General features: G+C 37.6%; 3 protein-coding genes across 12 annotated transcripts; 1 reads left to right on the top strand and 2 right to left on the bottom strand.

Annotated features, from left to right (window-relative positions):
* Positions 1-7848: 7848 nt before the first annotated feature.
* Positions 7849-20122, bottom strand: LOC116407767 (phospholipase A2-like). Its single transcript, XM_031893754.1, has 4 exons — positions 19880-20122; positions 13182-13347; positions 9867-9973; positions 7849-8600 (listed from the first exon to the last, which is right to left on the bottom strand). The coding sequence occupies exons 1-4, from the start codon at positions 20043-20045 to the stop codon at positions 8428-8430; spliced, it is 612 nt and encodes a 203-aa protein (XP_031749614.1). The 5' UTR covers positions 20046-20122; the 3' UTR covers positions 7849-8427.
* A 14906-nt stretch (positions 20123-35028) lies between these two features.
* Positions 35029-44454, bottom strand: LOC549936 (fibroblast growth factor receptor substrate 2). 9 transcript variants are annotated; one of them, XM_012970456.3, is made up of 6 exons: positions 44340-44447; positions 43528-43595; positions 40891-41077; positions 37449-37562; positions 37252-37370; positions 35160-37129 (listed from the first exon to the last, which is right to left on the bottom strand). In XM_012970456.3, exons 2-6 carry the CDS (start codon positions 43588-43590, stop codon positions 36305-36307), a joined length of 1308 nt encoding a protein of 435 aa, XP_012825910.2. In that variant the 5' UTR covers positions 43591-43595; positions 44340-44447; the 3' UTR covers positions 35160-36304.
* Positions 44455-46083: 1629 nt separating this feature from the next.
* Positions 46084-129482, top strand: parn (poly(A)-specific ribonuclease). Of its 2 annotated transcripts, XM_012970508.3 has the most exons (25): positions 46084-46248; positions 48238-48315; positions 50530-50609; positions 52379-52446; positions 52544-52625; positions 54365-54425; positions 55210-55375; positions 57348-57410; positions 58962-59000; positions 59445-59487; positions 60058-60138; positions 60582-60638; positions 60932-61009; positions 62396-62439; positions 62897-62939; positions 63791-63866; positions 68946-69056; positions 69139-69208; positions 72954-73009; positions 73960-74046; positions 88505-88579; positions 118485-118674; positions 126031-126209; positions 127731-127810; positions 129155-129482. In XM_012970508.3, the coding sequence occupies exons 1-24, from the start codon at positions 46230-46232 to the stop codon at positions 127781-127783; spliced, it is 1899 nt and encodes a 632-aa protein (XP_012825962.2). In that variant the 5' UTR covers positions 46084-46229; the 3' UTR covers positions 127784-127810; positions 129155-129482.
* The last annotated feature ends 14697 nt before the right edge of the window (positions 129483-144179 follow it).

Below are 144179 nucleotides of genomic sequence, written 5' to 3'. Positions count from 1 at the left end.
GAGGGAATGGTTAATGAGATCGGTGAGGCAAAAGACATGGTCTTCATATGTAAAAATATGGAGAGCATGGTCTATTTTTAAGGAAAATATGTCAGGGAATGAGTTAGATATTTTATTATTATTTATTTTGCAGCAAATGGAAGCTAAATACTCCCCAGCCTACATAAGGAAGCAATTGGCAGGTATTTCTTTTTTCTTAAAGCTTTTTCAGCTGCCGCATATTACAAAATCAGCAGTTGTTAAGCAAGTGCAAAAAGGGTTTTCTCGTAATTTCAGCCAGCAAGATCAGAGAAAACCTATAACTTTACCTATATTGCATAGTCTAGTTCGCTCTTTGGCATCAATATGCAGCAGTGTTTATGAAACCAATCTTTTTAGTTTTTTGTTTATCCTTATGTTTTTTGCTGCTCTTAGAGTAAGTGAGGCTGTGTCCCAATCTAAAGCCAAAGCAAGTGGCTTGGATGTTTCAGATGTTGTTATTATTAAAGGGAGACTGCGTATTCTAATTAGAAGTTCAAAAACTGACATTGCAGGTAGAGGTTCCACCTTATGGATAGGAAGTTTTCAGCATGATGGTTTGTGCCCGGTAAAAGCCTTTTTAAAATTTTCAGAAATTAGACCACACATCCCGGGTCCGTTATTTATACACAAGGATGGTACGCCTGTATCAAAATTCCAAATGCAGCGGGTGCTGCAGTTGGGAATTGTAAAAATTGGCTTATCGCCTGTTCATTATAAATGATAATTCTTTTAGAATTGGTGCTGCCACCCAAGCTTCTTTGTTGGGTATGGGTGAGAATTTTATAAAAAGGCTTGGACGCTGGGAATCAAATCGCTATCTGTCTTATGTAAGGCCAAACTTAGTAGATTTGCTATAATTCTATTTTCAGGAGAAAAGCAGTTTTCTGTCTGGATAGTGGGACATTCCTTTGTTTTTCGAGCCCGAAGAAGAGCGCAAGAGAGAAATTATGGCCTCAACTTAGGTTTTTCATATAAAGAGGCAAAAATCGTCTGGTTTGGTTTGCGGGGTGCCAGATGGAGTGATTTACATGATATTGTTGCCAGATTGCATTGTAAATGGGGAAAACCTGATATAATTTTTATTCATCTGGGGGGTAATGATATTGGTCGAGTAAAAACTATTGATTTGATTAGATGCATGCGCAGGGACTTAGCTCATCTTCATTTTGCTTTACCAGAGACAATTATTATTTGGTCAGAAATAATTTCTAGGCTTCCTTGGTTAGCGGATACCCAGTTGAAGCCTCTTGAGCGTTGTAGGAAGAAAATTAATAATAACTTGTCCAAGTTTTTGGATTCTTTAAAGATGTTTTCATACAGACACACGGAGTTAGAATTGGGTGGTAGTGGCCTGCAGCATGTTGATGGGATTCATCTTTCAGATATTGGGCATGACATTTTTAATACGGGCATTCAAAATGCTATTGAAAAAGCCATGATTAAGTGGAAATGTGCCTATGCCACTTTTATGGAGTAAAGTGGCATTTTGGCGTGGAGGAAGTTGTATATTTAAAGTTGCGTTTTTTGGATGAGGATACGTCCCGGCTGGTAAGGTAAGGCGGGGCAAGTATTATTCTCTTTTAAATAATTAGGCGGCCTAGGATAAGTTATTCTCCCTGGGCTGGCTAGGAAGTTAAAACAACATTTGTCTTTTTTGATTAAAGTCATGTTCTAATAAACAGCTGCAGCCATTTTTATCCACCCAAAAATAATGTTTCCTTTGTCTTTATTTCTAATTTTGTTTACGAATTGGTACCGCATACCTTTTCCCATGTGCCTGCCCAGTAGGGGTAAGATATGTACTGATTCGAAGTCAAGCATGTACAGGTTGGCATATGACGGTGCCAGTGCACTACCCATTGCGGTGCCAGAAACTTGAAGGTAAAATGAGTTTTCAAAACAGAAATAGTTTCTGGTCAGTGTCAGTTCTAAAAGTTGTAAAAGAAATTCAATGGGAGTTTTGCTGGGTGGGTTGTTGGCAAGAGCCCTTCTGATTGCACTTATCCCCTGGTCATGTGGAATGATTGTGTATAAGCTTTTCACATCCATTGTAACTAAGAGACAGTCCGAGGGTACGTCACCTAGGTTCCTCAGTCTTTGTATTACATGTGTAGAGTCACGTGTGTAGGAGGGCATTGCTTTAACCAGAGGTTGTAGGTAGGAATCAATATATGTAGACACCGGTTGGTAAAGTGAGCCAACAGCAGAATTAATTGGTCTCCCTGGTGGTGATGACAGGGATTTGTGTACCTTTGGTAATGTGTAAATGATAGGGATGCATGGGTATTCAGTGTGCATGTATTGAGCCGTATCCTTAGTCAACCAGCCAGTATTAAGGGCTGACAGGAGAATGGTATCCAATTCTTTTTTGAACTTGGAGGTAGGGTCCACAGGGAGAGCTCTATATGTCCCTGTGTCTGCAAGCTGCCCTGATAGCTCGTGCTTGTAGTAGGTATAGTCCAGTAGGACTATGGAACCGCCTTTATGCGGGTCTAATCACAAGGTCTCTATCTGCTTTTAAGGAGTTAATGGCTTGGCGTTCAGCCAGGGACAGGTTAGGATATGACTTTGTGTCTTTTGTTGCTGATTTAGCCTCAAGGTTAAGGACCTTGCCAAAGGTGCGTACCGCCGCCGAGGTATTGGGGGGTTCAAAGTTACTTTTGGCCCTAAATTGGTCCTATATATATATATATATATATATAGGGGCTGATTTACTAACCCACGAATCCGAATTGGAAAAATTGCGATTGGAAAACGAACATTTTGTGACTTTTTAGTATTTTTTGCGATTTTTTTTGTAGTCGTTACGACTTTTTCGTAACCATTACGACTTGCGCGAATTGTCGCGACTTTTTCGTAGCCGCAGACTTAGCATGATTTTGGAAGCCTCCCATAGGACTCAATGGCACTCTGCAGCTCCAACCTGGCCCAAGAAAAGTCACGATACTGAAGCTTGAATGAATCCGAAACTTTCTTCCTCGGCGCGAAGTCTACGAAAAAGTCATAACGGCTACGAAAAAGTCGTGACAATTTCCGAAAAAATCGCTTTTCGGACGTTCGTGGATTAGTAAATGTGCCCCATAGTCTTGTAAAGAATCGGCACTCACCAATATCAGGGCAACGGCTGTGTGCTGACAAAAATAATGCATCAAACTCAACAGTAGAAAGCACTCACAGCTATAGCATCAATCAAGTCAGCGATTTATTCATCCTGATGACGATCCTGTGGTGATCGAAACGCGTAGATGGTATGCTGAAATAAATCACTTACTTGATTGATACTATAGCTGTGAGTGCTTTCTACTGTTGAGTTTGATGCATTATTTTTGTCATCAGAACCCAGCCGCTGCCCCGATACTGGTGAGTGCCGATTCTTTACAAGACTATATATATATATATATTGTGTGTATATATATATTGTGGTATGGTCAATATCAGAATACCTGGGAATCCCAGGTTCCCAACAGAGTGGTTCCTGGACTGCTAGTCCAGCCTGGGTGTTTTGTGTCTACCAGAGGTGGATAATTAATAGGCAGCTTAGGCCAAATCGGAAAGCTCCAGTCTGGGGAAAGATGCAGGAAAGCTGCCTGTGTGAGCTCACAGAGAGACTTGGAATCACTACAAGATTGAAACTTTGTTTTTCTTTTCTGTGTGTGGGAGACAGGCGGTAGGCCTGCTCCTGGTTAGTTAGCACAACTGACCTGTGTTAGTTAGAGCCCATTAAGTGGCAAGGATTTTATTTAAACCTGTTTATTTTGTTATATTTGTTGCAGTCAATGCAGTCGACACTCACATATACTGGAGAATAGGATGCCTGTGTGCAGTCCAGTATGACGGTAACAAATCCACCAGGAAAGAAAGGTCCACACTCGCAGGTAATATGTAGAAACACTTAGGTCATTTATTTGCGGAGACTACACAAATAAATGACCTACGTGTTTCTATGTAAGACCTGTGAATGCAGACCTTTCTTTCCTGGTGGGGAGATTATATATATATATCCCACACACACACATATATATTTGTTGATAATTATCATTTTTACAAATTTTTGCTCACAGATACTACTGCAAAACTCTGTATTGCTTGCAATTATCCTGCATTTTGACCTACACTGCTATAGTCAGCTTTTGTTAATGTTATGCTCTGTGTAGGGTTAGGCACTCCTGTCTATGGGCATTGCACTTCTTTTTGTATCTTCTAAATGTTCACTAACAAATCTATTGACTGGGGAACTGTAGCAGCGCCAGCCTCATTTCAACTCAACTTTATCTTGCATGCAGCCTGCCTTGACCCATGTTTGTATTTGGATAGGTTGATTAAAAAAGGAGAAAAACTCCAAACCATGTTCCTAACAAGCCACTATCAACATTAGATATCTTGCAATATCCACAATAACAAATAGCAAAAATCAGTGAAAACACAGTCCCCATTGGCATACATTCTGCACTGAGTCATCAGTGACCAAGATGATGCCTATGGGGACTTTGGCTACAACCTTATGAACAACCTTATGAAGCCTCATAGTGATATATGTCGGCCTGGGAGCAACCTGGTTGACACGACTGATATACAAGCAAAGTGGTGTGATGGATATAAACATTAAGATGTACACTTGTGGAGATGTTGGTCCATAACAAGGCAATACTTTATTGATACCTCAGTGATATAACGTTTATGGCCATCTGCATTACAATACCGCATGTATTTATACTCACTACAATAGGGATGACTATTTACATGATAATCCCTTTCAACTAGGTCTCATACCTCTACACTTTAATCTTCAGTATTTATAGGAATGTCACTCATATACATATATATGTGTTTCTATAAACTTCATTCATGGTTTCACGTCACTTTATTAGTGAGAGGGTTGATGGATGGGTTATTCATCAGTTGCAATAAAGTCAGGTCTGGGCAATAATTTTTTTAATGTAAATAACAAGTAGGATTTTTGGACTGGGTGTTTTTTGCAGTTTTTTTTTAGTTGGATAGGTAACTGGCTGAAAGATATATTACAAAGAATGATGGTAAATTGAATATGTTGTAGTTGGACCAGTGCTTTTAGTGGAGTACTTGAACGGCCTGTCCTCGGTCCACCAACTCATAAATAACCTTGAGGGTTATTTATGAGTTGTTGCATTGTGCAAAGCTGTAAGTTCCATACAGGATGTTGCCACAGAGATATTTAAATAAATTGGAGAACTGGGAAGCAAACTGGCAAATGAGGTTCAATGTTGAAATATGCAAAGTTATACAAAAATAACATAAATGCTAGTTATACACTTGGGGCCAATTTAATAACGGTCTAACTCTAGGCAGTTTTAGCCAGTGTCTAATACAACAAATACTAGTGTCTTGCACAAAAAAGGCTTTAAAACATAATTTTGCCTTTTCATATAAGACCTCACCCTGAGCATGCAGTACAGTTTCACAAGGATAATAATTGAATTCCATATTCAAAATAAATACTTGTGGTAGAAGAGGATGAAATAGATTAAAAACATTGCCTTGATTATGGGTCAATAGCACTAAACACTATAAGCAATTATATATGATCCGAGGATTAAAAAGTACATGAGGACTGTCTTACAGTTATCATAAAGGACAGCTGGAAAAATATCATAGTCAAGTATACAAAAATACCCTGAAATAGTTACATATATTTGTGGATGCTATTTTTGCTAGTGGATGCTATGGTTGCTAGTGGATGCTATGGTTGCTAGTGGATGCTATGGTTGCTAGTGGATGCTATGGTTGCTAGTGGATGCTCTGGAACATAGAAGCAAGAAAACTTGGTACTTATTTTGCAAACTTTTAATACTTTTCCACAAACAAAGAAACAGATATACATGTACACACACACATTACATTAAAATCACCCTATCCCATAAAAACAAAAGCTAATATAATGCTAATATAATTAATTTTGTAAATTGAAAAAGTGCTTAAAAGAGCGCGGTGAGCAACTTACATTCATTTGTTTTAGGGTTTACATATTCTTTATGGTAATCATATGCTTATGTGCTATCAAATAATGCACACATGCTTCATATTTATGATGTTTTGTCTTCTGTTATAGATGTCATAAGAAAATATAAGTTGTTTGGCAGTTACATTGTGGAAAATTGGCTAAGTATTGCTAAAATATTTATAGTAAATTAATAGTACAGGTATGGGATCCCTTATCTGGAAATCCATTATCCAGAAAGTTCTGAATTACGGAAAGTCCATCTCCCACAGACTCCATTATACGCAAATAATTCTAATTTTTAAAAAGGATTTCATTTTTATCTGTAATAATAAAACAGTACCTTGTACTTGATCCCAAATAATATGTTAATAATCCTTATTGGAGACAAAACAAGTCTATTGGGTTAATTTAATATTTAAATGATTTTTGGCAGACATACGTTATAGAGATCCAAACTATGGAAAGATCCCTTATCCGGAAAACCCCTGGTCCCGAGCATTCTGGATAACAGGTCCCATACCAGCTCGACCTTATGTTTTTCATGCTATACCTAGAACTTATTCATAGACAACATTAAGTGGTTACATTTACTAAAATTCATTTATTTCTGGCCTTGAAAGTCGTATAAACTCCACATAGTATAAATTCGAATTAAACTCGATCATTGCTGTATTTATAAAATGTCATGATAATGCTTGAATCGTTCGAACAAAAAAATTTGAGTTTACATTAAAAAATCCCGAATTTTTAGAGTTCAATGCATTGTTAAAACTCGAAAAATTTGAGTTCAAACGGACATTCATTTCCATGAATCATCTTTATTTTTCCCAAACAGGGATTGCTCCAGCAGCCATTTTAGGAGCATTGGCACTCTTGGAAAATAATAATTTAAAGGCCCCCATACCCGGATCCATAGAAGCTGCTGATATCGGTCCCTTGGACCGACTCGGCAGCTTATCTGCCCGTGTAGGGGCAGAAACGAGCGGGCTGGCCAACCAGATATCTGGCCTGAAATTGGCCAGATATCGATCGACCAGGTTAAAAGATTCAGTTGGATCGGGGGCTGCATCGGCTCGTTGATGCGGTCCCCGAACCGACTGCCCCATTGCCGCCTACATAATCCGGTCGTTTGGCCCCAGGGCCAAATGATCGGATTATTTTTTTTTTTAACTTCAAGCCCGTAGGTGGGGATATCAGGGGAAGATCCGCTCGCTTTAAGACTTTAAAGTGGGTGAAACTGAAAATGATGGGATTAACTCCCCTTGAAAAGTGTAAAATTGAAAACAATGAGGGGATTAAGTTTCCCTTGAACTGGGTGAAACTGAAAACAATAAGGGGATTAACTTGTCCTTGAAAATGTGTCAAGGACAGGCTGTCACTGACTATTCAATTCCTCTACTATTCTAACCCTCTATAGTACTCAATGGTACTCGACAGATCAAACCTGTCGAGTTTTCATTTTACAAAAAAAGCAACTAAACATTAATAAATAACAAATTAAGGGAGTTATTTCAGAAAAAAAATTCTGGGAATAATAATGAAAAAATCGAGTTCTGGTGAAAACTCACTTATCTAGAAGTACGAAAAAATCCAACTTTATCTCATAATTGTTAAGTAAATGTGCCCCTAAATGTCAATAAATAAGTGCTAGGTCAGCAGGAAACATGGATTTAGATTGATCTCTTGGAGTGTATACAAGCTTAGTTTACACAATGCATAGCACTATTGTAAATATTAACATACCATTTCTAAAATTACAAATGAAAAGAAAGTACACAAATATACAAATATAATTATTATACATTTTATAAATACAACAATGATCAAGTTTAATTCAAATTTATACCATGTTGAGTTCATATGACTTTCAAGGCCAGAAAAAAATGAATTTTAGTAAATGTGCCCCTATGTAAACCTGTTTTCAAAGGTTTATCATTTACATTATGCAAAATCTATTTTTAATTTTATTACAGTATAAACTGCTTTCTGCTATAGATACTGTGTATTTACATGGAGGAGTTTTTGTTATTATCAGAATTTATGCAAATTTGATTGCTCAAGATTGCAGAGTTGTGTATTTTTAGCCCCTTACTAAACAGATTTACAGACTCTCTTGAGCTATGAAATCAGAATTATTTGCCAGGGAGCTTTCTTAGCCATGATATTAATGTTATTTACTGGGTTTATGAAGTTTGAAATCACTGCTTAACATGTGCTTTAGTGCACAGTACTGAGGCCACAGGTTCAGGTGTTGTTGCATGTGTGAACCAGCCCTTATTTAAGATGAAGCAGACTACTACTACTATTAGGCCTATGGCACAAGAGGAATTTTGACTACTGTTGTTCTCAAACAGTAAACAGCACTGGCCAAAATGCCCTAGCTGCCTATCACTGCTTTCCACTGAAATCTGAATTCATTCTATAGATATTCACTCTCTTTCCGAAAACCAGTTTTTACTTGATCGGCATGATGGTGTTCGTTTCTTACACAGTAAATTAGGATACAAGATGTGCTTGGAGTTGAATCTGGTTTTACTTAAGCATTCAGCAAATTTACTGTCACATTTGCACACAATTTTTTGGCACCAATCCTTCATGTCACCTGAAAGACAAAATAATGTTTTACACTTCTAGATTAGGTTATATATGCATTTATGTATTCTTTCTATTATTATTAGTATTCTATAGCAATTGCTAGCTATGTAGTGCCTAATAGAAATTATCACATTCACGCACACAACAGCCAATTAGCCTTCCTCTGTGATTTTGGCGTGTGTGAGAAGAACATGGAAGTACCTACAAAGGCTTATTGTTGAGGCCCTCTCGAGTTCACATTTCAGTCTGCTTGACAAATCACCGAGCAGTCAGGAACCACCATCAATGGCTAGTTGTATAACACAAAATTAATTAAAAATCACTCCATTTAGTGATTCCTGTGTGAAAAAAGTTCTTATCCCTACTCACATTGTGAGAGCAATAGCTAAACCTTTCCGGCATCATTATTAACAAGATGCTAAACAGTTAAAGGTGAGACATACTTCAGGTATTTAGAAGGCTATATTGTTTACAGAAGTGATAAAAATATCCCAGTATATTTTGAAAGCTTACATTGTCCTGAAAAAGACAGTGTATAGTTTCCCTAAGTAAACTAAAAGGCCCCCCTAAGAAATGCTCCTAACATGAAAGAGCTGAAATGTTTAAAAAAAACTGTTTGGTTTTATGTGTAGCTTGCGTGAAATTCTTCTGGCAGTGAAGGTTTTATTTGTAGCTATACTGAAAGCTTTATTTCTAGACTAGGCAAGGCACAAGCGTTTACTTAATAGTAACAGAAGGGTAGAGCTAAAAACCAGCAAAACAAGGGGGATATTAGAATAAAGACAAAGTTTGGGAATGCAGAAAGCCGAATAGAAAAATAATTTAGTATATACAGTATAGAGATATATGTACTATTGTAAATGTGCCTGAAATGCATGTTTACCAAGTATAAAGCACAGATAACTTGTGTAACTAGAGTAACCATCTTCCAGGAGACACCGGCTGTTCCTGGAATTAATTCATTGTAATTACTGCAACTGACTTCCTTCCCAAAGCCTTCAAATTGGCAGTTGTAGGTCTGACCAGCGGAAGCTAATTCTAAACACAGTTCAGTAGAATCTCAGTCTTTAATTTAATTGTACTAGAAGGTCAGCTTGGTTAAAAAAAACTGTAGTCTCATATGTGGCATTGAGAAATCTAGAGAACAGCAATGTTTACTACAAGGAAGCTATGACTTTTTGAAACTGCACTGGAGTCACTCTGTATTGCACTGTTGTTATATATTTTGTTTGGATTCTTTGCCAGCTCTTAGTGGTCCATGTATTATACCTACCACATTTTACAGTGTTGTCTTTACAAGTCCAGCTGTATTGTCCCAATTTGGTTTTGCACCCATATTTTTCGGCAAATTCATAACAACAGTCGTGACTGTGGCAGCACCTTCAAAGGGGGAAAAATGTTTTATCTTGTTATAGAACAAAATTTCCACAGTACTGTACAAACTCCAGAATTATTAGCAGTATCGCAAACTGGTGAAAATGGAGAGGTGCCTGCTTTCATTGGTTGTACAGACCTGCAGCAGTATTTACAAGCATTCCTGGTTTTGCTTAATGACATTGCCTTGATATGAACAAATGGGCACACACTAGTATTCAAATATATTGCTGGTAAATAGTCTTTTGTGCTTGGCATATCTATTTGTTTTTCACTTAAATACCTGTATTCACCTTTGAAGATATTGTTTATTTCATCATACTTGATATAAAAGGGGTGATTCACCAAAGCCCTAAACGCAATGGCTAGAGCACTAAAGGTGACCATACACACCAGGTATTTTCAATGCCTAGCCTGATAGCTCCTCTGCTTCTGTAGTTCTGCAGCTCCATGGAGGATTTAAACTTGCTTTAAAGGAGAAGGAAAAGCTAGTAAAGAGTTAATCTCAAGCTGCAGGCATACCTTCAGTTGTCTCAATAGTGCCCTTAAGTCTCCCCATATTTCATCTGTTCAGAAAATCAGAAGCCAAACAGGAAGAAAAAACACTGAGCTGTGTAAAGAAAGTTCCCATAATGCCTCACTCCTGCACAGACACCCAGACCAAGTGAACATGCTCAGTTAGTAAGACTATGAGGAAGCTTCCTGCTGATTGGCTCAGATCCACATTCCTAATGGGTTCTTAGCATTCTTGAGGGAGGGGGGAGCAGCAGAGAGGAGAAAGCTGAAAGCTGTCTGTGGCAGAGGAAAACAGACACAACTAATCTTTTTACAGAGCAGTCAGTGCAGAGTTTACATAGACCTTTCTGATAAAGCTTACTCTCCAGGGTTTGTGTGCCAGGTGTATACGTATGAGGTGGTAATAATGAAGCCTAAATGACAAATGTATAACAGCAGTGATGAGTGAGGCAAGTGGTCTCATAGGTCATGATTATGGGGCACATTCATCAAAATACGACTGGTCTGAATACAAAAGATTTGTATTTTTTTTACAACTTTTGCGTATTTTCTGTGACTTTTTCGTTAATTTGTGCGACTTTTACGTACTTTGCGACAAAAAACGCATCAAAAACATGTTGTCACGCCAAGTACGAAAGTTTCAGATTCATTCAAGCTTCAGTATTGTGACTTGGGCCAAGTTAGAGCTGCAGAGTGCCATTGATTCCTATGGGAGGCTTCCAAAATCATGCACAGAAGGATCAAAGTCAGAAAGGTTTTCCTGCATTTCGCGATTGTTCAGATACGAAAAAAATCGTATTTTTCGGCCATTATACGATAAAATACTTTTTTTTGTATTTTCAAATACAAATTTTTCGTACTTTAAAAAGCACAATATAAAAAAAACGTATTTGACACAATGTTTTTGTATCATGCTTTTTAAAGGTATGAAAATCGTACTTTGATAAATGCGCCCCTAAGTGTACTGACGTGGGATCCAGGAAGACAAGGAATTTATGACATGTAGTAAATGAAACTTCTATTTTCAGTGCATTATTTTTCCATAATAATTTGCTGTTGGTTGTTCTTAATCAAATGTCAGCCATTTAAAAGAAAAATTCTAGGCAGTAAAATCATTTGTGTAAACAAATTAGATATAGCACCAAAGAGACTGAGAGATCCAATTTACTAATTTCAGATTCATATCTTATCAACAGAGATAAAAATTTGACTAACATTTTGCCCCCCCCACCCCCCCCGAAGTGGATCAGGCTTTCCTTTTCCTTCTGGCTAATGTCCCATGGAGAGATCAGTTGCCCACGATAGATCTCTGCTACAGCAAGCGGCTATTCTCTTGATACGACTTTGAAAAACTGAAAGAATGCACAGGCCTTTCCACCAGTGATTCCACCACCACCCTCTATAGCCGGTGGAAAGATTAGTCAACTGCTGTAGCAGAGATCTATCACGGGCGACTAATCTCTCCATGGGACATTAGACTTAAAGTGATTGGTGGGAACATTTCATGTTTACTTATCCTGACTAATCATGTTTGCATATAGTAACATAAATACCAAAAAGACAGGGGGCATGCACAAGATGCACCCAAGATGCCACCTCCTCTATTGGAATAAAGCATATGAAAATAATTAAGGCAAAAAAGAACAAGTGAAACAAGGACATGATTATTTAATTAAAATAGATGTAATAATTATTTATTGAAAGTAGATGTAATAATTAATGAAAATAATATCCCAGGAAGTTGTGTGAAACTATTCTTTATCTATTTATGCTCTGAACCTTGACTGGGTGCCTAACTCGGGAATAGTTTTGCTGACCTTTCCAACTAAATGGATCTTTCAGACTGTGGCGATGCATCCCACCTGAGAACACTAAATGCTTCCATCCAGACCACACTACCCACAAATAAATTACACCAGCAGCAATTTTTAGTGGGTAAGGGTCAGCCACAGCTTTATTAAGCATAGTAAATAACCATCCTTGTTATTAAGTACTTAATTTTGTAAGACACTATTCAACTCCATGCTAGCAAGGACCACAACCTTGCTATAGCTGGAACATCTGAAATAACAAAAAACAAACAGAGGTTAACTAAAAGAATTTTGTAGAACTGCAGGAAAATAAAGTACAAGAGAGAACAAGAAGGGCAAGGAGGTGGGACACAAAGGCCAAGTAGCCATTCGCTGAGTCAGAGAAAGAGGAAGAAAGAGAGGTCAGAGAAAGGGAAGGCAGCCCTTGGCCCACCCTACCCATGATATCATTATTCCCTGTTTCCACCTCTGCCCGTCACCATTTACATGCTTGTGACAATATTACCCCACCCCATTCAGTGACATCACAGATGGCTGGTTAGGGCACGGGTACATAAATAGTGATGGCTTAGTGGGTCAGTTAGTGCTCAGAGCAGGTGGGTCAGGGCTGGTTCAGTGCGGGCCAACTTCTTGTCAACCCACATATCACTAGCTGAAATAATAAAAACTAAGAAATGTCATGGCGTACAGTCAGATTTGCTACAGCTTAGAGTTTGAAATCACTTTGGATACACCTGCATCAGGGACTGGGGCTGTGTTTAGATTGTTTCTACCTATGTATTTGTTTTATGCCATTAACCTTTTACCAGTTGAATACATAACTAGCCACATGAATGGAAAGCTCAGTCATTATTAACTATAATCCCATACTGTTTTAAGCTACATACCAATCGGTGTTATCTTTTGGCACTCCTTGTCCTCCCAGTCCACAGTGGCACCCATATCCAATGTAATGCACAGCAGATCGACCAGTTCCACATTGAATGGTCCCAGCTAACTGAATTAGCCCTCGCCGCTGCAATATGTGACGTTTGTTCAACTCTCCATTCAAGGCTGTGATATAAAATATGACAGCATTAATTTATCTCCATGCAAATAATGGTATTAAATATATAACTTATATATATATATATATATATATATAAAACACATTGTGTAATTAACTTAATTATCATCAGTACATTTCTTAAACAAGTTCTGTGTACCACAGAACATATCTGGGCACATAGCACAGCATATGCTCTGATATAGACAAACCGCACAGAGAAAGTGTACTACAAGTAGTAATATATATTTATGCATTTTTCAATACAAAAACTGTGTGCAATGCAGGTTGTGCAATGCAGAAATTGTAGAGTTGCCCAGGGAAATACTTTATGCATATGTAATTAATTTTATCAGGCTTTTCATTTACTTTATTAGGTTTTAAGGTGTGTTACAATCATCATCCTGGTCTCAGTTTAGATAATTTGGGCTTTTGAAAATTGCTCCACAGTTTTCATTTACAGAAAGGTGCATACAATGATTTAGTGTTTTTATACCAAACAAAAGCTGAATGTATGAACCCGCTCAGGTGTGACTTACACAGCAAACTGAAAACGAACTGTCTTACTGAAGCATCTGAGGGCTAATTCTATATAAATACTTCTTCATTTTATATGCACAAGAAATCTGAATGATAGGCCTGAAAAAATCTGGTAAATGTAGTGATTTCCACTGCTTCTACATGAACGTATAGAAAAGCAGTTATAATAACCTGGGGCCAAACAAGCCTTTCAAGTCAGAAAAGTTAACAGCCACAACTTTTACTGAAAATGTTAATCCATAACTAAAGAAAATATGGCAACTGCAGTTTCTGTCACAGGAATGAATACACCCACTTAGGAGTCTCCTGGAGCACCGAGAAGCACTCACTCCCAGCCCTGCTGCTTAGCTCCCCATACAGTACAATATTTTCCAAGCTGGCAATTGCCTGAAATATCATGAAATTAGAAAAAGTTGTGGCAACAGTAGATTCACAATCAACAACCCCATAAGAAAAACGGGAGTGAGGGAGAGCAATTTGTTTGCTAACTACTGCTAATAGCAAATGGCAACATAGTAACCAACTATAAATAATAAAGCAAAGGATACAAGAGCATACCTCCCAACATTTGAAAAATGAAAAGAGGGACAAAAATGTTTTTTTTTTACCACGCCCACTTTGTGTGGCCACGCCCCAATTGCCACCCCCCATTTTTAAAAAAAAATACTCCTTTTATATAGTTGAAATGGCGGGATCAGACGCAAATGTGCTATACCCTCATACTGTACTACCTAAGGAAAACCATATAGCAACTCCTACATATAAAATACAAATATAGAGAGAAGGCAGTGAGTTATAAGTGAGTTCTAACTATCTACCAGTTTTGCCCCCCCATACACAGTAGCCCCCAATACACAGGTGCCCCCCCATACACAGTAGCCCCCCCATACACAGTAGCCCCCCCACAGTGTCCCCCATACACAGTAGCCCCCCCACACAGTGTCCCCCATACACATTAGCCCCCCCATACACAGTAGCCCCCCCCACACAGTGTCCCCCATACACATTAGCCCCCCCATACACAGGTGCCCCCCCATACAGAGTAGCCCCCCATACACAGTAGCCCCCCCATACAGAGTAGCCCCCCCATACACAGTAGCCCCCCCACACAGTGTCCCCCATACACATTAGCCCCCATACACAGGTGACCCCCCATACACAGGTGCCCCCCATACAGAGTAGCCCCCCCCCACAGTGTCCCCCCATACACATTAGCCCCCATACACTGGTGTCCCCCCCCATACAGAGTAGCCCCCCCACAGTGTCCCCCCATACACATTAGCCCCCATACACATTAGCCCCCCCATACACAGGTGCCCCCCCATACAGAGTAGCCCCCCCCATACAAAGGTGTCCCCCATACAGTGCCTCCATACATGCTGCCGATGCTGCAGCTTCTTCTTCAGCGTCTCCTCTCTATATGCGGCTCCTTGTTCTGTGGAGCCAGGCCCTTTTATAAGGTTGCGCCCGTGCGTGTGACGTCAATACGCACGGGCGCAACCTTATAAAAGGACCTGGCTCCACAGAACAAGGAGCCGCATATAGAGAGGAGCCACTGGGGGAACGCCTGACTGCAGCCAGCGCATCCCGCTGTCGGGATAGTTCCATGAATGTCCCGCATTACGGAAATGCGGGACATTCATGGAACTATCCGGGACAGCGGGACGCGCTGCCAAAACCGGGACTGTCCCGCGGAAAGCGGGACAGTTGGGCGATATGCAAGAGAGATTATTGAAGTTTCCTCTCTCATGGTACTTTTCACCAGAGCAGTGTTGCTAATATTTTGTAAACCAATGCTTTACAGAATTGGCAGAGTTGTAAATCTGAAGAATATATATGCTGAAGCTAAAATACAAAGGATCCCAAAGAAACTATAAAAAAGTAATGCAAACCAATATTCACATTTTGGTGTCTTAGTGGGCACTGTTGGCTCAATTATGAGAAAGTGGAAGTTCCATTAAGCCATCCAGACATTGCCCAGAAAAGGTCTTCCTCAAAAATCTCTGAGCAATCAATAAGTAAACTTAAAAGAAAAGCCACAATCATACTAAAGGAGCTACAGAGTTATGTAATTCAGAATGGAGTAAATATACACCAACGTCCAAAGCAATATGTGTGATGCAAATATAAACCTGCAAAATACCTGCAGTCTTTTTTGCATAATCAGCCATGTTAAAATGTTGTTAAAATGAGAACCTACAAGTGAATCTCCGCCCATCTTTGAAAAATACAAAAGCAAAAATGATCTTGTTTTTACGACAAGTACCATTAATAATGTCATTTAAGAACAAAAAGTTGAATGTCATGTAAAAACCAATTAAAAGCCCAGATCTTAATGCGACTGAGAATCTCTTTGAAAACTTAGGTGCTCAAACATCACCCATCTAACCTTAATGGGGAATGGTAATTATTATAAACTCCACTAGAGGATATTAAATTCATTTCACTAACTGTTTTGTTGTAAGTTACTTATCAGGTCTAAGTGGCTGATTCCACCAGGAGTTATCACTTTGCTATGCACAACAACTACAACAACATGGTTAACATGGAAAAATGTTATGTGAAAGAAGTTCTCTAATCAACCTTGAAACCTATTTGTAAATACTAATTATTAAGTGATAACTTGATATCCAGGGTCAATTCTCATAAAAATATAAATATATAAATTATACAGACTTCTTGTGGAAATAAGAAAGGGCTGACAGGACCCTGTTTTTAATGCTGTATTTAAAAACACAGTGCAATACTTATACTAGGCCCAGATACCATTACATGTTTAAAGGTGGCCATACATGGGCTGATTCTAGCTGCCGTTATCGGCCCCTTAGACTGAATCGGCAGCTTATCGGCCCATGTAGGGGCATTAACGATGGGCCTGCCCGACTGAAATCTGGCCTGAAATTGCCCAGATATCGATCGGGGAGATTAAAAATTTGGTAGGATCAGGGACCGCATCAACAAGTCAACTAGTTGGCTTGTTGATGCGAATTGTTCATTTGAATTAGCCTGAATTTGCCCGATATCGCATACCCATAAGTGGGCAAGCGGATCTTAATTTGTATGGCCACCTTAACACATCAAGGTGCTTAATTTTAGGTGTGTCGGATAGATGGCCATGTATATAACAGGATAATTCTGATTAATATGGCTACTGGCATGTGTATTTAAAAACACAAAGTAAAAATAGGAAAACAAATCTGTTTCAAAGATTCATTTTAACGATTTTCATGTCATCTGTTTCTGTTGGATGCAGGTCCAGACTGGCAATTTGTGGCTTCTGACAAATGCCAGAGAGGCTGCTGTAAAATGCCATAGATGGTCACTAATTATTGGGCCTGTGGGGGCCTGTTTGGGTCTCTGCGTACTTGAGATACCAGCCTATATTGCCTCCTAGTCCGGACCTGGTTAGATAGATCATTTCTTCAGTATAGATGAACAAATAATATATGGGCTGATTTAGGTGACCACAATATATTAAATCCTGCTTTACAAAATACAGTATAGGTACATAAAACTCAATTCCAAATTGAGTACTGTATAATGCAGGCTGCAGCAGTGAGTGATTGTGTGGTATTTCATTCTTATTTTTTTTTTTTTATTAATGAATAATGTTACTTGAAAATACTAGGGAATTAAAATAAAGGAAATAAATAAATTTAGAAGAACATGCATGAAAGATGAGAGATGGAAGCAGACAGGGGAATGGTATAAAAGCCATGATTCTACCACTTCATCCCTGGAGGAGGCAAAGCAAAGACGCAGACTTGGTTTAGAAAGACTAAACCCTCTTGAACCCCCCCCCCGTGTCCTATATTATAAAGAGTTAATAGTAAGATCATAATAAATATGGTGGAACTATAGCAGCACAGTGTGTAAAGCTCCAGAGATGTCTAAAGTTGTAAGTCAGCCTACAGTTGCATTGAGATGTAAAGTTATTCAGTAACAGTTGGACAATTATTGGCTTTATGCCTTGTGTTTGTTCACTTACCATTTTTCCAAGCTTAGCAATGAAGTGTGGGCAGGTGAGGCTTACAGGTCACCTTAATCCAGTGCTGCTGTACCCTAGCTCTATCCCAGCAACGACAGGTTTAATAAATAATAATAAAGAAAGAACAACTAAATACTAAAAACAACACACACTCATGGCCAATAGAACTTTTTCAAACCTCCATAGACAAATAAAAGAAGATTTCCCCTTTTATGAGTCCTTTCTTTAGTGAAGAGTTTGATTGTAACTATTATTGAGAAGGAAAATGTTGCAGGATATAGTTTGGAAAAGTGACCCTTTACAGCTCCTTTACAGTTTTGTTACAGACGGCTTTTATAATCTAATGATTGCAAAATATTTCCAAGAATGACACATTTTTTTTTGTGTTTTTCAAGTGCTGAAAGGATTGTTGTTATATTTTAGTAATATCATTATAGGTGATTTTTCCCAGCTTGTTCAGGAAACTCCCCACAATATACACATACCACCAGTGTTCAGTACTATATAATAATAAACACCATTGTTAAAGCTTATTGCATATAAAATGTTCTAATGACTATAAATATGTATATTTATATTAATTTTCCACAATTTTTTAGGAGAAAGCAACACATATTTAACAGTATTTCCATTCTGTTAGTAACAGGACATGCATCCCAGTATAAATCTGTGCAGCTACATAGTGTGCATGGCACTATATACAGTTCTGAACTAACAATGGCATGGAGGGAGCTTCTATATTTGGGTTCTCAGAAAGTGCATATGTCAAGCAGAACTGATTTCTGCTTGAGAAAATAGTCTATACAGTACATAATGTACTCCTTCTATATTTTACAAGTATTGTAAATTACCTGGGAATACAGCAGTATGCAGCATACAAAACTACAAGGTGACTTAATATCCTTATTAATTACAGCAGTGTTGTACATTATCCTATTTAAAATACACAAGCTAATGTTAAGAAAATACAAACACAGTTATCCAACTCTCTTTACTGTGTAAGTGCCGTGCTATTGTTTAAAAAAATCAATCCATAAGATATTACTATTGCTAATGTTGCCTTACAGATTTTGTACATATATACTTACCAGGAAAAGTCCTAAAGTGACTATTACACAAAGCATATGCTTTCCATGTTAATTTACAGAACTATATATATTTAGGTCAGTTATTAATTTTCCAAAGGAAAAGTAACAGGTGAAGGTAAATTTGCCCTGTAGCCATTTTTTGATCCATTCAATCACATTGTGTATGGTTCCCTGGTTGCAGTTTTCTGTAATTTTCCTTCCATACAGAGGATCTATGATTGTGCCTAAAACATCTGACTCATTTGCTATTATAGAGCTCAAGTTCCATAGGTGAAAGGAATTAAAAAAACAAATATCAGAAAATACAGTCCCATGATCAAATATAAAAAGCATTAAAAAAACTTGTTCTGATCATGTTAATCCATTTAATAACAATGAAAAGAAGTAAAGACATGAAAAGAGATGGTGGTGCAGTGCTGCAATTCCATTCTGTAGATATTCACTAGATTTGTAGGATAAAAAGGTTCTGCCTTTAAGTGATTCTAATTGCTATTATTTCACAGAAGGGGCCTAATATATTACATTTTATTGTACAAGTTCCAACCCTAAGTTCCCACCAATTTCTATTAGCCTGCTTAGCCATTTTGGTACTGACGGAGACTGGAAGTAAAAGTAAACCCCAAACTCTGCTTTAACTCACTTAACATTTGAGGCACAAACAAATCTGTTTTAATTTGATTAACTATTTCATTATAAAGAAGAATTAGTCACTCTCCTAGGTAAATTTAAATCATTATTACAGTTGCTATAATAAGCAGTTATAACACATTATTATTTGTACAAAGAAAATTTGATTTTACCAATGAGAGTTTACCAGTAGTGATTATTTTATTTTGTAGGTTACAGTTTTCTTTAAATAATCCAAAATCTGTTACTTCAGACCTTATTTTATTGATTAATGTTTGTAAATTGCATGTTACTTACAGCTAAACAGGAAAACCAAGGCGACTATCCTGAGTTCCATTGAGTAGTTACCACCTGGCAAAGGCTCTCTGGTTTGTTCTATCCAGATTGTACTTTCCTTATATACAATATACAAGAACTGCAGTTCCTCTTTATAGAACCATAGCACCTTTCTGCATTCAGACATCCTCTTCTCTGGATTTCAAAGCTACAGTTGGTCTGTGCCTCCTCCTGTGTGTGCCACGCAACTGCTAGCATTTCTGGAATCTAGCCCAGGATTCTAAATCTGAGTTTTAGGTGGAGCTGATGAAATTCCCTGTTGGATTTTACACAGTAGTCTTTTTGTTTGTCATTGTAAATTTTACAAAGTATATATAACATACCTCCCAACATTTGAAAAATAAAAAGAGGGACCATGCCCACTTTTGTGGCCATGCCCCAATTACCGCAACCCATTTAAAAAAACAACAACTCCTTTTATATAGTTGAAATGGCAGGATCAGACGCAAAATGTGCTATACCCTCATACTGTACTACCTAAGGAAAACAATATAGCAACTCCTACATATAAAATACAAATATAGAAAGAGGGCAGTCAGTTATAAATGAGTTATAACTATGTACCAGTTTTCCCCCCTATACACTGTGCCCCCAATGGCCCAATAGACAGTACCCCCCATACACAGTGCCCCATAGAAAGTGTCCTGAAGACAGTACCCCCATAGAAAGTGCCCCTATAGACAGTACCCCCATAGAAGGTGCCCCTATAGACAGTACCCCCCATAGAAAGTGCCCCAAATTGACCCCATAGACAGTAGCTGCCATACACAGTGCCTCATAGAAAGTGCCCCCAATAGCCCCCATAGACCATACCCCTATACACAATGCCCCCATAGACAATGCCCCCATAGACAGTACCCCCCCATACACACTGCCCCCATATGCACTCCGGCTTCTTCTGCGACTCTGTTCCTTATGCGGCAGCGACAGGCCCTTTCATAAGGTTGCACCCCGTGCGTACTGACGTCACACATACACAAGGGGCGCAACCTTATAAAAGGGCCTGTCGCCACCACTTAAGGAGCAGAGCCACAGAAGAAGCCGGAGCTACAGCAAGCGCATCCCGCTGTGCTGGATAGTTCAATGAATGTCCCGCATTTCCCTAATCTATTACTGAAATGCAGGACATTCATTGAACTATCCGGGACAGCGGGATGCGCTACAAAAACCGGGACTGTCCCGAGGAAAGTGGGACAGTTGGAGGGTACGATATAACACTTTTTTTTATTATTATTATTATTATTAATATTATATATTCATTTTATCAAACTTGTATATGTGCGTTTTTGTCAGCTCAAAGCGCAGCCCCTCTATTCTATTGCCTTATGAACCTGTGTGAGGTGCAAGATAATGCAGAATTTTATGATGAAACTTGAATGAAATAAAACACACGTCTGAACACTCATGAGTGCAAACAGGCAGAATATAATGAAATCAATTAGCTGATGCCTTTAGATGTGTTTAAACCTGCGTCTCAAATACAGATAAAACACATAAAAAATGCTTGTGTGTAAGAACCCTTAGGGAGTAAAAGAGAGCATTGACCCTAGGCCACTGTCATTAAAAAGACTCCTTGTGGGAGAAAAATATAAGTACGGGACATTCTAGAAAATAAATGTTTGATATTTCTATTATATTTCAGTGTATATGTAGGGACCCATTGGTTTAGATGATTGTACCCACCCCTTGCAGCCTCATATAGTGTCTAGCAAGGAGGGGTGGCTTCCTCTTTGGCTGCCTTCTGAATCCCCAAGAACAGCTTCACTTAGCCTGGGATCAGAAATAGGCCCCAGTAAAGCCAAGCATTGCCCCAGAGCTTAACATCCACTCTGGTGAAGTTGGGGACAGGGCCCTGTGAACGAGGACTATAAAGAATAGCAGAATACTGTTAGCACTCTCTAGGAAGGTGAGACAGATAGATCTAGATAGCAAGGGCAGTTCAGGCACCAACCAGAAGTTCAGAAAGGAAGTACCCTTCCATACAGGAAATGTTGCCTCAGCTTTGGGCCAAGGTTTTAGACGCAAGATACAGGTCTGTGTAAATCCCTGTTCCACAGTCAGCTGTAGGACCCATACAAGCTAGTGGTTATCAACCTGAGGATTGGAGTAACTATCCAGACTGTCTTCCAAAGTGGTGCCGTGCTGACAGGTGCTTTACTCTGCCCAGTATCTCACAGAGAGGTGGGATAAACCAGTGACATCCTCTCTTACTATCCACCTAAGGTGTCTGCTATTTCTACATCTGCGCATTTGTGAGTATTATCTTATCCCTGAATTGCTACATCTTGTCTTGGACAATAAAGAGTTACAATTTATTTCCAAGAGCTCCTGGCGTCCATCTTACTTTAATCTGAGTTATTACGCTACACAGTGGCAGTGGGAGTTGTAGTTCAAAAACACCATCCAGTTATTTTCTTCCATTTAGCGAAGGCCCCATTCCAGAGCAAGAAAGTCACATGTAACCCATGCTCTAAATCTTGACACTAGCCTGGGTTTTGTCTAAATATAGCCAAACAAGCATTACATATTTTGTTTTATATATGCAAATCCTGTGATCCTCTAGTTGTTGTTGATTTGTACTTCCCAGCATCCCACTAGGCTGAATGTTTTTTGAAAACATTATTTGTTGTTCAACAATAATCAATTGTGTGCAATTTTGGAAGAAAAATAGGCCCCTATGAAACAGGATGTAAAGGGCCTTTAAATGTTCTTTATTGAAAATTGAGAATTACATGAAAATCAACTTGTCATTTATGAGTAAGTCCTTATGACTGCTCCTGCTTTGCCTGGATTAGACCACTTCCTGTTTAGCAATGGGCCCCCACTTTATCAGCGTAACAGGAATGGCAGGACAGAGATTCCTAGTCCTGATTTTGGCAAATATCATTCAAAGCACCTGCCCTCCTTTTCTACAATACCTTTAGGGTCTTTGGTTACCATCATCACCCTAGAACAGGACACATATACAGCCATACACGTTGCAACCCCTTGCACTATCTGACCAATTGGCCTAGCAGCCAAACAAATGGACAATGGGTAATGCACAATGGGCCATACCAAGTAAGGCTGCGCTGCTATTGTTTTGATTATACAGGCACACAACCTGCACTTGGCAATGTTGCACTTGGCAATTTTTCAATCCAGTTTGATCCCCAAACTGCCCAGTCATAATACAATCATAATACATGGGTATTGGTCAGGATAGGTGGGTCGCTATACACATACTAAAAATTATATAATGGTTTTATTTTGTTAAGTGTATTGTATTTAGGCTATTGTTCTCTTTGAAGGCTCAGTAACATGACTAAAAACCCTCTTTACTTTGTAATTTGTACAATTATATGAGTCCCAAATAACTATTAAAGGACAAGGAAAGTCTAAACACAATAATAGGTCTATAGAAAGGCATACCTTAATACTCAGTTATAGTGCGCCTCTTTCAGCCAACTATTAAGCCATTTAGTAGATCAAAATCCTTAGTTTTCCCAAAACTGCTTAGTATAGAAAAATAAATACCCACAATGCATCACTCCTGATGCAGGACCGAGACCAATGCATGAGCGTGTAGCCCACTTTAGAGAATGTGCTGCTACCTGCTGAGATCTAGTGGCGCTAACAGGATCCTGAGCCCCGCTTACTTTGGGGAACAGATGTTGCTGTACTATTTGGCGTGCCTCCACCCAGTATAGGGACAGACTGAACTGTAACTCCCTTCCTGAGAACTTGATATTATACTTCTGCTTGGGGACTCCCAGCCCTCCTGGCACCTTGCCCCTTCCCTGGGGTAGATTCTTACCAGGCAGAGTGGATCCTCAAGATAGCAAGACACTGCACTCAGATAGTATGTTGAACTAAGTGATGTCTTTATTTGCAGAAGGAATGACAGATAGGTTTTGCAGGAGTTACAGAACACGTCAGGGAACACACTTTTCCTTAGGAGACCCTCTCTCCTGGGATACCGTCAATACTCCAGCCAGATGACCCTCTTTTGGGTTCCCTCCGGTACTACACGCCAGAAGCCCCTCTCTAGGGCACTTCCCAGTACTCCCGCCAAGCGGACACCCCCTTGAGACCTCACCCCGGAATATCACCCGGCTATCCCCCGGATTAGGCAAATCACCTATTACTACCTCTCAGTTTCCTGACTCCAGCAATAAGTACTGGGAGATCTTAATCTCATTAACACTCCTGTAGGGGCCAAGCTGCCCAACTAAATAGCCTATCTACCACTCCTAGAGTGGCCTATAACAGTTAGCTCCCTAACTATGCCCTGGCCTGTCACTAGCCTCTAGCCAGAGGGGTCCCAGGCAGGAAGACCTGTCAGCACATGGCTGCACAGCCTTATATACTAAGTGTACCACCCTGTGGCCATAACCCTGAACTGCAGGGATACAAAAACAACTAGGACCACCTTTAGGTGTCCAATTCCCTAAGGCCACCCTCTAGTGCCTGTCAAAGGAGAACCCATCCTAGGGGCCCAATTTTGGAGATCCCTACAAGCGCATCATAGCTTCCCCAGTAGGCGCCTGCGCAGACAATCTTCTTGGTGTGGGCACTTTCTCCATTGCGAGCAGGATCGCTCGCATACATTACTCCTGCTCAGTCCTTCCTCTCTAATATGCCAACCAATCGCAACCGATTATAGCGGTTGCTATGGTAACCTGTACTCAGAGCTTGACTATATACACAGATCACCACAGAATAGCATTCATTGATGTTCTGTGCAGATCGGTGTCTTTCCTTCTGTCATTTTGCAGTGTGCAAACAGAATCGCATGAGAAGCTTTTACATGCAAGGTCAGCGGGCGGGGAGTTTCGCACATGCGCAGTACGTTAAACTCGCCCATGTTGATGATGTTGGCTAAATAAACATGGCAGCCACTAAAGAACTGCGCATGGGAAGATTAAAGAGTGGATCAGAGAGTGATATAAGCGGTACTTCTTAAAATAAACATAGCGATCTAGTAGCTGGTGAGGGGTGGTGAGTTATATAGTTAATTGTTGAAAAGTTGGTTTTAACTTAATTTAAGTGTATCTAATAAAGTTGTGTGTTCATGAGTTCCAAAATGAGCACATGCTATTTGTAAGTCTATGGGGCAGATTTATCAAAGTACGATTTTCGTACCTAAAAGCACAAATGATTTTTTTTGTATTGTGGGTTTTAGAGTACGAAAAATTTGTATTTGAAAATACGAAAAATTTGTATCATCGTATAATGTCCAAAAAGTACGATTTTTTCATATCTGAATGATCGTAAAATGCAGGAAAACCTTTCTGACTTTGATCCTTTTGTGCATGATTTTGCGCACTGAACCCACTTTTTTGGGTTCGGCCGAATCTCCGAACCCACCCAGCAGGATTCGGCCGAATCCCGAACCGAATTCAAATCCTACTTAGCATATGCTGATTAGGATCGGAAGGGGTTTAAAAAATGTTTCACTGCCCATTTAACCCTTTCCAAACTCTAAATAGCAAATGCTAATTAGGATTCGGGTTCGGCCGGGACCACAGATCCAGCCGAAACCGAATCCTTAAAAAAATGCCGGGATTCGGTGCATCCCGAGTAATTATATGGACTGTGGCATTGTGATTAGAAAGATGATTGGGCTCCCAATCTGCTCCTCCTTGCTTTTCAGTGACAGGCACAGAATTTGCCTGTGTGCAGATTTATGGAGTGGATATCAGTGTGGAATTTATATCTGCTCCATATGTCTACACTCAGGCAAATTCTGTGCCTGTCACCGAAAAGCAGGAATGAGCAGATTGGGAGCACATTCATCTTTCTAAACCTGTAGAGCAGGGATCCCCAACCTTTAAACAAGATATGATGGTCTAACAAATTTTCTAAATTACATTTTTTTAATTTCAGTTTCTGTGTATAGAGAGTGCTTTACAATCTAATTTTCTTATCACAAGCACACTCTTTAATGCCATTTTAGTCTGAATTGTGATCAATGGCACTTAAGTTGTGTGTATCATGCAGAGGGATAACATTTTAACTTAATATGTTTCCTTTGCTGAATTTCATCCCATGTGGTTGGTGCAGCAGAGAATCAAGGCTAACCAATGAACTACCATACACTTTTAAAACATGAATTATTTATGATTTATTATGCAAAAAAACCACAACAAATCCAAATGAAAAAATACAACAGCTAAAACCTGTCCAGATCATGTAGAAGTTAAAGGCAGATGTTCATTTTACAACTGGAAGATCTTTCTTTGCTTCATGGTTTTCGGGTTTTATTGGACGTTGGCTTTTGTGCAACAATATTATGGCACTGTTTTTTCACAGGATACCCTAGTATTGTCTCAACCTATCAGCAACCTCTGAATCCCGCTGAGTTGTGGCAAGCCTCTGCTTAATGTTTAGTCACCAGCTGTTGGGCAATATCTTGCTTAATTTTTTTTGCTCTTTATGGTTACAGAGCAACTGTAATGCTATTTGTCTTTCAGTTTTGCTAATAAAGTAGACCACAGGTGCCATAAATAACATAAACAACCTTAGTTGTACCACATGCCATTCTCTGTCTGACTTCATATATTTTCCCTGTTTGTGAGTTAGTAAAGAAAGTAGGGCTGTCTACTATCTGTTGTATAGTGTAGATGATCTAAAACAGTGCTGTCCAACTTCTGTTGTACCGAGGGCCGGAATTTTTCCGACCTACGTGGTGGAGGGCCGATAATGGACGCCAGTTTTGACCACTCCCCTTTTTGAAACCGCACCCACTTGAAACCAAACCCATGTTATCACATGACCATACCCATATTAATGGTTGTAGTACAGCAAAAACCTGCCATACTCTGCCTGCCCTACCCTGCCTGTGTGTGCCATACTCTGCCTGCCCTACCCTGCCTGTGTGTGCCATACTCTGCCTTCCCTACCCTGCCTGTGTGTGCCATACTCTGCCTTCCCTACCCTGCCTGCCTGTGCCATACTTGGCCTGTGTGTGCCATACTCTGCCTTCCCTACCCTGCCTGTGTGTGCCATACTCTGCTTGCCCTATGATGCCTGTGTGCATGGCACACAGGCAGCCTACAGTGACACAATGCTGGCACTGCTCCTACAGTCTGCACAATAACTATGTATTAAAAAACTTTTTAATTGAAGTACCACCTCAGTATATGTTCTTTTTGTAGTATGCAGGGATTATTTGTGGGTTTCTACTGCTCCTGAGGTGTGAACAGGGGAACAATATGGGTGATTACAGCCTGAGCCTGAGGTGTGAACACTGCAGGGGGTGAACAATGCAGAGATTAAAAGGTGTGAACAACACAGGGGATTACATATTTAAACAATACAGCCTGATTACAGCCTGAATCTGAGGTGAGAACCATGCAGGGGGGCCAGTTAATCTCAGTACTGATACCATTTAAAGCTTACACAAGAGTAAGCCATCAAAGCAGCCAGACAGGTGGGGGGCCACACAGAGGGGGTCATGCGGCCCGCGGGCCGCCAGTTGGACAGCACTGATCTAAAAGACAACACTATCTACTTCCCAAAGACTCTGGAGTGAGGTGCAAGCTGCTGCTGAGGGAGCGGAGGGAATTTCCTAAGCATTGTGTAGGAGTGTCATTTTCATTTGGTTATATTGGATTAATTTACCCAAGTATGGTTGTGGGTCCTTTAAGAAAGGTTAGTTTCTTTGTCAGCGAGACTGCTAAATGTTTGCTTCACTGAGTTTCTGTCTAAACGTATGTGTGAAATAAATACACAAGCAACCCTAGAAACCCTGTGTACCCCTCCCTTGTCTGTGTAAAATTAGATGCAGCTATTACTTAAAGAGTGATTCCCCCACAAATATATTTAGGGGCATGAGATCGTTTGCCCAGGCCCCAGCAAAAGAAATTTATTTGCCCCCCCCCCACCCCACACCAGCACCAAGATTTGTGCGTGGTCCTGAGCATAACTTGCGATGGGTGCATTATGAATCAGAATTGATATCCTCCTGTCTGCTGAATCTACTAGCAAATAAGCATTAGAAAGATTATCATATGGCCCCCTTACATATTTATAGAGATAATATCCCCCCTAAGCTGCCTCTTCTCCAGTGTAACCAATCCCAACTTGGACAGGCTTTCCCCATAACTGCACCCTTCATGCCCTTTATCAACTAAGCTGCCCTTCTTTGGACTAATTCAGTCTAATTCAGTAATATCCCTTTTGAGCACTTGAGGCTAAATCTGCTTGGTATATTGTAGAAGGGGCCTCACTGCTGCTTAGTAAAGACACTGCTTCCTGAAAGGGGTTTATACCATTTCAATATTTTAGTAAAGAATATTAGGCTTTACCCTGTGATTTAAAAAAAATGTTAAAGAATATTAGGCTAAACTAGCAGGAAACCATTATTTTTTAAATTATTTTAACAAAAGGTTATTACATGAGAGGTTCTCAATGTATCCGTTACACCAGTTTTACAAAGATTAGGAATGTATTCTAATACTACAAAAGTATTAATTTCAGATGCCATTTTACTACACATAAAATGTATTTTCAAAGGATATATTTCACACCTGTTCAAATGCATCTATTTAATACATTTATATATTTTAAAATTAGGTTATCAAGTTCGATCAAATGCAGGAATTCACTGGGAATGCCATTCTGTTCAGTGTGATGCGTTTAATCCCTATGTACTGGTAGGGAAAAAAGTTCTTCAGTGTCACTTAGGAAAGACTACAGGATTTGCCAATAAGCAGATTTATGCAGAACAACGAGATGGTTATTTTCCAAGTGTTTCTTCTAATTAAAAAATTGCTAGTAGACATACACACATTTTATGTCATAAGACATATGTTTTATGACATAAAATGTGTGTATGTCTACTAGCAATTTTTTTTACAGTGAGTGTACCTTTCCTTGACATACGTTTTATCTTAAAGGACAAGGAAAGGTACATTCACTGTATTTAGTGGGGTACCAACCAGTGATTTTACATTCCCTTCTCCTTAGATTTGTTTTAACATGGACATAGTTTGGTTACACCAGCGTTTTTCAACCGCTGTTCCTGGTTGCCTGGTGTTGCCTGGTGTGCCGTAGGTGAAGACAAGACTCCCCCGGTCCCCTCTGGGACACCTTCCACTTCCTGGCTCCCTGATGCCCGGAAATCGTCACTGCCTGTGACGTCATCCGGCATCGGATCCAGGAGGGCGGAGCAACCAGAGAGGAGAGGCAGCACTATCCTGCCCTGGCACAACCCGACCGGGGGGAGCAACTGCCCAGGCCCTGCCCCGACAGACCAGATCCACCAGGAGCCAGGCCCATGCACAGTCGCCCTACTCCCCACCGGAGGACAATCCCGGGACACCCCTGGATGCCGCAGCCTGACATGTAAGAAAACAATTAATAATAATATATATATAATATAAAATTTTTGTGTGTATAAAAAAAAAAAATCAGTGGGGGGGGTGGGTTTGTGGAGAAAATGTCCCGGAAAATACTTTCTTTGTGTTTATTTGATTCCTATTCAAGAGAATTACTTTATATATAGTCAGTATAGGCACAGAGTTAAATTTTTTAACATTTTCTAATGGTGGTGTGCCTCGTGATTTTTTTCATGAAACAAGTGTGCCTTTGCCCAAAAAAGGTTGAAAAACACTGGGTTACACTATGTATATTAGGTATGAGCTGTGTAAAAGAAACCTATAGGCTTATTTTGAGAATTTGGTAAAGTTTAGAAAATAGTTAATATAAAAAGCAGATGCAGCTGGGGTCTAGCTGTCATCTACAGCTTGCACCAGATGAAAAATCAGAGCTAAGTTCCAATTGGTGCAACGCAGCCCTGTCCTTTAGGCTGATGCTACACAGGTGTATTCTCGGCAAGCCGAAAAACCCTTCTAAGAATACGCCCCGCTACTGTAGAGTTAACCTACCTTGTGCCTGACACCGAATGAATGAAATACGCTCTGGTGCAGGCACATGTAGCTGATATCCGCCAAAAAACGTGAGACTTCCAGTGTATGGAAAATCTTAGTTATGAAGAAAGACTGGCCAAGTTGAGTTTTTTTACACTGGATTAGAAGTGCTTAAGAGGCGACATGATAACTATGTATAAATATATAAGGAGATCATATAATAACCTCTCTAATGCTTTATTTACCAGTAGGTCCTTCCAAATGATACGAGGGCACCCACCCTGTTTAGAAGAAAGGAGGTTGCGTTTAAATATTCGGAAAGGATTTTTCACTGCACTTAGATTGTAAGCTCTATGGGGCAGGGACCTCTTCCTATTGTCGATTTCAAACGTAGTGGACGCGTTAGGCGTTCCTTCTTTTAATGCAACAATAAAGATTTGATTTTATGAGAGACCCCGGAGTCCGGAGCGCTTGGTGTCCACTACGTTTGAAATCGGCTTTTTTTCCCCTTCAGCTACGGGTTCGGGGCCCTGAGCACCCGGACCAGCCAGGGATACCGGTGAGCTATTTTGACTTGTACTGACTATGCTTGACCATTGTGTTCCTTGAACAGCATTTGCGATACGTCCGGGGTTTTTACACCCGGACCTCACTGTTTAGATTGGTACGGATTGTATTTTGTGAATTGGAGCATTTATTATTATATGCAGAGAAACTTACTTTTGTTTTTCGTTTTTGTTTTACTTTATATGATATATTATCTTACCTCTTCCTATTGTGTCTCATACCACATGGCATTATAATCTCTGTGTATTTATACTTATTTATTGCATTTATTATAACACTTGTCCTTCCTGTGTAATTGTGTATATTGTAAGATTGTAGAGCATTGTGTATCTTTGTAGCGCTTTATAAATAAAGTTATACATACATACTGCGAGAGCTGTGAAGTTGTGGAATTCCCTCCCTGAATCAGTTGTGCTGGCTGATACATTATATAGCTTTAAGAAGGGGTTGGATAGCTTTTTAGCAAGTGAGGGAATACAGGGTTATGGGAGATAGCTCTTAGTACAAGTTGATCCAGGGACTGGTCCGATTGCCACCTTGGAGTCAAGATGCCTCTGAGGCAAATTAGAGGGGCTTCAGACGAGTTTTTTTTTGCCTTCCTCTGGATCAACTAGCAGTTAGGCTAACTTACTATGTAACTATGTACTATAATGTCGTGGCCAGATCTAGGGCTATATGTACAACATAAAAAGCCCAGACCAATCTATAGTTATGCAACCTAATTGGGAAGAGATCTGTTTAAAAGCAAGCAACGTTTGTGTATATCTCTAATTATAGAGATTACATATTAGTGTGTAATTAGTGCTGAATGCACTCTGCTAAAGTGTGTAATCAACACAGGCTAACTGAGGCCTAATAACTTTTTGAAGCCTGTGTGTTTCAGATGGGCCAAAATTGTGCACTAATTGTTTTAGAGACTCTTGTATATAGATCAGCTGTGTGTAGGATGCCTGTCCAAACACAAATAGGCAGTCGGGCAGTCCCTCTTAGCAAATATTTATATGAGATGCCAAAACAGTTTTATGGAAGTATGGAAACTAAAAGAAAAAAAAACAGACAATGAAATAAATGAATGCATAATGGAAGAAAAGTAATTTTTAAGCAATTTTTCAGTATACAATAAAAAATGTAAACACTTCCCTTTTGGAAATCAGTGGAAGATTATAATATGGGCATACCGTATCTAAAACATAACATATTATGTAGGATCCTACAAAATCTTGTGGTGTTAGGCTGATGCCAGACGCAGCATTTTTACGCTGCTTATTTTCTCCGCCTAAAAACACTGCACAACCCACACAGCCCCTTGCCTATGGCGTTTTTCAGCCTAGTACTGATGACGTAGCAAATCCCATTTTCCCATGGTGCTAATAGTGCGAAATAGTAAAAACGCCGCGTATTTCCGCAAGGTCTGGCAGCTGCCTTTGTGTATACATAGGAATAGGTTGCTGTGCAAATAACAGTATATTTCGGCAAACGCATGAAAAGTCCGTGGTAACGAGGCGTTTTTACGCTGCGTATTTTCTAATTCTCTCAGTGGCTGAAAAACGCATGATATCATCCATAGAAATAACTTACACAGTCTCGATGGAAAACACACTATGCCTAAATACCACGGCCTTTTCATGCGTTTGCCGAAATACGCCGTTATTTGCCCAGCAACCTATTCCTATGTATACACAAAGGCAGCTGCCAGACCTTGCGGAAATACGCTGCATTTTTACTATTTCGCACTATTAGCACCATGGGAAACAGGATTTGCTACGTCACCAGTACTAGGTTGAAAAACGCCATAGTCAGGAGCTGTGTGGGTTGTGCTGCGTTTTTAGGCAGAAAAATACGAGAAAATACGCAGCGTCAAAAAACGCCATGTCTGGCATCAGCCTTACATGCTATTGCATGACAAGATCAAATAAAATCTGACCCAAAATCTCCCGTGGGGTTTAGCCTTTACAGGTATCAGACTGCAGCTGCAGGACATACCTGCAACGTTATGAGTAAATAGGCAGAGAATTGGCAATTGCTGCACATCTTTAAATGACTAAACACCATTATGGGAACCTGATCCCTTACAGATAACTTGTTATACTCAAATTAGTTCGCATTTATAAAGGATTGGTTTAATACTACAAAGGTGCAAGCCTTATAGCTCTTACATTCATGTGTTAAATTTTAATGCAGGGCAAAGCAGGAAAAAACACCCCATACTTCAGGCTCATGCTGTACTTACTGAGGCCCTTGTGGCCTAGGGCCACAGGTTGAAAATGCCTTTTTGCAAGTTACAAACCAGATAGTTGCAAATACATAAAAAAAAAAAAGAACAGAAAGCGAATGATTCACATAAGGAGCAACATAAAATTTCAGAGAGGTACCCTGAACTAATATTCCCCAGTGTATATTTTACCACCAATGGGCACTTTATAGATGGCTTTATTGACAATTCATCAGAACTCACAATATGGAATGTGATTAAAAACTAAATTTTCAGTATTGCTTTGCTGCTTTTGAGCAAAATATGACAAATCTTTGACTTATTAAATTGGAATCAATTTAACAGGACAGGAAATAGTGCAAGCATTGCTTTTTAGCAGCAAGCATAGTGTGGCAAGAGTATTCCCCCCTATATGTTTTTGGACTGAAAATTGTATAGGTTGATGTACTGACATGGTTTGAGAGGACAGATGCAATGTGGATGAGGAAACAAGGCAAAGGCTGAGTAGTAAAGACAGAAACACAAGAGGTTCATATGTGGTAGGAAAACATACATAGGTTTTTAGAGTACAAAAATTGAGATAGATTTCAATTAATGACTGGATACCTTAACCCTAGTGAATGTAGGGGGTTAACTATGGAAGCATATAAGGATGGAAGAATGTGAAACTGCTGATATAATGGCACAAATGCCTGTACTGCTCTCTCTAAAGAAATTTAATTGAAACTGCCTTTTATCACTGGTGCAAGTTAGTTTTGTGCCTAAAACATAGCAATTTTGGGGCTCCAAAATGTAAAGTGGTAGTTTGCCTTTAAATGGACTTTTAGAATGATGTCATATTTTGAAACAAGTCTTATTATGATTTTTAATTATTTAGCTTTTAGTTCAGTAGCTCCCCAGTTTAGAATCCAAACAGCTATGTGGTTTTTAGGCTCCAATTTATCCTAGGAACCAGGATGTGCTTTGAATGAAAGACAGGAAGATTAATCGGTGCAGGCCTGAATAGAAAGATACAGGATACAAAAGTAACAATAGAACAATAGCAATTAAATTGTAATCTTGCAGAGCAAGTTTAGTAGTAGTAGTGCCAGGGCCAGTGACCCCACCCTCCCTTTTAAAGAGGCAGAAGACATCAGCAAATAATTTAAGAGCTATACAAAATGAAGACCATTTTAAATGTTGCTAAGAACAAGACATTCTAACAAACCATAATAAGTTATTCTCCAGAAAAGATGAAAACTGTGGACAGATATTAAAGGCACCCGTCAACATCAAATGTGTTTACATAGAGAGAACTAGTTGTCTAGTTGTTGTAGGTCATGGTTAGAGTGGGGTAAAAACAAAGGAATATGCAGATCATAAAATGAATCCTCTGTTTTTGAAATTTTTAGGTAAATCTTTCTTATTCATGTCTGCAACCTAAAAAAGGGGAAAAAAACCAACTATCTTCCGATACCCTTAAAGAGAATTTCAAACAGGACTACTTTAATGTACCAGTGGGCCCTGGGCAGAGACCCCATTGGTGGGTCCCTGCTTCTGTTCAAAGCAATTACAGTGAAGATGAAAATAAGAAGAGATCAGAGATTGATAAAATTGTCTGTGCTTACTACGGTACAAATAACATCCCTCATGAACATTTGCTTCAACAGAAAGTTAAAAAAAAAAACCTCAATAGGTTAGAATGGCTGTAGAACTCTTCCATATCTAGGGAATGGTTTAGTTAAACATTAGAGAAAAAAGAAATATCCTGGGCCTAAGCCACTTTTGCATATCTGTATAAAAGTTTAATTGCTATTGTGTTGTATATGAATTTCCAAAATCACAATGAAAAGAATGAAGAATGTATATACTCACTGAACATATGTATGATGTGCAAATAAAGTACAAAACAAAAACAGAAATGACTGCCTAAAATATAACAATACCAAGACTTTTTTTGTGACCTACACTTCCAAAATTTGGGAATCCCACTATTTTTAGAAATTGTGTCTGCTTCATTTATAAGTCTCGGGTAATTTGTTCTACACTTCATTAAACTTGGTGAAAAAAGAGAGAGACAGGTGTTCAGTCACTATTACAGAGAAAAAGGAACCATCTTTAAAAATGTGAATTATTTGATTAAAATGGAGTACATGGGAGATAGCCTTTCGGTAATTTGGAACTTTCTGTATAATGGGTTGAGAATCTGCCTGAATTTGGGATGCCTAACAAACTGGCAACCTCACGTTATTTATATTTTATATTTTTAACAAACACACCCTTCTATTGTAAGGTTGTAGAATACCTTGGTGCCTTATAAATAGATATATAACCAATTTATACCAATTTGGTCTTTGAATTGCACATATACTTAAAAGAAACTATGGCAAAAATAAACATTTGGTAGAAGTTTCATCTCATAGTATTAAATTGTCTGAATATAGTTAATTTCTGCAACCCTGTTCATATAGCAGAAATAATCATTGTGTACAACCATCTTATTTGCTATACGATATATTGTATATACTGGGACATTTTACAAACCCACACATAACAGTTATGGGCCCGTACGTGTGACAATATGGGAAATCTACTAAATAAAAATACTAACATATATAACAACATCCACTAACAGTTACCAAAATGTAAGAGCTTTAATGCACCAGATGTGAGAACAGAATTAGTATATAGTCCGCTGGCTGGCATTCATACTGTGCAATACAGAATAAATAATGCTGTGACTAATACAATTAACAATACCAGTTCCAAAAATATATTACAACAGCATTTTTGGATAGTAAGTTGTTTGCGAGCGACATAATTGTATCTAGACATCTAAAGATGCTTTATTGCTTCTGTAATATTCCCACTTAGGCATCAGAAGTGCTCCTTGTCAGTAAAACAAAATTTAGTTTAAGCATCCACTATAAACAATGCACAAAACAATTATGTTTACACTAAACCTTTGCCCCACCCCAGATCCTTGAGGTCTTGGGTTCTTCTTAGAAACTGCTAAATGCAGCTGAACATCCACCCCAAAATATAAAATCATATTTGTTTGTTAACAAGAAATTAAGTGTAAATGTATAAAACTTTGGAAGAAAAAAAACAAAAAAAAAAAAGTTTTTCTCAAACTTCAGACTTTTTCCACAGTACATGTTTATATTTTGAAGTTTGCCCCAGTCCAGTAAACCCATATACCAATCCCAATGTTTTGTTTTTTTTAAATAGTCTTATAGTAGGGCAATGGTAAAATAAGTTAGTTGCTATGGGGCATTGAACCATTTTAGACTTTGTTCCTTTGTTAATATATAACCCAAATTATATTACAGCACCTTAATGTGCAGGGTCAGTGTGGCACTTCAATTACTTTATGGAAAAAGGCAAATGTTATGAATCTAATAAGCTTGTTCAAAAATAGTTATGAAATAGCTTAGCACTGGCTCACTTTCAGGAATATTTTATTGCCTTCGACTGGGCTGCTGGAGAGCTAAAAATTAGTCCTATTTTTAATACTTGAATATAGAAAAAAGTTAAGAAGCAATAAAATGGACCAGTTCCACAGTGGACACTTGCAGCATGCTGAACAGCACTTAAGACCAGACTAAAGGCTAAGCAGAGGTAGCTCATATATGCTTATGGGTACATAGCCCGATTTGCTATGTACCCATAGTTGTTGATGTGCAAACCAAATCTTGTGTGGAAATTTATTCAGTCGAGCCTTCATCATCACATATAGACAAATACATTAAATCTATTGGAGGAAGGGTCACGCTAAAAAATATTATGTCTCGTTTTTCTAGTGCCATCATCATGTTGTCTATGGTTCTGTATACGTGACAAAGCAGCCGTTTTCTCCAGGTCCAGTTCAGCATAGAGCTCAGACTGCTGACTAGTTATTGATGGTATAGCCATATCAGGGCTTTGTGGAGTCTGAGGATGTTCAGAATCACAGCCACTTTCCAGCTCTACCTGTATGTAATTAAGTTTCTTAGCATTCTGTGATATCTGCTTCACATCAAAGTTAAAATATGTTGGGATGTAGTCATGAAGAGTTAATGATTCCTGCCTAAAGGAGCACCTCTTAAACAGGGTTTGTCTTGATGGGTTACATTCATTTAAAATCAATGGGTTGTTCTGTTCTAAACTGTACTTTTCCTCAAAGACTGATGGTGATGAGGGCTGACTCTCGTAGCCACCTTCAGATGATTTTATCAGAGCAGAGTTTGTATTATGAGAGTCGGAGCTGCTCACTGACGGCATTAAGCTTCTTGATCTTAAACACTCCTTGGGTAGAGCAATAATATTCTCATACTCTCTTCTTTTTACACAGCATCTCTCTTTGCGCTCATCACTGTCATAACCTGTATCGCAGTTGGCATAGCCGAAATCTCCAATTGTGTTAAGTATTTCCAGATCATCCTTTTTAAACTGGTTTCTCAACAAGACAGATGATTTTTGATAATGATTCCACTCCTCTGCTTCAGTGTTACTATACCTAGAGGAAGTTTGGCTCATTCCACCATCTGAGTTTTTTCTTTCCACTGATAAACATCTCTGCTGCATTCTTTTTTCCTTATACATTGATGTCATGTATGACTAGGAGGAAACACAGAATAGATTTATGAAACTACATGTATGAAACTAGAAGATAAATGTTAAGACATGTGAAGTGTCAACAAGAGTTACTAATGAGAAAAGAAAATAATTTGACTGCTCACTTGATCCAAAGAGGGGGTAACTGATGACCCCACAAAGTCTCCGAAAAATGGCTCAGGCCTCTGAGATGATGAAAAGACTGCTGAATAAGTCTCATATCGATATGGAACATTATATGCACCTGTATAAGAAGACAAAAGTAAGATATCAAAAAGCAAACAAATATATAACGAGGTTCTTTCAGAAAACATCTGCTTACATGTATGAAATTCAGAGTCTGTATCAGAGATGATGCTTATTCTATTATTCTGCATGTTATTCTGGAGCATGTTAAATAAGTCTTCAGCACGCATGCACCTGAAGCCAAATATACCTAAAAATAAACAAAGTTCTAAACAAAAACAAAAAAAGTTGTAGGTATAGCTAAACACATTAAATCACCAATAATGCTGTGTTACCAGTAGATAATAGCAGGACAAGTGAATTCTAAATGGCTCTAAAGGAGAAGGAAAGGTAAAAACTAAGTAATCTTTATCAGAAAGGTCTATGTAAATACAGCCATAAGCACTCACAGAAACGCTGCACTGAGTTCTCTGTCAAAAGAAACAGGATTTGTTGTCTCTATTTTCCTGTGCTAGTGTCTGTGTAGCTCTCTTGCTCCCCACTCCCTCAAGAATGCTAACTCCTCCACCCCCCCTTAGGAATGTGTGATCTGAGCCATTCAGCAGGAAGCTTCCTCATAGTCTTACTAACTGAGCATGTACACTGTTCTTGGTCTTAGTGCAGGAGAGTGGCATTATGGGAATTTTCTTTACAGAGCTCAGCATTTTTTTTTCCTATAAGGCTTCTGATCATCTGAACAGGAGAAATATGGGAGACTTAAGGGCACTATTGAGAGAACTGAAGGTATGCCTACAGCTTGAGATTAACTCTTTATTAGCCTTTCCTTCTCTTTTAAGACCCAACCTCCATGTTTTAGTTTTAACCATTGTAATAAATCAAAGATGGAAATTACTTAAAAAACAAGTTAGTAAAACCTTTAGGGGGAGATAAAAATAAACTAGTTAAGAGTCATGGTCTTTAAAATGTGGTGCTGTGCCCCATAGCAGGTATTAAGGCAATGTTTATTAATTTACCGAACTAACAAATTTAGGTTGGCATTTGTCTTAGAAGATGGAACCTTTCCCACAGTCTAATTGCATATGTTCAAGCTGCATTAGGAGAAGTGGTGCGTGTCAGTCAGGTCATAATCTGTTTTGGTACCTTTGGTAAAGTGTGTGGCAGAGGATGAAACTTACTCAGAGGCAAGCTAATATTCACCAGTTAGCTGTAGTGTATTATGTAACACAGTGCTGTCCAACTGGCGGCCCCCCACCTGTCTGGCTGCTTTGATGGCTTACCTTTGTGTAAGCTTTAAAATGGTATCAGTACTGGCCCCCCTGCATGGTTAACACCTCAGATTCAGGCTGTAAACCCCCTGTATTGTTTAAAAATGTAATCCACTGTGTTGTCCACACCTTTTAATCCCTGCATTATTCACCCCCTGCAGCGTTCACACCTCAGGCTCAGGCTGTAATCACCCACATTGTTCACACCTCAGACCCATAGACCTGTAGGAGCAGTAGAAACCCACAAATAAACCCTGCACACTATAAAAAGAACATATACTGTGGTGGTACTGCAATTAAAAAGTTTTTTAATATATAGTTATTATGCAGACTGTAGGAGCAGTGTCAGCATTGCATCACTGTAGGCTGCCTGTGTGTGCCATACTCTGCCTGAATGTGCCATACACACAGGCAGCATAGGACAGGCAGAGTATGGCACACGCAGGCAGGGTAGGGCACACGCAGGCAGGGTAGGGAACGCAGAGGATGGCAGGTTTTTGCTGTACTACCACCATTAATATGGCTATGGTAATGCAATAACATGGGTGTGGTTTCAAGTGGGTGTGGTTTTAAAAAGGAGAGTGGTCAAAACTAGCTACCATTATCGGCCCTCCACCACGGAGGCCAGAAAAATTCCAGCCCTCGGTACCACAGAAGTTGTACAGCACTGATGTAACAGAATGTGGAGCTTATCCCACAGAAAACCTGCTGTCTGGTCAGTTGCCACTGTTGCACTGTGAATTTAGTGGGCGTTTTCAAGATCTCTAAACATCTATGAGATGGATGCCACATGGAGAAAATTTAAAGCACACTATTCATTGGTAAGTGCAGCTATATTATAAAGATAATGGGGCCCAACAGCTGAACCATTGATAGAATATGAAATCATTACTGCCTATTTTTCCTAATACATAAATACCTGGTCTGTCTCTCAATGTTTAATTAGCAACGTCATGGGAAAAACCTTGACAAAGATCTTGGGTCCCATAGAATGGATATTTAAGATCTCACATGGTACTGTGGAGAGGGATCCGCACTCTCAAATCCCTGTGGAACTGCTAGAAACTGTTCACTTAGTTTTATCTTGAGACACTTGGGTTTTAGCAAATGGCAAGTTAATGAAACCAGATTTACACTACAGGATTGGGACCTATTATCCAGAATACTTGGGACCTGGCGTTTTCCGGATAAGGGATCTTGCCATAATTTGGATCTCCATAACTTAAGTCTGCTAAGATTTAAATATTAAATAAACCCAATAGGCTTGTTTTGCATCTTAGTTAGAATCAAGTACAAGGTAATGTTTAATAATTACAAAGATAAAAGGAAATAATTTTTAAAAATTAGAATTATTTGCTTATAATGGAGACTGAGAGACAGCCTTTTCTGTAATTCGGAACTTTCTGGATAACAGGTTTCCAGATAAGGGATCCCATCCCTGTACAAATGAATCCCCACCAAGTGTTTTGGAATTTGCTTTGGCTGTTGGCTTGTGGGCATGCTCAGTTGTTCTAAGCTCAGATTACTAAACACGCCCCCCAGTCTAGCAGCCAGTGAAGAGATGGCATTGCTGGTTCCCATAGAAACTCGGCTCTAGCTGTCTGCTTCAGTTTTTTGCTCCTGAGCTCAGCTTTACCTACAGTGCTCAAACATAGTAGAACTTTTATGAGAGACAGTTGTGCCTGTGTAATCCTGTATTCTTGATGAAATGTATGCTGAATAAGGGTCTGTGTTTATATGCCGTTTGCAGATTTAAATGTATCGGATTATGTATCAGAGGAAAAATGGCCACTGGGTGAAAGCTGCTATTTACTTTAGGAAAATGTGATGGTACTAGCAAGTGGAGGGGATATACGCAGTTCAAATGATGCCATTTGGGTGGGGGTGACGTACCCAACTGATATATATTGTAGGCAAATGTAGGCTTTAAATGTCCTTTAAATATATGTTTTTATTTATTGGGTTATGCATCCAAAATTGTAGTTCACATGGTTTTACTCAGAAAACAATTACAAAATATATAGCTTTTTATACGACCCTTTGCGTTTTTCATGTCAAATGTCCCCTGACATGCCACTAGCTTGCGCATCCTTCAGAACAAGATTGACAGAAGATGCATGTCACTAGGGAAACATGTATTTACTGCTATAGTATGTCAGGCATTAAGTAAAGGGCTCTCGTGCCAGTCAGTGCCGTGTTCTGCACTGAATTTTTATCTTTTATCTTACTCTACGCACATTTACACTACAACATGCATATTGCTATCATGGTTCCCCCTCTTCTGTATCACGTTTATTCATTTCATTGCATTACCTTCTCCAGTTGCACATCTTCTGCCACAGACAAAGGAAAACAAATTGGAATCATAGCCATACTTCACCAGGCTGATGTAAGGCCACCTTACAAGTCCCCCCTTTTTAGGATAAAACATTAAACAGGTTTCTGTAAGCTCCATAATTCCAGGGCATATCTTTTTTCCATCATCATTCACATTTATCACCTTGAATACAAAAAAGTAAAAGTGTACATACTGACCAGACATGTTTTAGACATGTATCTGTTGGAAAGTAACAGTGCTTTATATTAGAATTCTTTTTTTGACATGCTGTTACATACATAATCACATTTCACATCATAGCTCTACAAAAACAAGTATAATGAAGCATACAGCGTCCATGGTCCCATTTACCTCAAAGAAGCCTCATAGAAAAACAAACAATGGTACACAAAGCAGAAACTGGGACTTATTTACTAAAAACGGTGAAATGTCAAATTTAATGACAATAATGTGTGTTAAAAGGAAAAGTAACACTAACATTTTTTAAGTAAAAAAAGCTATTCTACCCTGCACCAATAACTGCCCTATCCTGCAAACCACTTAGTATTTTAAATGCTTTAATAGAAAATACCTGCTAAAACTTGGCTTCCTGTCAATTGAACTACAGCGATGGAAGAAGCAGCATCCACTATGTGACGATCGATTGATTGAGCCTAGCCTGACTCCTCCTTATACAGAAGGAAGGCTAGGCTCGATCAATCGATCGTCACATAGTGATTGCTGCTCCTTCCTTCGCCGTATCGCCGTCGTTCAATTGACAGGAAGCCAAGTTTTAGCAGGTATTTTCTATTAAAGCATTTAAAATACTAAGTGTTTTGCAGGATAGGGCAGTTTTTGGTGCAGGGTAGAATAGCTTTTTTACTTAAAAAATTCTAGTGTTACTTTTCCTTTAAAACAACCTAAGCTTCAAGAAATGAAAACAGGAGTTTCCCTTTGAAGTACAGTTGTTTACAAGGTTTCGGCAGTATAGCTTTAATGTTACAATATGGGACAGCATTTACAATACCTTTCTAAAAATCCAAATATAGTAAAAGAAAATGGGGAGATATTGTGGGCATCTTCAGAAGCACAGATCTTAACTTAAAAAACAAGTAGTCTTGTGCTGGTTACAGCATTCCAAAATAGAATATCTAGCATTTCTTGCCTTTTCCCTTTGTAGAACTTTAGTTCTCCTTTTTAGTTTTATACTTTATTTAATAAACAAAAACTATGAACATGTGATGATATTTATTACAATGTATATTTTCATTCTAGAAACAGCAATGCCATTCTATTAGGAAGGTGAATGTTGTTAGGAATGATAAATGAATGTTGCAATATAAAAAAAAAAAAAAATTAAAGTACACCACTTTTTCCACTTACCTTAATGGATGGTGTGCAATCAACACATACACATAATTGCGATTTTTCCTGCAACCATTGGTCACAAGAAAGATCGTTCATACCCTCCACCGACATTCAGGGCTGAATCGTCAGATATGGAGGTAGAAACAATAGGAATTCTACCCCTATCTGCCTTAAACGCAGCATTTGCGACATTGTTCACCTTGGCAATCCACCATACACACACCGAACATAGTACAAAGCCTCATTTTGTACCATGATATTGTTGTGTGTATGGCCAACTTAAGGCTGAAGCCACTTGGTGCTGATTTTCAGCCTGCAGATAAATGTAGGCTGAGAATCCACCCCTACGCTTAAAAAATTGGAAAGTGGAAAAAGCGCAAAACTGCTCGCATTTTCCACTGAATTCCACTGAGTGTGCCCGCACCGGGCTCAACACAATGGCTCTCGGTACAGGCACATCAATAACATTTTTAGTCTGAAGTCACACAGGGTGGATTCTCAGCCTGTGGATAAACGCAGGCCTAGAATCAAATATTAACTCAATGCATTGATTAATAACCTGCAGCATCAGCAGACAATATCTGCCTTTGTATAATGGAGGCAAACTATAATACTGTTAATAATACTGTTAATTTTTACACATATCAGCAACTAGCTAGACTTGCAGGGCCTGCTAGTTTTATTTTTTCCAGATATTATGTGTGTCTTTTTATGTAATTTTATGCATTGATAAAAGATATACATATTTGATCAGATTCACAAGTTTTATTAAGAAATATTATTGGAATTAGAATGTTGTTAAACATCAAAATCCCTTCCATTGCTTTTTATTATTTATTTTTGTTAAGATCTTTGGTGGGTGTAGTACCTGAAAACAAATGAACTGAAAAAAAAAATGTGTTTAAAAAACCCTTTAGTGAATTCCAGGTGTAAAAGAACATTTAAATCAAATTTAATGCAACATGAATGCCCCCTCAACTGAATATTTACCCTTCAATTGTTAGGCTGGTTGACATTTGCTGCAATGCTGCCTGCCTTTAGTTGTTTAGAGTAGAACATGAAAGTGAATGTGCAAATAAATATATGAAATCCAAAGTGATATAGAGCAAAAATACTAGACATAAAAGGGAGATAATTATGTAAGAATATTTTTTTTTTACAGTTTCAGTTGTAAATGACTTTAGTATATATGCAGTTTATGCATTACTCATATAAATAATAAGCATACACTTCTACCAGCAGATTTTAGAAAGAGTAGGACTTACCCAAAATCTGTTCTCTGCCTCTTCAGTGAAATGTTTGGTTCCACTACACAAGCAAAGACCCATGTCTCCTACAAAAGAACACTTGAATAAAATATCTGCTTCATAGAATGGTTTAATATGTAACAATTTCTAAAGAATCATTAAGCCACATTTAATGTTACCTCAAGATAATCATACACTAGTAACAAAATGAAAAAAAAACAAAAAACTGAGTAAACATTCACTACCAAAGTTCAAGCAGTCACATATAGAATTGGAAAGTTTGCAGACATATTAAACTATATACAAAACACTAACATCTAATAAACCCCTAATGCCTTAATTTTTCATTACAATGTCTTTCCACACAAGATACCAAAAGTCTGAAGCTAGGTAAATCACTAAGTAAATCATGAACAATGCCTTGGGCATTATAACTTATTGTAAACTACTAAAGTTAACATGTACTGCGTATTGATTTAGTTTGTAGATTATGATTATCTTATTCAGGTGTTTATCTACAGCACCTGGTATCCCTACATAGCCAAACACTGTGCCCTTGATTTGCATTTGCACTTGACGTTGCTTTTTATGCATTTAAGCAACTAAATTTTTCAACATGTGCTTGGTAAGTTAACTATACTGCTTATTTAAGACTTCTTATATGTTCCTTGTATGGTTTATAGTTATACAAATATAACCGTATCCTTTAAATAAAGCACGGTTGTGATAACATTTTCATAGAAAACATATTTCCATACACCCACGATTCATCAATTCCTTACAAAAAAAAAAAGACTTTAAAGACAAATGAAATGCTGTTTCAAACTTACAAATAACACTTCAGGAGGCCTCACTTTTTCCCTTCAGGTTTCTATAGAAACAAACTCAGCTATTAAGAAGAACTCATTAGCTCTCCAGCCAATCACAACACACATCAGTAGATTTCATCATGTGAGCTTCTCTTGAAAGGCTCCTGCCTACACATGGGGAGGAATAATGATTGGCTATACTCCCTGTTTAAACAAAGTGCTCAATAGTTAGTATAATGCTGTGACTGACATGCCTTATTTTTGTAGATATCCTATAATAAAGATGAGTTCTGGCCACATGGGCTGTATCACTTGACTGACAAGCTTAGTATTTGTTGCCAGGTTTTTGGTTCATGGTGCTTAGCCCACAGAATTGCTGGAACCTTTCATGCAACCTTTTGTGCTGCAAATAACTAGCTCCACCCTTATAAAACCATACACCTTTATTTTGTAATGGCTATCAAACATGTCATTTAAAAGCATACTACAAAGCTGTAACATCTCTTTCTGAAGTCTGCCTGTATGAGTTACATCTTTTGCAAATGCAGCTTGCTTAGATAGGGTTGCTATGACAACATATCAACTAATCCCATGCAGTGTTGGACTGGCCCACCAGGATACCAGGAAAATTCCTGGTGGGCCCTCCTGCTCACCTGCCTTGTATGCCTAAACCATGGCCATTAAGTAATTCTATATTAAAAGAAACAGAAGAAATGGAGGAAAAAAAAATAATAGTATGTTTAAAGAAGTAATAAAACTAAAAAAGACTAAAGAAAGTGAGTGAGCAGAGAAGGGGAGAGTGGGCCAAATGTCTAAGGTTTAATGCTGGGCCCTTGGCACCCCAGTCTGACACTGATTCCATGTTCTCTTTTAAAAGCATTATAATCCATGACTGGATCATTATCATCATGATATAAAGGAATTAGTTGGTCTCTGTGCCTTAACAGCCTCTTTCACGTTGAATTTTAGTTCATAGCTTAAAAGTGTCTGCTTAAAAATTGAATTAAACTTGACAATTGCTCCAATACCTAACATATCACTTAAAGATAGCCTCAACAAAATGTTGTTTTCATTGGCGTCCTGCCATTGTGTAATACATTCTAAAGGAATCTGCTGTAAATTTCTTTGTGCTTACTGTACCACTTTAGTGAAATCTCCTATGGTGTGCATTATTTCTAAAATGTTCTAAGAAAACAAAATACATGTTTGAGTTCACCTTTAAATTAACTTTCTCTGTGACAACCTGCAATCCTACATTACACACATACACACATTAGCTAGCTGGGACACTCACTTACAATACACATGCATGTCCCCCAAAATGGCCAACTGCAGGGCAAGCTCCCTTCCAGTGCCCGAGGCAATACATTGGGGGGGGGGCGTTAGGTATCATCATTTTAAGTTACAAGCTAGCATGTGGCTGCTAGAAAAAAAATAACAATGAAGACCAACTAAAAAGATGCTAAAACTAGGACATAATAAAAGTTCATTTAAACGCGACCAACGCTTGTAAAATGCTTTATTTCACGTGTTTCCTTTTTTATTTTTCCAGAATACATATAAAACAATGGCGTTAACAGAGTGCTGAGTTATTTCGGGGAGTAATGAGTACCAGCAGAACCCGAACCTTGAAAGAAACCATGCCTTTCCTCGGAATGTTTTGCAAAAACGACGCGCTACTAGCGTCACAAATACCCAGGAATCCCGCCTACCGAGGAAAGCTAAAATAAGCGGATTTGCTGTCATTATTAGACACGCCTCCCCCTTGCGTTTCACTGTGGAAGGAACAGGGGACACCTAAGAGGTTGGTGTCAGTGCGAGATCCCAAGAACCGGAAGTGATACCGTGAGGAGGCGTTAAAGGGCCGCCGGGTTGAGTTTTGTTGGCAGCGCTGGTGCAAGGTTTGCAAAGATGGAAATGACCAGGAGCAGTGAGTGTGCCCCCCATTTAACCTCGTGTCACTATGAACCCCCTACCCCGCGGCACACACACACACGCTTAGCCTTACACTGCTGTTTGCTGCTCTCTTTTATTCATCCTTTCAAATTACTGCTCAAAGGGGGTTTCTGCTAAGGCATTCTGTTACGTACTTTTAATTTATTTCCGTGTTTAATTCAACCCTTCTAGTTACAATTATGCAATTATTGGTTTCATTCTGTTTATCCTAGCTGGAACCTGCGCTGCAATGGTAGTTGCTTCATTACAATACTCCTTATTCATTGATAGCTGTATAAGGGATGAAGGTGGATATTAGATAGCACTAGAAACCCCATCTGTTACAACTAGTTATATATTTCAATGCAAAAAAAAAAAATTCACTACTGAACCCAACTTAATCGTGTAGATGCATACGCAGCATGGCACTTTCGCATCCAACCGGGGCAGCTTGTGGTGTGTGAGGGCATACAGTTACATATAGTTAACACATAAGTATCAGTGCAATTATATTTTGACCCATGTTAATACTTTCAACTTGTCTGTTGCATTTTGTCGATATGACACCATGCAACAAAAGTACTCGTGGAATTTAGCCCTAACACTGCAAACTAGCCAATTTAGGGAAGGGTGTCAAACTAAATTTTCAGGAAAGAAATGTGCTGTACTGATTCACTTGGTGTATGGCAGTAAACATTTTTGGGCAAAGACACACAAATGACTCTTAACTGACTTCTTGTTGCAGGCTGTATAGAGACTCTATTGTGTCCTGCAACCCTAAGGTGGCCACACATGTACGAAAGATGGTTAAATCCACCACTAACCTTCAGGGCTGAAACGGCAGATAAGGAGGTAGAAACAATAGGATTTCTACCTCCTTCTTCCGATTCAGCCCTGACGGCAGATTTTGCTCAGGCGCCTTCTATTGCGCCCGATCAAAATCTTTTAACCTGGCCGATCGGTGAGTCGACCGATATCGGCCGACTCTCCATACACGCACCGAATATTGTACGAAACGAGGTTTCGTACGGTATTATCAGTGCGTGTATGGTCAGCTCTACTATGTCTAATAAAGTGATACCCTCAGAAACCATAAAAATATATATATATTTTTTTAATACAATCCTTGCCTGATTAGAGACTGATAACTAAAGTATAGTCAGTGCACAGTTAAATCACCCCCTTTAGTCTGTTAAAAATATGCACTATAAAATCTTCACTTGATTTTTGCTAATCTCCCACCAACAACTGTTTTCTTTTCCCTGAGAAGATGGTGACCATTATTATGTTCATGTTGACATTGGCCTTGAGGCAGCCATACATGGGTCAGTTTTGTACACTCTCTGACTAATTGGTCCATCGGCTAAAAGAATGGAGGGTGTACATGGGACCATACTGTTTGCACAAAGTAGGAAGTGAAGAGGAGCTGCGGCTCCAATTCTCCTCCCCCTCTGCCAGTGTCCCATGCACTGGCAAACATGGTGCATCAGCAGATTAAATTTTCAAATCCTCCCTATTCCTGAACAAGCTAGTATCCATGATATTGGTAACACTTGGCAGATCAAAATACATGCGTTTATAAACAAAACTGCAATGGTTGCCATACACTGAGCAATATGCAAAACAGTTGCCAATTGTCTCAACACAATTTTCTATGGTCCCATCAGATCTCGGCGAATGTATGCACTGAAAATCTCTGTAGCCAATACCTTCCATCAGTGTTAAGGAGTTGGCACACACCTTCCCTTCTCTTGTCTTTAAGGCTCACTTAATGCACTTTTCATGCAGTGTTAGCTTTGGTATAAAAATTATATTCTTAACCAATGACGTGTAAATCTTTTACTAAAGCAGTGATCTTAATTGCTGACATGGAGGATCATCTCTATAATTTAAGATAGATGACACTTTTACTTTATAATGCAAGAAATAAGGGCAAATGTACACACAATCTCACATTCTTAAATTGCTTTTTTATTTTTGCTAGATTTTAAGGATAATCTGCCAAAAGTTTATAAAGCAATTGAAGAGGCAGACTTCTTGGCTATTGATGGTGAATTTTCAGGTTTGTATTTCCAAGGTCCTTTTCGTATTTAAAATGTTAGTATATTTTTTTGGAGGGTTAACTTTTCCTTAAAATACAAAGGGTTGGTGTCCATACAAAGAATAAGAAACTATCATTGGCGTAATGATAACCATTCTGAGCCAATTTTATATATAATTTTTTATCGGTAGTTCTCCTCTGGCAATTCCCATAATGCCTTGAATAATTTAAGAAAGAATAACTAGTATGCAAGCCATTTTTGGAACTGTAGGATGTCTGATTTCTGATTATTTTATCTGGTAATGGTATAGAAAAGGACTGAAAACTGCTTTAAGTTGCAATTTCCCTTACAAATTACTATAATATAAAAGATTCAAAGCAAGTTATATACATCACTTCGGCAAAAAGTATTAAAGGAAAACTAAACCCTAAAAATGAATATGGCTAAAATGCCATAGTTTATATACTGAACTTAATGTAGCAGCAGTTCTATAATTGTAATAATCCAGGTCTTTACAATTGTCACAGAAGCTTCCAGTCTTTAATTTTATTAGAAGTGTCAGTGACGCTCGCATGCTCAGTGAGCTCTGGTAAACTGTGGTGAAGCTAAGTTAAGGGGTTGTCGCAAATATCAAGCAGGTACAGAAGCTCAAAACCTAATGTACAACATTTCTAGCCTGCTTCTATACTTCACAGAAAAGTGGCTGTGGGTATTCTTTAATTAGCAGCTGCAAAGGATAGAGGCAGTGCTGTGTTGGCGGGTATCATGAAATATGGTATGTACATTCACAAAGTGTATAGTGGTGGTCTTGGTTTGACTTGGCAGTCAAGGGACTTATGTGCTATACACACATGCAAACACAGCCCATTACATTTCTGCCCACAACCAGTTGTTAGTGCTAAGACTGGCACCACTTAAAAGTTAAACATACTTAACAGTTAAGACTTGTTCCATTACACAGGCTGGTAAGCTGCAAGGGGCAGTTGGCAGCTTTTTGCGGTCTGTGTATGTCCAGCTTTAGATGTAGGCGTAAAATTCTAATGGAATGTAGTAAATTACAAAAAAAGCCCCTGTATTACTAAACAAATTAACTTTATGTTGTACTGCTTCAGTTGAATAAAAGGAAGACCCAGCTTTATTGACTATGAATTGCTAATAACATTTTTAAAAAATATTTATATCAGACATGGGTTTTGTTGTAGAAGCCCACAAATGAGTAGGGACTTATACTTTTCTTGCTTTTGAAAAATCTTTTTTGCTAAATCTTTTTTAATTTTGCTTTAAAGAAGGAGCTATGAAATATTAAAAATTTGTATTTTGACCTTGGTCCTCCATTTTGACAGATTTTCTAAAACTTGTTTTACTTGGGTGCAAAAACTATGGATGCACTGAATCCCGGATTTGGTTTGGTGCATACCTAGTCTGGCAGAACCAAATTCTAAGCATCTGTGCAATATATATTTGTTACAAATTTGTAATGGCTTTTAAATTTGTATATATCAATGCTTTTAAAAGCAGTGTTTGTCTCTGACTTTTTGTAACAAGCCGGTAGACTGACAGATCTGTCATGCTGGAGGAGACTGGCTTTTGCAACATAGTTTAGAGAGTCATAACCAGGAGTTAAGCAAATGCTGGTTTCAATAACAATTACATTTACTAAGCTACATTTTTTTTTTTGGGTTGATGTCCTTTAAAACCATGTGACCGAATCCAAATCCTAATTTGCATATGCTTTTTGGGTCATGGGAGGGTTTAAGAGAACCCCGCGTGTAGTAAAAATATTTAAACTTCCATATTTTATGGAAGTCAAATGAAAAGTCATGTAAATTTAAGGATTCAGATTTGTTTCGTTCAGGGACATGGATTAGAACGAATCCTGCTGAAAAAGGCTGAACTAATTTGCATATACATATTATAATTTGGATTCAGTTATTCAGTCAGAATTTAGTCAGATCTTTTATGCAATGCTCAGGATTTGGCCGAATCCCAAAATAGTGTATTTGGTGCATCCCTACTCAAACTGTAAAATCTTTTAGGTATAGTCATTGATGACTTTTAGGCTGAGGGCAGACAAAGCGGATCCACTTCCGTACGCCGCTTTGTGTGCCTGCACTAAAACCTAAGGCAACAGCCAGAGTGTGCACACACAAAGCGGAGGGGATCGGAGGGCGCCATTACACTTCACAACCTAACACTGTTACGTTACATGCTTAGCTGCCTATTTTCTTCCCCAGGGATAAGTGATGGTCCATCTGTTAGCACTTTAACAAATGGCTTTGATACACCAGAAGAAAGATATACGAAACTGAAAAAGGTCAGTTGCATATATACTTGTATTCTGCTTATGGCCCTCGCATTCATGTACCCATTGCTTTAAAGGAGAATTAAACCTTAGCTCCCCTCCACTGCCCCCACTCCAAGCTTCCTCCCCGCAGCATCTATTATTTTCAGAAATCTCCCTGTGTCCTAACCTGCTAGAAATTTGCACAAAGGGCCATGCTACCCTGCCTTCCAATCCTCTCCTGTCAAAGCACTGACACAGATCTTGGAAGAGAATGCGCAGTCGTATTCAGGTCCTAAATCGGCTTCATCTGCACATGCTCCCGCTAGATCCGTACTAACAATTCACAGAAGAGGTTTAGAAGATGGACAGAACTCAGCATGGAACTCTGTAGATTTTATAGCAGGTTAGTACACAAGAAGACTTCTGAACAGAGGGGAGCTACTCTGTTCAGAAGTCTTGTGTGCTAACCTATAAATGTTTAGAAGTGCCGCACGCTAAGTTTAGCGGCATCTTTTGTCTTCTGATCATCTTCTCTTAGTTGTCAGTATGGATCTTGCTGGAATATGTGCAGTTGAAGCTAAGTCATGACTTAGATTCACATGTGCATGCTCTTTCAAGATCCATTTCGGTTTTCTTACAGAAATTAATGGCAGGTCATGATACAAGGAGGCTTCTGCAAAGAATTAGATGTTGTGGGGAGGGAGCTCGGAGGGCAGCAAGGGGGGACAAGGGTTTAATTCTCTTTTAAAGTAACAGTAACTCTAATAATTGTTAAACTTTGTTCAGGTTAGATGTATTGTTAGAGGGGTATAGAATGGATTTTAAGCTTATTATTTTTTAGTGCTTTATGCAAAAATACCATAAAGTTCTCTTCCTGCTATTTGAGAAAGACGATAGGGCGTCTTGGACTATGCCAGACCCTATGTGCGAGCTCCACAACACTTCCTTAAACTGGAAGCCAGCTGCTGCGAGCAGGTGAAGGAAGATGTAGAATAAAGCACTTGAAATAAAAAAAACATTGTGTATAGTAGATGTACACAATGCATAGCATAGATTTTTAACTGAATAATTTTTAGAATTACTGGTCCTTTGATATTTTGTAACTGAGAGGCTAATTTATTAACATTCTGATTTTAGTGGTTTCAGAGTTTTTTGAAATCACAAATGTCATTTCCATGAAACCACAAATGTCTTGTCATTTATTAAAAGATTCAAATTTAAAAAGCACAAACTAATTGAAATGCAAAATGAAAGGACAAAAACCACAAATTTTTCATGACTTTTACATTATCTTATGAATCTTCATGAACTTACAAGCGAAAATAAAAAGTGAAAATGAAAAACCCGTTGACTTCTACATGACCTTGACAGCTTTTAGATGGCGTACTTTTACATTTGCATTTTTCATGGTTTAGAAACATATTTAAAAAAAAAATAAAATGGTAAAAAAATCAATTAAGCCCAAAACCCATTAATTTTGAAATGACCTATGAACCTTATTTTTATTATTAACATTTATTTATAAAGCGCCAACATATTCCGCAACGCTGTACAATAAGTGGGTTTCATACATTGGACATACAGAGTAACATATAAAGCAATCAATAATCGATACAAGAGGTGAAGAGAGCCCTGCCCAAAAGAGCTTACAATCTACAAACTTTAGTAAATGCCCCATTTGTGTGTAATATCACTGTAAATATTGTTCCAATTTTTTTTTTTTTTTAAAGTTCTATATTAAATATTAGCTACTAATGTATGCCACTCTTAATATTTGCTTTTTTTTTTTTTTTTTTTAGCATTCTATGGAGTTTTTACTTTTTCAGTTTGGTCTTTGCACTTTTAACTATGATAACACAGAAGCAAAGTAAGTAATATATACATATAATTTATTTTCATTTTATCTTAGCCATTTTTATCATCTGTTTGTGTGCTTAAATTGGGGTTTTTTGTTTATTTTGCAGGTACTTCATGAAATCATTTAACTTTTATATCTTTCCAAAGCCATTCAACAGAAATTCTCCAGACAAGAAGTTTGTTTGTCAGGTAGGTCCTAGCTTCTCCCATAATTCCTTATATATTCTGCTAGAAACTTTTTGATTCACTTAGAGCTCATTATCTACTATTTCATTAGTTTTGCTTAGGAAGGAGGAAGTTGAAAGAGTAAAGGGAAGAAAATGTTCCATCCCTAGTTTATAATAACAGACAATATCTCTTTGTAGTTGAAAGTTAACAATAACAGTCCTATTAATTTTAGTTATGTTGAGCATGGGTATATTTTCTGTAAATGCAAGAGGTTATTTTAAATTCTCTTTTTAGATGAAGTTCTTTGAATTGAACCTTGTGGCTTGAAACTGCTACTGAGTAGGAGAAGAATAATTTTCTGTGGTATTCTTCTCTCCTTGTTGCCTTTTTATTTTTTATTTTTATTTTTTTCTTTATCAGCTCTAGTAGTCAAACCCTGCTAATATGGGTTGTAAAGAGTTTTCTAGCTTATGTCACACACAGGAAGATAATCAATTGCAGCAGGATGGTTATAGAGCAAAATAATAAAGAGAATAGGGTTGCACCTTCCACTTGGATATATCTCAAGTCTAATTATATTCCCCCGTTCGCAGGGGGAAAATATAGGGTGTTGAAGGGTTGGGAGGCTTTGGGGTTTTTTTAAATGCGGGGGTGATCTGTTCGTTGGCAAGGGGTGTGGGGACAAGGAGATTCGGCACTATATTCTTCTAAATAGCAGACAATACAAGTGATTGCACGCGTTCCTCTATGGCTCAATTAGTTTAAACTATTCGCGCCGTTACTCGTCTGAGACGAGCGGGACACCTCAGTGCAGCTTTATTTACATTATTGGTTAGATTAATTGCGCCGTGACTCGTCTGAGACGAGCAAAACATTTTTTATTTTCACCTTTCCCGCACTGTGCTTTTTACTGTAGCAGGAATGGGCTTTGCTGAGGCATGGGGAGAAACTTGATACATTTGTTACGAAGCCTCTGGGACAATTGCAACACACGCCGTGTGGGTGAAAAAGCCTTAGGCAAAGAGATACTTTAGTTGCTAACCAAAAAGGATACATTTGTAACATTCGCTCGTCATACAAGATGACAAGCTTGAGTTTTACTACAACAGCACTTTCAATGTGAAACAAATTGACCCTTTTCTCTCCGCTGACTTTCCCCTATCACCTCCACGAACCAAAAGGTTCAGATTTCACCCTCTGTGTTTCTTAACTATTTTTAACCTCAAGGGAAGAACTCATTATTTTTAGTAGTTATTAAAAGTTAAGTTTTATTTCATTCTTTGGTACTGATTCACCTGGTATAAGGGGGAGGGAATGGTGCACCTAACTGGAGTCTTTCTCTCTTTTTATGTGTATATTATGGTTATAGAGCAGTTTGGCTTGTTTCTTAAGGTGGCCATACACATTAAGATCACTCATTTGGCCTAAGGTGGGTGAAATCCGGCTAATCTGATTATTTGGCCTTAGGACAAATGATCAAATTACAACAGTGGTTATAGGAGCAGTCGGACCAAGGGCTGTAACAATGGCCGATGCAGTTCCCAATCCAACGGGAATATCAAACCTGCCCGATTTTCTGCTAGATATTTGCTGGGGATGCCCATACACAGGCAGATAAGCTGCCAGATTGGTCTAAAAGAATTGAATCTTCGCCTTAAATCTGCCTGTGTATGTACAATCATTCAAGAGAGAATGCTGCGGGTGTTTAGGAGAAGGGTTTTTTGTATAGCTATTTACAGGAAAAAATATTTCTCTTTCAGAGCTCAAGTATAGACTTTCTGGCTAACCAGGGTTTTGATTTTAATAAAGTTTTTCGCAATGGTAAGTTCCTTTTCTGGACTTCAATATACTGTTGCCCGTATGTGATCCTGATGCGTAAACCAACTTGTAACTAATTTTAAAGTATGGTCAGTGATGAGCAATAGTGTCTGTTGTGTGCTGCTGCCTGGTAGTCTTATTTGGCTGGGTCAGTCTTCCATTTGTATACTGCAATACCAAAACAGTTGAGAAAAACAATGTAGGAGCACCAGCTATGGATAGGTAACTCACATTTGACACTAACATTTTATCATTTTTTCAAGGGTCATAATTTTAAATTCTATAATACAATATTATATATATTTAGCTATAATGCTGGCTGATATAAAGCATAGCAAACAAAAACCAAAAGCAAATCTAGCTAGCACATCCAGCTAAATGCCATATCATGCTATTGTTTTGTTTCTGCTTTTATTGAAACTTTTTAATCCATCATTATTCAAATTCTTAAGGGCAGTATACCTGCTTTTTCAGCATTGGTGTAATCTGGGTTCTGCAGAACATGTTTTTGTGTGAATGTATAACTTAATATAGCTAGGCTAGGATGCAGAGCTATATTAGTTCACATAGGGAGGGGGAGACGGGGCAATCCTAATAACTATAAGTATACAAAGGTTAAATGCCACTAGGTAAAAGAGGCAGTAGGAAGGAAGTCCCTGCTCTGTTGAGCTTAAAATCAAAGTGTGTACAATTTTAAGTGGGAAATACAAATGATTTTTGTTCTTTTACAGAGTAAAACCTTTTGTTAAAATATGACCGCTTTACAAAATATTTTACTCTTTCCCAGGCATTCCATATCTGAACCAGGAGGAGGAAAAACAGCTGCGAGATCAGTATGAAGAGAGGCGTTCTCAGTCAAATGGAGCCAGCGCAATGTCATATGTGTCTCCAAATGCCTCAAAGACTCCTGTGAGCATCCCAGATGAGCAGAAGGGTTTTATTGACAAAGTGGTGTAAGTTGCTATTTGACCCCCAAGCATATAAGGGGTTTAGATTTGAGTCATTTCTGCTATGTGAGGTGAGCAATTATAAGACATGAGGTCTTCCACAGTTCGTATAAAGTTAAGTATTTTGTCTGAAACAAGATAATCTACTAGTGAGTCCTTGGATTAGGAAGGAAACTAGTTTGTTAGATGAAGTTTATGCAAGCATGTGCAGAACCTTTGAAGACCATGAGGATAGAAGATAATGGTTTGGTTAAAGTTGAGGTTGTGAGCCCAGTGATCTGAGAGCAATCTGATCACTGGAGGATCAATCCTAGTACTCCACTGTAATATGAATGGGCAGTCCTAATGATTTTTTGCTATGACTGTGCTTTTCCATGTAACTGGAACTATGTATTACTTGATTAAATGGGCAAACATTAAACTAGATGCTTCATTTAGAGGCTGGCTGTGCCTATTCCCTCCTCCTTCCTGCCCATCAGTCACTGTCCCTTTCATTGGCAGAGGGCCTTTCTTTAGCCATCCAGTCGGCCTGTGGTCACAGACCCCTTACCATGGTGTCAGCTGGATGGACAGGGGATGGGTTAGTTTCTGATGCCTTCACAGTTCTGGATGGTTTTATGGTGTGTTCTGCTACACCTCTTGTTATATGCGCCTTGATTTATTAGCAGGTCGTGTTGTGTTGAAATCTACCTAATGCTCTCTGCTGTCCTTTGGAATTACTCTGGAAACTGCATCTTCTCCAATAATTGCTCCAGTAGTGCTTTCCACGTTTTGTGTGTACTTAGATGGGGGCAAAGTCCCAGATTTTTATGTCCACTGAAGATTTAAATGGCATACAGCCCAGACAACCCACTACCAGTTTTTAAACTGTTCTGACTTTTATAGCTCGTTTTGCTCATTAGTACCCTAAGGCTCAATAACATAATGGGCTAGAACAGCTTCTCTCAGGCAAATCTAGCTTTATTTATTTTAAAGGAAAACTATACATCCGAACAGTGTAGGTCCCTATAAAAATATATTGCATAAACCAGCTCATATGTAAAACCCTGCTTCAACCCTGCTTTCATTTTCATAAAAATATACTTTTTTTTAGTAGTATGTGTTGTTGGGTAATCCTAAATAGAAAATTGCCATTTGAGGAATTAGGGGCACCTCCTGGGATCATAGGATTCACAGTGCACACAAACAAGCCAAGGCACACATACATGCTAGGTCACATTAGACATCATAGTTCTTTCTTTTGCTTTCACACTCCTTCCGGTTACAGTTAGAACTGCATTATTTCTGGTGGATCTCTGAGGGAGCACGCAGCTATTGGTAAATGATGTGTCAACGGAAAATATGTAAAAGGCCAATATTTACTGATTTGCAGAATCTGTTTACCTGCTTATCTCCTTTACTTCTGCCTACCAGACCCAGGTGATGCCTGTAAAAGGGCTCTCCCTGCCTCAGCTCCACCTCTTCAAAAATGGTAAAGTCCAAATTGCAGATCAGTTTGTGGGTTCCTACAATGACTCAGATTGTCCTCGGCTACAGAAACTGAGACCTTCGTTCATTATGCCAGAAAAGTAGAACTTAAGTCAGAATGAAGGCTTTTTTTAATCTTTTCCATTTTACAAAAAATATGGGATGCTATAATTGGTTTGGTTTACAAAATATCACTCTTGAATCATGGTTAAATGTGAGTGGTTGTTTATCTAAAATGAAAACATTTCAATAGTTACAAAACACTGGCTTAATTATGCATCCAGCAAATTACTGTAGTGGATGGATACAATGGTGCAAGATACCTACAAATTTTCCCAGATTAAATACATTTTTTCCTTTATTTACATGGTGAGTAAAGTCTTTAAAACGTGTTAGGAAAAATGCAGATAATTAGTTGGATTAATGTACTGGCATGTCCAATATTTGGAACAAATGTTTTTCTGATACGATTGTAACCAGGTTTCTAATCTTGGGAAAATGTGATTTCTAGGGAGCGGGTTGAGGATTTTTTAAAAAATGAACAGAAAAGCATGGATGTGGAGCCTTGCACTGGGTGAGTATATTGCCATATTTATAGCTGCAAATTTTGTATGAAACATCTGTCATTCTATCCAGGAAAGGAAATACTTTCCTTGTGTGTACATTTCCTAGGTAATCTCCATTGTTTCTCATTAATGGTGATGGGAAAACTTTGAGTTGGTTGTGGATTTTTTTTTTTTTTTTTTTCTTCTTCAAAAACCTGGAAAGATGTCTTATAGGCAACTCAACACCAAAGCTGCTTTCTGTGCTACAAGTAAAGGGTTTATTATCCAGAATACTTGGCACCTGGAGTTTTCCAGATAAGGTATGGTGATCCATGTTATGGAAATATCTTTTAAGTTTGCTAAAAAAAATATTTAAACATGAAATAAAGGCATTAAGATTTTTTGCCACCAATTTGGATTAATGCTTCAAATTAAGTGCAATATATAGTTTTATTATAGAGAAAATAACTTTTTCAACATTGAGTTGATTGGGAGTCGGAGAATCTGAGCTTTCTTCTCTTTTTTTTATTTTTTGCCAGATAAGGTGTACTATACCTATTAGCTTAACAAGTTAGCACCTCATTTATATCATTCCAATACCACTACCTACATGGCAGGATCCAGTAAAGCTAATGTATAATTTAGGAGGAGCTTTAGGGCAAGGGCAGACTAAGTGGTAATCCGCTTCTCTCAGCCCTGCGCTTTTCTGCCTGGCTGAGAGAAGCGGATCTGCTTCTGTATGCCGCTCTGTGTGCATACATTAATAGTTATGGCAACAGCCAGAGTGTGCACACAAAGACCAGAGCGGATCGGCGGTCGGCCTGGAAAACGCAAAAGCAGAAAGCGCAGAACTGAGAGATCACCTGCCCTTGCCCTTAGACATAAAAATTAAAGGCCATCTGGAGGACTCCTGAACCAGTGTTTCAAGCTGACTGACCAGGAGAACGGAGTCCTGTTACGTTGTCTCAAGATTAAAAACCACACAACAGAATAGGATAAACACTGTTTGCATTAGTGATTTAGTGATTTAGTGAAATAGTGTTTAAACCATTGAAAATTGTTCATGTATGTTGGAACTTTACTTAAGAGTTACGTTTTCTTTTCTCTGGCAACAGCCAGAGTGTGCGCGCACAGAGCGCAGCGAATCGGTTGTCGGCGTGGAAAACGCAAAAGCAAATGTTTTCCAGGCCGACCGCCTATCCGCACCGCTCTGTGTGCATGGCTTTTGCCATAACTTTTAATGCATACACACATGTATTTTACCAAACTGGGATTTAATACTCCTGCTATTGTTTATGTTTTGTTCCTCAACTTTGTTCTATTTCAATGTCCCAAATATATATAGAGAAAGCAGGACCTCACATTTGCACCCAAGGATATCTCCGGATACTTTTACCTGCTATGGTGTTTCCCTTAAATAAAAAGTGGGCATTTAAAATGCACATAATCTTTCTCCCTACAGAATAGTTAATGATTGTGATGCAACAGAAGACTGATTGTGAAACAACAAATATTTTGACATTTTATTGGTCCTTAAAACTTTGTGCTACTAATCCAAACATTCTTAATTTTTATTTTAGGTACCAAAGGAAGCTAATTTACCAGACATTGAACTGGAAGTAAGTTATTTTATGCCTTGACCAATACTTTTTCAACAGTTTAGTTTTACGCTATGTGTGGATAGTATGTGCAGTCAATATTTTAACATTCATTTACATATGACATCACTTTAAATTAAGCTATCCTCCAAATACCATTTGTACTTAAATTATTTTACCAAAGCAATCAGGACTGTTTCTGTCATGAGACAAGGTTAAAACCTTGTCTCAGACAGCCATGTGCATTAGGTTAGCAGGGGTGGCAACAAAACCCCACTCTTGGTAACTTTAAAGAGCCAAAATTCTGATATTTATACAATTCCCGTCACACAGCAAAAAAGGTAAGTGCAAGGGTGAGGAGCTGGCAGCATCAGAAGGCAATAAAGTTTCATATTTGTAATACTTTAATGTATTACTTTAAAGACATAATCAGTGCTATGCTCCTCTTGTTTTTTTTTTTTTAAGGTATCCACGAGGCATTCATGTAGAGACCCTAGAATCAGAAAAGGTAATTAAAATAAATGAATACACTTAATACAGAGGAATATTTATATCTGTGTCTATACAATGTGTGTGATTATACAGTAGTTGTGTGCATTATAATTCCAATAGTTACAAAGAAAAATAACTTTATACAAGAGAATTTCTTGCTTAATTAGGAACACAGTTGGCACACTTTTAGTAAGGGCACTATGTATTTTAGTTATTTTCCCAATATTTAGACTAGGGAATGCACGAATCCAGGACTATCCTAATTAGCATTGGAAGGGTTAAATGTCCGCATGAACACGGAAGTGAAAAATATTTGCACTGCGTGCGACATTTACCCCCTCCAAATCCTAAATAGCATATGCTAATTCGGATTAATTTCTGTATTCGGACGAATCCCTGGGGATGGATTCGGGGGTTCGGTCAAACCCAAAAAATTTGGTTCAGTGCATCCCTAATTTAGACATCTCAAACAATATTTTAGACCATATTTAAAGTATTTTTGTTCAAGTTATATCAATATCAAGTTGTATTTTTAGAGTGTTTAAAGTAGTTTTTAAGCAAGTACATTTTTTTTTTTCTTTTGTAGAAGGAGAGATACATTGTCATCAGTAAAGTTGATGAAGAAGAACGAAAAAGAATGGAGCAGCAGAAACAAGCAAAAGAACGGGTAATCTGTTGCTTTAAATGAGACCTCCATGTCCCTTTATTAGTAGTTGGTGCATTTTTTTAATGCGTATTAGGAACTTTTCACATTTACTATAAATGTGTTAGAAGGCTATTAAGCCAATTTATTATTTGCAGTCTGACAGGGAACAAAGTAAAGGTACAGTAGAGGTACAACACTAAATGTAAATAGGTTTTTGAATAATTGGGGATGCCGTAAAACACAATTAGAAACATTTTCGTTTGTATGGATACAGTCTAACTACAATATGTAGTTGCTATTATCCTCTATTTCTGTACTTGATACTGAATAAGTAGCTATGAAAAGTAAATGAACAAAATATTGTATTTTCTAAGTATGGATTAAAGAGGTTTGCAGCTAAAATAGCTACACTGTATGGTGGCAATCACTAATCCTTTTTTGTGGCATCGATTGTGTGTTTACAGGAGGAACTAGATGATGCTGTGGGGTTTTCCCGAATCATCCAAGCAATTTCATCCTCGGTAAATTAAAGATTGACATTGCATTGTAAGAATTATGGAATGAAATTATGACTGGCACATAGTATTTACTTCTTTGTGGAGCAAACTAAGATTTTGCTTTCCTCAACTTGGCTTTGCCTCAATTTATATTTGCTTGAGTAAGCTATGCACAACTACTTGAGGATCCCAGGATTTAAGCCTTTCATGTCCTGGTTTTGGGTACATGCTTGAATGGGGTATTGGGATTTATGCAAATTTAGATTAGCTTTTTGTGCTGTTTTTTCAAGTGCCACAAATTTTTCTTGTCTCAACAGGGTAAACTTGTAGTTGGACACAACATGCTGTTGGATATCATGCACACTATACATCAGTTTTTCTGCCAGCTGCCTGATGTAAGGGTTTTGCTAAACTGCAGCTATTAAATTTGCATGTTGCATTTTTGTTTACTATTGTTCTTATATAGCTATATGGAAAATTAAAAAGATATATTCTGTGGTCCCTGTAATTTGTCCATACAAATTCCCATCTTTGACATTGTTGTATTGTTAATTCCCAAGCACCTCTAAGGGGCACATTTACTAACCCACGAACGGGCCGAATGCGTCCGATTGCGTTTTTTTCATAATGATCGGTAATTTTGCGATTCTTTCGTATCTTTTGCGATTTTTTCGGCGTCTTTACGATTTTTGCGTAAAAACGCGAGTTTTTCGTAGCCATTACGAAAGTTGCGCAAAGTCGCGATTTTTTCGTAGCGTTAACACTTAAAAGGCGCAAGTTTTAACGCTACGAAAAAATCGCGACTTTGCGCAACTTTCGTAATGGCTACGAAAAACTCGCGTTTTTACGCAAAAATCGTAAAGACGCCGAAAAAATCGCAAAAAATACGAAAAAATCGCAAAATTACCGAAAAAGTCGCAAAATGTTCGTTTCCAATCGGAATTTTTCCAATTCGGATTCGAAATCGTGTCTTAGTAAATCAGCCCCTAAGTGTCCAAGCTAAAGTGCTTTGCTTATTATGATAGTCACTATGAGCCATTCTTCCATGCTAAACCGTACATTCACCGCACTTGTCCGTGTAGAGATAATTTAGGGCAAGTAAACATTTATGTTAATAGAAAGTCATGTTCAGATTTTAAGTTAAAACATTTTTATATAGTATTTGCCACTCTTTTCCAGATTTCAAATGGAAGTCACTAGCCCAGCATTCAAAAAACTATTCCTGTCAAGTTGCAATTTTATATATAACTTTACTTTTCAGGATTACAGTTTCTCATTCAAAACACTGCCTGGTTTCTTAATTGGATCTAGCCACCAGATAGCAGCTGCAAGTCCAACCTTGACAGTTATAAAACAAACCACAAATAAAAAATGAAGATCAATTGCAAATTTTCTCAATATCACAATCTCCTTAATACTAAAGGTTAATTTTAAGGTGAACTACTTAGGCTCAGTATATCCGAATATGTTGCATAATTAATAGCAATAATTAGTAACAATAATAAATAACTGCAGGGAAAATAACACAGTAAAGGGCCAATAGAAAGTGATGAAGCTTGTGGCCAGCCTATTTAGGTAATGCTAAACCTGCCAGCTGGGCCAGTAACTTGAGATGATATGATGTTAATGTTTCTATTGGTGGGAGAAATAAAATAAATTTGTAGTAGCCATTTTTACTGTTAATATATTCTTCAAAATGTGTTTTTAATAGCAGTTTTGTTGCCCAACTATGTATAGTATTTTGCTAATTACATGTTGGTTTTTTTTTTCTTCCATTTTAGGAGCTAAATGAGTTTAAGGAGGTGACAAACTGTGTTTTTCCAAGGTACGAGTTAGTGCTTGTTTACAGTTTTATAAATTTGATACTGAACATATCTTGACCTATAAAGCTAAAAGCTGTCAAATACAATAAAATCCCAAAGAAAGGAACAATACATAGAGAGCGGTCTTCAGAACCAGCAGTGCAAAAATATTGTTTTTAACTGCAATTCAACTACGTTTACAGATACCTTTTAGTCTTGCACTACAGGGGCACCCGGTTCCAAGTTCATTTGTCTATTGGAATAAGATGCATTGTCCATCTTCTTCTTTTTGACATAAGGTGATAAAAAACTGTAGCATTTTTAGCTTTTCGCATTCCTTAAAAGGAAGTTTGTCTCCCCCTAGCTGTGATGTGCAAAGAGCAGTTGTCAAGAGCAAAGGGGCTAAAGCAGCTGGAGGGAAGATACTTTCACATACTTGGCTCCAATTTTATGTTACTAAATGAGTGTTTTTCTTTTTAGAGTCTTGGATACGAAACTTATGGCCAGCACAAATCCATTTAAGGTAGTATGTTCTGACCTTACACTGTCTTTAGCAAGCTTTGTGCTATCCTTACTGTGCAAATACTCTTGGGGGTGTTTTTGTCATTTTGGCTCTGTTTAACAGAAATAAAAAAATTGCTGTGGTTGTGACACATGCATTCAGTTATTACTGTGACACATACGTACTATAATAATTTAAGCAGTTGCTCAAACTTTTTTTTTTTGTTTACATATTTTTATTTGGGTAACAGATTAAAAGTTATTAGGATATTTACTACTAATGTATTAGACTTGTTTAGGCCTGATGCTTACCTATAAAAAGCAAATCATGACCTTAAAGTAAATTTTATTTAACAAATTTATTAAATATTTAATATTGGGGATGCTTCATTATTGGTTTTACTAATTTCACTTTCTTTTTCCTTTTTAATATATTTAAAGACTCTTGTGCATGGACATTGCATTTGTTTGTGGTGCTTTTTTTTTTTTTTTCTTTTCCACAGTAGGGGTACTTGTGTTCGCAGAGGCTTTTCTTTCCTATAGTTTTTGTACTAACAGGACTGTGGTGAAGGGCTGAATGCACTAAATGCTGTGTTATGTCTTGGGTACTTAACTTTTAACACTGTCCTGTGAGTACAAGTACTATAGGAAAGAGAGTCCTCTGTTAACTCATGTATTTCTGTGCTTGGAGCATGTAAAATATCCACTGCACAGGGATACATGAACAAACTCCCATGTGCAAGAAACTTGTGTATTTTCTTGTTATAATCATGTCAAGTCACATGGTGGCAGCAGTAGCCACCTTTATGTTTTGCTGTAAGATTGAGCAATATACATCTGGCATTAATTGTCTGGCCCACTTTATGTTCGTAGGAAATTATTTATAACACATCCCTTGCTGAACTGGAAAAGAGATTAAAAGAGGCTCCTTTCAAACCTCCTAAAGTTGGTAAGGATTCAAGAACCAGTTGGCTTCCATCAACTATCTATTGAAATATGTAATTGGATTATGTAAAACTGCAATTTTAGTTATGGAGCTGATTGAGATTTCAGGCTTGCGTTAAGGATATTTATGTCTTATAAGCTAGGGTTTCTTGTTGTAAATGGTGTGCTGAACACTGCTTGCACAAATCCATTTCTTTGAGGTGCATGGGGATATAGGCACTCTAACATGTTCTAGTTTCCTTAATCTTTCTGAAGCCATAGTTGTGATTTTCTGTCCTGCAGGGTCAGAATTCCTTATGCAGTGGAAAAACTTCAGCAATGAACATTTTAATGAAACGAGTTTGTTACAAAGAAGATGTGCATGCGTACTAAATACACCCATGTTTTTATAAATGCAGCTCACTTTTAACCCTTTAAGTGCCAGATGAATTCGTCATTTCAGTTCCCCTCAGTGCCAGACGTTTTGTAAACATTCTGTGCTCTCTCAATGTAGGGGCTTTTACTGGGGGCAGGGTTAAGTTTAGGTAGGCAAACTATATATTGTTTTTTTCAGGAGAACCTGAGCTTTCCAAATCTACCTGAGTTTTTGTGTATTTCCACTTCTAGAACAAGATTTAGAGCTTGAAATACAAAAAAAAAAAGAAAAAATGCTATTTTTCATGATATAAGGATTTATACCAGAAACACATTTTATTTTATGGACAAAAATTCAACTGATTTGGAAAGCCTCATGTCTCCCGAACGTGCCAATACCTGATATGTATAGTTTTATTGAGATTTCTGACTTCTATAGATCAAAAACTCCCAGCAGTAAATTACAAAATTTTCAAAGCATTACAGCAGAATACGGCATACTTTACATTCCAAAGCCAAAAATCCTGGAATATTAGGTTTACCCCAGGAAACCATACATTTTTGAAAACTACACATTCTGATGAATCCGAAATGGGTAACTGTCTTCCAACTCCTAAGTACCAAACGGCAATGCTTTACTGAATTTAGCATTTTCTATAAAAAATTATGAAAATTCTAAAAAATCACCTCAAATCTTCCATTTTCAAGCACCTTATCTCCCACATAACATTAGGTACGAAGAAAAAACACCCTAAATATGAAAGCCAGGGGTCCACTGAACAGTTTGATGCCCATTGTGCATAGGATCACCGATGTATCTGGAATTTTGAGACCCCAAAAGGAAGTTAGTACATACAAATTGCCCAGGAGATCTCTTTAGCTACTGAAAATTCAACACATTTACCGCATTTTCTGTGGGGTAAAAACACAAAAAAATACATTGACCCCCCAAAATCATATATTTTTGGAAAGTACACATTCGGACGAATTCAAAATTGGTACCCATGTCTTTCTACTCCAAACTACTGAGTCGCAATTCTTTCCCAAAATTGCCAGTTTTGATGTGATACCTAAAAATCACATCAAATCTTCCACTTTCAAGCACCTTATCTCCCACATAACATTAGGTACCAAAAGAACACACCCTAAATATGAAAGCCAAGGGTCCGCTGAACAGTTTGATGCCCATTGTGCATAGGATCAGCACTGTATCTGGCGTTTAGAGACCCCATAAGGACGTCAGTGCATAGAGATTGCCCCAGAGGTCTCTTTAGCTACTGAAAATTCAACACGTTTACTGCATTTTCTGTGGGGTAAAAACCCCAAAAAATACATTGACCCCCCCAAAACCATATATTTTTGGAAAGTACACATTCGGGCGAATTCAAAATTGGTACCCATGTCTTTCTACTCCAAACTACAGAGTCTCAGTGCTTTCCCAAAATTGCTAGTTTTGGTGAAATACCTGAAAATCACATCAAATCTTCCACTTTCAAGCACCATATCTCCCACATAACATTAGGTACCAAGAAAACACACCCTAAATATGAAAACCAAGGGTCCGCTGAACAGTTTGATGCCCATTGTGCATAGGATCACCGATGTATCTGGCATTTAGAGACCCCAAAAGGAAGTTAGTGCATACAAAGTGTATACACTGCAATATAAGCTACCGGCATGTGCCGGCATGTACATGCATGTACTTTCCGAAAGTACACAATCTGACAAAACAAAAATGGGTAAATACATCTTTCTACTGCAAACTACCAAACTACAAAGCTATGCTAAACAGAACGGTTTTTATGACATTTCTGAAAATTGTCACAAAGCTTGCATTTTACCCCATTATGTACCCCCACATTTTGTACCGTATCAACATAAAACATTCTAAATATAAACGCCAGGGGTCTACTGAACAGTTTGATGCCCTATATGCATAGATTTACCAAACTATGTGGGGTACAGGGGCACCCAAGTAAAAATAGTGCAAATGAATTTTCACATAAGATGCTTCGGCTCATGCAATTTTTGCACCCGGTATGTGTATTATGTGCCATACGACCACCTAACAGTAAGGAGACCCTAGAAAACCATATATTTTCCGAAAGTACACATTCTGACAAAACAAATGGGTAAATAAAACTTTCTACTACAAACTACCAAACTACAAAGCTATGCTAAACAGAACGGTTTTTGTGACATTTCTGAAAATCAAGCGAACAAGAACTATGCATAACTGAAAATGCTATAAAATTGCTAAACATGCAGTAAAATACCCCAAAATCACAGAAAATGTAGTAGAAACACCAAAATAATACACAAAAGATATTGCGCAGTGCGGTTAGCGAATACACTATCCGCAATGGCAATAAAACATTTTTTTCAGGCAGGAATAAAAACGATGCGATTAGAAAAAAAAAAATTACAAAATTACATAAGTGTGTAAGTGTGTGTGTGTGTACATTAGGTAAAATGTGTTTTGTGTGCATGTATGCAAGTAGGTGTATGTAAGTGTTGTGAATGTTTGAAATCTCCCAACTCCCCTAAAATGTATGTGTTTGTGTGTAAATGTGTGTATTAGTGTATTATTAGTGTATTATGTGTGTGTATGTGTGTTTTTGTGTGTTTTTGCCACTTACCTGTGTAGGAGATCGTGGATCTGCAGGGAGACACACACGCAGCAGTCCGGCAGTGAGTATGAGCAGCAGGAAGCAGGGGGGCCAGCAGGGGGGGGAGCAGAGAAAGGCAGAAGGCGATCGTGAAATCCAGGCATGGATTTCACGTGCCTGCCTTTTCTTATGGGGCCCCTGGGCGATCGCGCCCCAGGGGCCACTCGTTCCCCACCTCTGACTATTGTCTGGAGGCTGGGGAACGAGCGGGGAGCGAAGGAGCGGCTTGAAAAGCCGCTTCTCTTCTCCCAAACCTGGAAGTGCCCCAGGACGTAGAATCTACGTTCTGTGGCACTTAGGTCCTTTAGTACCCAGGACGTAGATTCTACGCCCTGTGGCACTAAAAAGGTTAATGAATGACCCTTAAGTTAGCTCACACAAAACATGATGCGTAACCATGAATATGTATTGAGCAGATTGCCTACAGCTTTTAATTCTAATTTAAAGCCCAATATTTTGCATTGCAGTATTTGTCTGTTTTTATAAACAGGTTTTACTTTAAGCCAACGTCACATTTTAGTTTAACTGGATTCATATGTCAAAGGGAAGTGGTTGATATTTTCTTATATACTCTTTTGGTCATAAAGAGAAAAAAAAATATGCTGGAGTTATGACAAAAAAAGTAATGTTTTTTTGTAATTTTTAAACATAAAGTGATGAATTTAACAATTGAATTAACATTGGAGAAAAACATCAGCTGTGATTTTGCCCGTAGCAACCAACCAGGTCCTTGCTTTTGTTTTCTAACCGTTCAAATCTAATTGCTGATTGGTTGCTATAGGCGACATCACTGGTGATGTTTGTATCCAATGTTAATACGCCCCTAGGTCCAGGGTGCATCAGTACATTTTTGCTTTTTGTCCGTGTATATGGGGGGAAAAAGGCAAAGATCTCTATCTGACTTACATCTGGCAATAAGCAGTACATACCAATCCACACACAATTTATTCATTTTTGTTTTTCAAATTGCCTAACATGTTCAAACTTCCACCTTTTTTTGAAAAAAAGATAGTAATGTGGTAACAATTTATGAAAAGTCAGCTTTTGGCTGTAGTGCCGGTATTTCAAGTTGGACAAGTTCATTGGAATTTGAACTGGCAGAAACTTGAAAATGTCAGGTTTGCAAAAAAAATTGATGCAACTTTGTGTCAGCGCTCTATCTCTGGTGATTGTGTGTGGGAAATTGGTTGTGGTTGCACCCTGGGCAACTGTAGGAAATGTAAATGCCATGTTCTTTTAGCTTGAAGGAAAGCTAAAGTTGCTAAAGTGCCTAAAGCAGCATCCCTTTATGTAAAATACCTGACAAATTCTTGGTCAGCTTCTGAGGCCATAGTTTTCTGGAAATGACTGTGTGCTTATTGGGTTGCTTTCGGGCTTCTAAAAACAGTGCTTAAAGTTCCCAAAATAGTCCCAGGGGTTGTTGTCCTCAATGGGAAAACCGCCATTTAGCTGTAACCAATTAATACCTACTTCTGAAAGAGTTTAGGCAATAGAATCTCCTTGTTGCCTAAATAAAGGTCCATTAAAAGAATCTGTACTAGTGATGAGACGGCCAAATGTCACTCCAGTTCTTATGCACAAAAGTTGGTTATATATTGTTACAATTTGACACACTTGGCAGATTTAGATCCTGTGTAGGTATGACCTGTTTATCTTTTTTCTGTAACTATGATCACATTTCAGAATAGGCAAACTAAATGTAGCACCATAATCCTCAGGGTCCTCGTCCATAGGAATCCCCTGTGTCTAGTAAACTAGCTCAGGCCACGCTTACACCACCAACTACTAAGTTTTGGAAGTGCATATGACTGATCAGACTGTATATGGCAACTCAGGATATATGTATGATTTTTCTATAGTGCAAATAACTGCAAATCCATACATTCTAGTAAGTAAAAATAATGTAACCTAGATTCTGGGATTTTCAGCTGCTAATGTTCTGCTATGGCTTCTTTTGATTCAAAACTTCAGTACTACCTTTGTGTTTAAAGTGTGCTTCCCTTCCAATCTTATGTATAATATAGGCTTATCCTACAGCTGACAATTGTTCTTTCTCTTAGACAGTGCTGAGGGTTTTCCAAGTTATAACACTGCCTCTGAGCAACTTCACGAAGCAGGATATGATGCCTACATTACAGGACTGTGCTTTATTTCCATGGCAAACTATTTAGGTAGGAACTACACATTTTTATGGCTTTAAATAAATCTTCTTAGTGACCTCATTACTGACCTTTTTATATATTTCATTTCTAGGTTCATTTCTTAGCCCACCAAAAGGTTATGTATCCTCTCGATCGAAAATTATTCGACCATTTTTTAACAAGTGAGTTATTTGGAGGATTGTAATGTACTTTAGAATGGATAGATTTTTGTGAAACTGAATTTGGTGTATGTACTATTGCATGTATGTAATATCAAGTTGAATACAAGGAAATTACTACAAGAATACAGGTATGGGATCCATTATCTGGAAACCAGTTATTCTGGAAGCTCTGAACTAAAGGAAGGCAATTTCCCATAGACTTCATGAAAATATTTCTAACTATGATTTCCCTTTTCTCTGTAATAAAACAATACCTTGTACTTGATGGCAACTAAGCTGTATAAATCAGTATTCGGTTTATATATTTAAATGATTTTTAGGTAACTTAAGGTATGGTGATAAGATCCCTTATCCAGAAAACCTCATGTCCCAAACATTCTGATTAATAGATCCTGTACCTGTAATGAGAATTATGTGACTAGAAGGTGAACTAAATAACTTTCTAAAGCAAATAGTATTCATGTTATAACTTAATATAAATCCGTTTTATCACCATTATTTAAGGTGTACTTTGTTCTGAAATGTTAATACATTTTTTTACAATGCGATCACTTTACACCAGTGGATAACAGTGGAAGTAGCAGGTGCTTTTCCTTTCACTTTTGAAACTCCGCTGAAACACCTTCACCTCAACCAGAGGTGCAGGCACTGGGTGCATTTTCTATCCTGCCTGTGTTTGGATACAATTGGACTACTGTCTTTTAAAGCTGCCTCTGGTGGGGCCCCTTTATAACTAATATTTGTTGGGCAAAAAAAAAGTCTGTTATCCTACATGATACTAGGGCTCCTTTAATAATACTAACTATACAGAACTCTGCATTATCCCTTTTGGGTTAGATGTGTCAAATATTGCATATATTTTCATGGAAAAAGTAAATTTGGCAACAAAGGTACTTTTTGCCCATTGTGGCCATGTGCTGTGTAGTTTGTCCCACAGAGGAGCAAACAGTGTGCTACAAGTTGTCATTGCGGTCATGTGTGGAAGCTCAAGTGGGATTGGCTGGCTGATTTAAATCACATGCAGGTATCATTAGTGTGGCCACACTGTGGAGCTGGCATACAGTAAAGCAATGCTAATAAATGTTTATTATCTCTGTATATGCTTGGATTTGCCATGTTGGGGAGAAAATTATTTTCTTCTCCTGCTGGCTAAAATCAATAGGCATTTAATGAGATTACAAAAGGGTAATTTTAAGTTTCTTTCCACATTTGGTTAAGGAATATATCTGTATTTATCAAGAAGCAATTAAGGAAATGTTTGTTCTATGACAAGTTTTTAGAAGATATCTGGATTTATGGAATCATTTGTATCCTATTTGTACATATTTAGCATTCCCTCCCTACAGAAATGTCAGATGTGCATTTGCCTGATGAATTTACTTCTTTGCTTGTAGCATGCCCAGGGTTTATGGTTATGGCTCAAAGACTGGCTTCAAAACATCACTGAATATTTTGGCTCAAAAAGTCTACTTTAACTGCTTCCTTGTAAATTAGTACAACCTTCCTGGAAACAAGGGTTGCAAATTTGAACGTTATAAAGGGTTACTGTGAGGCACCTATTGGTTTTGGATCCCATTTGTGTTTATTTGATAACCTAATCCCAGAAAGACAGCATGTTGCTTTAATTCAGTGAAATTGAAACAGCAGGCTGGAAGTGATAACAAATCTACATGATGACAAAAATTGTTTTAATTCCAGAACATTGACTTATTTGAAAATTTTAAACTGTGCAAATCTTGTAGCATGAAGCATTTACTCTTTTCCTTAAAACCACACTGCAAATGTACTTGTGTTCTACAAACTAAGACAAGGTCAAGATTCCCAAGTAAATTAGTTTAAAAAAACTGTTAACCATCCAACAGATTGGTATTGCAGACAGATTCTCTGGTAGGTCTGAGAAGGTAATAGTATGGGTCAGTTTTCAAATTAAACATGAAGCATTTTTTCCCCGCCAATAGGTACACACCTGTTATACATAAATGTAAAAAGACCTTTGCAATTATACCGTAGGGCAGGCGTCCCCAAACTTCTTTACCTGTGAGCAACATTTAAATATATTAAAGGTTGGGGGGCAATGCAAGAATGATGAAAGTTCCTAGGGGGTGACTGATAAAGGCTGCAATTGGCTATATGGTAGCCCAGCATGGACTGGCAGCCTACAGGATGCTCTGTGTGGAAGTACAGTTAGTCTTTATGCCTCCAAAACTTGCCACCAAGTCAGAAATTCAAAAATGAATACCTTTTTCTGAGACCCTTGGGAGCAACATGTTGCTCACGAGCCACTGGTTGGGGATCACTGCCATAGGGGATTTGTTCCCCTATAAGACTGCAGCATGACATGCTGACTATAATATGCTTCCTTCAAAAGTTTCCAGTTTCAGCCCAATAATGCTAGCCCTGCCCCTCCTTGCTTAATTAGCTGAGGGTAGAAGACATTGCTAGTGCATAGAGTGCAATTCTTTTTTAAATAAAAGAATAGATTTTTGGCTGTGAAAGTTTCTTATTCAGGTCATGACATATCTGTAGTAATAAGTCAAATCAGCTGGACTTGCTGTGTTTTTCTTTGAGACATTTTGCCAGTCATATGACTGGCTTTCTCAATTCGGGATGGTGTTCTCAATTTAGAATGACTTAAACAAAGATCTTCCTGGAAATGGATTTTTGGCTCTTAATGTTGCATGGAGTGGCTTTTTGCTGTCCAAATAAACTGTGGGATGCTGCTGCCTACAAAAGATTTCTCAACTTGCCTCATGGCAGAAGTGCCCCTGTTGTGGGATAAATTGGAATGCTAACTGAGAGCCAGGTTTGATCATGCAGAATCAGTGCATGTCAGCCTCCTGTAGCTGAATGTAACCAAATCTGACTACCAATATTCCAAAATTTAGCACATTATTGCTGCAAAATTTTTAATGAAGGAATAAAAAACACATGCAGCGTTTACTAAAGTGTGGGGGCAATAATTAGTCCTGAAATTGCTGAATTATTTACAAAACTTCTTCATGCTCATCTTTCATTTATATATGTATATGCCTGTTGGGAGAGGTAGCCATACACATGGGTAACTGACTGACCCATGCCTGTATATTAAAGTGGCATTTATACTTTGTATTGTTTAACAGTCTTTTCTTTCAGTATATGTATGTTTATGACTATACACTTTACATGCTTTTGGAGGGCAGCCTTGTAGCTAGTTGTCCATTCTGAGACTAATGTTACACTGCTACTGCTTTTTTCTGCATGTGGAAGAAAGTCTCACTTCTGATGCCATCGGTCTTTTGAATGGCAGTGTGAATTTTTGGGCTAAAGCCACCTGTGCTCATGGGTTTTAGGTAGTTGCCATTCGAGTTAATGGCAGGTGGCTTGGGTTGTGACAGGCACGTTTTTAAAATGTCTTTGTATGTATTATATATTGTAAGCCAATATCCATAGCAACCCATCAGATCTTTGCTTTTGTTTTCTAACTTGTAGCTGATATGCTATAACTAAATTGCTGATTGGTTGTCTATGGGCAACATCGCCGGTGAAGTTGGCTTACACACTACAATAAATATGCCCTCAAGTGTGCCAGTGTTGGTTTACTGCATGGCCATTTCTGATGTTTGCATGGTATTTGTTCTAAAATTTATTTACAGTATTTGAAATCACATTTTTACAAAGGATTAGCTGCAGATAATTTTTTGAACTGCTTTAAAAAATGCCTATTTTCAAATAGTCCCCAATAAACTATTACATATGTTTCTTTCAGGCTGTTTTTGATGAGAATTATGGATATACCTTATCTCAATTTAGAAGGACCAGACTGTAAGTATAAATGTTTTGTGCATTCTTAACCAACACTGGTGCATAAAACTAGGGGAAAAAAAAATTCATTGGGGCCTCTGAATACACCCTTATGTGAAGAAACAGGTGTGGCTGCTTAAAGCCATACCTGTTTCTACACATTTTCAACCCTTTCCTTTTTTAACCATTACTTTATATTTCTAATAAATAATGCTTCTGTAGTAACCTTTCTTCTATGCTAGCCTGGCATCTCTTTGTAAGTGTTGCAAGGTTAGCTCATTGTGTGAAACAGTGTCAACATATTTATTAAAAAGTAAGGCTTATGCTCTTAACCAGGCCCAGGCTAGCATCTGTATATTCTGGCAAGTGCCAGAGGGGCTTCTGTAACAATTTATTGGACCTGTATAAGGCTGTTTGGGCCTCTGTGTACCTGAAATAACAGAGCCTATTATGTGTCTCAGTCCAGACCTGTGCTACACAACCTTTATCTCTTACTATAAAGAAGTTGTAGTTCCATTTATTTGGGGTTTATGTTTTAGTTTTTTTTACATTTTTCATTTCATTTTGCACACAGAATATTTATTGATGTCCGTATCCAAGCACCATAGTAAAGCATTCTTTGGAGGGGGCAGTATACCCCTTGTTTAACATGAGTTTAGTAAATTGGACGTATGCTGAACATTTTTATTTGTCTATTTTCGTCATGAAAAATCTTTTTTTTTTTTTTTTTTTTTTTTGGAGATGCAGGGCAAACTGAATGAAACTTCAGGGGGAAGTATTGTCCATATAAACTTGAAATCAACTGCCCTATGATGCTGTCAGCTGTATTTCCAAAAAACTTCAGCTGCCTTTTGATATTGATAATATACTATTACTGGAAAGTTTCTGTTCACAGGCATTTTGAAATTACTATGGCATATTTTTGAGTACCTTACAGATTTGTAAAACCTGATCATTACCTGTCATTGCAGTGCAGCCTAAAAGGGACAATGTACTTCATGTTGCATTTCCAAAAGAATGGAAGACCAGTGACCTCTATCAACTGTTCAGTGCCTTCGGTATGTATTGTAAAACATATACATCAAGGTCAGTGGGTTACAAGTAAATATTTATCATTGCCTTGACTAATTGCATGATCTCAGATTAAATATAACTGTATCTGTGTTACTTTGAAATGTATTCTATATATTGTATTAAAAACCCATTTACTTTTCTATATAAATACGTCAATGAAGTATTATTTGCAAAGCCTTCATATTTTATGCCCCATCTTGATGGGTTCCATTTGGGTGTTTGTTTCCTCTGAATTACTCAGGCTGGTAAATGTAATGATTCCTGTACTGGTGACACTGTAATATCAAATACAAAACATACTTAACATGGACTTTACAAAAAAATATACTTGAAGCTTCATTTTACTTTTTATACATTTGTGAATTTAAATTTTTTGTCTGACTCATAAAACATTACATTTGATAGTGTTAATCTTATGCCTTTCTAGTTTGGCTTTGCCCAAATGTTCTTCAAAATCAGCTTAAACCCAAATGCTCTGGTCCTTTTTTTTTTTTTTTTTATTAAATATAGAATGAGAAGGGTTTGTAATATAGATGGAGATCTGTTTACTGTAATCTGGTGTATTGCAAGTGAATTTGGTTTTAATGTTTTGTGATATTTTTAAATTACTGATTATGTATCTTCAGTAGTTGATTACCTTTATACCTATCCATGCCAATATTTCCTCTGGGTCCATTACTGTCAAGTGGAGATGACATGGGACCTAGATGGGAAGGGTAACAGTTCAGGGTTGATGCAGCAGTTCTAAGCTGAATTACCCTCTTATGAATGGTGCTGTGATTAAATGTGGGATCTGTGTGAAATATTTTGTATAAAAGGTTTGTTTTTAAGTAGACTTGTAAAGTTAAAGCCATCATAGGTATTTTTGAAGTGCAATTGCTGTCTCATAAAGCTTTGCAGAAAGGTAATGAAAAGGTGTTTGGAATGATTGGTGAAAAAAGGACCTTTGGGGGAGAACAGAGGCTACATAAAGCCTCTACATATATCTTAATTCTTTTAATATATAAGGTCTGTTGACACCAAATGTCAATTAGCTTTGAAGGATTGTCCTCCAAGTGAGCATCTTTTTTCAATATTGTGTAAATTCTTTTTTTTTTTTTTTTATAAGCAAAGGTTTAGTCCAGTGATTTCCTGAACCATTGATAGGCTGGAACCCATTTTACAGCCAAAAGAATGGATACAACATATGTTGCTTTGCTTGTGCAAGTTTGAAAGCATTATTTTGCGGTTTGGAATATTTTGGGCAAAAAACTTGAATGAAAGAATGAAAGTTGGACTGTTCTGTAGCTAGTTCATTTACAAGCTAATGCTACCTTAAGTTATTTGGTATAGCTAAGGATTAACATTATTATAAAATTAGTTTTCTAGTGTCAATAGATTAGCATAATTCTTATATAAACAGTGTGTATTTTCACTGAAAGTCATAGTAAAAAAAAAACTTTCAGTAAATAAAAACTTTTTTAAATAAAAAATAAGGCTTGAGAGACATGCGTCATTGAGTATTTGTAAAATTTGAAATGGTAGCCTAGAGCTGTGGCTTTAAAGGATTGTAATGTGGTTTACATAACATGTGCTAGCAATAAAGGCTCTGACTATTGTCTATATGTCACTGGTATTTAGTAAAGAATCATCTCTATATGTTTCAGAGATATAATTCTTCTCTCTAAGATTTTATGCTTCTCTCTAGAAGCTGGGGAAAAAACTATTTATACTGCTTTTGTTCATATCTGAAGTAAGTGTATTGTTAGTTATTGTTTGAGCTTATGCTGTCTTTCAGACCTGTGCAAGTGACAGATTTTGTATAAAATCAGACCCAAGTACTATCCAGTGGAATGCAATTTGAGAGTGAGAATATATGGTGTCCGTTGCAAGCAGTCTCCCTGGAATTGGTCCATATAGAATATTTGCAGGAGTTTCAGTGGAAGTGAGCCTATAAATGACTTCTTATTGCTTTTATGGAATGCAGATTATAGGTGCAGTTGAATCTGGTTTGTTATGCAAGCAGCTGTACTACATTCCTATAAAATCTGAAGGCTAATGCCACACGGAGCGTATTTTCGGCAAGCTGAAAACCACTTGTCGATAATATGCTACATACACTTAAAAATCCTCCTACCTGTGCCTGCACCCAATAGCATTGAATACGCTCGGATGCAGGCACATGTTGCCGGTATTCACCAAAAAATGCGTGACTTTACATTTTCGGTGGATATCCGCTACATGTGCCTCCACCCGAGTATTTTTAAGCATACGGGGCGTATTCTTGGCAAGCATTTTTCTGCTCCACGTGGCTTTAGCCTAAAGGATGCCTCTATCCTGAGTGAATAGTGTTGTGGGCATAGGGTTGCCACCTGTCCAGTTTTGACGCAGACAGCCTGTCATGTCAGTGACATACCAGAAGCATGGCTCTTTTTAGGCCCTATTGTTATAATGCAGGGGTGGGGAAACGTATTGGAGGCTGGATAACTGGACTGTCTGCCCCTGCTGGCTCTGCCTATTGTTCCTAATTAGGCCAGGGTAGACTTGTTGGAGCTTTTGGGTACCAGTCCTGAATCCCATGAGAGAGATTAAATCTGTTTCTCCACTGTTTTCTACGGACCCGTCACACAGCTGATTTTTCAGAAGGACTGTCCAAGTCAAAACTGCCAGTCCAAGTTTGGAAAACTGGAAACTAGACTGTCGTGACAATTTTCTGATTGCCACGTCATAGTCCCGCCCCATGACATCGCTACCCCCCCCTGCCTAGAGTGGCTAAAGCCAAAAGGTGGCAACCTATGTGGTTTGCATTTTGGGATTTTTAGGAGTCTGATGTAGATGAATGCAATGAATCCACTAATTTAATATAAAATCACCAGGGGCTCATAGTACTTGATCATCCAAATATTGTGGAGGTAGTGGAAGAGCATTAGTGATGTGGAGCAGTAATACTGAGACTTAAAGGAGAAAGAATGGTCAAAACTTTATCAGAAAGGTATATGTAAATACAGCCATAAGCACTCACAGAAATGCTGCACTTCTGACTTCTCTGTGAAAAGATTTCTTGTGTCTAATTCATGTGCCAGAGACACGCAGCTCTCTGCTGTCTCCTCTCTCCTGCTCCCCCTCCCTCAAGAATGCTAAGAACTCACTCCCCCCCCCTTAGGAATGTGGATCTGAGCCAATCAGCAGGAAGCTGACTCATAGTCTTACTAGCTGAGCATGTACACTTGGTTTGGGTGTCTGTGCAGGAGCGAGGCATTATGGGAACTTTCTTTACACAGCTCAGCGTTTTTTCTTCCTATGAGGCTTCTGATCATCTGTACAGGGGAAATATGGGGAGACTTGAGGGCACTATTGAGACAACTGAAGGTATGCCTGCAGCTTTAGATTAACTCTTCATTAGCCTTTCCTTCTCCTATAAGAATGGCAGTTGAACCATGTTCTATGACTTCTTAATTTTAGCAGCTAAAGATTAACAAGTAATGCATGTTCTCTTTTAGATTGTTTACACTTGTAAATGTTTAATCTTTTTCAGAAGGCTGCTATAAATTTTGAATTGCATTTCCCCTTGAAATATTAAAGGGTTTATAAACCCCAGAATAATTTTTTTATGTTATTAACAGGCATGGCTTCTATCAAACTCAACAGTAGAAAGCATTCACAGCTATAGTATCAATCAAGTCAGTGATTTATTTCAGCATACCATCTACGCGTTTCGATCACCACAGGATCGTCATCAGGAAGCCATCCTTATGACGATCCTGTGGTGGTTGAAACGCGTTGATGGTATGCTGAAATAAATCACTTACTTGATTGATACTATAGCTGTGAGTGCTTTCTACTGTTGAGTTTGATGCATTATTTTTGTCAGCAACCAGCCGTTGCCCCGATACTGGTGAGTGCGGATTCTTTACAAGACTATAATTTGTCCCTTGCCATTCTTTGAATGGCAGGTTCTGCCTATTGAAACAGGGTTGTAAAAGCCAATTAATAGAGACCTGTGAAGAAGCATGCAAGGCATTGTGTGAAACTTAGTGTTGGCTGGAGGAGAGCTGAATTCTGTTATAATATTTAATTATATACAGGCAACACCAGCGGTGCAGAAAGGGACAAACAAATACTCCTTGCATCTACAAATACCTCGCCCATGTTCTGTTCATTCCTATGGGATTTTTAGAAGCATAATTTAAATGGTGAACTCTTTAACCAATTGACGGGTGAGTTTTTATGTATTAAGCTCTAAACTCACATTTTGATCAATTTGCCCATACCGTGAGGAACATAAGTATTTGAACACCCATCGATTTTCCAAGTTCTCCCACTTAGAAATTATGGAGGGGTCTGAAATTCACATTGTTGGTGCATTCCCACTGTGAGAGACGGCATTTAAAAAAAAAAAAATTCAGGAAATCACATTGTATGTTTTAAAGAATGTATTTGTATTGCACTGCTGCACGTAAGTATTTGAACACCTGAGAAAATCAGCAAGAATTCTGGCTCTCAAAGACCTGTTACTCTGCCTTTAAAAAGTCCACCTCTACTCCACTCATTAAGCTAAATTAATATCACCTGTCAGAGCTCTTTAAAAACATCCACCCCACGGTCAGTCAGACTCCAACTACTATCATGGGCAAGACCAAAGAGCTGTCAAAAGACACCAGAGACAAAATTGTGGACATCCACAAGGCTGGAAAGGGCTACGGGGCAATTGCCAAGCAGCTTGTTGAAAATAGATCAACTGTTGGAGCAATTTTTAGAAAATGGAAGAGGCTAAAGATGACTGTCAGTCTCCCTAGGACTGGGGCTCCATGCACGATCTCACCTCGTGGGGTATCACTGATGATAAGAAAGGTGAGGAATCGGCCCAGAACTACAAGGGAGGAGCTGGTCAATGACATGAAGAGAGCTGGGACCACAATTTTAAAGGTCGCCGTCGGTAGAACGCTAAGCCGTCATGGTTTCATTGCATGGAAGGTTCATGCTCAAGTCATCACATGTCCAGGCCCATCTGAAGTTTGCCAGTGACCATCTGGATGATCCAGAGGAGGCATGGGAGAAAGTCATGTGGTCAGATGAGGCCAAAAGCAGAAGTTTTGGTCTAAACTTCACTCGCCGTGTTTGGAGGAAAAATAAGGATGAGTTGCATCCCAAGAACACCATCCCTACTGTGAAGCATGGGGGTGGTAACATCATGCTTTGGGGGTGCTTTTCGGCGAAGGGGACAGGACGACTGCACTGTATTGAGAGGATGATTGGGGCCATGAATTGTAAGATTTTGAGCCACAACCTCCTTCCCTCAGTCAGAGTATTGAGGATGGGTCGTGGCTGGGTCTTCCAACATGACCCGAAGTACACAGCCAGGATAACCAAGGAGTGGCTCCGTAAGAGGCATATCGAGGTTCTGGAGTGGCCTAACCAGTCTCAAGACCTAAATCCAATAGAAAACCTTGTTGCTCAGCAACAGCCCTGAAACCTGACAGATCTAGAGGAGATCTGTGTGGAGGAGTGGGCCAAAATCCCTGTTGCAGAGTGTGCAAACCTGGTCAAGAACTACAGGAAACGTTTGACCTCTGTAATTGCAAACAAAGGCTTCTGTACCAAATATTAATGTGCTTCTGTATCAAATACTTATGTGCAGCAGTGCAATACAAATACACTCTTTAAAAATCATACTATGTTATTTCCTGAATTTTTTTTTTAAATGCTGTCTCTCACACTGGGAATGCACCTACAATGTGAATTTCAGACCTCTCCATGATTTCTAAGTGGGAGAGCTTGCAAAATTGCAGGGTGTTTAAATACTTATGTTCCTCACTGTATATGTATAAAGCAAAGTTGCTAAGAATGAAATGTGATTTTATTATGCAAATTTGTATTTCCATTTTAAGGCTATTGTCAGATGGGGGCTGATTCAGCCCATCCGCTGGCATATACTGGCTCCTGTGTCTGTACTAAAAGTTACTGTGACTTCCTGGGTGGACAAGAGAATCTATGTTTTCTTGATAAATAGCATACTCTCACATTTCCATGCAGAAATCAGCTTGGTGTGTCTGCAGATATTCTTCCTGTTCTTGCAGTAACTCTCTTCACCACTTGTATAGGTTACTGAATGCTTTATATGTTACTCTGTATGTCCAGTGTATGAAAACCACTTATTGTACAGTGCTGCAGAATATGTTGGCGCTTTATAAATAAATGTTAATAATAAAATAATAACCAAAACTTTGTAGTTTAAAGGTAATGGCTCATAATATATAATGGTTTCCCATGGGTAACCTTTTTAATAAAATTGTTCCTGTAGTAATTAGGCTTGAACTTTTGTAGACAACACAAAAAAAATTCCATAATTTTCTTATACAAATACAACACTGGTATAGGTTAGCATGGTTATTTGAATTTGGAAGAATTTGTTTAGATGTTCCCACGAATAGGAATGAGAATTGGGGATTTGTTTCCATATACGTTATTTAAATGACCTCACCCTTACTGGCTCAGGCTTTAGTCGACAAGCTGCAAAGATAAGCAGTGAAGCCTCATTGTGCTTTCAGGTGTCTCTAGATATAGACCATTTGTTGCCAGTTGTCTGTTTGATTTATGAACCACATATAAAAGCATTTATATCCATATCCTAATAAAAATAAGTTATAAAATAATCACTGGAACTTGCAATACATAATGTATTGGATTACAAAATATTCATTTTCTTGGCAGCGACTTGGCTGTAATTTGAAACATGCTTACTTGGCATCCAATTTACAAGCCAATTTGTTCAAATTGTATCCCACCTGTTTCCAAAAACACTGAATATCAGTTTTGGACAGTGTTTCCAACTTCAGTTCGTTTTTATCCTATAAAGGAAATCTTGAGAACATGCCTATGAAATTAGCTATATAATGTGGAAACAAGTCTAACATAAGGTGCATTTAGATAAGTGGCTTGCATCACAACTAAGTGTTTATTCCAGGTTAATGTTCCCATTCACTCCATCAAATGGCATATGTATGGCAAATACAGGTAAATGACCAGAATACTTGGGACCTGGGGTTTTCTAGAGATGGAATCTCTTTGCCGTTTTGATCTCTAACTTGTTAAATAACATTTAACCCTTTAAGTGGCAACAAAATGCATTTCAATTTTTCACTTTAGGGGTAACTCCTATGTGTTGTGTGTTGTTTTTTTGGTAAGCTTTCTAAATCTGAGGGTTTTTTTTGTATTTCCACTTCTGGAACAAGAATTGGAGCTTTTAAAACACAGCTCAAGCACAATTGTTGTAGCTTCCATTAAATGTAAATCATTTTGCAGTTACTTTCTGTCAAGTCTAAAGGAGGTGAAGCCAAAAGCATCTAAGAAAACTCTAAACTCTGCAAAGTATGCAAATCAAGGAACACTGTCTTTTAACAAAGTCATCTTTGATATATGAAACTAAGAAATCTCTAGCACTTGATGAAACCCATGCTGTAGTGTTGACAGGCTGCTAGTAATACCCTTGTGCCAGCCTAACCTACGTTTTGGAGTTGACCAAATGCTAGAAACTATAAGTCAGAATTTGCACAAAAAAATATAAAAATGATTGCCAGCGCATAGGTTTTTAAACCCTAAATAATTTACAAAAATTCAGTACCACGCCCTGGCCTGGACTAATGACTGTAATGCTCTGCACACACCGCAGGGTGTGGCACTGATAACGCAGCTTTTGTAACAATTGCTTAGAAGTGGAAACTCTGCACTGGGAATCATTCTTCTATTTGTGATATAGCTGCTGAGTTCTTAAAGGGATTTTATTGGAGATCTCTATTACAGGTATGGGATCCCTTATCCTGAAAGCTCCAAATTACGGAAAGGCCATCTCCCATAGACTCCATTTCAATCAAATAATTCCGAATTTTAAAACTGATTTTCTTTTTCTCTGTAGTAATAAAACAATACCTTTTAACTAATTCCAGCTAAGATATAATTAATCCTTATTAGATGCAAAACAATCCTATTGGGTTTAATTAATGTTTTATTCATTAAAACTAAAAGTAGACTTTAGGTATGGTGATCCAAATTACAGAAAGACCCCTTATCTGAAATACCCTTGGTCCCGAGCATTCTGGATAACGGGTCCTATACCTGTACCTCAATTTCAGTATCTCCGGATAATTTGTTTTGCTCTTCAGCAGTCCCTGCTATCATATTGGCAGCCAAGGCCCTTATGCCCTGTTTAAAATTTTATATTCAGATATATGTCCATTGATTTTAGCAGCAGATTCTTTCAGATTCAGTGCTTGCTTTTAGCTTTTTCTTTGGTTCTGATGCAGTTCTCTTTGTATGTTTGATTTGGATGTGTAACAGGGTTTCTGCATTGTAAAGAATTGTCTTCACGTGTGAACTCAAGATTCTATGCCTTTATTTTACTTAAATTTTGTTGGTTAACCTTTTGAAATAACTTGTAGAGAACGCTATTCTAAAACAGTATGCTATTAGTCTTCATGTTTATTTGTGATTTTTGAATTACCTAGCTTTTTGTTCAGCAAAAATCCAGTTTTTGAATGTAAAACTATCTGGTTGCTAGGGTCCAAATTACCAAAGCAACCAGGCAGCAGTGTGAATAAGAAACTGGAATATGAATAGCAGTGGGTCTGAACAGAAAGATAAGTAATAAGTAACAATAAAAATGCAGCCTGAAAGAAATATTTTACTAAAAGGTGAACCACCCCTTTAAAGGAGAAGGGGGAAGGGGGGCTGGCTTGTGCTTTTCAGGAATAGCCCATACAGACATGCTGGACAAGATGGCGCGCCGTTCACTGAAACAAGTATGTAGGTTCTAGTATGTGTATCTCTGTAAATCTTTTATTAGGCAAGCCAGAAATATAGCGTTTTTACACAGCAATAGCAGTAGTGTAGTAATAGTGTGCTTCATAGATTTTGACTTTCCTTGTCCTTTAAAGAGATACTGACACCAGAAATTAAATCTTTAAAGGGACAGTAACACCAAAAAAATTAAAGTGTATTAAAGTAATTACTATATAATGTAATGCTGCTCTGTACTGGTACAACTGGTGTGTTTTCCTTAGACTACTATAGTTTATATAAATAAAGCTTCTGTGTAGCCATGGGGGCAGCCATTTACAGGAGAAAAGGCACAGGTTACTTAGCAGATAACAGATAAAACCCCATTATATTCTACAAAGCTTATCTGCTATGTGCCTGTGCCTTTTCTCCTTTTTCCCAACTTCAATGGCTGCCCCCGTGTTGACATAGCAGCTCATTTATATAAACTATATTAGCGTTTCTGTTGCAACTTACCAGTTTTACCAGCACAGGGCAACTGTACATTATATTTACTTTAAAACACTTTACTTTTTTGGTGTTACTGTTCCTTTAAGTCTATCATAATATTGTCTTTTCATGCTATTTATAATTTTGCCATAGTCATGCGCCCAATGCTTTTACATTACCTATCTGATTACCAATGTTTCTCTTGAGGGGGCTACCATATTTGTGCTGCAGTAGTCCATTACCGTTGGAAGTTATAACTGTTGGCAAAACCGGTTTAGAAACTTCAATTAGCATCAACATGCCTGCCATGCCAGCATTGTATTTTCCTGGCATGTCCAGAGTTAAAACTGGCAACATTTTGCTTTGTGTCCACAAGAGACCCTTAATTAATTAAATAAGCAACAAGAGATTGTGGAAGGTGACAATGCTTCCCAATGATACCAAACAGGGACAGCCTATACCCACCAGTTAGGAGGGATAGTTTTTGGGGGACTGTAACATGAGACACCCCTCATGTTTGGTGTCATTCTGATCGCCCACATATGGGTTAAAGCAAGACAATATTTTCAAAATATTGGGTACTGGAAGTGCCAGGAACTGGTCACATGACCCCCCCCCCCCCCCCCCCCCCCCCCCCCGTTTACAAAATTCACTCTTCACTCTTCAGTGTCATTTAGGGGGTATTTGTGAATTACCCCCTAACGTGAGGGGTTTCCTTCAAATGTGGATTCCAAGCAGACTTCTAAATTGAAAACTCAACCCTTTCTATGTTGAGCCTTACTGCTCCAACATGACAACCTAAACAAAGCATTTTTGGTACAACTAGAAATTTAGAAAAATACTGTTAATGAGGGCATACTGCCTATAAAAGTTCGAGTTTTCAGTTTAAAATAAGATACTGCTTATTATAACATTTTGCATTCTGCTGCCCATATGTTAAGCAGTAGAATAAAATATATTCTTCCTGCCCCTCAAGTAGTTGTCAAATTTTTTGCTTTGTTAGTTAATGCAGCCCAGATGCTTTCATCTTTCCCAATGAACATTATATATTGATCAAAGTCTGCTTGGGTGAATAATTTGAGCAGTTCAGAATCCATACCCACTCCAAACAGCACAAAATCTTGCGTGTTGGTCTTGTGGAGAATTGTACCCAAACCACACACACATCTATTATATGCACCTTTTTTGCATGGGCCCAGCAGGATGAATTGCTGTTCGGGTTATTAGAAAAGGAGCAAAGTTTTGTACAAGTCTGGTAGTCTGTAACAACCCATAGGAAGGTAGAATTTACTGGCCCCTTTTTTCAAAGTAATTGTCTTATTGGTTGTTATGGGTTACTGTGCCTGGCCAAACTCTGCTTTTTTTTTTTTTTAATTGTACATGGTTGAGGACAGAATTGAGGAAAATAAGTTTGCAGCTGATATGACACAGTACTTTGCAATTCTGATCTTTTACTTTCACTTGCACAAGGAAAATAGTGTCTTGTCAGCTTGTTGACATGACCCTTTACACACCATGCCAGACGGCTGACAAATCTTTGTTTATACTTCAGGGAGTCAGGCATACAAAATGCATGCTACATTTGGGATATGTTTTTGCTGCTCACATGAAGGGCCAACAACACCAGAAAGCACAGGTCGTGCCGAAGATTTATGTCATAAAGTAAAACAATGAAAACTACTAGTAAACTGCAGAAAGTCTCAGGGGAGCACAGTGCGTACCAAGAAATATGATTTTTTTTTTTCTTTTCCTTTAACAGTTTATGTCCCTGTTTAAATGTGCCATTTGAGTACTTCTGGGAATGTTTCTTGGATGTATCCTGCTACTTTAGACCATTGAGAACAAGAAAAAAGCAATATGTTGCTTCATTGAAAAACTAATTCTGAAAGCTATGCCTTTATAGATTTTGGGGATTTGATGTGTAAGAGGATTGAGGTATCTGGCAAGAGGTGGGAAGAGTAGCATCCTGGAGAGTAGCTGCTGCCCCCAGTCAAAACTAAAGAGAGCACTATGCTGTGCTCATATTAAATGATGCAAAAAAAGTTTCAAAATGCAACATTTTCTGCCCCGATTATCACATCAGTATGTTTAGGACCACTGGCATCTTTAAAAAGCACTTGGCATGCCCTGAACCATCTTGACGGTTTTCTTTATATTGTTCAGGTTATACAAAACAGATCTCAGGCCTGTATAATAAGAAAAGTGATTCCTTCATGAATGTTTTAGACCTATCTTGCTGCAGAATTTGTTTGTGCATATGCACCCCATATCACAGCCTTAAGTTTATGAGGGATTTTTGTCTTCTGGTTCAATTTTAGTTGGGAAGCTCCTTTTTTTTTTTTTTTTTTTATATTGCTGTTAAATACTTGTAACCGTAAAACAGCTGTTATGTTGTGTATGATCTGAAAACTAGGTTTTGTTGTGAGACAAAATACCCTGTGGCCTTCTAGTCCAGTTCGCCTCCAGACTCCTTATTTGGCTGGAGCAATAATACTACCAGAACAGTAAATGGGAACAAATTCATAAACTTGTTGCATGACAACTTTACAGGTCACAGGTTGTTGAGGAGCCAACCAAAAACCAGGCTGTACTGACTCAAGTGATCTCTAATGACCCAGAATGTATAGCAAATGTACAAGTGGTGGAACCCCTGGGTAATAATCACCATAATGTTATTAAATGTTACACTGGGGCAGCAGACCCTGAATTTCAGAAAAGCAGAAAAGCAAATTTTAACTCCTTTAAGGCTGTCCTTTAGAGCATTGATTGGGGCTCTAGGTTTTCTGCTAAAAACACAAAACAGCAATGGTTATCGTCCAGAATGATATTTAATCATTAGTGTTCTTAATGTATTCCCTTAAGAAGTAAATAATAGTTAATTGGGGAAAAAAGGAAAGCATTTAAACAATACGAGTCAGAGGGGACAGAAGCTGCACTTTATATTTATAAACAAGTGGTGTAAAACTGCAGTCTGGGAGGAATCGAGAGAATGAGGAGTGCATTGCTGTTAAAAGATGCAGATTAAAAGTATAGCTCCATTGAATTATGGTGACCGTATGGCTATAACTGATACAGAAGAGGCAAATGTGCTAAATCTGTCCTTCAGTGTTTACACTGATATAAAGAGGAGCCAGAGTTCTAAGGCCTACCAGATAGTTGCACTCTTAGCTCCGCTCAGTCTAGTCAGTGGCTGATGCAGGATATGGTACAAAAAGGGTCACTCAGAATTAATGTGAACAAGGCACCAGGGGCAAATTAAATACACCCTGGGGTACTGAGAGAGCTTAGTTCAGTGCTAGCTAGGCCTCTGTTTCTGGGATTCTCACTCTCCTCTGGTATGATACCTCTGGATTGGAGGAAAGCTGATTTAATTCCTTTATTTAAAAAGTGATTACAATCTCAGCCTGGCAATTGTAGGCCAATAAGTTTGATATCCGTAGTGGGCAAGCCATTTGAAGGATTAAGGATCATATTCTAAATTATGTTTTGGAGAATGGTATTATAAGCAGTAATTGGCATAGCTTTATGAAGGGCAGGTCATCAGGTCATGTCAGACCAATTGAATTGCTTTTTATGATGCGGTTAGTAAGAAGCTGGACAGTGGGGTTACAGTAGATGTGATTGCCTTTGCCAAAGAGTTTGATACAGTGGCCCAGAAATGACTATTTTGAAATGGGTCTGTTGGTCTTAGTAAAGCCTTTTTGTATATGGATAGAAAACTGGCTACAGGATCAGTTACAGAGGATGGTTGTTAATGGTACATTTTCTGCTTGGAGTAATGTTTAGTGGCATCCCTTGGGGTTCTGTATTGGGTCCACTTTTATTTAACTTGTTCATTAAAGACTTAGCGGAGGGTAAGTGTTTGCATATGACACAAACTCTGCAACCCTGTCAATTCTGTCGGGGATCTGGCATCCTTGCAGCAGGATCGTGACAAACTGCCTGGGTGGCTAAGAGGCAGATGAAATTTAATGTCTATAAATTTAAAGTCATGCACCTGGAATGTAAAAATATGAAAACAATTTATGCCATTAATGGAAAAGGACCTTGGAGTCCTACTTAAGGGCTAAAAACGCTGATGGCTGCAAGGGCAAATAAGGTTTTGTATAGTTTTATGGAGAATTCTCACTTGTATAGGTGAAAAACTCCCAGCAATACTCTACCAAATTTCCAAAGCACTGCTCCAGAAAGCTACATATATAGCAAGATGGGTAAAGACTTTCAATAGCAAAGTACCAATCTGCAAAGCTTTCCTAAAGTTAGCAGTTTTTGACTTTTCTGAAATGCTCTCCAATGCTTTATTTACCAGTAGGTCCTTTCAGCAGACACGAGGGCACCTATTCTGATTAGAAGAAGGTTTCTTCTGAAATATTTTCGAATAGATTTTTACAGTGAGATCTGTAAAGTTGTGGAATTCTCCTTTTCCTGGATCTGTGGTACTGGCTGATACATTAGATAACTTCAAGAAAGGGTTATATGACTTTTTAGCAAGTGAAGGAATACAGTGTTATGGAAGATAGTACAAGTTGATCCAGGGACTGGTCAGGAAGGAAATTTCTTTCCCAGAAGGAATTTTTTTGCCTTCCTCTGGATCAGCTAACCGTTAAGCAGTTTATATAGAGGCATAAAAGTTTGAACTTTATACAAATAATTTAAATTTATTTTTACGATTAACTTTGACGCATGCAAGACTAATTGATCTGTAAATGAAGGTTGTGCCTATACTAGATAAAGCAATCTTCCACAGCATAGCTGAACTGTGCTAGTTCTATTCTCATCATATAGTCCTTTAGATTCAATGCACTAGTGATTAATTAAATAATGGTGTGATTTTGGTGGCAAGTCCTACAGAAGCTTGGCTTACAAGATTTAGTGGGTGGGGAAAGGGTTTTAAATAATGCATTGTTCATGAGCTATTTTACTCTGAATTTCTAAAGAAGTCCAGTTACCAGAGAGGGCACTAAAATGAACCTGCATATTTTTCTTTGCAAAATATTTTCCAATGCTTGTCAATACATTTGTTATAATTTGTACGTATAGGCAACCCTCAGATCCAGCTCTTTCCATGTCTTAAGAAGTATAAATTATATTGAATCTGCTTTATTGACTTCTAGAATTTTTGAAAAAAAAGTTAAAATAGATTAGTTATTGCTATAAGACCTTTTTATTAAAATGCATTTTAATACCACTTTTTCTTTTTAGGTAATATTCAGGTGTCCTGGATAGATGATACCTCTGCATTTGTGTCACTAAGCCATCCTGATCAGGTCCAAATAGGTACGTTTATATACATCACTAAATGTAAAATGTTTTATATACTTCACAAACAGCAGGAAATAAAAGCTTTCTAAGGGCTCTAATGTTCTTACAATCCAATTGGAGCTTAGTTGGTCGACTGCACAGACCTTTAGCTATTGCTATTTGGCTGTGTGAGGGCAAAAATCAGACTATATTCAGGACACTTGCCCCTGGATATTTTTGTCTCCTCTGGTTAAAGGGCGGCAACAGAACAGTAACAATCTACAGGAAGCTTTAGTAGCATCTAAGTAGATCAATTTTACCATAAACAATATATAGTAACTTGAGATTAGGACAGTCGGTTTGCAGTAGATGAGATCATCTACTGCAAACCCACTGTCCTAATCTCAAGTTGCTATATATTGTTTGCGGCACATTTAACAAAGTGTTTAATATGTTGAATGCTATTTGCCATCCCATAATCTTAAATGCAATCTTAATATGAAAAAAAAATAACTTCCCGTAAGAGATGTCAAATTTATAGGCTTGTAATTGCCAGGTAGAAACTATAACCCTTTCTCAAATATTAGTATCAGATGTCCTCAACAGGTATTAATGGCTGCCACATTGTTTCCAGTAATTTGTATGAAGCAATTAAGGTACCCAACCATACCTCTCGCTCTGGATGCTAACTTCCTAATATATTCACATTTCTGTGGAGGAAACGAGCAAAAATAAATTGCTATTATTGATGAGCACTTTTTACTGTAAAAAAACTGGATCACTATGCTTGATATTTCCTTTATTGTCACTTGACATCTTTGGCTAGCCACATTTCCAGGTCAGAAACATGTAGCTGTGCGGCACAGCTGTCCAGCTAATTTATCCAAACTCCTTGTATCATTTTATTACAACAGTATGAGTTATCTGTGAGTAATTTTGTTCACTGTGGAGTCTCATATTTATCTAGAATGCTCACTAATAAAGGGGAATACTCATTTTACATTAAGCTATATATGGAAGCAAGTTAGTTGTGACATATTGCCTGATGTATCACAACTGATGTTGTTTTTCCATTTTATGTCATGTCTTCCACCCCACCCCCACCCCTGAGCTATATTTACAATTTGTTTTATTTTAACATCTATTTAAACTGATCTGATCCATTAGCACACCATGTGACTAGAAGCTGGCATGTGATAGTCATCGCTCCCTCATAAGCTTGGAGCTCTTATGATCATTTCCAATATAACAGATAAACAAGAAGCGGACAGAAGTAATAAAGGAATGTGTTGTTAGACTCCTGGCAAATCATAAGCTCCCTTAAAAAATATTTTCTTAAGCATATGAAATACTGTTTCACAAGGGCATGGCTGATGCATGTTTAGCTTTATTTTTATTAAAAGATGAAATAAATATCAAAACAGTTTGATAACATGTTAGTGGGCCAACTTTGTAAGGGTTGCTAGGCTACAAGATTCCTAAAACAGAAGTTTGCATTTCTATTGTATTTAAGGGGACCTTTATTTCAGAAGTAATTAGCCATAACTAGTTTTGAACTCATTTTTAGGCCACTTTGTTAGGCAATTTGTTTTGGGTCCCCATCAAAAAAGGTTAAACACTTTGCTTAGTTCTTCAGCAATGCTGCATTCATTTTCACAAGTTTTATTATGTTTATTGCAGTTTGACATATGAATGGCCTGACTGTGCTCAGGCTAGAGATGTTCTACTGCTGTTATTTTGCATAACAAATTCCTGACCAATTAGAACAGTGTCAGTGACTCACAGCATGATTGTGTTTGCAGCCAGAAAAAAACACTAATGGCACAAGGGCTGTTTTGTGTGATATATTTTTAGAGACCTGCAGTGTTAAGTCCCATTTAACCTTTTAGTCCATATCATTCAAACCACTGCAGGTTTGCTAAAGTAAATTTGACCCTAGCAACCAGCTGCTAAAGAAAAAGCCAAGTAATTCAAAAAACAGAAAAAAATCATTTAGACCACTTACAAATTGCCTCATGATATCCCAGTCTTCATCATACTAAGCGTTAAGGTGAATACCTCTTTGATCTGTCACTTTTGGCACGTGAGAGGAAATGGGAATAGCTGGAAGAACCTTTTGAAGTACGGGTATGGAACCTATTATCCAGAATGCTCGGGACCTGGGTTTTCCAGATAAGGTATCTTTCTGTAATTTGAATCTCCATAACTTAAGTCTGCTAAATATCATTTAAATATTTAATAAACCAAATAGGCTTGTTTTGCCTCCAATAAGGATTATTTATATCTTAGTTGGGATCAAGTACAAGGTATTGTTTTTAATAATTACAGAGAAAAAGGAAATCATTTTTAATAATTATAATTATTTGCTTATAATGGAGTATGGGAGATGGCCTTTCCGTAATTCAGAACTTTCTGGATAACATGTTTCCAGATAAGGGATGTATCTTTGCAAAGGGGAAGAAGCACTCCAGTGTGTCGGCCGACACACCGGAGTGCTTCTTCCCCTTTGCAAAGATACATGGAAAAAAGGCTTGGGAGCGGCTGTGGAAGTTAAGCACCCTTTGAGAACATGTATGTAAGTGGTGTGCTGAAGATTTTTCTTTGTCCAGATCCCATACCTGTACCTCTAAAAGAATAACCCTTATATGTATATTTGCTACACAAAATTATTCTATTTCGTAGAAGTTATTACAGAATATTTTGGTGAGGATGTAAGTGTTCTCTTGTTTTAATGACCAATCTTTTGGCTTTTTTGCTGTTTCTCTTCATCCTTTTCTCTTGTTTTAATGACCAATCTTTTGGCTTTTTTGCTGTTTCTCTTCATCCTTTCCAAAAGTTAAACTTTGTTATCAACTTCTTAAATAGGCTTTATCCCTAGCAAGCTGTGTGGCTGCAAAATGCTTTGACCTTTACAGTTTATTGGAGAGTAGTAGTCAGCACCAAGTCTTGTTATTAGTTAGAAGTAGTGCAGGTTCCCCAATGGCCACTTTCCATCGGCATATACTGGTACAGAAGAACAGGAACAGCACCTCTTGTCTTTGTAGATTAAAATGCCTTTATTGCAAAGTTTTTTGGGGCAAACAACAGCAGCAACGTTTTAGGTCACATAAGACCTTTTATCAAGCTCAGTTTATTGGCCTGCTATGTCTGTTTTGTACCTTGTGTTATGATTGCTGTATTTGCATTAAGTTATATCTGAGAAGTCACATAAGCAAATGGGCCCCTATCCTTCTTCTGCTCTGAAAATACTGAGGAATCACTATAGTGGTGATCAAAAAACATATCACAAAGTTGTGATACAGTGGATTAGCAAAATTTAGTAATATATCATAAGGCACAGAACGGTGAGTTTGAAATGCTAGGTTTGCCAGTTTCTGGTTTATTAAAGGGTGGTTCAAAATCTCCGGCATGTTCAGTCCCCAGTGCTCCAGTTGTATGTAGGAAATAAAAGATTACAGATGCTGTCCTGAAAAACATGCCATCCTAGGCCCAGTCCTTTGTGGCCTTTCTCCAAATCCAGACCTGTGTATAATCAAACCCTAAGCTGCAGCCTTTTCTAGGCTTTGCACTTTGGAGCAACTCATTATACAGAGAAGACTATCTGGGCTGACATGTTTTACTAGCGCCTCTACAAACCGTGACTGAGCAGAACCTGAAATTGCCAAAGTGAAAATGGTTTATAGTGACAAGTAAAACTTGATATATATTATTGTGTACTACCCCTGTGAATGGATCTTGTGCTTAGATCTTCTATTGTCTTTAATGGCTTTTTAACACTGTTGTCCAACTTAGTGCATATAGTGGGCTCATGATTTGTCATAACAGCAAATTTGGTTAGATCCAGATTACTTTAAAAAGATATCATATGGTGGAGTTTGTGTAGCCTATGAGCAGACTGGGGGCCATTAAAATCCTTTTTAGAGCCACATCCGGCCCACAGGCCTCCAGTTGGACAGCCATGCCTTATAGCATTTGTAAAGAGTTCTGAGTGGCCTTTGCAAGCACTTCTTCTCGAGCAAATCCCAATTAATAGTTCCATTCAGTGTTCCCTCTAAGCTGTGGGAACAAAGAATTTTGTGTGAAAAGACAATTTTCATTTATTCTGAGTTGAGCACACAGTTTGTAAAAATGTGGACACAACTTCATATGTTCACATAGCTTAGAAGGAATTACAAGGAACATTGGTTAAATTGCTTTTACCAGTTTAGCTAAACACTTTCCTCCTTGTACTTTCCATCTCATTAATATCCTTTTTATGAACTGGTCATTAAACCTAATGCCTTGCTTCTAATTTATAGGGGCAAATGTGTGTTTATCATTCCTGTAATCAATGCTTCAAATATTTCTGTGTACAAGAGAAAACTTGTATCCTCAAGAGCCCATATTTTTTCAGTTATAGGTGATATAAGCCTTTTAAAGCAGTGTTTATTAGTATTATAATAAGATAGGGGTATAATTATTTTGTTTCCACCCTGCACAACTGACTAATTAGCTCTGAAAATTAGTTTAGTCTATCAAAGATCATAATTGTAATTGATTCAGATGCAAAAAAATTCAAAATTTTTGAAGTGCATACTTGAGAGAGCTAGATGGCACAAGTCGGAATTTAGAGACGCATATACATATCCTTTAAGTAGGCACCAACACCATTCCATTCAGTTTGTGCTTTTGCCCAAATGTATATTCATGTATTTTTTTTTTTTTTAGCACTGAACTCTTTTGCCAATTAGCTGCCAAATAAATTTATATCCCAGTCGATATACTGTCACATTAATTATAGTGCAGCTCAATTGGCGTCGATTTGCAGCATGCAGTTAATTACTACACTTAATCCTATGACCCGGGTGTCAGTACCCTGGGTCTGATGTTGGAGGAAGAGAGAACAATCTGCAGTTGATGATCCAAAGATAAACTTACCCTGTATGAATGCCAGATGCCAAAGCCCTGAGCCCCACATTTAATGAAGGGGAACTATGTGGTCCTCAATCTTCAGTTTTACACAAACAATATAAAGTATGCAGTAACTTGCCCAAATCTCGCAGTGATCCAGGTGCAAGTGCCCTGAACCTGTAGCTTGAATATATTGACAACGTGAACACCAGATAAAAGATGAAATCTTTTATTTAGTTTCAAACATTAAAAACCGCCTGATGCATTCCATTTAAAAGGAGCGTTATCCTTGAGAAGTCCATCAAACGAAACGCGGCAGTTTTTAATGTTTAAAATGGAATAAAGGACTTCAGCTTCCGTGTGCAAGCCTATAAACTTTCAATACATTTAAGTAAGTCACATCCCAACCCCAAGCTCACTGTTTTATAGACTTTAAAAAAAAAAAAATAAAAAAAAAAAAAAAACATTTCCTCTTTAATGTGTAGCTGGGTTTTGGTCACTAGAGGCCCCCAGAGATACATAACATGATATCTGTTTGGTGAAATCTGCTGATCTTTAATTCCTCTGACTGTACTCAATTAAGGAAAACATTTGGATTCCTTTAAAAAAAAAAAAAAAAAAAAAACTGGAATGTTTAGAATGTTTTCTGCAGTTCTAAGGATTTTCAGTGCAGGCTTTCTACTAAGCTGTGCACAAACTGCTTTTAAGGGACATGGATGCATCTGCTTTATTGGGGATTTTGTGAGGTTGCATTCCCACTTAAGTATATATTCAAATGTGAGTGAAGCTGTAAAATATCTCTTGGGAAATTCTCTTTTCTGCATATGCTAGTTTTTTGGGAAAGGGGGCATTTTCTTTGGTTCTTGTCAACTGCCTTATCGAAGAGACCTGACCAGCATCCACCCCCCCCCAAGTAGTCCTGTATGAAGGGGTCTCTTAGCAGCTTGATCCTCTTTGTTAATGTTTGAAAACTGGTCTATAGACACAGGCAGTTAAGGGCTGAATAGGTTTATTGAATATTTTAACAACTCTGGGTAAGGGTTGTGGCATATTGCCTGCTATGGAGCAAAGAAAGAGCTTCCATTTGTAAAAGCAACATTTTCCATTGACTTATACATGATCTGGATAGGTTGTTGCTGGTGTATTTTTGGATTTGGTTTTTGTCACACAATAAATTGTGAAAATTTGTCAAAAGCCCAAAACCAAAAAAAAAGCCTCCTTTAATGCTCCATTAAACTTAAGTTAACCCTGATTGCTAAGAGAATGCCAGGAGTGCTTCATTGTCTGGTGACCTTTTTTTTTAGAATCTGTTAACAAATATTTAGAAGTAAATGGTATAAACATGTAACATGAAGGAAATTAGTCCAGGTTCTGGATTCTTCTTTGACCATGGATGAGTCCATTAGTAACTTGATTAATATTTATTATTGCAAAAGAAAACTGTCTAAAACATCTAAGTCAAGCTGTAAATAGTCAGAATATTTACCTTAAAATAAAGCTAGCAAACAGTCTCTATATATTACCAAATGTACAGAGATGACCGATATCTGGATAAGAAATAAAAAATAAGTATAACATATAAATTCACGGCTTGTAAGTGGGTTTTTTTTGTTAAATATATGTCATCCTTCTGCCTTACGAAGGTATGGTTTCGAAGCCTTTAATTGTTGGCTAAAAGTAAGATAATTTTTTTTTTTTTTTAAAGCCCCTACTCTTGTACTGGTTTGGCTCATTCCATGTAACCGAATATAACACAAACCCATGAATTGAATAAGCATGAGAATAAAGTAAATGATTAAGCATAGAAAGATTATGTAAATCCACCTGACGTTTTTGTGCATCCAGTGTACTGGAAAAGGCAATTCTGAGATTTTTGTGGCTTGTTTTTAATATTTTTTAATGATTTTTAATATTAACTTCTTTACCATCTGGAAAGAATGTAGCACCTTTTTTGCCATTATTGTAGCAGTTGGTTTGAGCTCTGGAGTGCCTTGGGCCCTCAATACTCCTAACCAGCTGTGGGGTATCTTAAAAAAAAAAAAAAAAAAAAAAAAAGCCTTGCATTAGCTAAAAGCCAAGGCTTACTTGGTGGCTGTATTCTTGGAAATTCAGAAATCATTTCATGACTTAGTCTGTTGACTTATTATAATGGGCATCTTTAAGCATTGAGTTAAACCTATAATTTAAACTGAGCCATCCCTTTTACCCATTTAATAAATTTAATTTGTATGCCTTTCATTGCTGGGCAACATATGCTGTACAGTCCTCTCATATAAGCCATGTTGCATGCTTTGTTTCTCTCAGCTATACACTATGTGTGTGGCTTGATCTGCTGCATAATTTCTTGGTAGTGTTTAAAAATAGTATACAACTTACTCTATACCAACATGCCAAGACAATAAAAAATGGTTATTACATTCCTATACAGATCTGTATTCCTACACAAATCTGTTTCCAGTACTCATTGTAGTGTCAGTGCAGCCTATTTGTAACACAGAAAGCGAGGCAAAATGATTTAATCACATATGTTTGGCCAACTTATGTGTAGAGGTATGGGATTGGTTATCCAGAAAGCTCTAAATTGCGGAAAGGCCATCTCCCACAGACTCCATTTTATTCAAATAATTCAGATTTTAAAAAAAGGTCCCTTTTCTCTGTAATAATAAAACAGTACCTTGTACTGGATACCAAGAAATATGTAATTAAACCAAACAGGATTGTTTTGCCTCCAATAAAGATTAATTATTGATTTTTTTAGTAGACTTAAGATATGGAGATCCAAATTTATTAATGAGTGCAGGCCTATATACAATATTGTAACTAATATAGAATCCTAATTGTTAGCAAATTATATTCAATTTATTTAGTTTAAGTGTGTTGATCCAAATTATGGAAAGACCCCTATAGACCCCCAGAAAAACCCAGGTTCCAAGTATTCTGGATAACAGGTCACATACCTGTACTTTATTTCAAACTGTATGCTCAACTGTAGAAAAAAACTATAGTTGTGCTGCTTTAACATGCTGATTCATTAATTGCACCTTTACAGATACTTGTCATTCCAGCTGTTGCTGAGAAAACATCACATTGAGAGCTTTGGCAAACATAATGCAAATAACTTGGTTAGTAACAACCCCCTACATCCAGTTTAAATATAGGATGTCTGTAAGACATAGATCTGCTGCTTTTCTGTTGAGTCCTAGCTTGCAATTTAACAGGTAACCCTTTGACATTTAGAGCAGTTAAACACCCTTCTTTATACCAATGAATGAGGCTTTAATAGACAGAACACTTTTGACTCTAATAAAATAAATGGTATTGCCTGAAAGGAGACTGTGGGCTACATTAGGTTAAAAGACTGGTTGGAAATATGATCATCCTGCATTTAAAATTTTGATTTTTCATTTAGCCAAGGTAAACAATCGCTGGTGTTGTGCAAGCTGCACGGGAGAAACAAGCATTTCTTTCAGTGCTGACGTACAGAAGAGTTCAGTGGGCAGAATATGTGAAAACAAGGCAGTTGGTCACTGTGGCCAATGAATGGCAGCTCTGGGAAAAATCTGTTTCCTTCTTATTCAGGTTATTAGATACACTTAGATTCATATTTCTGTTTATTGGACTAAATTAAGGACACCCTTTATAGTCGGAAGCCGATCTGCAAAGTCAAAGGAAAATGTCTTAAAACGTTAAGCAGTTTTGTCAGCATTAGGTTAGGAAGGAACACTGGAATGATGAGGCAGATAAGTGCCTAATGAGTCAATTTATTGTAAGGCTCTAACATACAGGAAGCTGGTAATTATCACAATGTATATGGCAGGAAAACAGGGTATGATTACATGTTTGGTTCTCACCATTGTGACAGACAGATGTTTGGCACTGTGTAATGTTTACTGATTGTCTTAATGGCCTTGTGCCTTAGACATTTCAGAGCTTCAGGTAGTATGGAAACTCTTTTGTGGGGGGGATTATCTGGGGCAAAAATGTGGAATGCTCTGTTAAAGTCTAAGTAAAGCAAAATAACCTTTGCAAAGGTGTCTCGACTGAAGTCAATTTGTGTGCAAATAAAGCAACCACATTACACCAAATGTACTGTTACCCTATGTTTTTAGACATCTGGCTGACTGATTCAGCAACTCTATTTATAAAAAAAAAAAAAAAAAAAAAATACATTCAATAAATTTAAAGAATTAGTTCTGTTTAAGCAACCATCCAATCGGTCATAGTTTTTCAATTCAAGCCTGAAAGGGAGAAAAGAAACGAAACCCACAATTACGACTAATTGCAGTTATATCATACTAAAAGTTAATTTTAAAGAGAATAGAATAATTATCAGTGTGCAGCATTGTGTTAACTTAATATTTGTGTACTCGTAAAAGCACATTTAGCAAAATGGTGAGTTCTAACTTTCACTACCTGATAAATACGCTTCTAACAAAATCCCATAGGAATGAATAGAACGTTGGTGAGTTTTTATGTATTACTCTCTAAACTCATATTTTGATAAATCTTCCCCCCCCCCCAACTGTACACCATTAACCTCAAATATTAACTATTCAATACAAAACAACAATTATAGGATTTAACATTTTGCTTCCCTTATACTTGTTTATCAACTTCTATTTCCCCAATCAATATAAAATGTTGCAAGCAGCCAAGCAGGGCTTTTGTCTAAGGCCAACTTTAGACAACGTTTTTGGGAAAGAATCTTGTTTTTTTTTTTTGCTTATGAATGCATGTGTATTTGATTTCTAGGTGTACTGATTATTCTCTTATTGCAAATATTAGGTGTTGTGTACATTTTGGGACTACATAAATTATAAACTTAATGCCCAGCTATCAAACAGGAGTGAGTTACTTGCAGAAACCTACACATACATTTTGCAAAAAACTATTTTTTTTTTTAGACTCGTTGAATTTCTGTGCTCATGTACATTTGTTAATACGAAGGGGAGAAATGTTAGGTTTAGAAAATATGGGGGGGGGGGGGGGGAATGCTGAATTCTTAACGTTCAAAACCGTTACTGACTGTACACACAGACAGTAAAAGTAAAACTTAATAAAGTACACATGCCAGGTCCCTCACTTTATAATAAACATTGGTATAGATTATTTGAACGTCTGTCTTCATTATTATTTTTGAATGAATTTACTGATGCTTCTTTCCCACTTGGCATTTAAAGGACATGTCAACCCCAAATATAATTTTTTGCCTAATAAAAGAAAACTTAAAGGAACAGTAACTCCAGTAAATGAAAGAGCTTTAAAGTAATAAAAATATAATGCACTGGTAAAACTGGTGTGTTTGCTACAGTAACACTACTATAATTTATATAATAAGCTGCTGTGTAGCCACGGGGGCAGCCATTCAAGCTGGAAAAAAAGGAGAAAAGGCACTGGTTACATTGCAGATAACAGATAAGTTCTGTAGAGTACAATAGTGTTTTATCTGTTATCTGCTATGTGCCTGTGCCTTTTATCCTTTGAATGGCTGCCTCCATGGCTACATAGCAGCTTATTTATATAAATTATAGTAGACTTTCTAAAGTAAACACACAACTTTTACCAGTGCAGGGCAGCAGCACATTATATTTGTTACTTTTATACACTTTCATTTTTTGGTGTTACTGTTCCTTTAATTCTAAGCAACTTCGCAATATACATTCATTACATATTTGTAATGGTTCTTGAGTTATTTGTATATATAATTGCTATTAAAAACGGTGTCTGCCCTTTTCTATTCCCTGCCCTGGGGGCTCTGAAACTTTTGAATTTTCAGCAAGCGGTTTTCTGCTTGCCGAAAATATCCGCCCTACGCCTCTTCTGGCATTAGCCTAAGTGTTCTCTCTCAATAGAACAGAATAGCAGTTGACTATTTAAAGCAGCTGATCACATTCTGACAATGGCACAAGTATCTGCTTTTATAAATGTGTCAATTTAGAAAATTAGCCTGACACTCGGGAAAGTCCTGTTAAATCGTAAAATATACTGAACTGGTTGATCACCTTTTTTTTTTTTTTTTTAAGATATTAGTGATGAGGGAATTTTTTGGCCAGGCATGGATTCACAGTGAAATTCTGTATTTTGCTATCTGCAAATTTTTTTTTTCATACTACTGTGGCAAAAACGTGCCGCAACAAAGTATTTACCAAGAAAATAAAAATCCCATTGACTAATGTATTTGAAGTGAGAAAAAAGTTGCGCATATAAGAAGTAATAAAAAATTGCTATTGACTGAATTGGAGTGAGAAATTATTGCAAGTAAAAATTTGTCGCCTATTGATTTTAATGCATTTTGCATTAAATGCATTTTTTGTTTCACCACTTCACAAATTATACGTTTTACAAATAGTCCGGCAAAATGAGAAAATTTCCTCATCACTAGTAGAAGTTTTCTTTCTCATGAATGCTAAAACATAGTTTTTTTTTGTTTTTTTTTATTATAATGGAACATATGTATACTATGTTTAATTTCCTTCAATGATCTTGGTATGAAAAAATAAATTATACATATATGCTTGGTGAAAAGAAATCTTGATTAAACAGTATATTTTTGACCTTTTTCCTAAGGGAATGCCATTCCACAATTTAAAAAAAAAAAAAATTACATTTTTTTTTTTTTTTTAAATAAATCTAAATGCACAAATGTTTCATATTTTTTTTAAAACTGCTAGAATACCTGAAAGTAGCTTCCCATGGGCTAAGGCTTTAGGGAATATTTCTGTGTAGCCATGTGGTGTCATGAATGAAGTGAAACCTTTGCACAGGTGCCTCTGGCAGTACAGGCTGCAATGGAATCTTACTGGCCAGCACAAGCAGCACATTTTTCTCTTGCAAGCACTTTGCAGACGTTTCTTTTAGAGCACATGAGGCTGGGCTTCGGATGGTCTTAAGTTTGTGACAGCCACCTAAAGCTGACAAAAAAGGAAAATAAACCAAGTGCTTGGAAAACATTTGCTCAAGGCATTGCTTTGCCAATAAAAACAGCATTATTAGATGCTTATATAACTTCTTTGCTAACATGAAGTTAAAAAGCCAATGTTTTCTCGTGGTTTGGGAGCAAATTTAAAGCAGCTGGCTCAGCTCTCTTCTGCTGAGCAGCAATGCCTAACTAACGTTGCTGGGGTCTTAGAAAATAATAATGGCTCCTGGTGGATTTTATTCGTTTTATTATGATCTTTGATGAGAGTTGAAATAGTGTTGCCTTACAATCGAGGCTATAAGGTCAGGGTAATCTTTTGGGCTTAGATATGGGCTAACATTTTATTTAACCCTTTTGGAATTAAATGCAAGTTTGCAAAGTCTAGTGGGGTTATAACTATGCGACACTACAGTTCTGCAGTTTGAATGCTAGTACAGGTATGGGATTCTTTATCAAGAAGGCTCTGAATTACTGGAAGGCCATCTCGCAGACTCCATTATAATCAAAATCCATTTTTTCCCGTTTTCTCTGTAATAAAGTACATTGTATGTGATCCTAAGATATAACTAATCCTTATTGGAGGCAAAACAATCCTTTTGGTTAGTAGACTTTAAGTAGACTTTAGGGTAGGAAGGTCTAAATTAATAAAAGATCCCGTATCCAGAAAACCCCAGGTCCCGAGAATTCTGGGTAAGAGGTCCCATACCTATATTTGTGTTTCACATCGATGAAATGGGATTTGCTGAATCCTTAATGAAAGATTGGGCCTGCATGTCTAGCAGAGGTATTTAAGATGCTGCATTAAAGGATAATCTGGTTTTCTAATGAAGGTACTCCCTGTCCTGGGTTTTTGTACAGTATTAGAGGTTCCACTTAGCAAGTCTGACTTTGACAGCATTTTGACTATAGTAAGGTCAATGCTTCTCCACAATTGTTTTGTTTTAAAGGTGATATGTGCTCCTTAGCTCCTTGTGCTAACTATCCAACTTAAGTGATACAGGCAATGTTTTTACTTAAAATATGTACTTTTTACACCAGTAACATATTTTTAGGTAATTAAGCAATCATAAGAAAGCATTATCCATCTCCAATCTTTAAATATTGATATGACGTTGCAGTCAGAAAGGTTGAAAACAACCATACTAACAGCAACCGTCATGTTACTAAGAAATGCAATCATCACCCTTCTCAAAGGCTATTTATTCAGGGGAAGATGCACTTTTATGCAATAAATGGGCACCCTAGTCTTGGGTAATTTCTAATATCCCTGTAGGGGATTGACGAGGTAATATAATAGGCACAGTGTTTGCTGTAGTTTGTAACCCAAAGCAACCGGTTAAATATTTGTTATCAAATAGGTACTTCCAAAGTAAAGTGCAGCTAACTGGTAAAGCAGACGGAACATTCTAACAGAAGTTATACTTTCAAGGTTGGGGTTGCTCTCCCTTGGGGTAAAAAAGGTGCTTGCGAGGGGGCATGATTACTTTGTACAATTGCATTGAAGGGGATTATAGACACATAGTTTTTTTTCTCCATAAAAATGCTTAGTGCACCAGAGGCAACCCCTTTAGATTATAGAGGATTTTAATTTGAAGCAGCATTGGTGGGTTTTTTTTAGTGAAGGCAGTGAGGTTGTAGAATGCTGATGTTGGGATGGCAGATTCTGTTTATGCCTTTAAGAGGGGCTTGGGAAATTTCTTGTACAAGCATAATATCTAAATACTAAGTATTCATGTTGGTATATATAGTTTTATATATGTGAGTGTATAGATGTTATCTGTGTAAGGGTTGAACTTGATGGACTTTGGTCTTTTTTTCAACCTAACTAAACTTTAAAACTATGGGTTACATGATCTGGTGCAAATTAATACTGAGTTGGCCAGACTGGTTGCTCTCAGGCAAAACCTAGGCAGTGTGGAACCATGTGACTATAGCTTATAACAGTGCTGTCCAACTGGCGGCCTGCGGGCCGCATGCGACCCCCCTCTGTGTGGCCCCCCACCTGTCTGGCTGCTTTGATGGTTTACTCTTGTGTAAGATTTAAATGGTATCAGTACTGAGATTAACTGCCCCCCCTGCATGGTTCTCACCTCAGATTCAGGCTGTAATCCCCCTGTATTGTTTAAATATGTAATCCCCTGTACTGTTCACACCTTTTAATCTATGCATTGTTTACCCCCTGCAGTGTTCACACCTCAGGCTCAGTCTGTAATCACCCATATTGTTCGTCTGTTCACACCTCAGACATTGTATGTACTGCCTGAACTATGCCTGTGTGTAGGCAACATAGGGTAGCCAGAGTATGGCACATAGTCAGCATAGGGCAGGGAGGGTATGGCACAAACAGGCAGCATAGGACAGGGAGGGTATTGAACACACAGGCAGGGTAGGGCAGAGTATGGCACACACAGGCAGGGTAGGGCAGAGTATGGCACACACAGGCAGGGTAGGGCAGAGTATGGCACACACAGGCAGGGTAGGGCAGAGTATGGCACACACAGGCAGGGTAGGGCAGAGTATGGCACACACAGGCAGCATATGGCAGGCAGGGTATGGCACACATAGGCAGACACAGGCATCATTGGGCAGGCAGGGTATGGCACACACAGGCAGCATATGGCAGACAACTGCATCATTGGGCAGGCAGAGTATGGCACACACAGGTAACGTAGGGCAGGCAGAACGCTGCCTATGTGTGTCATACTCTGCCAACCCTATGCTGCCTGTGGAAGGTGAACCTGGCAGGGGTTTGTTCTGGGAGTTTGTTAGCAGTTGGAAATAGCCACACCCTAAGGTGTGTAATTATGTACTGGGGGTTGCTGTGCTATCCACAGGGGAGTCATATGGATTTTAAAGTGTGTCTTAATATGACATAATATAATTCTTTCACATATGAATGATAGTTGATATCCCTGCAGTGAGGACCAAGCATTTGGGTTTTTGCTGCACTACCACCATTGTGATAAAATGGGTGTGGTTTGAAGTGGGTGTGGTTTAAAAGGGGGAGTGGCTTCCATTTGCGGCCCTTCAGCATGTATGCGCGAGAAATTCCGGCCCTCGGCACCGCAGAAGTTGGACAGCACTGGCTTATAAGGCTCTGTGCAGAAAATTCAGATCTACAAGCTGCTACATAAGTACAAACATAACAGGCAGTAAAAAGGTCTCTTTAATAAAGAGTTAAACACTTTTGAAGCTGCTTGAGTTATATTTGCCAACTGCAATCCCAGCTTCAAGGAACGTTTTGGTTCTATACTGCACGTAAGTTTAGATTAGTCAGCAGACAAAGATTAGCAACACTTCATGTTTAAAATATTTGTACTGTTGACCATTAAATTAAGAGGAGACTAGATTTGGGTATATGAGATCAGGTTTGGTCATATCAAGCAAAATGTTTTCTTTCTTTTAAAATAGAAAAGCATATTTGTTGTGCTTGCTGGAATGTAGAGAATCAAATTAATTAGATGACTCTTCGTTTTAAAGCAGATACCAATATGATTTTGAGCAAACTTAGTGTCCTATCTTCTGTTTCTTCAAGTATGCAGCACACAGATGTACTAGAGGTAATGCTCAATAAACTTACAGCCATTTCCTGTGATATTTTTCACAAGTGGAAGTCGGTGGATCAGCTCCATCATATTTATCTTGGATGGAAAGTTGAATATGCTGCCACTTGACTTCCTGCTATGCATCTGATTTAGGTGCACCAGATGGAGAGCAACTGTCCTCCTTTTTATTGGCAGTGAATATTGTTGAACTGTTCCATGTGTCAGCACCCGGATATATAAAGCTGCTCAGGGTTTACTGCACATCATATGCTTTCCACAGGAACCTGAGTGGACCAGCACACTTATCCCGAAATTGTTATAAGATTTAAACATACAACAGCTGCTCCAGCTCAGGTTTTGTGTGCGTTTACAAATCCACTGGTGCAAAGCAAATTAATTTTTATATTCTCTACTCGCCTTATTACATTTTCCTTTATTAATTTAATGAAGACTCGTAAGGAACAAGAACCAAGTATGCACTGTCTAAAGGTAGTTTGGGGAAGAATTCCAAATACCGGCGTCTTACAAAACCACAGTTGGACCTGGTACTATGCTTGTCCACATGATTTCTTCTTTGTGCTCTGGTTTAGTAGTAACTGAATGACTCATCCATTTGTTTTACTTTGCCTTGGCTGCAGAAAGCACGTTTGTTTTATTTAAAAGTAGTTGTTTTCAGTTTGTAGAAATTCTGGTCCCCGTCATTCTACTGCTTTTACTGATCAAAAATGCTTCCTGGTGACACAACGGTTGGGGTTGCTGCTGGGATTCTGGGTTCAGTTCTCACCAGGGCACGGTCTAAATTGAGTCTGAACCTCATATCTGCATGGTTGTACTCAAATAACCAGTCTGCATTTTTTTTTTGCAGCCGATGTTTATATGAATCTAGTTTTAAGTTCTTATGGAACAGGCAATAATATATCTGTCCATTTATCTGTGAATCATGAAATAAATAAATGTTAAATTAATGTTTTCTACCTATTAGAAGAGTATGTGGAATGACTATAAACTAATGTTAAGTCATGTGTATCTACACATGACTTGTCTCGACTGTTGTAACAAATATGATAAATGTCAACTGGTCTTTCATATTTGTTATCTATATGACCATTCAGATTCCATCATGAATCTGCTGTCACAATCATGGGCACCAATGTCATGTTGCATGCACACATGCTAGAGAGGTCACTGGTAAGGCAAGCAAAGATCAAGTGACTTGTGTGACATTATTAAACATTTAGGCTGCAAATTTATCTGAGCAGCAAATGCACACGGTCTAAATTGGTGTACTGCCGTAAGAATGTATTGGGTTTTTTTAAGGAGCCCTTTCTTATGTGCCTTTTCCCTGACACACAACCATTTTTAATTTTTTTTTTTTTTTTCCCATTTACCTTTCAGCTCTTGAGTAAGGGCTTTTTTATGTCGGTATTTGACTTGAGTTCTATATTTGTAGTGAGTTTGGGGATGGGTTAGGTTTTTATGCACTGGGAATAGGACATATGTTACGCCATAGATACCTAGCAGATACTTTATGGCGCTGACTCAGTCAGACTTGCATTTCAGCAACAAAGGTAGTAATAAATTTAAGAATGTAAATGTTTGGTTTTTTTGCCATTGCTTAGCAGTTTCCCTTGTTTATCAGTCAATGGAATCTTGGCATAAAATAGTATAACCTAATTAAGCACTTCAGTCCTTAGCACACCCTTTTGATTTGCTCCCAAACCCCGGTTTCAAACGGCTGTACTGCTAACTTAATGAGTGTCTTTAATGGTTTTGCTTGCTGGCACTGCACAATTTGTAAAGAGAGAATTGTGGCCCTCCAGTTGCTGTTAGAGAATACCTTTGAGAATGTGATAGAAGTTGAAATGTGGCAACAGCTGGAGTTCAGTAGACTCTTAGCCTCTGCTGCCCATGATATCTGGGCCACCTGCCCTCTTCGGTCTGCATGCTCAGCATAAGTACCCTGACTTGTGTACTTCCTATGCTGACTGAGCCATTTGTCATGCATCTACTGTTTAGAGTACTTTGCCAAGCCAACCCAGGATACTCTTTGCTGGCAGTCTTTTTTTAAAACTGAAAAAGTTTTTAAACTCTCTCCCACTTTTTTTTTTTAACCACTTTTTGTACGATTCTACGGCAGGTGTTTTACATAAGTGTCCCTCTTTAAAGAGATGTGCTAGAAACCTTAGGTATGTCTGTTCTTTTGTGTAACATAGCAGTTTCATATGCCGATGTTCAATAACCTTTCCTATACATATAAAAAAGAAACCAGCCATTTTTCTTACCCCGTGCTTTTTGGGGATAAAGGGCAAATATAGCAATAGCAGGAAAGTGCATTTCCCCGGTGCTGTAATCCATACCATCCAATAAAACAGTTGCTTTATTTTTCTGTTGCAGCTTCATTAGTGAATAATGTGTGTTATGCACTGTGTGTGTGTATCTTGTTGTTCCTTTACTAAATATTACAACTGGCACAAAACTTCTATCAGCTTTGCCGATTTTATTAGGTGCTGCTTATTTTGAGGTATATAATTTATAATATGTTTTAAATCTCATTAGGTGTAAAGTGATACTGAAATAATTTTATCGAAATGAATTTGAATGTGTACATTATAAGGATGGTCTTACAAGGGCCCTATTAGTGCTGGTAATGGAAGGAGTGTCTGAGAAACTTAATGTATTGCACATCTGTTCTAAATAAATTAGGAGAGCATAACCCATAAACTAGCTTCCTAAGGAGTGATCCCTTTCTCCTATCATAAGGTATTCATGTGAGTCACGTAAGTACATAATTTTGTAATCATGCTGTCAGAAGCTTCCATTTCAATCCATTTTTTATTTCATGGGTTTGCATTCTTTTTTGATGGTGTCGTTTTTGGTACCTACCCAGAGTGGACTTTTAAGAACTTAATGGCTTTTTCTGGATATGTATGTTTGCAGAATGTGTTTTTACGTTAAATGCGTTCTCTGATGGTGGTGTGCTATTTAAAGGGGTGCAAATTGTTACATTTTTTATTGTTTTGATTTCGGAAAGCCGTTTTGATTGAATCACTTTTGCAGAAGTTTTTTTTTTTTTTTTTTTTGTGTGTGTGTGGGGTATGTTCCCCCCCCCCCCCCGAAACATTCTTTTAATTAAAGCAGTATTGAACAAGACGTTTTTGTAACTGAATCATACCTGCGAGCATTGTATTTATTTCCCATTGCAATGCTATGAAACGTTCTGCTTGTGGTCCTGTCATTCTGACAAGCTGTGTGGCATTATGAAGGCCGTGACTACAGCTCTGTTAGACAATAGGTGGTTTGTTGAAACATATTTTGGTGCTGACTCCACATTTTTTTTCTTCATTGTTTCAGATCACACATATTTCTATCATACCACAATGTCAAGGGGCGCATAGCTTGGATTCCCCCGAAAACCTTTGGAATAGTTTCCTGTAATAAATCTAGCCCTGGTTATGTTGATCCTCCATTTAATTTGTCTACCATTAAATGTTTAAAAGCAGAACAGGGAGGTGTTTTGCATTTCACCTCTGGCTTGTCAGCTCTTCTGATGATCATCATATAATACCTTTTGTTACTTACTGTATATGTCTCTAAAATCTGTAGATCTGGTTCATTCTCCTTTGTTACGACCAACACCAGAATATATTTCCATCCCCTATAGCAGAGCTTTTCAGGCCAGTAATGAAATAATAAATGTGCTTGTGGCAATAGCAGACTCCCACAGCGAGTGCAGTAAAGTCATTCTGTGCAACTTAAGCCTGATGACCTTTATTGCTACATAAAGTTTGATGCTTATGAAAGAAATATGTTCTTCTGTCTTAACAAATGATTCTCAGACCTGCATTTAACATTAGGAATGTTTGTCTTTCCCGAGTATAGATTTTTCCTCCTCTCATAAAGGCAAATTCAGATTTGCCTTAAACTTTTATTTTTTTTTGTGCAAATGGTTTTTAGGGCAAGGTCTAAGAAAACCTAAATACTTTTCAGCTTCTTTTTAAAAGAATGGATTTGGTTTAACATAGCCACACATGGAAACCTGTACCATTTACTCGGTGGAAATATTGTTTTTTTGGGGGGAGGGGGGGGGGGGCACACAGTCATATATGATGGCATTGGATCTCTTTATTCGTAAACCCAGTATCCACAATATCTAAATGATGTATATGGCACCTAGTGGAAAAATTATATAAATATCACCTGTCCTATGTAAAACCACTGTTTTCTCGGGCAACCAAAATAATTGCTTTGTTCCTTTATTTATGAACTCTAGTTTCGTTTCTGCTCTAGGGTTATACAGCTTCTGGATAACCATATGCGTAGGGTTGATACCCCACCACTATCCCTAAACCTGTCCACCTTGCACATCTACATGTATAGAGATTAATTTATTTTCTGTGGGAAATTCTTAGTTTACAGCTTGCACGTGTTCATTCTGTTAATGAAACATTGGTATACTAAAAAGCTTTGCTACCTCCTTCAATGATTATGTTAGATCACCAGGAGGCACCAAAAGAACACTGAGTCTTGGTGTCCTGAGATGTGTATTTTGCAAACCTTTACTTTCCTTTTCAGGAGCTTGTTAATTATCAAGAACTGTTTTATAAGGATTTTTGGAATGCTACTAAATCATTCTCCAGCTTTTGAAGTGTCAAATATTGGACAATATGCTGGCGGTGGTAACTGACTCTGCCATTTGTCTGCAACCTGCACCTAACAAATAAAACCCCAAAAACAATGTTTGACATACACTGAAAGGGATAAGTACAGGAGTGAAACTATAATGTAACTTGATCTGAAATTCTGCATTTCATGTCATGATGGAATTGTAGCCTGTGCAATGTGCAGCCTATTCATTTATTCATGGTAATATATGGATACATTTATTTGGAGGATGTGGAATGCAGTCATAGGCGCCTACACTAGCAGACAGCCATAATATTCATTTTCTTTTGCAACTTAAATTAATGTTTACAACAATTAAAAATCTTTCTTTTGGAACATATGTTGTCTTTGGATGTTCCGTGTCTAAGTTTTTGTACATTTGTAAATTGGTAAATCTGTAGCATGGATATCAAATGTGCAATTACCCAGCTGTTTGTTCTGGGTCTGTGAGTTGTAGTTCATAGCAAGTGGCTGAATCTAATTCCCAGGCAGCAAGTATGGATAAATCAACATAATTTCTCCAGCTTCCCCCACCCCCAAAAACGGTTTAATCTTGCTCCCTAATTGGCCCCTCGCACTCTGGGTAGCTTAATGCACAGGTCCTATATATATAGATAATGGATGAGTGCAGAGGGCCTGTTGTTGCTGGCCCCTCACACTAGGCACGTGCAGCAGCAAATACTCTGCATAGGCAGTTTGTTGCATTAATTGAACAATGCTTTATGAAATGTTCTAAGCATGAGATGGGACATTTCATATGATTGTCCCATTGACTAAGGGAAATGGGGCAAAACCATTATATCATACACATGGGTGGGAGCCATGACATTTTTTTTAATCATCTTGTAAGCACATCTTCAGTTTGCTATGAAATATACATTTTGCAGTTTGTCGCACTTTCTTTTATGTCTGGCTTCTGTTTTTCTTGGGTCACTGCTAGTGCTGTTGCAATCAAAATGATCTGTCAATTCCCTCTGCTGGTAACAAGAACAGAAAAGCGGTTTTATATTTAGAGTTGTTTAAATATGTCCAAAACATATACCATGTATAATTCAAGTTCCAGAGGTGCTCATGGTGCTATCCACTGGAAGCAACTTCTCATAATCTAAGGCAACGAGCATGGTAAAGCAGCATTTATAATTATGGGTCCTTGAGTCTGACGAATTATAGAGATGGAAACATTTACAGCCTTAATTTGGATCTCCACCTTAAATGCATGAAGAAAAAAAAATGTTTAAACCTAAAAACCCTCTTTTGCCACCAATAAGGATTAATGATATCTTACTTGGTTTCAATTACTTTTTTTTATTACAAAATGAAATTATATCATTTAAAAAAAAAAAAAAAAAAAAAAAAAAAATGAATTGGTATGATAAGCAAAACTTTTGCCCAATTGAGCTGTTGAAAAACACCCATAGACGCCCAAGTTTTGGGGTCTGAAAAACTTCCTGTGAAAAAAAAGCCTATTGACTCTGTCTCACAAATATTCACCATTTTGCAAATATTTAGATGGACAAAAAAGGACAGATTCACCCATCACTAATTATTTGCTCAAAATGGAGATGGATTTTTTTTTTTTCTTTTGCGTGGATTTTAGCATAAGTGATCCTATAGATGTATATAATTTAAAATGTAACATTGTAAAAGCATTATCTGTCTATTACTGGATAAATAGGCCTAAAAAATTTCCTAGGGTCTTAGTTGGCATGTATTTGATATAAAGTAAAGGTCACATATAACAAGCTGAAGAGAGGTACAATGGCACAATTTCATAGACTTTTTTATTTATAATTTAGGCTAAAATTAATTAACCTCTTCCATTGGTGACTTAACCAGGTTTTATGACCAAACTATAATTGGCAACAGCTACATTTATTCATGGAATAAACCATATAGTGCAGACACGATCAATGTATATTTATAGAAACACATTATATTTGACATTATTTACTTTGAAACAAAAAATTGAAATTGCCACACCAGCGCCTGCTGCATCTTTTTAACTGTTCCCCCTCAAATTTTTTTTTTTTTTGAGAGGCTCTGAGACAATGACATTTCTTAAAAAAAAAAAAAAGTGTGCAGCTTGTGAGCAGCATGAGAAATGGATCTAAGTAATGCATTATTTATTGTTTTTTTAAGGAAAACTCTTTGCAGTTTCTATTGGCTTTTATTGTAATGTGGTGGTGTAAATTCTTTTGTGTGTGGGCTTTATGGGCTCATCACAATTTCTTGTGTGGGCTGGTGTTTCAGCTTGTTGTGTGCTCACATGCACATAGCCTGAATGGAAAGTTGAACAACACCTTCCCATTTTTTTTTGAATTGACCAATAGATATCGAACCAGCTGTATCTCAGGGTTGTTTTAATGCTTATGTTTAACTCCTCTGAGATTGGTATGCGGTTTGTATGCTTCTGAGTATGATGTGTAAAAATGAAACAGCTTTAAAGAAGGAAAGGTAGAAACGAAGTAAGCTTTATCAGAAAGATCTATGTAAATACAGCCATAAACACTTACCAAACTGCTGCTCTGAGTCCTCAGTGAAAAGAAACACCACATTTCTTTCCTTTTGTTCTGTAAACATGATCATCATCATCTTTGTCAGACTTCCCTCTCTCAGAAAAATCCTTCAGGGCACGGCAAAAGTCTGCTCAGTTTGCTCCTCTCTCCCTCTTCTCTCTCTGCTGTAATCTGAGCCGAGAGCTGTTCCCTGCCTGCATACTGCTGCCTGTAAGTCAGACCAAGCTAAAATGGCTGCCGCTATCTTAAACAAAGGGTGCGACTAGGGCTGTTTACTCAAGTATGGTAAAGCATTTTGCAGGATAAATAGAGTTCTAGCTTGCACTATTGTGAATTGGCTGTAAAATGCCTGAGTAGCTTTCCTTCTTCTTGAAGGAAAACTATACCCCCAAACAATATAGGACTCTATAAAAATATATTGCATAAATAAGCTCATATGTAAAACCCTGCTTCACCTTTCATAAAAAAATACTTTTTTAGTAGTATGTGGTATTGGGTACTCAGAGAACGTTTCAGCTGTCCCTTCAGCCTCTCCTTTGAGAAAGGCTGAAGGGACAGCCGAAACGTTAGTCTGCATTAATAAATTTTCTTTATTTTGCATTAAGACCTGTGAATGCGGTATCCTTTCCACTTTTGCATTACATTTCTACATGCTGCACCCAGGCACTTTTGGCTCCATCCTTACACGAGTGCCTGCTTTTCATTGCTGTTTTTGTTTATTATATATATATATATTTTTTTTTTATTTTTTTTATTTACCTCTGGGCTTTCTATCTGTTCACCCATATACAGTAGATCTCTAGGAAGCCATATGCCTCTTCCAGTTAATCTTTGCTGGTAAATCTAATAATAATAATAAAACACATATAAAGGTTCAGAGAGCATAGGAATGCACCCCAGTAAAAACCTCCAATTTTTTATCCGATGAGAGATTCTTGGGGTTGTAGGCCTTCCCTACCAAAAAACAAGATTTTTACAATCTGCTGAGCATTCCATTGCCACAGGTCTAAGTATATACAAATCCTCCTAAGATCTCTTTCATGTGGCTATGGGTATGCGCAGTATTCGTTAAAGCAAAGACAAGGGGGTTTCATTTTCGAATATATATGAACAGTATGAAGAATATCAAATGTTATCCTTTAACTAAATCCAGAACCCCGGTTTAAAACACGTACCCATATTGTCAGTCTATTTATACTCATGAGAAAAGCCTTTGCATTTTCTAATAATGAGTTAACAGGGAAGAGTGCATACAGGAGGGGAGCACAGACGCCACTCCTAGGAACAGATGAGTCACTTGGTTACTGGGTCTCTGTAACTGACAGCTCTCTGGCATTGTTCCTTTAGTACTCTCCCTCTGGCCATCATTTGGCTGGGAACTAAGTAATCATAATGTAGCTGGTGGATACTTTTTAAACTGAGGCTGCATTAAGTTTTGAATTTCATTTTTTTCCCCTTGCTCTTACACTGTTTCCTTTTTAGCTTCATTTTATGTATGAAAAGGGAAAGTGGTGCCCAAATGTGGCTGTTACAACACAAAACATTTTATAACCAGGGAAATGTTTGTTTTAGAGATGCACCAGATCCCAACATTTCTTGCAGGATTCTGATTCAGCTGGCTATTTAGCATTAAGGGTGAGCATAGGTGAATACTAAGTAGATAACAGGGGTAAAGAAATAAAAAAACTTCATCTGTGTTGTTCTGCCTTTGTTGCGATATTCTAGAATATTCAGAATTTTCTTACTGGGAATTTAGGGGGAATATTTGTGAAAAAAACATCCTGGGTGTTGTCAAACTGTGCAGCGGCCCCCAACTGGTAAGACAGGCACAGTCTGAAGGCCAATTAGGGTCAACACATTTATTGAGGTCCTTGATTTATTTCTTTATTTTACTTCTTAAAGCAACGTTTTTTTAATAGTAGTTTATCTGTAATATCTGATAAGCTATGGTGGTTCCGATGGAACCAAAAAGGGGATTCAATTCAGTGTTAAGATATTGGTTTTAATGAGATACAGTAGGGAATGCAGCACATATAAGTAGGGGACATGTTGGTTCTTGCAGGGAATGAAGGGGAAATCAAAAGCACACTCAACCTCAGTAATTGTGTTCAGCCTTTTCTTGTGCCTTGGCATTTGAGTTGTATGTTTGTGGTTGGATAGGGTTCTTGTATGGTGTGAGTTTTTTGTTTGAGACCATTTTTAGTTTTTTTGGCTAAAGTACAGCCATGTAACATATTATACAGAAAATTTAGGACCTATGTTTTTCTGAATAAAGGGTCTTTACATTAATTTTGGATCACTATACCTTCAGCATAATAAAAATCATTTAAGTATTAAATCCAATAGAACTGTACTACCACAAATATGTTTTAATATCTTAGTTGTAATCAAGTATAAGGTATTATAGAGAAATGTATATTTAAAATTTTTAATTATTACTAAAAATAAAATCTGTGGGATCAGTAGTGTAACTACTCCGCAACATGTTCTGAAATCTTAAGTCACCTGTGGTGTGAAAAAAAAATGTTGTGTTAATTAGGTTTATGGTGATTTTGCCAAGCCACTTGCTAAAACTTTCCTGTTTTAAGAATGAATATAGCTCTTAAAAATGTAAGCATATTAAACAGCAAAGGTGGCAGGCACAGTAACTCATCTATAACTTTTAGTAATCCTGTTTATTGCAGCATGTGTTATACTGTGTATATATTATATTTATATTATATATACAGTAATCACGCAATAAACCCACGTATAATAATGCTTTTGCTGCACATGTACAGTATTTAGAACAAACTTCAAAACAACTGTTGGGTTTTTTTGCTTCTCTCTGTAAGGAGCACCCATGATATATTAACCAGGATATCTGATTATTGGCATGTGACTCAAGTGGTAAATAGCCCACTTATACTGCTGACAATGAGGTTTTATGCAGATTGTTTTCTAAAGCTGCTTTAGGCTTCGTGAAATAAGTAAATAGAGATCAGCAGACAAGACATGGAACTCTGCCAGCAGCCAAGATAACTTGCTCTGGCTAGAACATTTTTTGCACAAACTCATAACTGCACACAGATAACTCGGGCATTTGTACCCTAACTGCCGTTCCTGTGCTTTTTGTATAGGCACAGCTACTATAAGTGCTTGGGAGAGTTTTTCAGGCGATTGTACTCCCTGCTTTTAATTCTATGTATCCCAGACAGTTAAGCTGGAAACTGCAGAGGACACTAGTTGACAGCCAATTTATTTTGCTGATTCATCCATTCTGCAGATGGCTCTAAGCCAAAGCTTGGCTTGCAGATTAAAGGAAGAAAGCTGCAAAGCTGCTGGGACCTGAAGGAATCTTGGTAAATTGTTGCTCTATGTAGGCAGGCAATAAAAAGTGAAATGTTGTTTTTTTTAGTTTCTGCTTTTGTTAAAGAAGACATTTTTTTTTTAATACTTCGGCAATGCAAAAGTGACTAATGCAAGTGCAATAAATAATCCGTGGCCTGTTTGTAAATCTAAAATCCCAAGATTAAAAAAAAAATACCATTCTAATACTTCCATTAACTGTATCTGTTTTGTCTAACATTGAATTAGTGCTGGGCAGTCATCTGATAATAATTATATACACTATTTATAAAACTAGATTTTAAAGCCTTTTTCAAATCCAGCAGGAAAACACCACTGCTTTGTGAGAAAGGAGGGGCATATATCCATTTGGTTCTGTACATTTTCTATACATAGATAGTATTAAATGTTTTCATGTTAAGATTTTATTACTTTTTTTAAATTACCTTAACTTGAAAATTGCTGGTCTACTAAAGTGTGCTAATTTTTTCCAATTTACATTTCACCCTTCTCCCTGCGTCCTTTCACCTGTCAGGAAATTCTGGGATGGCACCCAGGACTAATCAAGGGCTCTCTGTTTTCTACAACCTCTTAGGTTTTGGCATAAGTGTTATTTATTGGTCTGTGCAGAAAAAAAAACTTTCATAGAGGACAATAGGAGACTAAAGTGCTGCTGATAATTGCAACAGAATTTGGTGTTTGAGCTGGGGGTGGGGTACAGTAGGGGTTGTCATCTGCTCTGTATATTTGCTGTAAATACTGTTTTTTGTAATGAACATGCACCACACCAGTAGTAGAGTGGAGTGTGCTTAGGTAGGCAGCTCCACTAATACAACCATAATTATATTATGGCTTCCATACTGGTATTGCTCCACCTAGAAGCTGTGGGGCTGATCTTTCCTGCACACTCAAATATATTTTTAAATAATGCTAGGAACTTATAGTATTCAGTATTTTGCTTTTCCTGGATTCCCATTGCCAGTGACCTGCTTAATGCAAGGGTATCCAGCAAATAGCATTCCAATTGCTCTGTATACCACTAGTATCCTGGGTGTTTTTTTTTTTTTTTCTATCACATTTTTCCTTAACTGTAACCGTTTTTTAGTGTTGCATAACTGTAAAATGACACTGAAACACATGTAGCTGCTGTGATCCCATGTCTTAAGAACTTACCATGGCCCCAAGTATGACCTGTGGACCAGTGAATCAACAACTGGTTCTTGGTATAACCAAATAATAAAAGCTTTCGCCAACCATGACACCATCCGCAATGTATGCAATTTTTAGAGGCACCAAGCTACTGATGTACCACTTGTCTTGTACAATAGAATAAGCTGTTGTAGTGCAGCTTTTGCCTGTCTCTGTCCCAACTACACCTTATGCGGAATGATCATACTAATGAATTCAACTAATGATTTCTATTAAATGTGCAGTAGCCACAACGATGCCTTTTGCTTTTTTTTTTTTTTTTTTTAATGTATAGCATACCATCCCAAATCTGCCAGGCTAATGTTATTTGCTGGCACAACTGCAAAGTAAACCTCCTGGTTTATGTAATGAGACTTAAAAGAAAATATTCAGCATGACTGTTTACATCAGTGAGCAATCTGGAAGGTATGTAGTGAATTGATGGCTTTTCGTTAAAGGAAAACTTTCTGACAAACCTGAAGCAAAGGAATAGTGCTGCCAAATAGTTCTGCGTTCAATGGTAAGGTTCCATATAGTAAATAGCATGAGTTCAGCAAAAGTCTGCATTATTAAAGCTATTGCCATATAGATTATGGGGCTGAACAATGCTTTGTTTTATCACCATTCCTTTTAATTCCATAGCAGTTGTCCGATAGCTTGTAGGCCCAAGTGCAATAGCATTTGGTTTATATACATCCCTGTGTATATATATATATATATGTGTGTGTGTGTGTATATATATAAAATTATATATTGTATGTATGTATGTATGTATATATATTTATAGTTTTGAAATGAGGATTTGTGTTCTACACTTGTTTTTAATGTTGCTTTTTTTCAGTTAACTAGGCGTTTATTGATGCAGGCATGCAGCCGAATGATGTTCACTGAAACCATATTGTGCTTTGTGTATATATTACAGTATAAGTTTCTATTCATGCTAGAATTTCTACTATACATTATAATCTATCCTAAGCGAAACCAACGTTATGGGGCACATTCATTAAAGGAGACACATCCTATAAAAATTATGAATGTACCAGGGAATTATACTCCTCTAGATATAGAAGGATTGTGCTTAAAAAAGTTGTGTTTCTGACTGATTTATTGAGAAATTCCACAAAAACCCCACTAGCCCCGCCCATCTGTGCCACTTCCTGCTGGCTGAATTCTCTGGATGAGCTGGGGAGCCGGCGGCCCTCCGTACCCTGCACTGTAGGATAGGAACCAATCAGCAGCTAGGCTGACCTGATAGGGAACTGAAGCCTGTCTGTGCTTGTGTGAGTGCGGGGCTGTGATTGGCTCTCCCCTTCTTAATGTGCTTCTGGCAGGGACCGTTAGGACACGCCCACTCCATTTCACACTGGATGGAGAAGTGATAGGATCTATAGGGAGCTTCAATAAAGGGGCCATTGTTACAGATAGGGTTAATGTTTAGCCCAAAGGGAAACCAGCACCGGATATTATTCATAATTGCCTACAAAATTAGCGTTTTTCCCATTTATCCAATATGTCTCCTTTAAAGTACGATAGGTCCGATTACAAAAAAATTGTATTTTTTCTAAAGTTCACAACTTTTGCGAATTTGCTACAATATTTTTGTTAATTTGAGCAACTTTTTCGTACTTTGCGACCATTTGTGCAACAATTTGTGCAACAAAATCCTATTTGTCTCAACGAGTACAAAAGTTTTGGATTCATTCATGCTTCGGTATTGTGACTTTCCTTGGGCCAGGTTGGAGATGCAGAGTGCCATTGAGTCCTATGGGAGGCTTCCAGAATCAGAAAGGGTTTCCCATTGCTTATGATCGTTCGGATACAATAATTTTGTGACTTTCAGATCACCAATTGTAAACGATTGTTTCAATTCGAGAATTTCGGATCGTAAGTACGAAATCTTCGTATTCAAACAGAATTTTCATGACTTTTTCAGTCATCAAAAATTATTGGATTTCGTGATTCAGATTCGTACTATAATGAATGTGCCCCTAAGTATACATAACCAGTGTGTTTGGCCCACATAACAGTAGCCAATGCATTGTACTGTGGATGTCCAACCTGCAGTCAGCTTAAATGAGAACTAAACCCTAAAAATAGCTAAAAATATTTTGTATGCTGTTCTTATTTGCACCAGCCTAAAGTTTCGATAGTAGCAATGATCCAGAACATCAAACTTGTCAAAGGAGCTCCCCGTCTTGGAAAGTGTCTGCGACACTTGTATGCTCAATGTGCTCTGAGCTGCTGTTGAGAAGCTGAGCTTAGGGGTTGTAGCTAATTATTAAGCAAAAAATTAGGTTTGTTTGTTATATAAGCTGATGCTACAGGGGTGATTATCACATTCTGATACTAGTTGCACTGGTTAATGTTGCAAGACTACAGCTCTAAGCATTTGCTGGCAAATTGAATGAATTATATATATATTTGCCTTTTGAATACCAAATGGAAGGTTTAAGATTGGTAGACTTCATTACCGCCAGTGGACTTTTTTAAGTTTAAGTTTGATAGACCTTTTTTTTTTTTTTTTTTTTTTTTTTTTTTTTACACTGCACCCTTAAAACTCTTTTCTTATGATGGTGGTGGATAAATAGTAATGGAGTTGTGTTCCAGGGATGCTGGAACAGCCACAATACAAAAGAACTCCAATGGCATGGCTGGCACATGGACTAACTGTGGGTTATTATGTGGGTTGCAGAAGATTATCTGAGTAGCACACTATCTGCAACTGCGGCTAGTTAAAGGAAAATGCAGTGGTGATTTTTTTTTTTTTCTGTTTACAGTTAATTGAAAAATGTTGTTTCAAAAATCCCTTTATAATTCTGTTAGATATCGCTTTTTGACTTTTTATTAAAAATCTACCAGTTTGGAACTTTAAGATTTTATCTTTTTTTGTGCAGCTGTTAACACCAGCAAGTATGCAGAAAGCTATCGTATCCAGACTTATGCAGAATATGTTGAGAAGAAGAACGAAGAAAATCAAACAAAAAGAAAATGGGCAGAAGATGGATGGAAAGATTTGGAGAGGAAGAGACTGAAAACACAATACAATTCCTACATTCCACAGACTCCAGTTTTTTACGGTAACTGGTAAGTACTCAAACACCATCAATAGTAAATTATATTCTGTTTAAGTGTATATAGTTCTTTTAGGGCCACTTTAACTGATATAAGACTGGATAAAGCTGGCAATACACAGAGACCTGCTCATATGGCAAAGACCCAAAGTGGATCTTTGAGCTAAAAAATTGGATCACCGCAACAGCAAAACAGGCCATTGGGGAATGGGTCGAATTGGCATCTAAAATCTACCTGTGTATGGCCAACTTAATTTCCTGTCTGTGCCTTTGGAAAGCCTTGACACCTGTTTTGGAAGGTAAAACTGGCACACCCAGATGCTTAGGATTTTAGTGTTAATTAGACGCACAATTTTCATAATAGATGGACCAGATTTTTGGCTTGCACCAATGGTTATGCAACTTTTAAAATGCATCTAGCTGGTTTATAAAACTCATTCCTATACTATTTATAGTGCTGGCTGAGATGTAGAGCTTTTTAAATTCATGATTGAAAAATGAAAAGGATATTGCCCATGTCTTTAGAACACTTTAAAAACTCAATTTTTGCTGAGCAATTACAAACAAAACACTCAGAATGATCACCTGATCTCAAGGGACGAATACCATATATACCATAAGCCGATCCGAATATAAGCCGAAGTACCTAATTTTACCTAAGAAAACTTAAAAACCTTATTGACCCGAGTATAAGCCTAGGGTGGGAAATGTAGCAGCTACTGCTAAGTTTCATTAATCAAAATTAATACCAATCAAATGACACTAATTGAGGTTGATCGTATACTGTATAATTACTGTACGAGTTTAACTTCAATCAAACTGCAGGGCCTGGATTAAAAGACAAGTAAAGTGTAAAATAAATATAGGTCCATAGAAAGGCACACCTTTATCCACCTTTGTAGAGCTAATTTGCACAACTTTCCACTCATTTAAAATCCTCTGTTTTCAAAAAAAATGCAAGGTAAAGCAAGAATTCCCATAATGCAACACTCTGTATCCAAGACCAGGAGCATGTGCATTTACATAGCATTACTAATAGGCACATGCACAGAAAATAACATTTGTGAGCTTTGTCTATTGCGAGCAGGAGCTCTCGCAAACATTGGTGCAGGGGCACATGACATCACTTCCGCCCAGGCATGCAGAAGAGCGCACAAATAGGTAGCCTGGTGCGGTTGGTGGGAGCGGGAATCACAGGAGAGAAGCAGGCAAGTGAACAGCTGCTTGTGCAGGTCATACTTGTGTGACTTGAGTATAAGCCGAGGGCGACTTTTTCAGCACATTTTGGGTGCTGAAAAACTCTGCTTATACTCGAGTATAACTTATTATTGCAGTTCTGTTTAAAAAATTCTCTGCACAGATCTGTGATTTCTTAAGTTTTCTCACAAACTTGAAAACCTTGTAAACTGCTCTAACTTGATAAACTAGTTGATACATTTATAATCTTTGGCCCATAATTTTGGAGCATAAAAAATGAACATAATTTTATGCAACTTTGCATTTTAAATCAGTTAAAAAATATGCCGCCTTTTCATGATTTTTAATGTAATAGTCTGGTTTTGAACAGTTACCTAAGCCTGCCCCCTTATCTCCTGCTGGCTACTTTGAGACTCAAATAAAATGTAACAGTAAGTTGACTGTCCTCACTTCATCCTCCAAATCCTACAATTCCCTGCACACATGATGTCGATAAGGAAAGGAACATCACAGTGCAATGCGTTGGGGGTTATGTAGCTCCTGCATGTTGTCTGTAAGCTGTGGGGAAATTGTTGCAATTTGTAATATCAGTGTTTTAGTCCCTCCTCCCCTGCCAGGATTTCAAATGATGCAGAAAGAGAAGAACTGTTTTGCAGCTGGATTTCAGCATATACAAATTGTATTTATTCATACTCTTTGAAGGAACTGATTTCAGTGATGGGTATATTAGGGGTTTCTGTGTGGAAAAAAAAAAATTTGTCTCAAAAGCCGGAGTTATCCTGTAATCCCTGAGGCTCATTAAAGTCAGCTGTTATAATTGATATAATATGCTGCATTAATTAATACATGTGGGATGTTAGCAACTATTGTAACAGCTTGCACCACTGCTGGAAGGAAAGTTATCCCTTTAAAGGAATGCCCATCGATTTTAGAATTAGGGCTGAACTACACAGCAGCTTTTGTTGGATGTGCTTTTAGATTTCATCCTAGAAATTATCTGTAACCCATGTAAATATCTGATCTGTAACCCAAAAGGAACACTGCATGCTACATTTTATCGGACAAGTTTAAGTTTGATAGACCTTTTTTTTTTTTTTTTTTTCTGGTTGAAATACATGACGGTCAGATGTTGCTTGCTTTTGTTCCTTGCCTCTACAATCAAACTGTATATTATTTAACTTTTTACAGCATGGAGGATCAGATATTGTAGCATCCCATGAAATCTCAGTTGTAGGGTCAGGTTTTGTGAGACAGATAAATCAGTCTGACCAAAGTCTCTTGTGTGGTTCAGTCCTTAACTGTTTAACTTGCTAAGGTAATTTTCCTACAGAAGTAGCCAGCTATAGATTTAACATATTCCTGCTAGAAAACCAAAGGTTAGCTAGCTCTTGTTAAGCAGGTTTTTTTTTTTTTGGCAAGTCCTGTTTTGCCAAAATCCAGACCTGCCATCAGTGGGTACTTCATTCAAGGGCCCATTGCAGAGACCTAAAATGTTATGTGAGTTACAAAGGAAGCTGGCCTTATGAGTGTTGGTGGGGTTTAAGTGGATGATGGATAAAGTTCTGGCCCAATGGGGTGTACCTGTCGTGGGCATGCATGCGCAAACCATTTTGGGCTCCATTCTACTTGTTGGTATGGTTTTTAACCCAGGGGCCCTGCAAACCGATGGATTAATAATTGAAGGACCCTCTTAATTTAGTATCCCTAATGGCAGCCCAGAAAGAATCCTTTTTGCTTACATGTTATTAAAAGTAATTGGGTCACTAAAATGAAAAGCAGATGTCCCAGTGTGCTTAGCCATGATTGTCAAATAAAGCTCTGTACTTACAACATCACTGTTACACAGCGCATTTTTAAGCTTATTCTCTCCCACACCAACATTTTTCCTGCGTAATAGCAGAATTCTTTTTTATTTGTATTTATTTTTGCAATATGTTTCTTTAGAACAAACCGCAAATGTAAAAACAATAATACTGTTCAGTTTAATTTGATAAAGAACAGGAATTAATATTCTGGGAGAACAAGCCAAATGTCTCTAACATTTAGAGCAATCATTAATCAGGCCTTTTCCCTTTTGAGCAATACCTTGATGTACGGACAATCTGTACAGGGAGTAACATTTATCCGGTATAACTGGGCAGTATATCTTTTAATGCAACATCTGGATTGCAGATGTATAAACTTTGCATTTGGGTTTATTAAGTAGTTATGAAAGATAAGACACTGAATCTTTCCTTTGTAGTGATGTCTGATCAAGTCTGTACTATGCTAGGGACATAGGTGCATATGTAGCCTCCCGCTAACATAGCTAATATTGATATGTGCATGATCTAACATAAGGCAAAGATTCCTTCCTTCAAAAATAGGTCATATAGCATTTGTGTTTCGTAGAGAATGCTATACAAGTGGACAAGTTTTCGTGCACACTTTACAATGAGGCAGTAGGAACACTCATCCCATCTAAACTTGCTGCTTGTCATAATGCAGGCCTGCTACTAGCAAGAAATCATTATGTCCCACTTGTACACTGCCATATACCCCACCCCTTCAAACACCCAATCATTGCGTAAATTGGTGCCATATATGCAGGCCTAGACTGGCAATCTGTGGGTTGACAGCCACTGTTTAGTGGGCTAGTGGGGGGCTGTTGTGCCTCTGTGTAACTGAAATGCCAGGGCCTAATTTTGAATCCCAGTCCAGGCCTACATATATTTATAATAGTTTATACCCTTATGTTTATTTTTCCTCACTATGTGTACATACACCATTTACTACAAATGAAGAAAAAGCCAAGAACATATCTACCCTTGTGGTCACCTAATTCACCTTACTGTAATGGGTCTTGCTGGCTAGTAATGACAATGCTGTTAAATCTCCGTGATCATGCTGTCTGTCTTATACACTGGGACTAGATTAAATGCATTCTGATTGATTTGTTTTTAATCATTTTGAGTCTGTTTGGTATCTACCTCCAGGCATTGTTTTATGTGCTTTATCCATCTTATATGATCTCTAATGCAAATGTTTCTTTTTTACATTGCTAGAATTTTCCATCTTATATTTGGTTTCCTTCCCACACAATTTACTGCATGCTCGCCCAGCTGTACAGTCAGGATGGTCTCACCAAAATGCACAATGGGTATTTGTCAGTTTTCAAACACTCCATCCTGCTGGTTCTCCTAAAAGAGGAAGAGTTAATAAACACGTCCTTTTTGTTGGATGAGAATCAAGTTTGTTTTATGTCTTGTCTGCATATGGAAATAATAAACGGCTGCAGTGGCGATAGTGTTCGTATTGTATCTGCTTACCGTTTGTTTTATGCCAAAAATTTAGGACTGTACTGGGATTAAATGGCAAATGACTGCATTCCAACCACTGTTATTACAACGAATGCCTTGTGAATTAGTAGTGATGAAGCTTTTAACATGTCACTGTCTATTCATACCTGGTTTCTAACATAATCCAACAGCATGTTGAGACTTTTTAATTAAACAATACTGGAATTAGGAACTTTCAACTCAGCACTTTTTATTTCATGTCCATGTGATTGTTATACATCAGATCTCTAGTGTTCTGTAAAAAAAAAAAGACATTATTTTATTTAAATTTGGTTTGACAAGGCTTAAAGATAAGTTTTGGGGGTAGGGGGTTATATTTAAACGTTTGCAATTGTTGGTACATGATCTGTAGTGGTTACTACACTAATCTGATGCAGTGGCTACATTTAAGCCTGAGAAAGCTTGCTTCAGTGGTTCAGTCATGGTAAAACATTCATGGACAAAGTTAGAATGCAATGAATTATTTATAATATAAAGGGAAAAAGGATGTAATATATAAATCTAAATTTTAATGTAATACACAGTTATAATTTTTTTTAATAAAGTAGTAGAATAGGAGTGTATGCTCAAAAATGTGTAATTGGGGCTGTTAAAGTGTGTCTTGGTCCCCATTTCATGATATATCACAAGTTCATGCTTAAAAATCCCATGGCTGGGAGCAGGTACTAATTATGTTTGAATATGACAGAAATAAAACTGTAGCAGGGCAAGAACAGACTTTCTTCTCAATAAAGAACAATGAATATACAGAGAATTAAAAATAGTGTTATCATTCAATAACTTGTCGTTAATCACGGGTAACAGTGGCTCCTAATACATTAAGTTTGACAGTGATATGTCTGCATAATACATAATTCCTCTGGTTTGTTTTCTCATGTAAGCATAGAATCGGTTAAAATGTTTCTGAGCTATAAAATCCTATGCATTTTTAATATTTTACTTAAAGGAAAATATTGTGGCATTGCATATTATGTCTCGTGGAATTATTGCTGGGAAGTTACAGTAAATTTACAGTAATCTACCTCTGCTGTACAGTGCTGTAAATATATAGTTGGTCTGCACGCCAAATATTCGTATTTCTCAAAGTGCAATATTTCATAATTTTCACCAGTGTTTCGGCTCCTGCTTGGAGCCTTTTTTTAAGGTTCAACCCTGAGAAATGCCCTTAGCAGAAGCTGAAACACTAGTTTTCAAGATTTTTTTTTTTTGTGCACTATCAAATCAATATAGTGATAGTTGCATGGAAGTGTTTGACATTGTTATTCATCCCTGCGTGCCTGTAATAAAATTTCTTGTAAAAACAGCTTTAAGAAAAATAAGCATTTGAGCCCTATTGGATCCAGTAACCTTCTCTATGTAATATTTTCACATTAGTTTTCCTTTGCTAAGCTGCTAAGCACTATTACAGAAAGGACACTCTATAACTTAATGCATGGCGCATATATAATATATATATTAGTCCTATTGCAACCAATTATACTTGTTTTTAAACAGCAGACCAGGTATTGCTACCTGTTGATATGTTGCTATGGGTCTTTACACATGGCAAAGGTTGTGCCACTCTAATTGCTTTACCCCTCGCCTGAGTGTTTTGCTGTTGCTTCACAGCCAAGCTCAATATAAAGAACCTGCTGTTTCTAGGTGCTTTGTGACGCTGCATCATTTGACAGATATACCCTGAACACAGCTTTAGGAATTGGGGATTTGGCAGCTCGACTGTCATGTATAATAATTGCACTTCAGTTTTAATTAGAGGGTAGCTTGTACTTTTGTTCTTTGGCACGGATAGGACAGATGTCAGGGGTTATGCTGTCCCAAGGTACAGGCACCAGTGCTAGGAAAGGGTTAGACATGGCATAAATTGTTTCTGTACATGTCCAAAATCTGATCAGGGAACTTGACTCCAGTGGCCCCAAATGCTTTTTTTATGATTAGTTTGAAATTTCTGCCTCCTATTAACAATTTTTCATGTTTAATCAAAAGGTATTCTTCTCTGGGAAGTACTTTATCCTTTCCTGAAATTCACCTTCATAAAAGGCAAACTTTTTAGCTATGTGCTGTAATATTTAGTGATGCACCGAATCCAAGATTCTGTTCGGGATTTGGCCTTTCAGCAGGATTTTGATTCAGCCAAATCCATGCCTCTGGCCAAACCAAATCCTTAAATTATGTGACTTTTTGTCACAAACACGGAAGTTGAATTTTTTTCGCTGTGAGCTGCTCTCTTTAATCCTTCCGTATTGTAATTTACATTGGCAGGCAGATCCACTGATTTGGCAGGTTACCGAACGAGTGGGCCAATGATCTGATCAGACAGGCGGCCCTTTGCAGGCCTGTAGGGAGAGGACCTCATCAATGCACTGATGCTGACCTGCCCATTAGATATCTGGAAGGGACGGAATCTGCTGCTTATTTCTGCCCGTGTGTGGCTTGAGATGGTGCCTATTAGCAGATTAGATAAGGCACAGAGAAGCAGAATGTTGGCATTACCTATTGTATTTGAATGATTGTGGATTATCCGCATATGAAAGAGTATACTGTTAGGTAAATGCCTACTGTCACTGTAAATTGCTTCACGTCTAATCTGTAATTGTTGTTGCTATAAGCACAAAGATTGAATCAAATTGTAATGAGTTATAGTTGTTTTGTGTGTGGTTCTTTTCTGAAAAACACTTCCACATGAACCCAAATGTTACAGTAAATAAACTCATGTTCCTGTTTATTTTACACAACAATTGATGAAAATGTATAAAATATTGATAATCCAGTTTATACACTGCATTAAAGAATCTTTTAAGAAATTAATAGTATATATCTTGTTACATTTCTCACAGTTTTGTTGCTCCAAGTTATGCAGTTAAAAGAAGCATGAGCCCCATCCAGGAGGAAACTGCCTCTGAAAATACTGAAGAAGTTCGTGCTCAAGAAGATGATCCTTCCAACCCTGGTGCTACAGAGCAGGGGAAGAAACCCAAGAACCACAAAAGACAGAAAACCGACTCTACTCCCCCAGGTACTGTTTAACTTTATGTTGAATAATAACCAGATTTGCCTTAAAGGAACAATACAACCAAAAAATGATTTTTTTTTTTTTTTTAAAGTAATTAAAATTGAATGTACTTTTTTTTCTGCTCTGGTAAAGCTGGTGTGCTTGCCTAGAAACTATAGTTGTAGCTGGAATAATCTGAAACATGTTATTGAGAGTTTCAAATTCCAGGAATGCCATCTCTCATAGACTCTATTTTATTTTAATTATTAACATTTTTTAAAATGATTTCTCTGTAATAATAAAACAGTACCTGGTAGCTTGGTCCCAGCTAAGATATTAATCCTTATTGGAGGACAAACCATCCTATTGAGTTTATTTAATGTTTAAATTATTTTAGTAGATTTAAATTATGGTCGTCCAAATTACAAAAAGATCCCTGAGCCAGAAAATCCTATGTCCCAAGTATTCTGAATAGCAGGTGCCATATCTGTATACAAGTAAGCCATGGGGGCAGCCATACAAAGGAGAAAAGGCTCAACTTACATATATAATCTCTGTAGAACACCATTAGATTCTACAGAGCTGATGTATTATCTGCTGTGTAACCTGTGGCACGTTCAATTTTTGGTGCTGCAGTTCCTTTAATGGTGTGTTTATTAAAAGGTATGGTAGGTTATAGCTGTCAGAAAAGGAGCCGAATGGATATAAAATATACATATTATAATGTGTGTGTATGTATGTGTATATATAAATATACAGGTATAGCATACGTTATTCAGAAACCCATTATCCAGACATTACGGAAAAGTTATCTGCAATAGAGCTTATTATAAGTGAATAATATAAATTATAAAATATTTATAAATATTTTATCTGTAATAATTAAACTGTACCTTGTATTTGATCCCAAATTAGATAGAATAAATCCTTATTGGAGAAAAAACAAACCTATTGGGTTTAATTAATGTTTAAATTATTTTATAGTAGAGTTATGGTATGGAGATCCAAATTATGGGAAAAAAAAACCCTTATCCCCTTAATATCTATTGTATAATATATAAATTTAAAACCTGTACCTGTGAATAAAATTATAAAAATACTTAGTATAGCTACTCTGGTAAATATATGGACCAGGCAATAAAAACAGTACAGCTTTAATGTGATCAGTGCTACTTGTCAGGTTTTCAAATTCACAGCTAACATATATACAGATAATTTACTGCATTATTAATGCCCCAAATCAGATGTACATCAATACACCGTGAAAGCTAACCTTAACCTTTGCATTTACATTGTGTATATATAACATTACAGGTGCTGGAGCAACTCTTCCACATTTATGTGACCATTGCTAAATTGGATATGAAAATATGGCAATATGCCAGCACATATGGTGGGAAGATTAAAAATAAATCTAGAGTGCTCACTGCTACTTATTTAGGGCTTTTAATAAGGTAACAATGCGAGAATATTAGAACGTTTGAGTAAATGGCATCTTTCTGATTTAAATAAATCTACCACTCATTGCTCTGCTTTTTCTTTCAGAAACCAGTGACAGTGGCTCTTCTGTCCTTTTTGAAGTTCCAGATACTTGGTAGCATTGATGACAACTAGAAGACTGCAAGGTTTTGCAGGCCATACATCTATTTAGTTTAGATATGGATGATACTATGCAGCTTGTGCATTGTTGCTTCCCAGCTACACTCTTGACTTACAAGAAGCACAACTGAAGGACTGTAAAGTTTATTTGTAAATGAATGTCCCTCATGTTTATGGGAATATATTTCATAACTTTAGGGGAATAGATTTGCTCCTGTACTTACACCAGGCTAAACATTTTTGTTTGTAGAGTAACAACAAATTGTGGCCAGTTTAGTAAATTTTTAGTCAGGTATTCTGATCAGCCAGTAACTAAACTAGATGGTCTTTGGCCTTCAGCAATGCAGCTATTCATTTCATTCTCACACGAGCCCAAACTGATTCATTTGTGGGTAGAGCCAGACTTACTACCTATGACCTACATATGATATTTGTTCAACACCTCAAGCAGCCAGTGCTGTGGAGAGCTTCAATTAATTGTGTATACGTCATAACCTTGACATATAATTGATTTGGCATTCTTATTATAAGTTCTAATAATTTAATTCTTGCTATGTTGTTGCTCTGTTTACATATTAATCACACTTAAGAATGATTGTACAGATATCCACTATGTAAGTCTTATCTCCTTTTGGAAGGGTAGCACATGCTTTACTGCATGCTTAAAAGATCTTAATGTGAAATATTTCACTGGTCAGTAATTCTGAATACTTGTAACTCAAGTCTTTCTACTTTGTCAGATTGGTGCTTTAAATATTATTGTGCCATGGGTTCACCAAGTGTCTATGGAAATCTGAAAAACAAACTCGAGCCACAAAAATCTCAATCTGTTGTAGTACTTCCCACTTCTATAGACCACTAGTCTTCAATGCTTTGGACCACTTTGCTTTTCTATGGATGCTTGGTGCCAGCATTTGCTACCAAATGTTTGAAGGATCTTTGTGTAGAATTGCAAAGCTGGATAATCCTGAAAAAATAAATCGAATCCGTAATTGCCTATACAGGTTTCCTGGGAAAATATTTTAACTGTATATGTAAAATTGTCGGTTTGTTTTACTGTCATTTATATATGTATTAAATGGTTTATGGGTGTTTGCAATGTGTTATAAATATATATTTTGACTTTAGCCTATAAATTTATAATTGTTTGGTCACCTGATATCACATTATTTCTACACTTAGACCTCACTTTTTCCATCAGGTTAAATTTAAGGGATTTATGTCACTCATGTTGGCAAGAACTGCATTTGCCACGTGACAAGTCTCACTACAAAGTTTTGATATTGGTTGTGACTTTGTCACTTTCTTTTTAATAATACATCCATTTTTATGTGTGATTTTCTTTTTTTTTTTTTTTTCTTCATTTTTAGAAACTTCTTTTTCAGTTCACATTGCGTCTGTGTGTGTGAGTGGCTGTGAGGCGTAGAACTAATGGGACAAAGAAGGTTAAAGATGAACTTGAACACCTATATTGTAAAGTGTGTTTTGTTTTGTAAAACAGTTGTTGGCCTGTGTAGTATAATTTAAAAGAAGGAAAACAAATAATACAAATGAGATTGCAACGGCACCAGCCATTTATTTCTTGAGAAGAGATCTACAGTGGTATTCTCTATTTAACTTTTTGTATCATGGAAATAAAAACAAAACTCAAATGTATTTCCATAAAATGAACATTAAAGAAGTCTTTTGTATAAACTACACGTGTGGTCTGTTTGGTCAGTGCCTTACTCTGCTTAATTAATTTTACCTGGAATATTTAGTATTTATAGGGATATTTGTTACTGCAACTCTGCATACCCAGACTACAGGGAGGCCTGTAACTATCAGAATTCAAATTTGTGAAATCTTTTTCTATTTCAAATAAACCCAAATTTAAAAATCCAAATATTTAAAGCTTTATTTGAATAGAATCATGGAAAACTTAAATACCTTGAAATTGGGAGTTTACAAACTCAAAAAAAAAAACTTCAGACTTGAACTGAATAAATACTTTGCATTTTGCCTAGTACATATCCCATTGACTTCTACATGACCTCACAAGCTTTTAGATCACAACGTTTTAATGTTGAGTTTTTATAACATAATAAATTAAAATTTGAGCGTTAATTAATCAGCCCCACTGTGTAGTTGGTACCCTGATGAGAGAATGATTTTGAATTGGCATCCTCCACTTTCTATGTTTTAACATCTTTAGTCTTTGTGCTGGTGTTTTTGTAAATATTTAGGGGGAAGACACACAGAGCTACTAGTAGCAGCTACTTTTTCACTGCTACTAAACTCCAGAAAATACCCTGCCATAGACAGTACTAAGAATTGCCTCTGCTAAAACACACGTAGAGACCGCTATCCGTAAATGATCAACATTGTCTATTTTAGTAGCCACGACAAGTAGCTGCTACTGCTACTAGCTCATCCTTAATTTAATGTTTCCATAATCACATCATTGCTGAATGAACTTGAATTTGAACTTGAATTCATTAGCTAATTTTAATCTTATAAACCATATCTATTTTATTCTATCAAAGATAGGTGCCACAAGAGCCATGAATATCCTGTAAATTGTACAATTTCTGCCACGTGACTCACTGAAACTTGTGTAATAATAAAGTACTGTCTGTTAAAAAATGAGAAGCTTAGCTTCTCAACAGTTGCCCAGAGCCCACTGAGCATGTGTGTGTCACTGACACTTCACAAGACACTTTCCAAGATGGGGAGCTTCTGTGACATAGTAGCTCACGGCATATACAGTTAAAAATGTATATTTTTCTTGTAAAGACTTTTATGAAAGTGTCTAAGTTGGTCCACCCCATGCTATAACGGTGTCTACTTTTCTGGGACAGATTTCCATGAGGATGTTGGGATTTGCTTTATTTCACTGTTAAAGAAATAAGTTGAAAACATGAAGCACCTTAAAACCAGATACATTACGGTTAAAATTCCTTCTGCAATGCCTACTATGGCCATACAATAAAAGATTTAGTTGCTTGCCAAAATTAAAGATTCACTGGCTCAAATTGGGCTGATCCATTGTAAGCACAAAGGGCAACAATTGGCCTCAATAGGATCACAATATAATCCAGTCTGGTAAAGACAGACTTAACCTGTGAGGCCCGTACATAATAATTGTCAATCGGGGGGGGGGGGGGTTGGATTCAGCAGCTTTTATTGGTTTAGGTATGGCCACCTTTATGCATAGAGGTCCCTCAGCTGATGGCTGGAACAAGGAGAAAACAGACAGAAGAGGTATGTGCCTACCGCCCTCCTCACCCATTGTGCCCTAGGCATGTGCCTCATCTAGTTCCCTAGCTACAGACCTGAACATAAGTAAAAAAATGACTAGTTTCAAAAAGTCTCATAACTGTACACTAATGCTAATGTTGCTAAATAAATTATCTAATCCTATCAAGCATCAGTTTCTTCTCTAATCTGAGCTGACATACATCATCTCCTTTTATCACACTGATTATATTAAGAATCTCACACAATAAAGAGATAAGCGATAGGTACGCATTCATTTTAAGCTGCTAAAAATAAAAACTCTGAGAATAGCAACCGGGGAAAAAACACATGTGAAGGAACACTTTCTTACCAAGAATAATTCATGGAGGGAAGGCTGTTTAACAACGACCCCAGAAGATTCATAGACTTAATTGTGCCAAAAATAGTCAACTCCTATGCAGTCGCTGCATGCATTAAAAAGCTTAAAGTGAGTGCACCACACATACATCTATAAATCCTGAGTAAATTTAAGACGGTTTCTTAAAGGGAAACTTCAGCATAACATAATAAAAAGGCTAGATATGTTGTCCATTATGTTTTGGGCTTTTGTAGCCAAGGCAACTACAGTCCTTTAACAGGGAAGATCCGTGCCTCCAAAGATGACCCCTGTAGCTCCCCATCTTTTTTTTCTGCTGATTCACTGCCCATGCTCCGTGCTGCTGTCACTTACCTGAGCTTAGGGACCAACTCACAATATACTGTGTATATCACAATACAAGGCTGATTAAGTGTCATACTCCTAACAGAATCCAAGATGGGGAGCTCCTGTGCAATAAATTCAGTATTCAATACAGTAGGGATCCCCAAACGGTTTGTCACATTTAAATGTAAAAAGTGTTGGGGAGCAACACCAGCATGAAAAAGGTTCCTGGGGGTGCCAATAAGAGCTATAATTGGCTACTTAATTGCGCCCTATGTGGACTGGAAGCCTACAGAATTCTCTGTTTGGCATTATACTTGTTTTTTTAAACAACCAAAACTTGCCCCAAGCCAGAAATTCAAAATGGAGCACCTACTTTGAGGCTATGGAGAGCAACATCCAAAGGGTTGGGAAGTGACATGTTGCTCACGAGCCACTGGTTGGGGAACACTGCAATACAGCATACTACCATAGTACATCAATTTTTTAGGGTTTAGTTGTCATTAAAGGCATATAAACGATGTTTTAACACTATAAAACAGGACAAGACAGTTACGCTATTTGTTGCTATTTCCTTAGATATAATGTTTCTAAATAGGTGCTAATTATATAAATATAACCCAGCAGCACTCCAAAATTGTATTAAAAATTTTTATTTATACCACAAGCAGGCAACATTTTGGATCTCACTAAAACTAATAAATTCATATTAGGGCTTCCAGATTTAGAATGTTTGATTTTTATTAAGTGCAAAAAATTAGAAAAACGTATATGTAAAAAGCTTATGAGTTTATGTAAAATGCATAGAGTTTGTAGATCCACTGAAAATAATGAGTAGAATAAGAAGTTGATTTTATTCAAACTGAAAAAAGATCTAAAGTTCACAAATTTGAATTTCAAAAAATAAACCTCCCCTTGTAACAATCCACAGTAAATATGTATATAAGGCAGAGGGGATCCCAAAACTCCACTGCATACATTTCCCATATTTCATGGTAAAACCAAAACCATCGTAATACAAGAGTAAACATTGTGTGAAAATCAGTTCTCAGTGTGCGTGGGTGCAATAAATCGAATATGAATTAATATATAGCAACAGTCATATAAAAAGCAGTGGTGTATATTCCCCCCCCCCCAAGTGTATAGTGTACAACGGTCATGGATCCACCTCATTTCCAACTTCTGCGAATTTCCAACTTCCCCTCCTCTTAATGGCTTTACACTGTCTATTACCCAATTACCCTCAACTGTAGGGTGAGCAAAAATAAAATAAGATGGTAGTGGTAAACGCACCCTGCATTGTTTTGTGTCATCTGCAAACACTGATACATTGCTTAAAATACCCTCCCCTAAGTAATTAATGAAGAAGTTAAACATAAGTAGACCCAGTGCAGAACCCTAAGAACCCTAATCCAAGCAGAGAATGGACCATTGACAAACACCTTCTGTACCTGATCCTATAGCCAGTTTCCTGTAGGGATGCACTGAATCCAGGATTCGATTTGGGATTTGGCCTTTTTCAGCAGGATTTTGATACGGCTGAATCCACACTCCTGGCTGAACTGAATCCTTAAAATCACGTGACTTTTTGTCACAAACATGGAAGCTGCACACGGTTCTCTTTACCTCTTCCGTGTCCTAATTTGCCTATGCAAATTAGGATTTGTATTTGGCCAAATCTTTCACAATGTGGATTTGTACATCCCTAGTTTCCTATCCATATACAAACAACATTATTAATAAAGCAGTTTAGAAGCAGTCTTTTATGGAGACTGTATGAAATGCTTTGGCAATACCCAATAGATCACAATCCCACACTCACAATAAAGCTTACTAAAGGCTGCAGATTCCAAGATCACAATGCCCATCATGCCGTGGGTAATTTCCCACTATATATATATATTTTTTTTTTTTCATTCTTCACAGACAAGAAATATCATTGCAACCATTTATTTGAAGTGCTTGAGACTTTAATAATTTAATGAAAGCTCTTACCTTTTTATCTTCCTGCCTTTTTTCATTTTTAATGGTTCATGATATTACATCATTACGTGGTTCTACACCATCAAAAAGCTGTCTGTCATACTCCAGTAGTCACCTCTAATTAGCTAACATGGGCTTTGAAGGACTGGCTTAAAAGTAGACATATTCTACTAATCTATTATATAAAAGTAATTAATGGTTTTCCTTTTCAGGCTCACTGATCAGGCTAAAAAATATATCATTTGTTTATATAATTAAGGCTGACGGTTCTTGCAATGGGATATTACCGACAAGCAAGAAACAAATCTCTCAAACCACCATTTCTCTATATATAAATAATCATTGTTCTGTGTATGACAGATACTTAAAGGAAGACTAAACCCTAAAAACAAATGCTTGAAATGCTGTATTTTATATATTGAATTTATTGAACATCCTAAAGGTTCAGCATTACTGTAACAGTAATGATCCAGGCCTTTAAAGCTGTGCACAGGAGATCTCCATCTTGGATTTTTTAGTAGTGCCAGTGACACTCACATGTGTGGTCTGGGCAGCTGTTAAGAAACTAAGGGGCATATTTATTATGCTGTGTAAAACAAATTCGCAGAAAAAACGGCATAAAAAGCTGTGTAAAATAAAAGGAGAAGATTTCCGTCCGAATGCCAGATTTTATACCGTTATTTTACGTTAGTTCCGGCAGAAGAAAAATGCGTAAAACAATTCTCACTGTTTTTTACACAGCATAATAAATATGACCCTAAGTTAGGGGTAATCATAAATTATTAAGCATCATAAGCTATCACCTTTCATACAAGCTGATGCTACAGGTCTGATTATTAAATTCTGATGTTAATTGCACTGATTTCTGAGCTGTCATGTAATGAAAAAATGAAATAATTACTAATCAGCCTTTTGTGTGAATTTTATAGTCTCAGTTTCTGAGTTTAGGGACCGACTCATAATAAACAGAATACGTATTCTGTATATCGTGAGTTGGTCCTTAAGCTCAGAAACTGACAGCAGCACAGATCATGTGCAGGGAATCAGCAGAATAGAATATTGGGGGCTATTGGGGCATCTTGGGGGGCACAAATCTTCAGTGCTAAAGGGCTGTGGGCTGGTAAAGAATCCCAGAACATCATGTTAAGCTGTTGTTTATCTTTAAAAAACCTATTACAAGTATAGGAAAGCATCTACTCTTTTCTGGAACATGTCGTTTCTTCTGTGCCGTCTAGAATACCAGAATTTGTCCGGCAGCTCTCTATAATCAAGAGCAGTTTATGGAGTGGCATGTCACCTATCTATCATTTTCAGCCATGATTCCACTCTGTGATTCAATGTGTATTTTAGACAGAAAAGACCATAAAAGAGAACTCTTAACCCAATAAAACATTATGCTTGTGAGAGTATGACTGTAAATTACAGGTGGGTGGAGAGAAACTTCCTGTGTTGCCAGCAGATTCACAAAACCTACCTCCTGAGCTATAGTAAAAATCATGGATAGCAGAAATGATTCCTTTATGGTGAAGTTTTGCCTTTTGATTCTGCTGACTCAGTAAATAACTGAAACTATCATTCTTTTTATATTAGTCCATGTTTCACATCTTACGGGGAGGTCTAGCTGCAGTTGCTGATGAGTGAGACTTTGATTATTGTTTGTTTAAATGACTACAAGGTCTACATGATAGATTTTCAAACACACTGGATGATGATTACTCATACTGTAAGGCTTCCCTGGGGCAATTAGTAAGTGGCCATCATTCCTGCTATCTTCAAGGTCAAACTTAATTTTCCATACCAAGGGAAATAGAAGCCTTTTCAATTGGAGTATTGTTAACTACTCTATAGGCACCATAGGGATGGCATTTGATAAAATATCAGTTAAAGTAAATTTAATCTAATATGGCAAACTTGCCTTAAGTGATTCTCTTTATGTAAACATTTTAGAACAGGCAGTTCTCAGAACCACTTTGGTTGCAAAAAAGCCTGCCTCAGGAGTGTTATTCATTCTAGGAATATTATTTTACCTTGGTACAATCGGTATGATCTAGATGGTTATAGACATAAATGCGTTTTGCATTATTTCTAGAACCGAGAACATTTGGATCAATTGGCCTGCTCTGTTAAATGCTCTTTATCAGAATATGGAAGTGATCAGAGTATAATTCTACTGTCAGGCTGAAGGGAGCAGCATGGGAGCCCTATATTATCTTAATACCTTCATTTGTTTTATTTTACTTTTGAAATCTGGCAGTATCAGCCTGTCTTGTCAGTTGTAGCTAGCACAGCTTTATTCCTGAAATGATTGCCCCATTTTTATCAATAATACCAGTCTTCCCTGGTACTACTTGCTTTTAATGCCTGTCTCCTGGAAAAACACTTTCCCCAGTCAGTGCATTCAATAAGTTGTGCCAATTTCCACACCGCAACATTGTAATGCAATGCTTGCATCTCTGCAAATCAGATTACTATTGATGAACGGGTTTTACCGGGCAACTTAACTATATTAGTTAATGAAGGAATGCCAGTGCAGTAGTACACTAGCCCCAAACTGGTGGCAGTGACTATTTTTGCTTCCAGTAAAAAAAACACATTTTAAGTACTCAGTGTACACTAATATATGTGCACTAGTAAATTATATAGTCACATCATTTATTTGGATTGAAATGGTTGGACAACAGTCTATCAAGTTGACCCCCCCCCCAATGATCTCCAGTGCATATAATAAGAAAGGATCCCTTTCACCTTTACCTTCAACAGTAACTGCCCTTCAGGAAGTGGTAAAAGTGTAGCACCACAAATAGGAAAAGTAAACCCCAAATATTATTTGGTTCCAATTAATCTTGTAATGTGCATTATATCTGCTTACACTGTGTCCTGAATGTTAGGACTTATAGCCAAACAATTTGTTGCATACAGCCTATAATCAGTCTGGTTCTGGTTCAGAGATATTGCCCTTATGGTACAGTAAATCTTGGTGTTAGTGTGTGCATAGATACCAAATAAGTTTTTTTTTAAACAGAGGGGGTGGATTTTCTGCATGTTCAACTACTCCTTCTGGTGTACTCTGCTGCCAGTTGCTACAGTTGTGATGGGGGTAGGTCTGTCTGGAAGGCTTCCACATTCATAAACATTCCTGCCAAATCCAGAACCAGTGTTACACTTCTCTGCAGGAGTTTGGGCTGCACAGTGAGAGAGAACAAGCCAAAAAGCAGCAGGGAACAGTACAAAACCAAAAAAATAAGGTTTATTTCTAAAGGTTACAAACACATTTAGAAGTGAAATAATTTTAAGCACATGTTTTAAGCATTCTCTTCTGAATCAGGAGCGCAAGACTCCAGTGGTAGGAAGCTGCCATTTCACTATAGTGGGTGGGGTTAGAGTGTCTATAGGAATCCTAGTTGTATAAACTGAATTACGCCTCAGTTATATGATTTTTGAGATTGAAAATCACTAGGGATTTGTTATTCTTTTTTAAACTGGGTATTTTGTTGTATGTTGCATCATAGGTTGTTGATCTTAAACTGGCTATCATAACTTATTATAACCTAATACTTTGCTGACAGGTTCCAGTGAGCTTCCAGGTTAAACGTTGATCAATATAAACCTGTGTAAAGTGAAAGGGAAAGCTGATGTTATTCCAATATTTAAACATCTATTACAACTTGGCAGTTATAGTCCTGTAAGTTTGACATCTGTACTTGGCAAAGTATCTGAAAGTTTGTTAAATGATCACATTCAAGATTATTTTATTGCTGAATAGAATCATAAGTAGTAATTTACTAAATCTTGCTTTCTAAACTTATGGCTAAAGGATTGTATACAGAGGATGGTTTCAGTGGTACATTCTCTACTTGGATTAGGGTTCTTAGTGGGGCTCCATTGGGTTCTGTGTTGGGTCCACTTTTGTTAAACTTGTTCATTTATAACTAATACATTATAAATAATGTATCAATGTTTGTCTATGACACAGAACTATGCAGCCCAATTAATTCTATCCAGGATGTGGCATCCCATTAACAGGATCTGGAGGAACTTTTACACTGGTTATGTAAGGTTATGCATTCAGAATACAAAATATGAAAGTCATGCATACCCTTAATAGAATGCTAGGAAAAGTCAGGGAAATCCTCAATGGAAAAGGACATAAGGATGCTTGTGTTAAAATTAGATGTATAGATACACTCAATGAAACAGTCATACTTCCTTTACAAAGCAATGGTAATGCCCTATCTTGAATATGTAGTACAATTTTGTATAATTTTTGTCTCCACTGCTCAAAAGGGATCTAGCGAAATAAGTCCAAAAAGAGTAAGTGTGCTGATATTTGGTATGGAAATTATTAAGAAACTGGGGTTGTTTACGCTGAAGAAGAGGCACTTAAGGGGGGATTTGATAAATATGTATAAATAATATAGGGGACCATTTAATAACATCTCTAATGCTTTATTCAACATTAATTCAACATCTTCCAGCAAACAAATGGATATCCACTGACAGTACAAGAATGGAGGTTCCATCTTAAGGTGTAAAAGAGGGTTATTTTTACAGTAAGAGCTGTGAAGCTGTGAAACTCTTTCCCTGAAGTGGTTATACTGGCAGATACATTACAGTTTCTTTCTAAGTAAGAAAAAATGAATACCACCTGGGAAATAAAGTAACACAGCACTGCACTGCCATCTTACTTTTTCCAGGCGTCTCAGTTGTAGACTTGTGCGTGCACAGTGGAGTAAAATGCAAATCTTTCACTCTACTGTGCACATCTACGAGGAAAATTTATTAAAATCAGAGCTTTTCATTTTCTATGCTGCAAAAAAACACCTTTGTGAATGTACTTAAGTATAATAATTGAGAAATAGTCACAATTTATTCAAGAATAAAATGGCAAAATTTAAACTAAAAATCTCAGCAACTAAAAGCTGCTGAGTTTCTTTAGAAGTCAGTGGGAGGATTTCAAACAAGTTTCTTTTATTGAAGTTTTATTCAATTGCAAGCAATTTTGTTGCTCAGCTGCAGTGGCACAGCATGAACAATGGCCCAGGCAGACTAGCAGTTAAAGCAACATGGGAAAAGGGAGTTTGTTTGCTAGTCATTTCTATATTTTTTATCTTTCTGGCCTATTATTAAAATTGGCACGAAGCATAATTAGAAAAATAAAATACTAACCAAGTGTCAACCCTAGTGCCCCTGTGTTATGACTGACTCAGGATGTCAATATAGCCAGAGTAAGTGTCACCTTCCACTGTCAGTTGACACTGTCATTGCCAAAGGCAGGAAGGGGTGGCTTCAAGAAACATCTTTATGATGCTACTTGTGTAATTACCCCAGAGCCATACGTGTGGTACACCTATAGCTTGCCTGTGTTCACTCCAGGTGTTCTGAAAATCTGAGTGCTCCAGGAATGAGACAATGTGTACCAGCTTCATTGTAGCTTTATGGCCATTGATACTATGTTAGAGATGCTGTGTAAATACTACTTTTGAAGTAGATATATAAAACAATTTGAATACCCTGATCTGGTGGGAATGTAGGTAGCCTTTTATTTGAATAAATGTAAAGTAAAATAAGATTATTGATGGATTTTTGCACTAATCTTTTTGAAAAGACTAATGCCATATAGCATGTAAATCATTTCCGTAATTCATATTTTTATTTATAGAAGTTATTTGATACACTCCCTGACAGCCCGTTGTACTCCAACCCACATCTTGGAAAATGTTTTTTTTAAGGGTCATATCATATCTAGGCTAACATTTATTAATGAAGAGTAAACCTAATTTTCTCTAATTTTCATGTAGCCTTTTTCATTCTCTGATATGCCCATTTTGCACCCCAGTGACACTGGTTAAGCCTCAACATTGCCTATGTGATTTCTGCCTCAGTGGCTGGGATAAATACCTTGCCATGAGCCACCAGACTGTATTGCGTGATGTCTAGTTCTTTCGAGTCATATTGACATTAATGTCTGACTCACATGAATCAATGCTTAGGTTCACAATGCCACATGTACATTTCCCTTGACCATTTAGGAAAGGCTATCAGTAATTAAGGCAATACTAATCATTCTTGGAAACAGTATTTGCTTAGATTTCTAGTGGGTGGCTGGCTGCCTTTCATATAATAGTACTGAGTGTTTGTCGGGACAAGAGTGAGTCACATATAGTCTCTTAACTCGTTCATGGCCAGAAGGGCCCAATTAACTCTTGAACTGTAGATCCTGGGTAAGTATTATCTGTATATAACATTTAGCATCTGGTTTCTATTTCATTTTTCCTCGTGTATAACCATTCCTAACTACAACATACTTTCTCATTTGGTTATAGTACTGATTTGGAAAGGTGATTCATTTTTTTGATTGTAAAAAGGCTACAAAAAGTGTTAGCCCAAAGAAGGGGCAACGTGAAAATGCAGCAATATCAGCAGTAACAATATGGACACCACTGTTAATGTTACTGCTACTAATAACATCAGTATATGCATTTCTCCCACATACATTTACAAAAACAATACTATAAAGTAATTAGCAATTATATAAGGACAGTTATATTCTATTACATTACTATTTCTATTACTATCAGACAGTGGATGCATGAAGCTGCTAGTCAGCATTTACATTCCAATTGTTCAATTTTCCTAAAAACAGAAAATGACTGGACTGGCAATCTGCATATTCTACTAGAGTGCTCCTCTAAGCTTCCTAAGACCTGTGCTTTATTTTGGGCTTGTTGTGGACTGCCTGGGCTCATTGTACTTCATTGTAATTCTTATTCAACACATGGTCACAAGTTGGCATTTAAAAGAGACATGGCTCAGAAGTGGTTGAAGCTTAAGAAGATCATAGAGTAGTCTGGGTATGGCTGATCAGAGACATGGCCTTTAGCTGATCTCAACACCAGTAACTGCATAAAAAAACATGGCATTGGAAGCAGGTAATGCAGCTGAGCTGCTTATGGACAAGTGCCCCCCTCCAATGTTTATTAGAGTTGGAATTTTACTGGCATGGTTGAGTTAAAAACATGTTTAGTCAGATCCTATTGAGGAATAGAGCCCAACTGCTACGGGTCATCAGGTGACTCCAACAGGAGAATTGGGCAGAGTTATAATAATTTTTGAATAACCTTCAGTGGGACAGATGCATGCGTATCCAGCAGGTTGCGAAGGCCACTTGGTCCATTAAGGATGCAGTGGCTGAAACTCCTAATATTACTTTAAACAATAGTGCAATTAAAACAACATTATTTCACATATTATTATTGTATTATTACTGTCTAAATGTTTTGTTTTGAATATCAAGGTAAATTGCATTGCATTTAAAAACTTGGGATGCACCAGTGGCAGGATTTACCTAGGAATTCAGATGAATTGATTGTTATATTTCAGCCATACTATATCAGAGCTCTGAGAAGCTTTAGAGAAGGGATTTTGTATTTGGCTAAATCCAAACATGGATCTCTGCAACCCTAACAAATACTACACAAAAATTACTCCAAGGTGCCCATGTAGGTAGAATTAAATATTGCAAGTCATTCAAAAACCTCCAGCTCTTGCAAATTCCTCCCTGACGTAGTTTGCTAGGTGTCTTCATGGTGGTTTGGCAGTTGCCCACCAGAGTAAAAGCTTTAATGGTGAAAACATGCTGTATGTTACTAGCCTAAAAGTACCAGGTTCCAGTTCCAGGTTGAAAGTAAAGTGGGATACAGAAATTCAAAGATATGGTTGAGAATGGTATTATGTATGGAACGCAAAGTGGGGGATAGCATTGGCATGACACAGAGGGGTGTAAGGAGTTGTAGTGACCTCACCAAAGCCTTGAGACCCTAGGAGGGCCTTCTGGCAAAATAATTTAATCTTTCTAATTAGAGGTAAACTTAAATTGCAGTAAAGCAATGCAGAATTTAGCAGAGAGAACTTGGTGGAATTAAACTGGTGATTGACAGTGCAAAAGTTTGAGCAATGGCAAGGAGATGGCACCAAAGTTTGCAATGGGCCCATGCATCTCTAGTTATATTATTAGTGAGAGAGCACTGTGTGCGTAGTGGAGTGGGGCAACTGTAAGGAATATGGAAAAATGATTGTGCAAAGTGCAAACACTGTTTGGGCTGAGGGAGAAAGGATATCCTGCCATTGTATTCCATGCGTTTTACTAACTGAAACATCTTCTGACCGATATTTGGCTATACAGAAGGGCTCCTACATTAAAAAATTGTGTGTGCCAGTAACAAAAGAAAATAAGGAAACTTTACTCAGTTATTGTTAAAGGCCAGAGGAACAAAAGTTTTAAATGTCTGACAGTATAACCAATTAACCTATTGGCATAGTGCCCTGCACATTCCAAATATGGCCAGCTGTATGACTTAAAGTTGGCATAGAGGGTGCAGCACTCTTGTAGGGGGCAAAAGACTCCAGCATTGTGCACAAATATTGTTTAGACTTTTCGTTTGGAAATTCAATCATAGCTTTGTTATTAATTACGGTAGTTTGCTATTAATAGGAAAGACTGAGGTAAGCATCAAGAAAAAATATACATAATTGTAGTCACAAGTCATGAGTTAATAACTTTCCTTGCAATGACAAAGGGGAATAAGAGGAGCATTCTGACAAGCCTTTCCACTGATAAAAAGGTTCCGCTATGATGTCACCTTCACAGATACCACAAACTCTATCCATGTTGAGGTGACGAGGTCAGTATGTTCTGCGATTGTTCGGTGATGTCACCAACTATAATTAATCACTCCACTGTGGAATAAAAACAGGCACACAGTTGTTAAAGTGAAAACACATAAGGGCTAATTTATAAAGCATTTATATGCAAAGACCTTTTCTGTGCTGGAACAAATAAAAAAGATCTGAAGGCTCAAGGCAAAGCTTGTAATAAGCCTAGGGGCTGATTTACTAACCCACGAATCCGACCCGAATTGGAAAAGTTCCGACTTGAAAACGAACATTTTGCGATTTTTTCGTATGTTTTGCGATTTTTTCGGCGTCTTTACGAATTTTTCGTTACCAATACGATTTTTGCGTAAAAACGCGAGTTTTTTGTAGCCTTTACGAAAGTTGCGTAAAATAGAAGGCGCCTGACCAAAATCTCCCTTCAGCGCTGAATCGACAGAAGGGGATAGAAATCCTATTGTTTCTACCTCCTTACCTGCCGATTCAGCCCTGAATGGTGTGTGGCGGATCTGACGATGTTTCGTGCGACCGTCGGTCGCACGAAACATCGTCTGATCGCCACGTGTATGGCCAGCTTTAAGGAAAGAAATTAAGCCATTTATGCATACTGAAGCTAGCAGACACAGACCCCTTCCCCACTAAAAAAAATAAGGTTACAAGTCCCTCAGTCTCTGACCCTGGTCCTTCAGACCCTTCATTGGCTGATATACTGCCCTGGATTTTTCAGGCAGTAGCACAGGGCATTAAGGAGATGACCACTGTAATTTATTTCTGGAGGCCTCAGTAGACCTGGGTAAGTTGGCTGTAACTGGTTATAGCACAGTTAAGAAGACTGGGGATTGAGATTTACCATTATCATAAAGCTTTACTACTGGTGGTAGGAGATACATGATGCTGATCATTGATATTTAGTTTGCAGATGTTAAATTGCAGACATTTGGTTGACCCTGGAATATAAAAAAGTCAGCTGGAGCCTAAGCAAAGATTAATCTACATGGGAGCAAATATAGACACCCGGTTAAGTCACATGGGATGATTAGTCGCTGCTACTTACTGCCATTATGGTGTCTGTGACATCACAACATCAGTGGATTCATGCCAAACAATTTATAAAGTTTCTCAAGATCCCAGTTGGTCAAGTTGGTAAGGTGGAACATGCTTGTGTCTCCACATACAACTTTTAATGATCAGGGAAAAACTCTAAGGTCAGCCCTAGACCTACTGACAGAGCTTGTGTCTAGTGTTTTACTGTTTTTATGCTGGGACTACATGGGGAGATCCACTTGTTTGGCGAGGTTCCCAAATGAGCTGGTCTCTACCTGATTTGGCCATTCACATGGTAGGCCAAGTCAGACTGATTATCAGATTATATCTGTTGTATGAGGACCTGATTAATTCACTTAGGGGCTGATTTACTAACCCACGAATCCGAATTGGAAAAATTCCGATTGGAAAACAAACATTTTGTGACTTTTTTGTATTTTTTGCGATTTTTTCATCGCCGTTACGACTTTTCGTAAATTGTCGCAACTTTTTCGTAACCATTACGACTTGCGCAAAAAGTCTCGACTTTTTCGTAGCCATTACGATTTGCTCGTATCTTGTCGCGACTTTTTCGTATTGAGCGCTCGTAAGCGGTGGGCGAAACTTTCAGACTTAGCATGATTTTGGAAGCCTCCCATAGGACTCAATGGCACTCTGCAGCTCCAACCTGGCCCAAGAAAAGTCACCATACTGAAGCTTGAATGAATCCGAAACTTTCGTACTCGGCACGAAAGCTGCGAAAAAGTCGCGACTTTTCGCGCAAGTCATATCGCTACGAA

This window comes from Xenopus tropicalis, chromosome 9, assembly GCF_000004195.4.
Source record: "Xenopus tropicalis strain Nigerian chromosome 9, UCB_Xtro_10.0, whole genome shotgun sequence".
Taxonomy (NCBI): Eukaryota; Metazoa; Chordata; class Amphibia; order Anura; family Pipidae; genus Xenopus; species Xenopus tropicalis.
This window is presented reverse-complemented; position numbering and strand designations above follow the sequence as displayed.

What these genes read in the sequence shown, in the direction of transcription:
- LOC549936 (XM_031892678.1), bottom strand. Translation starts at nt 44,103, where the DNA reads ATGCATAAAAAGCAACGTCAAGTGCAAATGCAAATCAAGGGCACAGTG. An exon ending in AGGCAGAGAACAGATTTTGG is followed by an intron (nt 41,078 to 43,527) that starts GTAAGTCCTACT and finishes TTTGTATTCAAG; the next exon opens with GTGATAAATGTGAATGATGA. An exon ending in AAGATGTGCAACTGGAGAAG is followed by an intron (nt 37,581 to 40,890) that starts GTAATGCAATGA and finishes GTTTTTGTTTAG; the next exon opens with AACTTTGTTTATTTTTAGGT.
- LOC116407767 (XM_031893754.1), bottom strand. Translation starts at nt 20,045, where the DNA reads ATGTCTGAATGCAGAAAGGTGCTATGGTTCTATAAAGAGGAACTGCAG. An exon ending in CTTGGTTTTCCTGTTTAGCT is followed by an intron (nt 13,348 to 19,879) that starts GTAAGTAACATG and finishes TTTATATCACAG; the next exon opens with CCTTGAATGGAGAGTTGAAC. An exon ending in AGACAACACTGTAAAATGTG is followed by an intron (nt 8,601 to 9,866) that starts GTAGGTATAATA and finishes TTTGTCTTTCAG; the next exon opens with GTGACATGAAGGATTGGTGC.
- parn (XM_012970508.3), top strand. An exon ending in GATATACGAAACTGAAAAAG is followed by an intron (nt 50,610 to 52,378) that starts GTCAGTTGCATA and finishes TTTTTTTTTTAG; the next exon opens with CATTCTATGGAGTTTTTACT. An exon ending in ACAAACTGTGTTTTTCCAAG is followed by an intron (nt 62,440 to 62,896) that starts GTACGAGTTAGT and finishes TTTTCTTTTTAG; the next exon opens with AGTCTTGGATACGAAACTTA.